Consider the following 122,843-nt stretch of genomic DNA (forward strand, 5'->3'; position numbering starts at 1 on the left):
ATGTTGAGTCAGGGATGTTGGTACTATTTTTTGTACAAATTAGTAACACTAGCAAATAAATGTCCTAATTAACGTTGCAAACTTGCAAAGGTCTCAGACGAAGGATTAGATGGAAGGAGCATGAATGTGAATCATTCTTTTTATCTGGACTGTATCTTGTAAGGGAGCACAAAATAAAAGCAACACAATCGATTTTGAATTGCAAACTCCAAAAGTATAATGTAAATTTAGCTAATCTTCCTTTTAAATAATCATTTCAAGATAACCATATCCGTGTAGTTTGTGTAGACGTACTTAGATAAAACAAAATAATGAAAATTGGAATATTCTCTAACTCACCCTCACACTTTAGAAAGTTGAAAATGGACATTCTCTAGGAAGGACCTATCGGTCTGAATCCATTGATTTATACAACAGGTTTTCATAGCGATGGACTTCTTAGCAGGGAGTATTGTGTCGCATCGCACATCGTGCTTTTCATGGTTTCTCTTTGCTTACTTTTACTCGGATGTCATGTTTGCATGGAGAAAACATGGTTGTATAGTACATACAAGTTAAAGGAAAATGGCTGGATGCTATATGAAGGATATCTTCACATTAGGAATGAGAAGTACAAGGCTAGGAAAGAGAGATAAAAAAAAGTTACATCACAGTTTGGGGAAGAGGCAAGTAATATTTTAGTGGCACTTTGCTAAAGAAAATTGTGTTTCTAGTGTTATCATTCTATCCATTATTTCTCTAAACCCTCTATTTTCTTTTTCTACAACTCTTACAAGATGTTGGGGGAAGTGGCAGGTTGGTACCGGTGGTGCACAAGCACATCATGCACGTGTTGCAGGTGATAGTGTTTATAGGGACAAAAGAAAAGGGTCTAAAGATTAAAGGTCAAAATTAACGTTCAATGAAGCTCATTGTGCTCCAATGTCTGAATCTTAGCGAGCACCATTGGGTGCAGAAGTTATGAAATCCTTACTGAATGGTCCCTCTTTCTTGGCTTGATATTCTTGAGATTAATCAAGAAACACCAAACCGCCCTGAAAATAGGATATGCATTTTGTGCTACGATAAGACCATGTACATTTTTTTAATAAACAACTCAAAACACTCGTCATAACCAGCAAACTATACGGCTTTTAGAAACCCGTATCTTTAGAAACCGATATCTTATGTGATTTTCGGTGTTTGAGATTGGCCATCGGATGCTTATCCTTCTCACTTCTTAGCCCTAGCCTGCATCCCGTGAGTCGTGAGTTTGTGACCCGCCGCGGCCCCCGACCTGGATGTGCGCTACACGCCGCACCGGCTACAGCGCCGCCGCCCCCGCGCCGGACATGCGGACACAGATCGGGTGCGATGGTAACTGCCACTGCAAGATAAGCAGTGGCCACATCTGAGCCATCGAATGGACAAGCAACGACTAGGATCGGAGTCCTTGTTTCTTCTCTTCTCTTATCCTTTCTCTGCTTCACCCGGACGCCGCAAGGATGCCACGCCGTCACCTACTCGCCTTCGTGAGAGTCAACGCTCCTCCAATGCCTCTTCCTGCCGCTCGGTGGAGGCACCACTGCTCCTCTTGCGCCGGAGCAGCCGTCCTCATCCCACCTCCTGGAGGCGCAACGCCGGCGCCAAGCCAGGCGCACATATCCAAAAAGGCCAATGCTGCGCCATGGACGATGCCCGGCAGCAGCTCGAGGAATTGCCGACAGGGTCTGTGCGTGGTCCATCCGACGTGCCAGCGTGTTAGTTAACTAATTTCTGCAGAGCTGAATTACAGTCGTAAATGAGCAAATCCGATCGATGTGTTGCTTAAGCTTTGTGTCTCATCGCAAGCTGCTAGCACGTCAAGCTGCACAATCTGTGTCAAGCTGGAGCGCGCCTGTTGCCGCAGCGCCGGTTGCGCAGAGCCGGCAATTGACAGAGGGACATGCAGGGCCAAGAGCCACAAGGTCTCCTCACCATGCTCGATCGGTGGCGTTTACGGTTCAATTCGTCGCCGTTGTGCAAGTCCTGTAGCGGTGGCGAGACGTGCGTACACCTGTGCCTCTGGCGAGGTGTGCATCGTGCCCATCCGGCATCCTAAATTAAGGCATGTCTGAGGTCCTGGGCAAGGAAGACATCAGGGAGGAGGTGCAGCACCTGGACAGGAGAGAGGGAGGCGTGGGGAGTGGGAGTAGAGGAAGGAGAAGGGAGCTTGATTTGTTTTGCACGTTGGATGATCTTTAGATGGCTGAGATCTTGCAACTGCTTAAGTTGCAGTAGCTAGTATAACTGCACTGGATCCAGGGACCCCGCGCCCGTGGCCTCGCCGTCGCCTTCTCAGGTCAACGCCGGACCGCGAGGCTTCCCCAGACCGACGGCGACGCTCCCCTCCCCTCCCCAAGCTCACCCGGGCGCCTGCCGTTCTCTTACAGGCCGGCGAGGTAAGACCCAGCCGTCTCTTGCTTCACAGCTCTCTCTTCTCTCCTCCGACGGTTCGTGCTCGTCCAATTCTGGTGGGTGGTGGTAGACGGCCGGCGACGAGGCGGGTCCTCCTCCTCATTCCTCTCTCGGATTGAGGCATGGTGGTGGCTGGGTTAGGGTTTCCGGTTCGGGGTCGTCGGGGGAGGGCTCCATGGCGGGGTCGAGGCGGCTGGAGTGGTAAACCTAAATTGTACATTAAATTGGCATGACCAAACTGGAGTGGTAAACCTAAATTGACAAATTGGAGAGCTAATAACACGCATATGCTGATTCTGTCACAGATCACACTGGGAAATATGTTTTAAGTTGGTTTTGGTGTAAATAATTCTGAAAACACTAATGGATAGATCAACATAAGAAATTGTATCAATCAACGAGGCTTTTTATAGGGTATCTCAGGTACCCAAATTTGATATATAGGGATGGTAAATTAGCTCTAAAAAATTAATTAACCATTACCAGCCCCAGTTGCAGTTACAGTTTGTTGAGGCTCTTGTTTTGTAGACAATAATTGTTTAATCCTAGAAGCTAGTATTACAAGGAAAAAGCAAAATGAAACACATTTGTCTTAACTGAGAGTTATTTTCTCATGGGAGATAGATCTGTTTACAGTTCTTTGAACAGTCAAATCCAAATTTCCTTCAGATTTTGAACACTTCAGCTGATTGTTGGAGGGGCCACGGCCCCCTCTGGCTTGTGCTAGGCTCTGCTACTGGATAGCAATTTCTGAATCAATCAATGGAGCGTGTGAGAAGGGCTGTGCATGCCGGTTCTTGGTACACAAACAATGGTACTTACCTTCCAGACCCCACAATAACAATTTTGCAATTCTTTTAATCTTTTATCTTGTTGCATTTTAGATGCTGCATGTTTTGCTTGTTTGATCTTATTCAACACTTAATTTACATAATTGATGTAGTTTCGACACTGGTCATTATTGAAGAAAACCGTAACCGTTTAGTTATCTGACAGTTTATTTGCTTGGAGTGGAATAATGTGATACTCTCTCTGGTTGAATTACTTGTTGTTTTAGCCTCTTTTACATTCTTTAAAATACCTGTTCTACAACTTCTAGGAACGCATGGCCCTTTTTTTGCCAGTCTTACCTTCCTTGATTGCATCATTGTGAACTTCTTTCCCCATGCATGCATGCTTTAGAGAACATTAATTGAGGGTAGGATGGTGATTTTATCTACCTCTTCAGCTCTTGCATCCAAGTCTAAAACAACAAGTAATGTGAATAGGATGAACTACATCTTTTTTGTTTTGCATTCACCAACTTTAGCATTGCCCCAAAAGTTGTCTCAAGATGACATTCATATTTTTGCATTTGCCACCTTTGAAATTTTCTTCCCGCAATTTTTTATAGAATGTCCGTTCTATAAATAGTTGTTCTTGGCCATATAGGTATAACTAGTGCTGAAGCCACATAATTAGCCTAATTGTTCTGCATTATCAGTTTATCACTACATGGTGGGTGACACATTGAGTACCAGGCCACTGGTTTTATAAACTTCCAGGACATCAATGATTGATGCATGCAGGACATTGTATTTTGCTGTTCATTAATCATATTTATAACAAAATGAAATTAATCACTGTAGCATTTGCGTCCTGTATTCTTTTCAATGCAGCGAACAAATGCAGAGGCTACTTGTTGATTAACTTTTAGGGATGTGAACAATGCTTACTATTTCTCCTTTTGATTAAATCTTTGGTTTTGCTATTTTGGTTGCCCTATCCTAAAATCTAAGCACTGCTTGATGTTCACAATTAGCCAGGAAGCTGGAAGAGGAACTCGATGGTTGGCTGGGGGCAGCTGGTCTAACCAAGTCTCCTGATGTTAGGGCTGTAATTGCACCGTAAGTTGGTGTTTATTGTAGGATGTTAGATTTATGCTGATTACTGTTCTGTTGTAACATTCTTTACTTACCACTACAGCCATGCTGGTTATTCATACTCGGGGCGCTGTGCAGCTTATGCCTTTGGCAACATCGATCCGACTAACATGTGAGTTATCTAACACATTACCATAGTTTTCTTCTAATATCTCCAGTTCTAAAAACAAATCAATGCTCTTGTTGATTCAATCAGTGCTCAGTGTCATGGATGTTTTCATATCTATGTAAAAGCTAGTCTTGTCAACACAATAGTGGTCCTTCATTTAGGTGAAAACAAATGTCATAAAATGCAAACAATATAATGGATTCCATTTTTATCCTCTTAAGTTGCTGCTGCACTGTCCACTGACCACTAGTGCATTTGGTCCTCTCTCTGGGACACTAACCCCTTTAGAGAGTAAAATTACTATTTTCATTACCTGTACCAGAATGTACCACTTGCGTCACTTGGATGATGTTAACAGCAGTTAGTTTATTGCAAACATTCTTCTGTATCATTGCCACACATGTTTTCAAGTCAATGCAAAACATTAAGTTTTTTACATTGTTAAATTTCAAATACAATGTATTATAACCTGCTTGGTTCGATTCCAAATATTGCCAAGCCAAAATCACGGCCAACCAAAATCATGACTTGCCAAAATCAGGGAAGGCCAGACTTAGGGCATGAAAATTTGGTATTCACTTGGTTTGGTGACAAAATATGGCTACCAATGCCTTTTCTTCTTGCGAGCTTCAAGAAGTTTCTAGTTGCTAGCCATGATTTTGGCTACAAATATTGGTATGCCAATCTTTTGGTTGTAAACCAATTGGTAGCTAAAATTCTTAGGCTTGCCCTCATTTTGGCTTGGCAAATATTGGGAGCCAACCAAGCAGGCTTTTACTTTGTATATTGTAATTGGTAAAGGCTAGAAGTGAAGTGATATTCGCACATTATTTCACTGTTGTTTCCATAAATGTACTTCATCTACCCCTCAAAAAAAATGTGCTTCATTCTACACTCTGACATCATTCTAGGAACTTTCAAAACATGTGCATGATTGGTTATTGTAATTATTTCTGTACATATGCTTCCTAACCATATAGTATCTTTTTTTCTTCTCTGCATGTGTTTCAGTTCTCGGGTGTTTCTTCTTGGCCCTTCCCATCACTACTACACTCCAAAATGTGCTCTAACCAGGGCTACTGTCTATTCCACCCCAATTGGGGATTTGCCAGTAGACCAGGAAGGTGGATGACTCAATCTGGATGCTTGACATTTTTCAGCCAAGTTCTGTATTACATGCTGTACATATTATACATAATCAATCAACTAGTTTTCATTAAGAATAATATGTTTTGCTAATGGTATCGTGTGTATGGTGTTGCCTGCATATTCCCTTTGTACTATTATTGATGCCTGCTGCCTGGTTCTAATATAGGATGCAATGTGATCAGTATTACAGGGATTGTAAAACTACATTCCACATAATCCTGGGGTTCATCACTGTTATAACTAGATATAGACATCAACATGCATAATGAGACATCTCTAGATATTTCTCTGATATGGCCAGTAGGTGTTGCTTGAGCTTGTGATGACCTTGAATAGATTATTTAGCCCACCGTGTCGATTCATTCTAATTATGCATGATGAGTTTGTCCTTTCAATGAGGCCAATCCACTTCTTTGTGAACATTTTAGTACATTATTATACTAATTTTCCAGATACTGAGGAACCGCTGCACAAAAAAGTTTAAATTTAATGTATTCTATCTTAATCTACTGGTTTCCACCTTTGCAGTCATTGAGGAACTCAGCGCTACTGGAAAATTTGAATTTATGGATCTTAGTGTAGATGAAGCTGAACATAGCATGGAAATGCATTTGCCCTACCTTTCTAAAGTCTTTCAAGGGTAAATACTTTGTTAATATGTCTGACCCATTTAGTAGTTTCTTTGGAGCCAAATTCTCATGTCTATACATACTTACATTTTCTCTCTTTCTATGTTGATTTGACAGACATACTGTAAAAGTTGTCCCTATCCTTGTTGGCGCACTTAGCTCCCAAAGTGAAGCCATGTTTGGACAGCTGCTCTCTAAATATGTTGATGATCCAAATAACTTTTTTTCTGTGTCGTCAGACTTCTGCCATTGGGGGTCCCGGTAAGTGATTAGCGTTTATGTGTCTGCTTACTCATGTTTCATGCTCGTATTATCATGGGGAAAGATTATGAATTCTGGACATCCTGAGTGCATTTCATGCATGTCTATGGCGTACGGCATGTCGGACCTACTGGTTGACCTCACTTGCCCTCTGCACCACTTAATTGCCATCAGAAACAGCCACTTCATATCAGATGAGGCAGGAGAGAGAGCAGTTGCCATTGTCGTTCTTGAGCCACTGTTTTCAGTAGTCCAATACTCATGTTGTTGCAGCCTGTAGCTTACAATAATTTGTTGTAAAAATCTCAGGGCAACAAGGATAACTAGGGTAATTTCACTATGGAAATAGAAAATTGAGAGGACTGATAAAGGGCCAAGGGAGTATAGATAGGATGGGGAAGGAAACCTTGCAATTTTCTTTCTTGTTTTTTCCTCTTGCAAGCTTCCCCTATTTAAGCTCAAAAGGGTATGACTCTTGTACCACGCCAAGCCCATTACAACACAACCCCAAGCATTCCCATTTTACTTCCTCACACTTGTTTCTTGTTGCACAGCACTCTCTGCTTCACCTGGTGTGACAGCACCGTCCCCTTGAGATGCAGCTTGTCCCCAGTCGCTGCTATGGTTTTTAAAGCGTTAAGGCGAGGTGAGGTGAGCCACCACCGCCTTATCGCCTAGGCGGGCTAAGGCGGGATAAGGTGGGCTAAGGCGACACCTTAGGCGAGGCGAGCCACCACCGCCTTGTCGACTAGGCAACGCCTTAAGGATGCCTTAGAAACACTGGTTGCTGCTACAAATTTTTTTGGGCAGTGCACAATAATGCCCTATTCCCAAATAGCCATGAGAACTCTACCTCAGCCGGATCTGTAGTGAAAAAATTACCTCTCTTACCAAACAATGGTTCAGTATAACCATTTAGCTTGTCCATAGGTTTGGGGATGGTACGCTGAACTAAGCTGTAATTTAGTGTCCAGACCAGCTAGTGTTTTGTCTTGATCTTAGACCAAGGCTCATTTACTTATATATTAACATTATTGTTAGGTTAGATTATGGTGATTACATGTTCTGGTTTGTATTAGTGCTATTAAAGCGTTAAAGAAAGGCAAGGCACTAAAAATAAACTTGGCTAGAATTTACCTGTGTTCACTAAGTTGGTGGACAGAGAAAAGAAAACAATTGGTGCTTCTTATAGTCCCAGGAGCATATTGGTGGATAAGTGCATAATGATCTTTTAGTCCCAGGAGCCTGAACTGTAGTGCTAGAATGATGTCAGAATGTAGAAATAGTCCTGCAATAACTCCAACAGAGAGTGCCCCTTGTACTGAAATTGGTCTTCTGTTGGTGAGACTTGAGAGCCTCAAGAACAGCTCTTTTATTTGCTCTTCTTTTAGAACCAATGCAAAATGCCGTGGTACAAGATCATTGCCCATGAAGCCATCTGTCCTTCCAGAACCCCATCTCCAATTTCAGGAAAAAAGAAACCTGCTAAAAGAAAGCCTGACCACATTCATGTACCTAGGTAGGGAAAACCGACCATGGTCGATTGGGCTCAGTTTTTTGGGGTCATAGTCAACGCGTTCTTAGGGCCCAGTCATAAGATCTTGTTATTACCTCTTTAAGCATATGAAGATTTCTTTGTTGTTGATTTTTTTTCTTCATCTAGTAAACAGAAATAAAATTTTGTTGATCCCTTTCTCGCATCAGGTTCAATTATACATACTATGAGAAGAAACATGGTGCCATTCATAAATCTATTGAGGCCTTGGACCGTATGGGCATGGAGATCATAGAGACTGGTGATCCTGTTGCATTCAAACAATACCTGCAGGAGTATGAGAACACCATATGTGGACGCCACCCCATCAGTGTCTTCCTTCATGTATGTAAACCGACTTTCTTGGCTATGGTAGTTAATGCTTATTGCTTATCCTTTATTTTACCATGTTCTCATCCAGTGTGCATCAATTTTTTTCAGATGTTGAAACATTGCTCAACAAAGATTAAGATTGGCTTTGTTCGCTATGAGCAGTCAAGCCAGTGCAAGAACATGAGGGACAGCAGTGTGAGCTATGCATCAGCAGCAGCGAAGGTTGACCCATCAGGGGAAGAAGAGAACAAAGATTGAGCGAGCTATGGATTGTCTGATGTAGTTGCGAAACCTTGGCGCAACATGTGTGATTGGTTTGCGCTGGTCCTGTCAAACTTGTTAGCATTGGCACGATGCCAGTTTGTAATAACAGGGCCTGGTTAAGTGCCGAATGTATCTCCGGAAACGCCGGGAGACTAGGCAATCAATGAAACTTTGTTTGGGAATGTACCTACTTAGCCGTTTGGATCAGCCAGCAAATGAAAATGGAACTGATATTTTCCATAAGGAAAAAACTAGCGGAAGTTGATTAGAAGGCCTCGCTGCAGCCCCGAGAATGGCCCATGGGCCCATTAAATTGGTGTGCCGTTGCCTCTTGCACGTTGTGGGCCCATCTCGTTTCGTCTTCCTTCTCCTTCCCCGAGAAGAGAAGACGAAGCTGCTGCTGCACCCGCCGTCTCGCCCCCTGCGTCCCTAGTGTTCTCCCTTTCGCAGTCCCTCCCCTAAACCCTAGCGAGTTTCTAGAATCTTCCAGAACCTCTCGCCGCCCCCCAAAGTCCCTACCCCTCGCTCAGCAGCCGGCGCCATGGACCTGGACCCCGAGGGCATCTTCCGCGACGACAGCGACGAGGACGATGACAACGTGCAGGTTCGCCGCCCCTGTGTTATTTTTCCGTCCACATTTTTTTTAATCTTTGGCTTAACACGCCTGCTGTGACGCCGTTTGATTTGTGGATACTCGATTGCTTGCTCGGGGAAACAGGAGAGGGAGGCAAACAAAGAGATGGTTGTCTACCTCGTTGATGCATCACCCAAAATGTTCACCCCCGCGACTACCCAGGTGAGGCACTGGTTGCTTGCCACCTAATTTGACAAGCTCGATGCATTTTCTTGCTGTGCGTGGCTGTTTCGAAATTGAGGTCTAGGTTTTTTTTGGCAAGCACTACATCAAAATTTGGAGTCTGTTTGTTCTGGTGAGTCTTGCCAGTAGTTTGTATCTGTTACAGTTAACTTCTGTTTTGGGGGTGTAAAGACTAAAGACCACGGGCGGGGAGTAGGTAGCTAATGTCATTATCTTTTAGAGTGCTTTCTCATGGATTAAGCTAGTTTTAGTCATGATTTGGGGGATGCTATGGTAAAAGTATGAGTTTGGCTGTTTTTCTTGTATTTAGTAATCCATACATTGTGTGGTTATGTTTTGACATAACATTCTTTTATGGTTTTACTTCATAATGTAGCATTCTTTTGTTATGATTTCTTCCAGGCAGATGAAAAGCAGGAGACACATTTTCATACCATAGTTAACTGCATTACGCAGTCTCTGAAGACACAAATCATTGGAAGATCCTATGATGAAGTTGCAATATGTTTCTTTAACACTGTATGTGCTTGCTCAACTCCGAAAGCTTTGTTTTATTGCTTTCTATGGTTGTGTTTCTAGGGATTTAATTTGTTAGATAATGTATTTTTCTATCTAAACTGTAGCATTTTATCATAATTCACAAACATTTATGAGGAGAAAGGGAGGACTTTCAGTTTCAGCTTAGTAGCCAATTCTTCTATGTGCATTATGTCATAATTCTATTTGGCCTGTTGCCAGCTTTACTCAGTATGCTACCCCTGGCCACAAATAAAATAAGTGATATTTTGGACACCAACACAATACCCAAAAGGTCCAGAACACAAAGTTGACTAGTGGTTTCTACTGTAACTTATTACGAACCTAGTAAATATGATATTATGATAGTATATTTTGAACAAATCTACACATGGTTATGGATATCCAATTTAAATGTTAATAGCCAGACTGCATGCATCACAGTGACCCCCCAGTGGTACTCGTTTTTTAAGGCATGGTTACTAAACCTGTTGAATAAGAAGTGAACTTGAAGACTACAGTGATACAATTAACTTGCAGTTGCATTCAGTATATAATGAAAGAATCAGAGTCGGGATTTGTGAATGATAGGTTCTGTAAGCTAGACACCGTGCTCCATTTCAATTGTTTTCTGAAAGGTGAATACTTATCTGGCTTTGCATGAGTTGAGTATTCACAATTATATTAGATTATTAGTCATTTCTTGACAAATCTGCAACACTCCGTGCTTGTTTTCCTTGTACTATTTATTAACTGTGTATGATAGCATTATAAAGTAGAACCAATGCACTGATACTGCAAAGTATGCTGCCTTGTGGCTTGATCTAGTTTACTCACAACTCTTGCAGAAAGAGAAGAAGAATTTGCAGGATTTGGCAGGTGTTTATGTTTACAATGTTGGAGACAGAGATCCACTTGATAGGCCCACTGCAAAACTGATTAAAGATTTTTCTTGCATAGAAGGTGACACCACTATATGAATTGTTACTTGGTCAGGCATGGTCAAAGTTGGAGAGAAATGCATGCTAAGCTTCTTTTATACACTAAATGTTATGTGGACATGTGGTTCATAATAAGTTTTGCTCTGTTTGGGTCTTCCTATTTTCCCTACATATCTAATATTGTCTCCACCCACTTTCTCAACCAGAGAAGGTAGTTTCCTTCTATGGTTTACCTTTATGTCCTAACTTGTGTAGCAAACTATATGTGCCTAAATCAGGCTAGAAGGTGTGATAAAAAAAGAAATCTAAAATCTGACATCAGGTTGGTTTTGTGTTCTTAAAAATTAAGTCTAATGTGATGGCTTAGCAGTACTCCCTGACTATATTATCATAATCATCAGGTTTCTAGTTAATTTTGTTTTGACCTCACGAACAAATTTGATGGGTGTATCATAAGATGATAAGAAGTATACGAGATACTTGGTGTATTAAATAAAAGTCAGCAAAATTCTGTTTTATTTCTGGTTCTAAAGCTTGTTTCAACTTATGGCAGATTCTTTCATGAGCAACATTGGAAGTCGATATGGAATAACTGCTGGATCTCGGGAGAACACCCTTTATAATGCTCTTTGGGTTGCACAAGCACTGCTGCGCAAAGGGTATGTCCACTTCCCTCCTTTTGCTTTTATGCAGTGTCATAATTTAATAAATCTTGTGGGCTATTAACATGTTCTGTAGGATTTATACCTCTACCTTTCCTGGAGCTGGAGTAATATGCGCACTGTGCAAACTAATCTAGGTTGCAGCAGTTTATGCTGAATGTTGATGTAGATATTTGTGTAACAAAGAATGTAACATGCCATGAGTGCTATGACATCCTTTTAACGCACTTCTTGATACCCGTCTGGACTTCAGTGAATCCACATTCCTCTTTTGAAAATTTCCAGATCTGTGAAGACTGTCAGTAAACGAATGCTTATATTCACCAATGAAGATGATCCTTTTAGTGCTATTACAGGAGCTGTGAAGACTGATATGATTAGGACAACAATACAACGTGCAAAGGTATGTCTATATCGCAGATATGTATTGTTTCATACTACACGGCACCCACATATCCAAAATGAAATTTTATCTTCATTTTTTATCCTCTATTTACCATATCAGTACTTGCTTTCCTACAGGATGCACAAGATCTTGGCCTATCTATTGAGCTACTTCCACTGAGCCGGCCTGATGAGGAATTCAACGTGTCCCTTTTTTATGCAGTAAGATTCCATTATTCTTTTCCTTTCCTCTCAGTGTTAATTGCTAAGTAGATCTGATTTCCCAGGATTTGATTGGTCTGGATGGAGCTGAGATAACGGAGTATCTGCCATCTGCTGGTGAAAAGTACTGTTCTTGAAGCATAAATGTTACTTGTTTGATTTTTTTTAATTAGGTCATACATACTTGATTTGCATTTTATTCTTATCATCTCCTTGCACAACCTTTCAGTCTTGAGTTGTGGATGGAGATAGCTTGTTCTACACAATCACATTTGACTAGCATTTGTTTCTGTGTGGACTTGTCCTTTTCTTTTTTTTAACAGGTCGCAAGAGCTTTGCCAATTCGTTTGAATTAATGGACATAATTTTACATTACAACACCCTTTCATGTGTACACACTGAGAGAATAAAGGGGGAAAAAGCCATATGCACCACGCCTTCATAGAAAAGTATACATTTATATTTCTAGACTTTCCCGTCATAGAAAAATGAAGTTTGTCATGTTGGGAACTTTTGTTCTGAGTTCTCCATGTGTTGTTTTGAGAATTGAGAGTATATCGTACTAAGGTGAATAAGAATTATGAGCTGCATTTGAGCACATAAATGTTTTCATAAATTTTTGTGGGATTCTTGCATGAACTACCAATAATAGAACTCGAATTACTTGCATCTGCTTGGTGCATCTATGAAAAATGATTATATGTACTGTAGTGGTTTTGGAGACTTAAGTTATGTTGATGAAGTATTTATTCTTTGTTATGCTACTGGCCTGTTGATCTCTAATATCATTTGGGAAGATTGTGCTTCCTCTGAATGAACATAATTTCTTACTTTCACATAATTTTTTATTGTTGTCTTTGAAGGTTGGAGGATATGACTGATCAACTGAGAAAAAGAATGATGAAAAAGCGCAGAGTAAAAACTCTTTCATTTGCAATTACAAATGATGTATGTATAGAAGTGAATACATATGCGCTGACCCGTCCTACTACTCCAGGCATGCTCTAACTTTGGTCTATTCTGTGCTTCTTTACATAATGTCATTACGAGTATATCTAAGTATATGCTCGTTACTTATTTTTGTAGGGACAATTACATGGCTTGATTCAGTCAGTAACATTCCACTAAAGGTGAGCCTACATAATGTCATTACTTAGCTTTGGTGAAATTTCATCCCCTGCAATCTCTTTATGCCTGCTTTTATAATTCTTAAACATATAACGACAATCCTTATACAGACTGAAAGGTCTTTCATATGCAATGATACTGGGGCTCTACTTCAGGATCCACAGATGCGTTTCCAGATGTACAATGAGTAAGAAACACACTGTCACTGTCATGTATTTGTTTGATTTTTCATTTTGGGTGGTGTTTCCCTGTTGAATTATATTAGCTGCCTGCTGGCTTCAACATAATAAAGGAAGCTCGACTGCATGCTTGTACAAATTGATTTTCGTTTCAAACTCCTTCAGAAACTTTCATTATGAACCATTTGAGAAAAGCCTTGGGAGTTGGCATGTGAGCCAGCCTCAGGATGGAAGAAATGGATTCCTGTTGAGTATGGCGTGTTTGCAGACATAGATGATACTCAAATCATCTCCAAAACTCAACCCGCACCCTCATATATTGAAAACTGTGCACTGTAACACCATTGATTTGTGCTATGCATACCAAGCAAGACATTCTTGGGTCTCATTGTTGTGTATTTGTGATCTTAAGTACTTACCCTATTCATGCAGCACGGTCGTCAAATTTTCCGTCCGAGAACTCTCTGAGGTTAAAAGGGTTTCAAGTCATCATCTTCGCCTTATAGGATTCAAGCCATTGGATTGCTTGAAGGATTATCATAACTTGCGACCATCAACATTTATTTATCCCAGTGATGAGGTAGTAACACTACCTTTTATGCTTCCGGAATTGCACCATTACCTAGTCAGAGTCTGAACTGGCAGTACTGCAGCTATATCCTTAATGCTGAGAATGTCTGTCATTCTCCATGCCGTCTTCTCTAGCTTGAGGCAGATAATATAATAGCTGAAAACTTCAAATGTTTTTGAATGACAATATTTGCATCTTGATTAGATAAGAAGTCTCAACTTGACACAGTGCTTTAGATGCATGCTTCCTTCAACCATGGTTTGACACTTTGTATCATGTAAGTTACTAATTTAAACCAAATTAAACCTTTGGTCATATCTCGATACTCTTTTTTAGAACCCTACTGGCTGTAGATTAATTTAGTAAATGCATGGCATATGTACAAAGGTTACAGGAATAAAATTACAATAATGTAGAATATCTACAAGACCTGACTACAGGAGCTGATAATACTACAGAACTAAAGGCTATACATCAACCAAAGTTTTTTGATTTTAACCAGTTCTCTAAATGCAGTAAAAACGAAGTGATGTTTTCATAGGATTGTTATGCGATAGGTATTTATTTCTGTCTTTTCCCCGCTCTTGCTCAGAGCTTCTAAATGTATTAATATTTTATTCTAGGATGCATTTGCCAGATACTCAGACTTACCCCATATGTTCTGATGCAGCATATATTTGGAAGCACACGCGTTTTTGTTGCTTTACATAGCTCAATGTTGCGCCTTGGAAGGTTAGTTGCCATCACCTATATTTTCCTTCAACCTTTTGTGACCACTATATAAAGAAAATACAATGCAAGAAAATATTGACAGTTACAATGTAGCTATAGCTACCTTAAATCATCACAGTTCATTGTGAATTGTTTTTTAGCTCTCATGTAACATTTTGGCCATAGCTTGCAATTATGTAATATATATGCACAGTAAAACATAGTCACCAGCTATGGTCGGCACTGTGTCTTGCAATAGCATGCCAATTCAACTCTTGAGTCTCAGGAGATAAGTGGTTCAGCATGTTCAATTTCCATGCCTTGCCTTGCTTAGCCCAACCTTTGCTACTAAGCAAGGAAATCCTTGCTAGTGGAGGCCCTCTTAAAGATGAGTAACCTTTTTGTGGGCAAGGTAAGGCAAGGGAGCCTTCACTTCTTGCACAACAGCAAATGTGCTGAGGTGTCCTAACAGAAGAAAGTTGCTTATTTTACCAATGTAAATTTCAGGTTTTGCATGTCTACACGACCATGTTTAACAACTTAAAATATATGTATGCTTTCAGGTTTGCGCTTGCATTTTATGGGAATCCAACTCGACCACAACTCGTGGCCCTTGTTGCTCAAGTGAGGGACACTTTCTTTCCATGTTTACATTTACTGCACAAACAGTAGCTGCTACACAGTATTAGTTCGTCCACCATGATAATGTTACATCAATATTATTGAGTACTGCACGTCATGCCAATTGCACTAACAAAATTCGCTCATCAGTTCTGTCAATTTGAATTGAATCATTGATTGCATCTTTGCTTGAGCTTATAGCATGGCACGATGTATGTCTGGAAGATGGGTAGTAACCAGGCAAAATGACCTTGCTCTAATTTTTCATTCTACTAATTACCTGAATGTATATTTGTAGGTCAGATTAATAAACCCAAAAAGTGGGGTTCTGCAAAACATCATTATACAAATCTATTTTTATAAGATGACATGAATTGTTTGTATGTGATTTGCTAACATAGACCTGCTTTCCAAATGAACTCGGGGGGTAAAAAAAATACAGGAAGAAGTTACTTCCTCTGCTGGTCAAGTTGAGCCACCTGGCATGCACATGATCTATCTTCCATACTCCGACGATATAAGATATCCTGAAGAGGTAAGGACTGCCATTTTTTTACACTTTACCGTCCGCCATAAGATAAGCATCTTACATTCTTACCTTGATTCGCAGGTTCATGTGACTTCTGATGAAGCACCACGTGCAACGGATGAACAAATCAAGAAAGCATCAAGTCTATTGAAACGCATTGATCTGAAGAATTTTTCTGTATGCCAATTTGCTAACCCAGGTAAGTAGCTATGAAGTCATAATTGACGATACTAACGTTAAGCTGTATTTTTGGCCTCCAAGGTGCGCTGCCCCTGTGCTGCACTGTGGACTGTCCCAATATTTTTTTTGAAATGTATTACATTTACAAGATGTCTCTCTAATGTAGAGTTGTCTGCCAATGCGAAGCACAGATTTTATTCTAGTTTACATAAATGCTCCATGGCCAAATGCTGCTTATTGTACATGCCCTATAGCCTTTTGGGCTAACATGTCACGGAGCATCAAGATGTTATTATAACATGTTCATTAACTTGCACCATCACTGACTTCCTAAATTATCTGACGTGACTTCTGTTTCTTTGATGTCAATCAGCTTTGCAAAGACACTATGGGATTTTGGAGGCCTTAGCTTTAGGTGAAGATGAGATGCCAGATATAAAGGATGAGACCCTGCCTGATGAAGAAGGCTTGGCTAGGTACTTGTTTTCTTGGCATTTGTGCATGCTAAACATGACACGGAAAGATAAAATAGAAATGGCATATTTCATGCTTAAATAAGCTAATGATATGCCTGTATCCCCTACAAAAGCAATATGCAGTAGTCACATGTTACCCTGTCTGTGCGTTGTGTGGGATGTAGTTGAACTTGAAGCTCAATATGTTCGTTTGCCATTCTTATCTCAGGCCAGGAGTTGTTAAAGCTATTGATGAATTTAAGGCTTCAGTCTATGGTGAAAATTATGACCAAGAGGAGGCTGAAGCAGCAGCAGCAAAAGCTTCCCGTGGTGACGCTTCGAAGAAGCGGAAGGCAATCACTGATGCAGCCTCGCTGAAAAGTGCAGCTTATGATTGGGCGGAATTGGCAGATAATGGAAAGGTAAGTAGTCACGTCGTCTTCCGAAGATTATATATACCCACATGCTAAAGTTTATTTGGCAGGTTCTCGTTCTCCTATGAGTTATGACAGTCTATATGCAAACAGAATTCAACATATAACATGTCAGTGTGATATGCCAATGCATTTAGAGACCACCTGTTTTCTGCAAATGCCAATAAGAAATGGCATGCTCAACAAAATTCAACTATTTATGTACCTAAAATGAAGCCTCTGTACATCCTAAGCTAACATGACAGCAAGGAGCTATACTACAGCTGCACACTCATAGATCACTCCTCGTTTGGCTACGATAGATTTTCTTGCTCTACCTGCTGGGTTTCGAAGCAGCACCATTCATGTGAAACTCTACAAATTCTAAAAAAAATATGTCTTTGTCATTTGCAGTTGAAGGACATGACAGTCGTGGAGTTGAAATCGTACCTAACCGCACATGACCTCCCCATCTCTGGTAAGAAAGAGGCACTTATCAGCAGGATCTTGACTCATCTGGGCAAGTGAAGCCACTTACGTGAACTTGGTTTTCCCAAAAGCCAACTGTCCTGGACTGCTGTCTCATGGGTAGCTTGAAAGCTTGTGTACGATCTCCCTGTGCGTGCTACGTGCCAATTTTGTATAGCGATGTTGCCAAAACCAGTTGCCAGTTGAACTTTGTTTGTTAGTTTATCTAGAGGTCGTGTGGTTTTGCCCTTTGCAACATGCATCATCGTATTCTGCTAGAATGGTTGGGAGACCCACTAGATAAAACACAACTGATTGCATTGAATTAAAAAAAACTAAAAAGAGAGGGGGGGGGGGGGGGGGATCACCAGGTATATATGCGCACTATTACAATTTGCTAAAGTGCTTTAGAATTTACAAAAAAAAAATTACATCGGTCTTCATTAATATTTGTTTATTACTCCTTCCGTCCCAAATTTACTATTTGTCAAATTTATCTATGTGCATTGCAGAAGCTTCGTACCTTGAAAAAAATCTAAAATAAATAGTAATTTGGGATGAGGGAGTACAAAGATCATGCCCACTATATTCGCGTCGCAAGACTATAAAGAGATCTTTACTAATATTTGACAGATATGGATAATATGAAAGTGAAAGCCTTAATTACTGGGCATAGGATTTGAAAAACATGGCGGTTCTGTATTTACCAAAGTGATTTTATTCTTTGGTTTGGTCAAGTATAATTGACTACGGAATTAGATATGTTCAATGCACGTGCAGAGAATTCAACGACGTATCACGTTTAGGGTGAGTTTGGGACTGCTCCGCTCCAAGTTTTGCAGTTCCATTTTAAATTCATCTTGCCAAACATCTTCAGCTCCACTAGTACCAACTCCAGAAAAAAGAGCTCCACTAGTACCAACTCCAGAAAAAAGAGCTCCACTAGTATCGACTCCAGAAAAAAGGTGGATCTAGGGGTCAACTTCAAATTTTTTCTGGAGCATCTCAAAGGGTGCTCCGAAAATACTAGTTTCGAACCTTCTCTTGGAGTTGGGTGGAAATTACCTACCAATACCATTGGTTACACATACCGTTTCATGGAGGAAAAAAAGATCGAGGCTTTCCTCCCCCGCGCGTCTATTTCTCTTTTGCTGCGGCCACCGCTAGAGTTACTAATTAACAGCATAGCAAAGATCTAATTAATCTCCTTAGGGTTGCCTAGGCCCTCCCAGAAGTGAGTCTTAAAGAGGTAGAAGCAGCTCACACGGCGGAAAATGATGACCTCGTTCCACCACTGCTAGGTGTGACCGTGAAGGCGGTCAACATCTTTGGAGGATGGAAGAACGGTGAAGACAAGGGGGAGGTGTCGTCATACGCCATCCTAAAGTTGTGGTGGTCAAGCGTAGCGCCGATGTAGACCGACGCGGTGTACCAAGGATCGTACCGGTGCTGGTCTCTGACATAAGCTGCTGCCACTCGGTCGACCTCACCCTCCTGGAGATCAAGATGTTGCAGCACCGGCAAGGAGAGGGTGGTGTCCAGTGGCGAAGCTGTAGCAGCCATGTCCACGATCCCGAAATGCACATAGAAATTAGTTTGATTAAAGAGGGGGCAAGGTCGAATGCACATACAAATCGATACAGAGACTAGGGAGAGAGCCCTGTACTTGAGCCAAGAGGAGATGCGACAGGGTTTTCTGGCGCTTGAGGCCGGCTGAAGAAGAAGAAGTGAAGGCGTGTCGCATTTATAACTGTGGCGGAACACCTCGGATTAACTTAGCTAAAGCACGGTTAAGTCGTCTAACACGCAAATCCCATGCTTTAATCAAGTCAACTCGACTATCCGTCGGATTTCATTCGATTAAACCACTTAAACAGGACCGAGTTAGCATAGCTCACACGAAGGTGAGTGATTCCAGAGAATACAACAGATCAAATAATTAGTGCAACGATTCCTTACACACTGGTTCGAAATCAGAATTTTACAAGGTTCAAAAATAGCGGAAAAAGGTAAATATAGCGGAAGCTAGCACCGGTGTCGGATGTCCCTGGTGAGGCCAAACAAGACATCAGTGATCCCGCTCCTCGCCGTCTGAGGAGGGATCCCACTCAACCGTTCACCCAGGAGGAAGCTGGGGCGGCCAAGTGCCAACAGCAGCGAACTCAGGGGCTTCAACTTCACCTGAAAGGAGATGCCACAAACAAGGCTGAGCTTCTAAGCTCAACAAGACTTAACCGACCGGTGGGAAAACTACTCCACCACTTCTAGACATGCAGGACTCTTTGGCTGAGGGGTTTTGTTTGCCAAAAAGCAACTATGTTAGGTCCTTACTTTCAATATTTTAGCTCAGATTTTAAGTTTCTTAACCAGTCTACATTGGCAACTTATGCTAAACAAACATAGTTTCCAACAACAAGTGTAGAACAAGCATCGAGTTCATCTCATCATCATGTTCCATCTTTACTCAGTGTAGCATAGCAATCAAGCAGTCTCAAACTGTGAGAGGCAGACGAATCGATTCGAGTTCCTTAACCATGCATGGCGAATCTAACCTCACGACATCCGCGCACCACCGAGGGTCGCTTCCTGTGTCGACCGTCCCCATCAATTCCCTGACCCGTGTCGGGCCCACCTCTCTTGGTGCAAGGTTCCACAGATCCGGCCTCTGCCGTTCCGTGACCACACTTGCCACCACATGCGGCCGCAGGGGAACTTTGTTCCAGAGACAGTGGATCGAACCGCTCACGTCCAGGTTCAATCAGGTACTAGGCTTCCCCATCCCATAATGGGTATGAGATTAGTACTTTCAAACACTTGATCACGAACACCACCACTGTCAGGCCTTAAACAGATTCAAGTAAGCAGACGGGGCGATTAGCCGACCACCAAAAGAGTTCACCAAGCCCTGCCCCGTTCATCGTCCTTATAGTTGTAACCAGAAGGAGAACAACCAACTCCTATAACTCGCGAGTGATAGGAAATCACTCGACTTCTGCCGAGCCCTATTAAGCATTGCAATTACTCGGACTCAACAGACTAGTATTCAGATCAAGGGAACTAAGTCATGCATCTATGGTTTCAAACAACTCCTATAACGTAAATGCACATACATATGAAGGAAGACATGTGCAAGTTTAGAAAGTTGGGTTCATGCTCCGGAGCTTGCCTTCGAGCGGGGTGGAGGCGAACTGGTCCTCTGCGGGTTCTGCTTCAGCTTCTGCGGTCGGCGGCTCAGCTACTGCTCCGTCTTCTGGCGTCGGATGCAGTTCGTATGTGGCGTCGGCGAGATTCAGCTCTACACGGAAGTGCAATGCAGGGTTAAACATTTAGACGGTTATTTCAACAACACTTGCACGTTTTAGCTCAGACACTTGTAGCAAAGCTACAGGAAAGGTGTGGAGGAGTTCGACTTCAGTTGGTGGAGAACAGGATAAACAGGGTCGGATTGGGAGAAACTTATGATCTGACCCTTAGACTTAAGGAATAACTGTACCGGGGTCCTCAGACTTAACACAGAGAAGTCCGCAAAATTTTACACAGATACCCTCGGGTCAAAGAAAAAGATATAGCCGAGCCCTTGGGCGAGGCGGATAAGGGTCGGCGAAACAGACCAGGTCGAGCGAGACGGAAAAAGGGGTTGAGCGAACCGGGAAGGGGTCAGCAGCTTACCTTCAGGTCTACTGGTGAAGTCTTGGGGTCGGGGAGGAACAGACTTAGGCGGAAGAACTAAGGCGCTAAGGCTTGGGCGGCGGCGAGGTTCGATGGTGCTCCGGCGGCAGCGGTGCTTCTTCTGGACAACAAACAAGCTCTAGCACCGTGCGGAGGAACAGGCGGCGGGTGGGTTGGGAGAAGCGGCTTGAGCGGAGAGGGAAACTTCCTCAAGAGCTTAAGCGGCAGTGCTCAAGTGCAAGCAGAGTATGGTGTGGCGAAGCAGCGATGGCGAAGGAAACTCCGGTAGGGGCTCTAGTACTCCATTTTATAGCTGCGCGGAAGAGAGAGAGTTTGAGCAGCGCGAAGATCGGGAAGAAAAGGATGGAGTGCTCTACCTTAGCGGCGATTGGGCGGTGATGGGGCGGTCAAAGCGAAGCTTCGGAGACAAGGTCTTTGGTCATTGGGCACTGGAGACAAAGCCGGCGCAGGCGCGGTTTTGCCGGGATTAAGAGTTGGCGAGGGCGGGCAGGGTCTGGTCGCGTCAAGCGGCGAATTGTGGGCGGCGACTTGATTGGCGTGTGATAGGAAGGAAGGCACTGCAAGCGAGGTCGCAGCAGGCGAGGTGACAGGGCGAGCGGCGGCGCGAGCGAGCGCAGAACAGCGGCTTGCCGGGGCGCGTTACTGGCAAGGCGGAAAAAGGAGCTGTCTCTGCCGGGGCCGTGGTTGGCGAAGGCGGTATCGTCGTGGAGTGCGCGCGTGGGCGGCACGACTGTGGAGGAGACGGAAAAGCTGGGAAGCATCGGGGCGCACCGCCGGGGATTCGGGCGAGGTGATGGGTGCGGGATGCGAGGCGGTCTGGCATGGCAGCGGTAAAACCTCTGCCACGGCGGCGACAGGGCGCCTTGGCGCGGCCGGTGAGGGTGCAAGCGAGACGAGGTGAGGCGGAAAGGGCTGCAGGGGCTTCCGCGCGCGATTAGGAGGGAGGCGCGCTGATCTATCTTGTCGCGGCCGGCGACTGGGTGAGGCGGCGCGCGTCGGGGAGGTCGAGCCACGCGGCGGGGAAGCTCTGAAGCGGGGCGCACGCTGGCTCTAGCGCGTCTGACTCGAGAGATCCATGGGATCTTGTTTTGGGTCCACCTTCCAGACTCTGGCTCTCCCACAGCCCTCAGATTTGGAGGAACACCGGTTTTGGGGACTTAGAGAGAACCGGCGGTTTGGCTGGGTTTCAGGGGTCGAGGCCGAGAATCGGACTCTAGGCGGTCAAGCTCAAGAAAGGCTGAGTCAACTGGATTAGGGACTCGTCTTAAGATTAACTCGGCTGATTGAAACCTTGGTCGTTACAATAACAAAACCACCGCTCCTTCGTCGGCAAACCTCCCAAAATAACCGGCTGCATGGACGATGTAACATTACACGTTGCTGGAACATGGACGGTTGCCATGTTAATAATCGGGTAAAAGAAAGAATCGCGATGTGCAGACGTATGATCCGTTCTTGGAAAAGTGAATATGCCGAACTAACATTTGCTTCTTTATTTTGAAAAATATGCTTGATCTGAATTTTGACAAGGTGGGCAAGGATTTCCTTGCTTTTGAAAGAAAACCAAATAGGATCACATTATTTACTAATAATCGTCCCATATTGATTTTCAATCTCTCAAAAAATAGATACACTATTCCAACTACATTCTCATTAAGTGAAACATAAAATTTTTGAGTAAAACATTCCATCCAAAAGGAAACATACCAAAATGTTCGATCCTTTGTGGGAAAAATGGTATTAATTTTGGCAAGGTGAGCAAGGATTTGCTTGGTTTTGAGAGAGTCTAATAGGATTACATTATTTGTTAATATTTATCCCATATTGATTTTCAACCTCTAAAAAAACAGATGCACTATTCCAAATACAATCACATTAAATGAAACATAAAACAGAGCAGTAAAACAGGGGGATTGATCTTCCATCCAAAGGAAATAGTTCATTGATCTTACAAATAAAAGATAACGGCATAGCAAACATGGTTAGGGTTCCAACAAAATCTAAAGTTACTAATTAACAGTATAGGAAAGATAAATATAAGGCAACATAACCAAAGTGACACTTGCTATTCTTGGCGAGGTGTATATAGGATTATGGAGCCATCCAGTACGGTTCGTCAACGATCATGAGCGGCGCCACCCCATTGAGCAGGAACAGGTCCAGCACGACCCCCTCGCTCACTGGGACAATCGATGCGGCGAGCGCACTTAGCATCAGTGGCCGACGCCGACCACGGGACCCACGCGCGGTCGGCCCGACCTCTAGACCACTCCACCCATTGCACACTAGCTTCAGGTGGCAACGACGCCTGGTGGGAGACGGGGGGTCGCGGTATTCTAGCGGCGGCGTTAGGGCTTCCCCCACGTTCCCTTGCTGACCAGCAACGACCTCCGCGGGTGCTGCAGAGCGTGCGGGGCCCCATCGGGCTGGTCCTCCACTGCGACACATTCATCGCGCCGCAGTTGCCGCATCTCCCCGCCATCACTATGGCTATCAAGGACGGTGGGAGGTGGAGTGTCAAGGATGGCCATTGTATCGCTTCAGCTCAGACGTAAGGGACGCAAGGAATGGCGCTGTCCATTGGAGGAGATGTTGGCGGAGGCAACGAACAAGCACCGGGAGTCGTGTGACAGCAAAGAAGGAATAGTGAGGTTCAAAAGGCGATTAAATAAGGAGTTCCTCGCCTTCCATGGAAAGTTGCACCAGCTTTCCTGGGAAGCTAGGCAATCGGTGCCTCTCGATCTGAATGCAATTGGTTATGATTCTTGGCGAAGCTAGATCTGAATGCAATTGGTTATGATTCTTGGCGAAGCTAGACGTAAATTCCATTGTCAGAAAAATGAATAGACCGAACTAAAATGCCATGAGTGTGGAGCTAGTCGAAAACATTTGAGTAGCACAGTGGTGGATAGCAACTACCGCACAGCAAGGATTGCCTTGCCAAGTCTTGGCAAGCAAGGCTAGTGGGCAAGCTTGGGTAAGACAACCAAGCAGACCTAGAGTTTCGTCCATGGTTTCCTTTTTATTTGTTGATGTCGCACTCTTGGAACAACAAAATGAAATCATGCAATGAGATTGGCAAAAGTGACAGTACATCATTAGCATAATATTCAGAAACATAAGGCAACATAACCAAAGTGACACTTGCAGAATACATCATCAGGAAAATATTTAGAAACATAAAGCAATCCTATGGTACTTTACCATTAGCTACCAAAATATAAGAGTATCATCCCACAATAAAAGAGGTCCTACGCACTAAATGCGCCCTCGCTTGAAACGAGGCTCATCGTGACCACGACCACGCCTTCCTGCCCACTATGCAGCTCTGGTCTGGTATTGGTCGTACATCAAGGGGTCTCGTGAGGCAACATCGCGAGGCGGACGTCCTGCTGCAGCCGTAGGTGGTGTTGCGAAGTCTTGGATCGCGCCCTGTGTAGAGCCTCCGGGGTGTCACACAACTGTGAAGCACTGATCACGTCAGACTTGGGTCTAAAACTTTCATCTACCCATGCATGGACGCTGGACATTTGTCCCTTCTCCTCGACAGAGTTCTCCGAAGCCCCTCCGCGGGTCTGTTATGCAACCAAGGAGATGGTATTGTTAGTTTTGTTGCGTATTTCAAATGGAATAGAATACATTCATCATGTACCGTAGTGGCGTAGCACAGTGCCTGGTGCAGCAAAAGTGAGCCCCGCTCCACTATAAGCTCCGTATATATGCGGGGCTGTGTTAAGAAATTATTAGTTAGTAAGGTTAATTGGACAATATTTTGTTAATGGTGTACGATAAAATAACGTTCACGTACCTATCGGGGTAATACGGACAATGGACGTGCCGGCGGGGGCATGCCAAAACGGTGGTGGTATCGGTGTGGCCCATCAGTACTCTCCACATCTTCCTGCGCTTCAACTTCAGCACCTCCCACTTCTTCTTCCATCTGACTGCTAGATCCAGCCTTCATGAATAGTTGAACATACCATATGAGCGGTAAACCGCACCTCGTGCAACCCTTTACATAAACTCGGTAGCTCGGGGTTCCTTCAAGCGAGAGTAGCTCCCAAAAATTTATGTCGGGCTGTCTCTTCACTACAGCCCTCACAGACACATCTACTTGATCTCTATCAACACCGAAATCCTTACAAAGCCACCTGCATATGCCCCCCAAGTCCTCTCTCTTGCTCTTGGTAAATAGTTGCAGAAATATGGAAATTCACTCAAATCTACCCCTTCTGGACCATATCTAACCTCTCTCGGACCGTAGAAGACTTAAAAATATAAACTATCCGACATGTCTGCCAACATACATGAAACGAGCAGTCCAAATTACTCTCAATAACTTAAATCAGTTAACTAGAACGACACCTTCATTTCAATAAACGGTGGAATCATTTAATTCTATCATCCACACTAATAACTATTTAAGAGTAAACTAACCTTACGAACTAAGGGCCAGTTTGCTAGGGTTCCGGCTCCTCAATAAATGACTCCGGCTCTGGCTCCTCTGGTGGAGTGGCTTCTCCGGCTCTGGCTCCTCCTTTTGAAAAACCGTTTGGCAAAATGGCTCTTCCGTGTAGTTTAAAATTGTTAAATAAGATGAAATACCCATAATACCCTTTCTTTTTCCTTTTCTTTTTTTCCCTATTTATTTTCTTTCTTTCTTTCCTCTTCCTTTATTATCTTCTTCTCTTCCTTCGTTATCCTCCTCCCACAACAGGCCTCCCATTCCATCGCCTCCAGGCCGTCGCCTCCTACCGTCACCTCCGGCCGTCGCCTCCACCCACCTCCCCGCTCGTTCCTCCTCTCCTTCCCTCTCCGCCGCCGCTGCCCATGCGCTAGTCCGCGGACGACTGCACGGCCACCCCCCAGGTGCGTACGCCTACGAGGCCGCCGCCGACATGCACCCCAGCCCACGCATCGCCGTCGAGGCGAACCCCTTCCGCCTCCCCTCATCCGTCGCAGGGGCCGCCGGGGGTGCATGAGGAGGCGCCGGATCCCCCGCCGCCGAGGGTGCAGGAGGAGGTGCCGGATCTCCCGCCGCCGCTCCGCCGTGGGCGAGGCCGCCGTCTTGTGCCTGCAAGCGCGAGGAGAGAGGGAGCGCACGCGAGGATGGGGCGCGACAGAGGGAGCCGCACGGAGCGATGCGCTTCTGCCTGTCGTGCGGTGGCAATTGTGCCGTAAATTTGGCGAACTCGAGGGGCAAATAGGTAACAGGTGCGCTGGTGTGCGGGACGGAGCCGCAAGGAGCCAAAAAACCAGCTCCATGTCGCGCGTGCAAAAACAGCTTTGGCTCCACCTCGCTCCTCCCTGGGAGCTGTTCCCATTCAAACCCTTTGGCCCAGCTCCACCAAAAACGACTCTTGGAGCCGTTTTTGGAGCTCTACCAAAGGAGCCCTAAATTTATCATAGGCCGGGACAATATATGTGACAAGCATGAAGGTTCCTACTAAATCTAATAATTCCAACTACCCCTATAACAACTACATTGTCAATACCTAAACAAAATATAACCGTAGAAATGCAAATAATATTCATCTAAATTTAATCTACATAAATCAACAAACTAAATTTAGTGTGAACTAAATACCTAAGCTAAATCCACTGTACTAACTAAGCTACATTTTCCTATGTCTAAAATCTGCTAGATTTTTTTCTAAGTTTCAAATTCACTAAACTAACTACTAGATCTATCTACTACTACATCTATCCACTACACTATCTACGTTAACTAACCTACAGGATTTAAAAAAATACCTGAAATGAAGTGACGATCGAAACTTCAATCTTCCCCTCCCCTCCCCCTCCTCCTCCCTCCTCTCCTCTCCTCTCGGTCTCCCGCTCGCTCGCTTGCTCGGTCTGGCACTGGTGCTTGGGGCGCGGGCACGGGCGCGGGCATGCGCCTATTTATAACGGGAGGCCTCGTCGGCTCATCCACCAGTAAGGGATGGCTTCCGCCTTTTGAACTGGCGGGGCACCCTTACCGCTAGATGAAACGGCAAAATTTCCTCGATACCGGCGCCATTCGAATCCGTAGGCGGCCTGCCGGATGGGGGCGGTAAGGGACTTACCACCATTTCACCTAGCGATAAGACCCTTTACCGCCGTTTCAACAGGCGATAAGTACCTACCGCCATTTGGTCTGGCGGCATAGGTCCATTTTTACAAATTTTTTGTTCGACTATTTATTTCTACAAAATCATAAAAAATATAAAAATAAAAAAAATTCGAGCCATAGACAATGCGGGTGGCCAGAAGGATGCTCAGACCATTTTGCCTTCTTATCTGCTCGTGGTTTGAAGAAACTCCCTCCGTCCCAAATTATAGGTCATTTGATTTTATTTGATTCATAGACTTTGTTGTGTACTTAGATATACTCTATATCTAGATGCATAATAATACATTAAGAAAAGCCAAAACGACCTATAATTTGGAATGGAGGGAGTATAAACTATTTAAATACCATGAGTTGAACATATAAAAATTTGGATGCTATTTTCCCCCAAATTCTCGACTTTTGGGGTTCGCTAAGACCAGCTTCTTGCTGAACCCAAGTCGTGCTATTCGGGTGCGAAGAATTCCGGACATGTCGGAATTTGTATTTCTAATGTGTCAGCAAGCTCTTGTCCCTGAGACGCTCTGTTCAGGCATCTACAACGGTCAACCTCCCCTCGAAACTCGTTATTTTACCACAACAATTATCGTTCAGAGTAACCAAACAGATAGACTTCATTAACAACCAATTTAACCATGCATAAATGATTTTCATAGCAGAAGATATCTAGTTTCCCATAGAGGGTCAATACACCAAAAGCTATTATAGACGACGAAGCTCGATGACCAATTTGTGAGGACATTACTACAACGACTTGTCTATGAATGAAAAAAAAACAGAGATATAATAATTCATTTAAGAAAAAAACAGTTTTCCAACGGCCCTTGGTAGGTCTTATTTGGATCTACTCCGTACTGTGAGAAAGCTTCTGATTTGTAACTTTTTGGAATTTTGAAGTTTTGGATGTAAAAGTTGGAACAAAACTTGCTAGAGCATTTCAAAGCTCCAATGCACGGAGCTAGAGCTTTTAACAGTTGGATATATTCCAGTGGGAAGAAAAACAGAAACGTGGCAAATCGTGGCGTTTTCAAATGAATATACCTGATTGGCCACTGCTACTCATGCTTGCGTCACGTAAAACACACACGAAGCGCTTGTTGAGTTATTTTAATTTTTGCGGATGGAAGCGCTTGTTAAATTAGAATTGACAGTAGTACAGACGGTGATCATGTCCGTTTCAAAATATAGGTTATTTTAACTTTTCTAGACTACGCATATGGTATATCTAAGTGCATAATAAAGTATATGAATCTAATAAAGTCAAAACGATCTATAATTTGGAACGGAGGGAGTATTATGCATCTAGACATACACTATATCTAGATTCATAATAATATCTATGAACTTAGAAAAACAAAAACAACCTACAATTTAGAACGGAGTGAATATAATACTATATCTAGAAGAAAGGAGCAGTTAAACGTTAATTAATTTAAAGACCCGGGTAGGTCAAGCGACGAAGTATCGGTGGAGCACAAATCCAGCCGGTTCTTTTTCGGCTTGACCGCGAAAAATTCCTTGGGTAAGCCACCATCAGCCGGGTGCAGGTAGTTATCACCTGAGCTGACAAATTCGTCACTTATCACCTGAAGATGGAGCAAATGCATCTATCTGGCCCACAAGGCCCAACTTTAGCAGGAGAAAATCACGCCCAAAGAGAAAAGATTCTACATGCATCCATGCAATCTTGATGACATCATCCACGTGCATGTAGTCTTGAAAATTAAAAAAAGTCATAAATCACAAACCGAGCATCCAAATTAAATTCTAATTACATCATTATATTTCTTACGACAAGATCTTCAAAACAAGATCACACTCAACTATGTTTAGATATTTTTTAAAAATATTTTTTGAATACAAAATATTAAATTTGATTACAGCGAACAAATACTTGAATAATCAGAACAAAATATTGTCTAATATGAAAAAAGAATAACAGAATGAAGAAATAATTATAAACAACAAATGAAATACTAAACATCACGAAGATTGTAACCATTGAATTTATTATACTTATTATAAGATTTTCAAAATAAGACCCAACTTGATTATGTTTTGATGATTTTTTCATATTTTTTTTATCAAGTTGCTAGTTCTTAAATGCGATGCATATCATTCTGTTTCTGCATACGTGCAAGTGAGAATCCATGCATGCAAACAAGGAAAAAAAGATGATTTGGAACATGATACACCTAAACCAAGTGTGCAAATTAAATTCTAATTGCATTATGTTTGTTATGACAAGATCTTCAAAATAAGATCCCACTTGACTATATTTTGATCATTTTTTCAAAAATATTTTTAAATATATAATAATTAATTTTGGCTACTATGAACAAATAATTATTTTCTATGAACAAATAATGGAGAAAGTGATTAAAGTCATGAACAATTTATTATATATGAAAAACAATAAAATTAAATATCACGAACAAATACGTCAACATTACTGAACAAATTATGTGAACTTAAAGAACAAATATGTATAGACCTGGAACATTATACGAACTCACAGACCAAATTGTATGAACTCACGGAATAAGTATTTATACAGCGAGAACAAATTATATGAACTCACCGACTAAAATTTGTACACTTGGAAGAAATACACTATGGACATATAATAATATTGTAATCCACGAATCTACATGGTTGACCAGTTCGGTCTATAAAACGAACAAATAATTTAACATACTAATAAATAATTATACATGAAGAAAAAAACGATCGTATAATGATAAGAAAAAAATATTTATACATGGCCAATAAGTTACTAAAAAGAATAAGAAAAAAAGAAATGTTTGTACAAAACGATTAAACGAGTCTACATTCTTAACCAATTCAAACTATAAAAAGCGGACAAATAAGTTACCATCTCCAAGGAATGAGGCTATATTCACTCAAAAAATGAGTCTATAAATTTAATAGGTAACTTCACACTACGAACTAATAGCTTTTCCTAACAACTAAATATACTAAATAATAACAAAAGTATCCAATAAATTAGTTTAAATACAATTTTGAATGTACCACATGACGTAAAATGATAAAAATGATAAAGAAACATAAAGAATGGGAAGGAATATCAAAAGAGGATTAGAAGTAAAAATAAGAGAGAGAAATAAAGGAAATGCATATAAAAGGGAAACAAAACAAATGAGTAAAAAGAGAATGGTGCCTCAGCATACAAGGAGAAAGTCATGTCGCTGTCATTCATTCATGTGCAGAATGCATCTGTGTATTGTGTAGCAACACGTGAAAAGGAAAAAAAAAGCGTAAAAGTGTTGGGGGAAATATCAACGACATCTCCTGGACAGAATTTAAAGGCCCAGGCCCATCTAAGGTAGCAAGATTGCCGTCAACCCAATATGAGAGGAAAGGTCCAGGCCCATCTAAGGTAGCAAGATTGCCATCAACCCAATATGAGAGGGAGAGGCCACGTTCCGCCTCGCTCGACCCGGAGTCCCGGGGTCGGACGCTCCCGACCCCTTGAAGACAAAACTCCGCCTCGTCCGACCCAGAGGGTCGGGGTCGGCAGTGCCCGACCCCTACCGCAAAAACTCCGCCTCGCCCGACCCTGGGCGCGGGGTCGGACTCGCCCGGGTGCACAAGACGAATATCCGCCTCGGGCGCGGACTGGAGGATCAGGACGCCGATCTCGTGGGTCCCCCTGTCAACCTCGCCATAAATGCGCCGCGGCCCTGTCAAGCCAAAAGGGAGCGACATCCCCAACGCAACCGGTCACGAATACCCGCGCACGGCCGTGCGGCGCGAGCCGCAGCGGCCACGGCTCCCTCTGATTTGCCGCAGGGTACTCATGACCCGCGCCGAACGGCACAGGAAGGCGCATCGCTTGCTCTCGCGCCCCGCGCTCCCAATGACGGGGATGCGACGTCCGGGTCTTACGGTAATCGGCAGGGCAACAGAATCGGACCTCCTCCCCGGCAGGCACGGGTGCCGAGGCTGAGGCTCATCATCATGCTCGACAGTGACGGTGACCAGGGAGATCATCGACAAGATCGGAAAGGAATCGCCCTCCCTCGTGGGACGCGCTGACAGGGGCCAGAGGCCGGAGCAAGAGCAGCGGCCTTGGGACCCTCCCCTTGTATTATTTTTCTACTTAGCTTATCCCTTCTACTTCTTCTCCTAACGCCTGGCTCAACTGTAACCCCGAGCTCTATCTTGCGCTATAAAAGGAGGACCGGGGGTCCTGAGACAGGGGACGCAGGCTCTCAAGAAAACAGTACACACTCACACTCCCTTAGAGCACGAGCATACTCAAGAGATCTGGGATCAGTTCCCTCTCTCCCCCATCTGTAACCCCTACTACAGAACCCCGCGTGGGTAACACGAGCAGCCTCGATACTGGACGTAGGGCCTCCTTTTGCCCGAACCAGTCTAACCCCATGTCTCCCATGCCACTATCCGAAGCCTTACGCGCATAGAAGAAATTTACTAGTCTAGAGTCTTGATCCGCAAATCTTGACAACGACAAAAGAAAATAAAAAGTGATACATGCAAATGGATCGTGAACTTCAGGGCCGACGTGCACATCCACTGGCATATCTACCAATCATACGCTTCTTGCTATCATGAAGGTTGAAGGTAAACAAATCAGAGAGATGAATCGTCCACGTATACTTCTATTTTATAATCCGTAAAATTCTTCCTACCCACGTGAGTCCTTGAGCGACACCATGAATTTTATCGCATATGCGATACATATGTTTCCGCCCCATCGGCCGGTCACCATCGCGCGGCGCCCTTTTCGCAGACTCCCCGGCACCTGTCGCCCCTGCGTCCACCCCAGCGCCCCACGTCTCCGCCCATCACCCCCGTCGGCTCCACCCCCACCAAGTCCCGACGCGGCACCAATTTTCAAAGCGAGCGCGGCCCCCACACCTTGCGTGGCACCACGCCCGCGCTCCCGCCCACCCCTCCCGCTCGCGGCACGTCAGCCACGGCTTCCTGGTGCGCCGAGCAGAGACGGTCGACACGACGCTGCTGCTGTAAACGTCGCCGCTGACCCGCGACCCCGAGCGAGCGAGAGAGGGAGAGAGATCTCACGGCAGCGGCACCCACCCATGAGGCCATGAGGCCATGACCCACCCACCACCCCCGCTTGCCTCGTTCACCCCGAAACCGACACCCCCAACCCAAACCGGAGAGACGCGCGGCGCGGTCTGTCCTCCCCTTCCCACGGTTTTCACAGTGCCGCGCTCCGCGATCGCGACGGCCGACGGGCCACTGCCGATGACTTGCCCATGCTAGCTACCCGCTGCGCGCGGAAGCAAACGTGTCAACGAATGCCAGCGGGGCACGTCCGGGGGGCGGAATGAAATGAAACGACACGAAACGAAATCGTGCCGAAAGTGCGTGCGTGCGTTCCTCGGCGGGGCCCCGCATGCAAAGTACTCGCCCGAGGTGCCGAATCGCCCCGGCAATCCAAAAGCGGCCGCGCAAACGCGTCGTGTCTCCCCGGGCGCCGAGTCAAACGGGACACGAGTCCTCGCGCCATCAGGAGGCGGGGCGGCGGCCAATCCCCGCCCGGCACGCAGCCACCGCCTTTCGATTCGCGACGATCGCATCGAACGGGTGGGGGGGGGTTTAACAAAAACACACCCGCTGCCGCCGCGCGGAGGGACACATGTCGCGCTGCGTGGCGCACCGGATCGCGGTGCCGATCCGGTGCGCCGGGTCGTCGCGTCAAGCAGCGCCCGCGTGGCCCAATCGCCGGCCGCCACCGCGCGCCAGCGGTTGGGTTCGTTCGGTCCGGTCCGGTGTGTGATTAGATTACACCATGAGGTGCGCGTTAATAATGCGGGTGGTGTGCGTGCTTATGACCAACCCGGCGTGACAGCGTCACGTGTCGCGCCCGGGCTGAACAGCGGCGGGTGGACGTGTCGGGCGCGGCGAGCCCGTGCGGGGGGACGTGGACGGCCCAGATGCGGTGGGCGCCACCCCAGCTGTCGGGCCCCGCCTCAGGGGCCGCGCGCCCCGCCACGCGCCCCCCCTCCCGCGCCGGCCGGGGGGCTTTAAGATGGGCGCACGGCACCGGGGGACCCTCTCTCAACTCTCTCGCCGGTCGTGTATTGTGTATTCTTTCTTCTCGGAACTCGCTGCTGGTGGGTAAGGCCGGGGAAGCTTCGAGGTTGGGTGGGGTGCTGCTGGTTGATGTCGATGGCGCAGGTGTGCTGCGACTCGGCGGCCGCAGCGGTGGCGGCGGCGGTGGCTGGGCCGGAGGCGGAGGCCCGGGCGAGGGCGCGCGCCGAGAGGAGGCGTCGGGCAGGGGAGGCCGGGAGGTGGAAGCACGCCGCCGCGGCGGCGGCGGTGGCGCCTGGGTCGGCCGAGGCCGTCGCGGCCACGAGGAAGCGCCGCGTCGACGCGGGGGAGCTGCTCGTGGCGCGGAAGCACGGGGCGGCCTCGGTGGCCGGCCGCAGGAGGGAGATGGAGGACGCCGTGTCCGTGCGCGAGGCGTTCGTCGCGCCCTCCGCTGCTGTGGACGAGGGGCGCCCCGCCGTCGGGAGCGGGAGGTGCGATTTCTACGGGGTGTTCGACGGCCACGGCTGCTCCCACGTCGCCGAGGCGTGCCGGGACCGGATGCACGACCTGCTCGCCGAGGAGCTGTCCACCGGCGGCGACGGGGCGGCGCTGCCGCGGGAGCCCGCGGCCTGGACCGAGGCGATGGAGCGGTGCTTCGCGCGGATGGACGCCGAGGTGGCCTCCGCCGGTGGTCGCGCCGCGGCGACCGCCAGCGCCAGCTGCCGCTGCGACGCGCACAAGCGCGACCACGTGGGCTCCACGGCCGTGGTGGCCGTCGTGGAGGAGCGCCGGGTGGTGGTCGCCCACTGCGGCGACTCCCGCGCGGTGCTCTGCCGCGGCGGCGGCGGCGCGGCGCCGGTGCCGCTGTCCTCGGACCACAAGCCCGACCGGCCCGACGAGCAGGAGCGGATCGAGTCCGCGGGCGGGCGCGTCATCTTCTGGGAGGGCGCGCGGGTGCTGGGCGTGCTGGCCATGTCCCGCGCCATCGGGGACGGGTACCTCAAGCCGTACGTGTCGTCGGTGCCCGAGGTGACGGTGACGGACCTCGTCGAGGACGACGAGTGCCTCATCCTGGCCAGCGACGGGCTGTGGGACGTGGTGAGCAACGAGGCCGCCTGCGAGGTGGCGCGCGCCTGCCTCCGCAGGGGCAGGGAGAAGTGGTGCGCCGAGGCCGCCGCGCTGCTCACCAAGCTGGCCCTCGCCAGGCGCAGCGCCGACAACGTCTCCGTCGTCGTCGTCGACCTCCGCCGGAAGAACCACTAGCGCTCGCTCGCTCACGCTCCGTGGTAGTAGTACAGCGGGATGATGCACAAAAAAGACTGGGGGATGTAGTTGTAGCTAGTAATTGTACTAATAGTTTTTTCTTTTTTTGGAATCATTTTTTGGCTGTATTTCTCCCTGAATCAAAGTTCAGAGGAGCGCTTAGATTAATTATTATTATGGTGTAACCGGAATTCGATCCGGATACCATTTCGGATGAAAAGGGTGTTCAAACCATCTAAGGCTGAGATGGTCAGACAAGAAGAATTCGATGCGGATCCAATCGTGGAATGAAGCTAATCTTGTCTCGAAAAACAACAGATCATCTGAAAAGAAAAAAGAGCAACGGGGGACAGCACGTCGTTCTGAACAAATCGAACACACCTGTGGAATTCCTGTGCCTCTGATGAGAAACAGGTCGTGCAACCATTTTACTCAATCGGATCGGATTTGAAAAGAATGATTTGTAATCTCCGGACAATCTGGCTTGATTTCCTGATTGAAATCATACACGCATCATACACGCATGTGTCCACCAGCCCAGGATTTTTTCAGGTTTGGTGGAGATTGAGCACGCTAATGCTGAAATTGGGCGCTGAAAAGGTGACGGTAATCAGTCGGACAAGGAAGAGCCGATTTTTCTCTCACTCCTAACAAAACTACAAGCGCACGCCCCTCGGAGATTTTTCTCGAACTAAAAATTTGCATAGGTGCACGCACATGTTAATCCCATCCTCCTCCTAATGCGTCAACGTTTGCGAGCGTGAACGCTCCTCAGAAAGTTCCGCTGGAACTCAGCAGGAAAGAGAGGCGGACGGAGGGACAGCGCGCAGGGCAGGGCACCAGACCTGGAGCGTGGAAGGACAGGACAGCGCGGCTGACTGCTGGCGCGCTCCAGCTGTTGGGATGCTCGGCGAGGGAACCGGCGGGGCACGCGCGGCGAGCCGAGAGCTGTGGCGCCGCCCGGGCGACACGCATCTGCGCGTCCGGAAGGTTTGGGGTTCGGGGCGGATGGACGAACGGTGCCCGCGGCCTGCGCAAGCTGTAGTAGGATCGACGAGCCCGGCTGGGCTGATGTGATGTGATCGGCGGGCAGGTGGTCTCGGGAAACCCGCAGAATCAGCGATGCACGGGCAGGTCTCTCTCGTCTCGTCGTCGTGGAGCATATGTCCGGCTCCACCTTCATCTCGTGACTGCCGTTGCGCTCTCGTGTGGGTGTGCGTGTGTTTGCAAGAGCTGCTGTTTTCTTCACCACCACAAAAGGGGTGTACATCCCGGGCAGCAGAGCAAATATGATGTTTCCATATAGAAAAAAACAAACATAGGAAAAAAAACTGCAAGGCATTTTGGACAACATAACCAAAGAACAAGCGCAATACAAAAAGGTGCGTAAAAATAAAAGAAGTGCAAAAATGAGAAAAATCAATGTCTGAGCCCAGGTTCGAACTGGGGACCTTTAGTGTGTGAGACTAACGTGATAACCAACTACACCACCCAGACAAGACGTCCGTGCTTCTTATGTCATTTATAAGGTTGGTTAAGAATTCTGTTAATTTCGTGGTCTGCTGTAGTTTCGCTTTCTTAGCAGAACTGCACAAGGACCTTTCGCGAGGCAAAAACCCATTCACATTCATGTGAGAACCTTATATACTTTTCTGGGCAATACCGTTTCCAGGTTAGTACCTGCTCCTTCACTCTTTTTTAATTTTGCAGGTACGCCTAGACTTATTGCAAAAATGTAGTATGCGCTCTCTAATTTGGGCCGGACCTGCTGTGAAGCAAGGCATATGGACCGGGCCAACTAGGCTATGTAGTATGTGTGCGAGAGCATCATGAGAGAAGACTAGAGGCCCGGCCCGGGTTCTTTCACACGAGACTGGAAGGCCGTTTGAGTTGATGTCAAGCAATGATGTTGTGTCGTGGAGCGCAGCAAGGCAACCCCCAGGCCCCAGCATCGCCATGCCACTCCGTCCATGAATCAATCCCTGCTGCTGCACGCCTACTCTCGGAGACAGGCAGGCGGAGGGCATTTCGGATGTGCGTCCCTCCGGACGAGAAGAATTCCTAGTGCAGAATTCCACGGTTCCCTAGCTAGTTGGGTTGAAACGAAAAGGAAAGAGAAGATACTCACTCTTACTACTGCATCATCAATCATCAGGACGGAGCCTGACTTTCTGTCTTTCTGAATGTCATGCCGCCCATCAGTGCTTGCTCGACAAACAGTAAATTTTCCAATATGCTTTTCAGTGGCGCCATCAGCAGCAAAATTTCTACAGTCAAGCTCAGTCACGTCAGCAGCTGGATTTGTCAAATCTTAGGATTTTACACCAAATGACGAGTTTAAAAATTAGTGCACAGCCAGTTGCGGTATGCCAGTATTCGCATGGAAGATAAAGAAATAAAAAGCATGCATCATGGTTACGCATGGCAAGTTCACATTTTTGGAGGGGAGGGGCCATGACAAAAGAGCAGCAAAAGGCATTGCCATGGTTTTGTACATGCAATAGACTACATAAGAATAAACCAAGACGGCGTAGCGTGTGTGCCATGGCAATAGCTCCGAGCCTCTATTGGTAAGATATTAGCAACAATCTCAGACGGGAACTTACAAGATGCATCAAGCATGTATCACGTGCCAAATTCAACTCGCGACACAAACATTGGGTAAGGGTTGTTGCCCAATTTCCTGATTTTCTCTAAATTTCGAATTTGAGGATCAGGGCACCATATTAAGTATGCCAACATTATTTTGTGTTGGATGGTTATTCTTTGGATTTTCCACAACAACATATTTTTTGTTTCCAAACTACTCCCTCCGTTCCAAATTACTATTCGTTTTGGTTTTTTAGATACCTAGCTTTTGCTACATCTACATACATACATCTAGATTCATATTAATTTGGAAAAGCTAGATATGTAGCAAAAGCTAGGTATCTAGAAAAGCCAAAACGAATAGTAATTTGGGACGCAGCGTGTTCGGCTGCCCTTTTCAGCCAGCTTATCAGTAGCTTATTCTCTCTCACAGAACACTATTGAATCAGCAGCAAAAAATCACAACCGAACGCCAGGTAAGCTTAAATTATCAGTGTTGCATGGAAGATAAACAAACAAAGGCATGCATGCATGATGACCACCTTGACAACGCAGGCAATGGGTTCGTGCGTTCACATCTGGAGTGGGCCATGTCAAAAGGCTAGAAAAAAGGAAACGGCAATGCATCCCTCTTTGGCTCTTTGAGTCCTCAAACCAAGCAGCAAGTGCTCCAACTATTGCTTTTCTTCTCACTTACATTTACTCCTATAATATTTCACAGCATAAGTTACCTTTCTTTTGTTGCTTTTCCATTGTTTCGATTGTGTTGGTTTTGGCCATCATGGTTGGCAATCACAGGATTCCGCCGGCACTTGCGTTTCATTGGCTGCTGAAGGTCTGAGAAGTCCAAGATTGCAGCTCCTAGAACCCTAGTGGGGTAGAGGTGCCTTTCGTCAAGAAGAGATTCATGGAGCCCACAAGCATGCTATTCTCCAGTTTCAATCATGGATTCATTCCCCGGGGGGGGGGGGGGGGGGGGGGGGGTTGTCGGGGTCCATGAGTGACATCTCAATGGGCTCCATGCAGATCATGCACTTCCATTCTAATGTTCATTGCAGAGAGTGCAGTTCTTACTCCTGCCTGAAATTTACACAGAACATCAGTTGATTGTCTAACGAACAGGCACAGTTGAGTTAATTTTGACCTTTTCAGTAATATCTGCAGTTGAGCAGTTCAGTGCAATTTTTTTAGATCCATCTGTACTATTCCACTAGTGCAGATCATGAGTGGAGTATATTATCAATTAAAGTGTGCGCTTGCATTGGACTGTTTCCTCCTCTAGGTTACACATTTGTGCATGGTTACCGAAAGGGTGATAACTGATAACAACACAAAGGAAGAAAATAAAAGAAGGCGTAGAATGTGCAACCACAAAAATAAAATTAAGAAAGTAGTAACATAGAAGAAGCTAAAGCTAAAGTGCTAGGCACTGAGCACGCAATCATCCTGTCAATTCATGCAATGAGAAGCCGCAAAGGTCAATTCGTTTGTCTAGGCACACTGGTCCTACTGTCCTACAAAGAACTCATGGACAGTTGGGCTCCTCATGTCTTCAGAACTATAGGCCTGTATTTCGATCAAGTTCTTGCCACTGAAAGAAAATGTGCTGTCCATGCAACTTTCTGTTTGTAGGATGATAAAAGTACCACGTGTTATTGCCAGACGAACAAGAACAGAAGAGTTGGGTTTTTTTAGATTCATATATATAGTTGGTAACATGGTGAAAAATAAATTGCCATGCATAACTGAAGCTTCTGGCTATTACGCTGCCAATCAGACATGTGCAGGTTCTAGTAGTTCTGTCATTCCACATTATAACAGTGTCAGTGGCACGGCCAAATGATTTCGAGCTGCAAAAGGAGACGGAAAATCCGCAACATCTGAATCCACACAGCCACGGGGCATGGCAAAAGGGTAGGTACTGTGCAGCCTTTGTTCTTCCTGTTTCTACTGCAGCCGCCATGAAAGCTGGACACTGTCACAAAAGAAGCAATGGGACCAACAGTCTTACTCCAATCCAATCAGTGAATTACCAAAAATAAATTCCAATCACTGTCACAAGTGTTCGTTAAAATATGCTGCATATTTTAAGAAAAAACGTCTGAGGCAATCATTGGTTAGTACCTGACGTACTGTAGCATGTTTAGATGGGAGTTAAAATGGTGAAAATTGTCCACATTTTTCATAAATTCCATGGAAATTGAACTATTTTGTTCAAAACTCGCCAATTGTTGCATCAGCATAAAGGTATCATGTTTTCTATAGTCAGGTTGTGATCCATGCAAGTTTTAGTTCATTAAACACCAGCATTTCCACAAGATGTTCCAAAGTATCTTACCAGTTCTGGGTGGAAAGGTTTGGAAAGCTAAGCGCCTAAGCACAAAAAGATGAAAGTAGACCACCACAATAGCACTACCCAGTCATGAACACCAAATATTTGCCACAGGACAGATTGATAGCAACCAGAACTTTTCATTCAGAGCAAAAGGCTAGTAAAGTTACAAGCTTTGGCGATGTTTCAGAACTAGCTAGCTGCTATCAGGAATGCACTTCTCAGGATCAGATATGATGCCAAATGGTATGGAGTACATTATCCAAGAAGATCAAACACAACTTTTATTCATTATTCTTCAGATGGGTTTGCCTCAGGTCAGATGGACAGAGGTGCCAACTTCAGCATCGGCTTGTTCTCTTCCTTGACCTCCAGCAGCATCTTCACCACGGCCCTCATTGGTGGACGGCTTTTTGGAACGTTCAAGACGCAGAGTAGTGCAATCTTGAGAACCTTGCACATCTCATCCTTGAACTGCTCAGCCTCAGAGAGAGTGTGATCGAGCACAGACTCCAGCCCGTTCTGCGCAATATTGGCAGACACCCACGTCACAAGGTCCATCTCGCCAATCTCTGGTGCCATCGGCTTCATACCGGTGACAAGCTCCAAAATCACCACACCAAAGCTATATATGTCACTCTTTTCAGTCACATGGAGACTGTAAGCATACTCTGCAGTGCACAACATATCACTCGGGCATAAGAACTAATATGCGATATATGTCAGCTCTAAACTGTATGTTCAGTTTACTAGAAGACATTTCAAAAACTATATAGAGCAAGTGATGAAAAAGATACTCTGGAAAAGCACAAATTAAAAAAGGCGAAGCACAACAACTACTTATGGAAAAATGCAGAACTATGATTAAGCATCAACAACTCACCAGGTGCGATGTACCCACACGATCCTGCGATGACTGACATGGTGGCCGGACCATCCCCAATAGTCTTTGCAACCCCAAAATCTGCAACCTTGGCACCATACTCCGCATCAAGCAAGATGTTGTTTGACTTCACATCTCGATGGACAATTGGGGGCTCGCAGTCATGGTGCAAGTAGGAGAGTCCTTCAGCAGCGTTAACAGCAATCTTATACCTCATCGGCCAATCCAAGATGCTGCGTTTTGCACTGTGAAGCATATCCCCCAGGCTACCATTTGGCATGTACTCGTATACAAGCAACCTGCAGACTGTGTTTGTGATGCTACAGGCAAGCTTTACAATGTTCCTGTGCCGAACTTTGCTTAGTGTGGCAACCTCAGCCTCAAATGAGTCTATCCTTTTGCTTGCCACACCGACAGGCCAGAGTTTCTTGACAGCCATGGCTTCGCCCTCAGGCCCGACAACAGCCTTGTACACCTTGCCTGCACCACCCTGGCCAATCACATTGCTCTCGTCAAGGCTATTCACAATGTCCCTCTCACTGAAATCCACCCTGTGGTAGGATGTGAGCACCCAGCTGGACTTTCCATCATCCAATTCAGAAGCATTGATCTTGTGCAACCTGCACTTGTAACCGAACCAAGCAAGGCCAATGAGTAGGATTATCGCAGCAGCAATGAAGATGTAGACAATCAATTTGATAGTGTTGTGTCCTTTGGCATCGGGATCCCCATTGCTCTGACAGAACCCATGGCACAGGCCAGGGTTACCCAAGAAGCTTTCTTGGTACTGTAATCCGTTGAAGAGAACGGGTAAAGTCCCTGAGAGCTTGTTATAGGATATGTTGAAATGAGTCAACTTGAGATTCTGCAGCTGCACAGGCAGCTGACCGGAAAGCTCATTGTTCGACAAATCAAGCGTATTCATCCCAATAATGTCCCCAAGCTCTGAAGGGACGTCCCCACTGAGGTGGTTATCCGAAAGGTACAGCTGTGACAATTGCTTCAACTTACCAAAATCCCTTGGGATCTCTCCAGAGAAAGAATTGTGGCTCAGATCAAGATTGTCAAGCAAGGAAAGGTTGGCGAGTGACGGCGGCAGTGGCCCGGAGAAGCAATTGTTTGAAGCCTTGAACTCTTGCAGATTGGTCAGTGTACCCAGCTTGGCAGGCAGAGCACCAGTGAACCGGTTGTCCTGCAGGAGCAGCTTGGATAGATTCTTGGCACCAGCAATGGCAGGGTCAACCGTCCCCGACAGTGCGTTGCCACTAAGCTCCAGCAAGTAGACACCCGGCAATCCCCAGAATTCCAGCGGCACCGGACCGGACAGCCTATTGCTCGACAGCCGCACTCTGATCAGTGTGCGGCATTGCCCCAATTCCACCGGAATGGCGCCTTCAAACTCATTGTCCAGTAGCATGAGCTGCTTTAGCTTCCCGGAAGCGCAAAGCGTCGCCGGAATTGGACCTGACAGCCCGTTGTCCGACGTGTCCAGGAACATGAGGGGGCAATTCTTTCCAAACTCCGGCGGCAACGGCCCGGAAAGCTGGTTGGCGAAAATCCTCAGGTCGTACAGACTTTGCGCCGTCCCCAGCGTCGCCGGCAAGTGACCGGACAGATTGTTCTGGTACATGTGCACACTGGCAAGGCTCGGAGCCGCGAACATGTCCTCCGGTATATCCCCAGTGAGCCCGTTCATGGAGAAGTCCAGTGAGTGGAGCCTCTTGAGGCCTCCAAACCCCACCGGAATACTCCCGGAGAGCTGGTTCGCGAAGAGCTCGATCTGCTCCAGAGAACTCAAATTCCCAATACTTCTTGGAATCTCGCCGTGGATGCTGTTCCTTGAGAGGTCCAAATTGACAAGATTCTTTAACTTTCCGATGGAAGCAGGGATGGTACCATTGAGGGAGCAGTTGGCGACGAACAGCACGCGGAGGTCGGCGAGGTCGCCAATCTTCATCGGCAATGGCGATGGCGAGAACAGGTTGTAGGCGAGGCTGAACTCCTGGAGGCCGGTGAGGTTGGCCAAGAACGCCGGGAACTCGCCGGAGAGAAGGTTCTGGACCAGGTTCAGCACGAGGAGCGACCGGAACCCGGCGCCCCACTCCGGCGGAACCTCGCCGGAGAAGCTGTTCCCGGCGAGGTTGAGGTGCGCGAGCACCGGGAGCGCGGCGAGGCAGGCCGGCAGCGGGCCCACGAACTCGTTCGCGGAGAGGTCGAGGTGCTCCAGGGAGCGCAAGGAGCAGAGCGCGGCCGGGAAGCCGTCGCCGAGGGAGAGTTTGGAGAGGTCGAGCCCGGCGACGGCCGCGGCGGAGTTGTTGGCGCAGGAAACGCGCGCCCAGCGGCACGGCAAGCCGCGGCCAGAGCCAGCGCCCCAGCTGGCGAGCGCGCCGGTGGGGTCGCGGAGCACGGACCTCGCGGCGAGGAGGTGGGCGGCGTCGGAGGAGGCCGCCGCAATGGCCTGGAGCAGGAGAAGCAGGAACGCGAGGAGGAGGCGGGTGGCAGCCATGGCGCCCGGTGGCGGTCTGGTGGAGAGAGTGGGGAGTGTGGGGTGGGGGAGGTTTAAGGAGGGAGTTGCCTTGCGGTCGCAGGATTGGAAGGCTCCCTGGTTTTGTCTCTTAGAGAAAAGTGCACATTGAAAGGAGAGAGTTTTTTGCTAGGGGACCCGAGAGTGTACACCCAAATAGTTATTCAGCACAAAACATGTCACTAACCATGCCAATTAAGGTTATTTCGATGAGTTGGCTTGTGTGAGGTGGCTAGATGTATTTTCGATGGAAATAGCATGGTGTACCAAGTGAATTGCAAAGGATACGTTTCTTCAGTAGGTCACCACAGTACAGTTGTCACTGCGTATTTAATCGACTACTCTACTTGCTAGGTCAATTTTAAAGCACTTGTCGGTATCAAAGACGTTATCAATGAATTTATGTAGTAGCGACAAATGACGTTAGAGATAATGGTGGTGTGATTCAAGTAAGCGATGAGTTGGCTTGCCAAAGTAAGAGAAGTCAAGTCGCCGCAAAATAGGTGTCGTTGTATTTTTTTTCTTGCATGTGGAAATATATAAAAAAATTCTAAGTGGCATTTTTTGTTCAGCAATCGGATGCATGTACACTTATCTCAACAAAAGAGGAAACATGTACCTAGATTATTTTTTTTAGAATGCGTGGAAGTGTTAAGTAGTATATTTTGAGCCAATGTTTTATTTAAAATATCTTTTGAACGTGTAAGGCACACGAGATTTTATTAGCTTTATTTTTTATCTCAAATTCGAATGTTCTTCTAAGGCTAGTGAATTAAAATACTCCGAAGCCATTTGCCATGCTTGAAGTTCAATAGCACGGTTTTACTCTTAGAAGATACAAGTCGAACGATTCCTAGTATGCGTTAATTGATTCGGTAGCATGATTTTACTCAAAATTACTGCATCGGCTAGTTGAAGTAGTGGCTGGGTTTTTCTTTCCCCAAAGTAACAAGCATCCTTTGGGATGCGTGATCTGTGTGACCTTAGCATGCCACAGGGAGAGGCCGGTTCGATCAGGTTTGAGAAATGCGGGAAGCATGTTGCAGCGAAGGCCCAGCCCCCTCCTCGGCCGCGCGCGGCTTCTCCACCGGTCGCTGTGCGGTTACTCCGGCGCCGTACGGCCCCGGCCATGCACCGCGCCGTGGAAGGGCCCTCCGTTTCGTGTCATGGGTTCACAGCACCGTGTCCAGGAGCATGTGTCGCGCAGTGCCTAGCCTCGTAGGCCTCTCTCTAGGCTCCAGTAGTAGCAGCCGCTGCGAACGAATCAGCCCGGCCAGGCCAGTCCACGAGAACCGGAGCGGCCCTCCCGCCAGCCACAGCCAGAGGTCACTGTGTCAGTGTGCGAGTCCAGGTGTGAAACGCGACGTCCTCGTGGCATTTGGCTTGGTCCCGAGGCGGCCTGGCGCCCGGAGAGAAAAGGGAAAAAAAATTATGGCGCCTTCCCGGCTCCAAAGTTTCCAAACTGACGCTTTTGCCCGCCCCAAACAAAAAGTTCCGTTGGCTGCTTTGCATTGCTCTCAGTGATGACTCGCTCCGGTGAACAGGCGTCGGCCGTCGACCCGTCCTCACCTGCAACAGCCAACTGAAGAAGCGTTTGTGCCGGCCGGCCGGCGTCGTTTGCTGGAAAGCGGTGGGCGGGCTGCCAGGCGATGCCAGCCGACGGCATCGGCACGCCGCCCGTTTTTGGATGGCTGCTGGATACCCCCTGCGCGGAGCGCGCGCAGGCAGGCTGGGACCAAAGGCTGGAGTGCGCGCCGGACAAGCGAGCGGTTGGGTGTGGATTGCATGCGTGGCGCGGCGAGGTGCGCGCCCGGCGGCGTGCCGAGGTGACGGCCCGCGCATGGAGCCGCGCGCGCGGTGCGGGAGGGGAAAGGGAAACGCTAGGTAGGGGGCTGAGTTGGAAAGCTGAAACGGTTTTCGGCCCGGTTCGGGTGGGTGCAGTAGAACAACAATCGATCGTCCGGCTGGATGCCGCCGGACTGGGCGGGGAACGGGAGAGGACAGGAAAGCCGTATCAGTACCGGTTCGTAACCCACCTTTAGTACTAGTACTAGTTGTGCAATCGATATTGTTAGTTCGGTACTAAAAGGGAGCTTTTAATACCAGTTAAAATAACCGACCTTCAGTACCGGACCAACCGGTACTAATTTATTTTTTTCTGTTTCTTTTCTTATTTTCTTATTTTCTTTATTCTATATAAGTATTTTATATTTGTTTCCTTTAAGTTCTAATACGCTAATATATATAAAGTTGTATTTATCTATAATATTACGTTTGATATAATATTTTATATAGACATATTGTGCATACACATATATGAATAATATTATATTGCATCAAATTTCCAAGTTCAACATTTTGGATCAAGTATTCTGAACCCGAGTCCTGACGTGATGCAGATTTGATCCATCATTATGGAACTCCCCCGCTGGATTTACTGCCTCGTCCAAAAAAAAATCCACAGAGTTGTTCTTGAATTGCCCTGATTTTTTCATTCTCGAGGAGTGCTGCCTTTATGTCTTTCATCTGTGTCATTGGCAAAGGTTATCATATAGTAGATCAATGGGTATGCACAATTAGAACTAATTTATTGTTAAGAATTTTGTCTACGTACTCTGATTTCGTGGTCGGTCACATGCTTCGAACCTACAAAGTTATGGATGAACTCACATACGTAGTATCCGCATAAATTATTCCCTGGATCGTGTCTCAAACATTATATATATATAGCAAAAGAAGTTATGAAATATTTGTTGTGTTCAAAAAAGTATCACGAGATGTGGAAATTCAATACATACCGGGAATTCAGGCTTCAAATCAAGTTCCTCCTTGAATTCACCCGCGTGATGTCAACGGAATCGAGCCCATGCTTTGTTGATAATGTCTATAAGGTTTTTGTACTGACCTCTTGGTTTCCTCAAAGAGTCCATGACATAGACCACGCTTCGATCAACCACGACAACAAGGAGTATTCAGTGGAAGCTGTACATATATGTATAGCCAAATCTAGTTAGTCTTATGTTTAATTGCTAGTTCGAAAAAAAAAGAGATGAAAAACACGCTCATTTGAATTTGTATGGTAGAAGAAGTATGTACTTCTTGTAATGTTGGTTGTCGAGAAACTTATATATGTTCTTCAAGGACCGATTTGGTCTATCTCTCAGAGTTCACTCATTTATAATATTCGAGTCCATAAAGCCTATGTCATAATATCATTTTCTCCGACAAGTTTCAATCTCCATCCTGCATAATACAAAATTGAATAGGAGTTAAGACATCGCACAATGACTAGAGCAGGGATTTTGAAGTTAGAGCAAATTAAAGACTTACATAATTCAGGAACTAATGAGTGACTTGTCAAGTGCGTCTTGATTGTAAAGGTAATAGAGTTCCTCCAGCAACACATTTATAATATCTTCCCCATGGAAATAATGTTGATCTCCAATTCGAACTTCGAGCATGAGTAAACCATTGGTTGAAGCCTCCATGTATCATTGGTGCAATTTGTACATCTTCGTTGGAAGATGGTCCACCATTGCGGCTATACAAGAGGTTTCCCTAACTTATATATCCATTTAGCAGCCCTAGGGTGCTTTGGAATGTGATCCTCCCCTCGAAGTTGAGCTGAGGTAATATTTGTATCTTTGGCGAATTGAAGCAGGTTCTAATCAAACTCCGAAAGCACCTTAAGAGAGACAATCGATTGGTTGGATTGGATTCCGAGCTGTGGAATACTTGACCCACTTTTCTTCTTCTTCTGAAAAGCTTTTGTTATTTGTCGGTCGTAGTCAAATAGCGGTGGTTTCTCTGTCTTTTTCTCCATGCTTCTAATGAAAGCCTAAAGTTTAATCCTATCAAGTGCTGGATCTACACAGGAGGTTTTGGTGCGAAGTGAACTTTAACCTCAGCATCCACTACTATGTGGAGTTCTGCATCAGTCATATCACAAGGTTTCTTAGACTTTGGTTGCTTCTCCTTCGGCTTATTCTACTTGTTCATAGCCACAGTAGGCGGAACTGAAGGCGTCTTTCCTTGTGTAGCCTTGCTCATAACAAGGGAAGGTGGAATCATGCTAGGATCCCTGTCAGCTGGTGGACTCATGCTAGGATCCCTATCTGGTAGTGGAGAGGGTGCCCTGGCAAATGACGTAGGTGATCTTGCCCTTGAGCCTTAAGGAGATGATCCCAAGGTCGAGGGATTCAGCTGCGTAATTCTTATGTAGCGCTTAGACCATAGAATCCAACCATGGATGGCTTCTCCTAGATTCTTTTCCCCGTCACCTCTAGGGATCTCCAGTTCCAGGTCATCCCAACCATCGACCACTCGGGTCACCCTAACTTTGGCGTAATTTCAAGCTGGAATCTCCACACCATGAATTATTTAGCCTTGTGTCAGTTGTTCAGCCATACTATAAGCCACCACGATGAGCTTGTTTTTCATGGGAGTAACAAGCTCACAAGGGGCTTTACGAGTGATGTCGTCCATGGGGTGGCATTGGTTCTCCTCAAATATGTCAGAAGATCCTTCAACTGCGGCTTCCGTGGAAGCGACGTTGCTTCAACGCTGAGAGGGGCTTACGTCGACATTAGCCTCTGATGTTGCAGTTGCTTGTTCACTAGCTTATTTGCTATGAGCTAGAGACACATGTCGATCAATTGCTTGCTCCATTCTTACCTCTGTCAAAGCTACATGTTCCTGCAACTCTCGTAGCTGTTGTGCGTATTCGGGCTTACTTCTTTGGCAATTTCTATAGGAATCAATGTGCTCACGAAAGGCAAACTTCCATGGAATTACTCTTTTGCCTCAGCAACATCCAGAGTGTTCTGGATTACCTAGTACCATAGTCAGCTCGTCCTTCTCTCGATCAGGCATGAAAGATCGTTCATTCGTTGCCTTTATTAAGTTAACAAGCCTCATAGCTGCTTCTCTTAATTCTTAGCCGAACACAAATGATCCATCTTTGGGATTGAGCGTGCTGCCATGAGCATAATACCAATTCTTTGCTCGCTCCGGCCATTTGAGAATCTGCGGTACTATTCCCCTAGCAATTACGTCATCTTCCATCCTCTCCCATTTCATGATCCCCTTCTTGTAACCTCCTAGTTCAAAAGGATGAAAGTATTTCTTCTTCTTAACATTGTCGGTGTTGGTTTTAGTTGCCTTATTACTCTTTTGCGACTACTTGAACTGCACAAACGAATTCCAGTGATCTCTTAACTTCGGGTGCTTCGTGAAATCTGGTGTAAGCCCCTTCTTTATGTAGTCTTTGTTCAGGTTCTTTTTTGTACATCTGAAAAGCAATTGCACCCTTCTTGAAACTCCAATCTTTCATTTTTGCTTCATCTACACCTTCGAACGTGAAGTTTTCTTTCATCTGATCCCATATCATTTTCTTCTCTCGCTTAGGGACCACGCTTATGGGGATCGTGCTTGTGGAAGTGACGCTATCATTGATTTCAAGGCTTTTCCAATTCAGAAAGTTTATTAGGATGTTATCTCTAATAAGAAACCTAATTTGATTTACCAATTTGATCTTAACATTGTGTGAAGCAATTGGTTCACCATCTTCATCAACTTTCGTGATGATGATACGGCCCTCTAAGTTCTTCTTCTTCTTGCCTCGTTTCTGTTTAGGCCTGCTGCTTGATCCAGATGGCTGAAAATAAAATAACTATTAATTTCTAATAATCTTGATAAGTAGAGAATTCAAATCATGTTTACATATAATAATTGCTATACCTCGCCTTGTTGCCCATCATTGCCTTCCTCGGCAATTGGTTGCTCCTCATTGCCATCACTAGACATGTTGAGGTAGATATCAGTCTGGCTGTGATCGACCTCTTCGTTTGGTTGATCGTTCGTGCCACCTTCAACAATCAACTTCATTAGGTATTCCTCATCCAATCAAGCCTGCTCGTCCTTTGATCGTGCCATTGTAACTAGTATAATATAAAAGGATTTATTCTAACAAACAGTAGGATTTAATCTAAGAATTACTAGAACTTATACAATTTTGCTAGAATAAATGACTACCAAAATGAATGACTAATACTTATACATTTTCAAAAAGAATGAAACACTTATAAAATTACTAATATTTATACATTGTAACAATAAATGACTACACTTATACAATTTGTTACAATATAAATGACTAATATAATACAAATGACTCATATAATACAATTTTGTTAGAATAAATGACTACCAACAATATTTACAGTGAATTGCTAGAAGAATGAAACACTTATATAATAATTGACTACAAAAATATTTGCAAGGAATTGCACATTTGTATAATTGATTGAACTATTTGATGAATTCTGTAATAGTGAATGACAACATCATAAAATTTCTAGCAACTTCAAGAATTAACAGGATTTTCTAAAAGTACCAAAGTAATTTTCACTTATTTTTATACATTTCTAAGAATTAACAGGATTTTTTATAATTCCTAGCTACTTTAAGAATTTTTCTATATTTTCTAGCTAATTCAACATTTTTTCCTACAATTTCTAGCTAATTTCATATGCTGCAGAAATAAAAGAAGATAAAAAATATGACGCCAGCCGACCGTGGGCTTACGTTAGCGGCGAAGACGCGAGCCCACGGCTGGCAGCGTTCAGTCGCGTGGGAGGGGCGCGGCGGTCGACGGGGGAGCAGCTAGCGGAGTAGCCAGCAGCGGCATCAGGATGAGGGAGGAGCAGGCGCGACGGAGTGGGGGACGGCGGCGGCGACGCAGTGAGGGGCCGGGGGCACGTGGCGGTCGACGAGCTGGGGGCGGTAGCGGTCGATGGGGGTGGCGACGAGGGCGTACGGGGGCAGCAACGAGGGCGTACGGGTTGGGACGGCGACGAGGGTGCGCGGCGAACGAGGCGGGGAGGTGGCGGTCGACGGGGGTGGCGACGAGGGCGCGCTGCGGATGAGGCGGGGCGACGGCAGTGGACGAGGCGAGGCGGCGGCGATGGCGACGGGGGCGGCCGCGTGGATTTAGATGACATAATGCGCTAAGTGTTGGGGACGAAGATCGCGCTAGCACTTTAAACCCCCCTAGTACCGCGCAATAACCCCACCCAGTACTAATGCCCTTTAGTACCGAGTGGTGGTAACATCCGGTACCAAAGGCTCCCCCTTTAGTACCGGGTGTATCTACCACCTAGTACTAAAGGGGGTGCACGCGCGAAACAAAAACCACCCCTTTAGTACCGGGTGGACCTACCACCCGGTACTAAAGGGGTTGCATCCTTTTGTTTGAGTTCCCGCCTAAACATCTTTTTATTTTTCTTTCTTTTACAATTGCTATTGTGTTAATTTATTGCGTAGTAAATCAAATAACATTCTAAAAATTGCAAAAAACTTAATGTTGATTAGATATACACTACAAAAATATTAGATGCGATCAAATATCAAACATAGTAAAGTTATTAATTTAAACTTACTAATAGGTTATAATGGTCATAATCTTATGTTAACTTTAAAATTCAAAAAATAGATATTTTGACCATGCAAAAATTTAGAAGAATAGTCCCTGTAGTGTTATTAACATATTTACCATGACTTAATCATGTACCTAATTGTACGTAAATTTATTATTTAATATTTTATGTTGCTAAAAAAATCAAAATATTTAATATTTTAACCATGCAAAAATTAGTTCTTATTTAATAGGGTGAGATTTTTGCAAATAGTATTGTTAATAAACCCAACGGATACATGACATATCATTACAATGCGTTATTACATTAATTTGTTCCTTTGTTGATAACCACAAAACATAGCATAATGGTTCTAATACATTACACAACATCATCTAAGAGAACGTTAATAACCTTCCTCTTGAAGAACGTCCTTTGGTTGTGATCACGGCGTAAGCATGGAGCGTCCTCTTTAGCTAACGGATGCTTGGGTTAACCTTGATTGAAAATGGAGCAAGATCATTGAACCAATCGATGTCAGTCTTGTCCTAAACTCCAACGATTTTTCTTTCCTCTGGAACAACTATGTGGCGCTTTGGCTGGTCATTTGAACTTATTAGCACCCTTCCTTATTGGTTTGCATGATATGTCCTTCACGAAGAAAACTTGAGTCACATCATTGGCCAGGATGAATGGTTCATCTCTATCCAATCTTGTTGAGGTCCACTATTGTCATCCCATGGTTGTCTGTCATTATGCCTCCTCCAGTAAGTTTCACCCATTGGCACCGAAACAGAGGGATTTTCAAAGGTCCATAGTTCAATTCCCATATCTCCTCAATGACACCATAGCATCTGTCTTTTTTTCCATTGTTGTCTATTGTATCTTTACGGATACCACTATTTTGGTTTGTGCTCTTTTGGTCTTGGGATATCATGTAAAATGTATACCCATTTATCTCGTATCCTTGGAATATCGATACTGAGATAGATGGACCCCTTGCCAACCATGCTAGTTGTTCTTCAATCGTGTCATCACCCATCAGTCGTCACCACAACCAAGAGGTGAAAGTGTCAATGTGATAACGTGTAATGCAAACATCAGTCTTCCCTTGGTTTGAGGACCGTACAATAGGCTTGTGCTCCTCCATATATGGAGCGACCAGGGATGATTGTTGCATAACCGTTAAGTGTGCTTTACGAAATGTATGCTTATTGATGTCCATCCGAGCTTTCCTCTCTAGTGTAACCTTTCCCTTCAGTCTCCCCTCGTAGCGTGATACAGGGACTCCAATCAAACTCAGGTCATCAATAAAGTTAACACAAAACTCAATGACCTCCTTTATTCGATATCCCTTTGCGATACTTTCTTCTAGACGGGCACGATTACAAACATATTTCTTTAGAACTGCCATAAACCTCTCGAAAGGGAACATATTGTGTAGAAATAAAGGACCGAGAACAAAAATCTCTTCAACAATGTGGACTAGAAGGTGGGTCATGATAGTAAAGAAGGAAGGTGGAAAAATCATCTCAAAGTTGACAAGGCATTGCACCACGTCATTCTACAACTTTAGTAGATTGTTTGGATGGATTGCCTTTTGAGAAATCATATTACGGAATGCACATAGCTTCTCAATTGGCATTCTCACATTCTCTGGTAGAATATCCCTCAGTGCAATAGGCAGCAATTGTGTCATCAGGATGTGGCAGTCACGAGCCTTTAGATTTATCAATTTCTTCTCTTTAAAATTTATTATTCCCTGTATATTCGAGGAGTAGCTTGATGGGACCTTGATACTATTCAAGCACTCAAACATGATTTTTTCTTCGCTTCCTTGCTGAGAGTGTAACTGGTAGGATGCAAGTAATGTTTATCATCTCTACGTGCCACAATTTATTTAGCTCAAGCAGAAGCCATCTTTATGTACCACAATTTATTTAGCTCATATTTGCAAATGACTAAACTATGAACAAATTCTATATTTTTCCCACAATTTACTTAGCTCAAACATAACATATAAATAATTTTTTTCCATTGTAGCTTATTCTAAAAATGACTAATTACGTACCTCTATTCATCTTATTATCTCTGTGTACCATAATTTATCTCGCTTACATTTGCCATAATTTATTTAGCTCATATTTGAAAAGTACTAAACTATGAAATTATTTCTCTAATCTCGTATCAATTTCTTTGACTAATACGAAACATAACATCCAAAAACTTGTAGCTTATTCAAAAAATTACAAATATGAGCTCTAAATAACACATGCATATAAATGAAAAATTTCTCCATTGTACCTTATTCAAAAAATCACAAATTACTCTAGCTATAAAGCATAAATCTTAGTATACTAACCATGTATCAAGGGAGGATGAAGTTTCTAACCTTTACAACACTTATATGAGTGAAATCCTCACGAAATGATCTTCAATCCGGCATCACCTCCCCTATGGTGCCATGGATAGGACGAAGCTCGAGCTGTGGTGAATGGCTCGAGGAGGAGGAAGAAGAAGGCAGATTGATAGGAGGCAATTTTAGTACTGATTGGAGGCACCAACCGGTACTAAAGGGTGCACATTAGTACCGGGTGGAGCCTCCACTGGTACTAAAGGCCCAGTAGCACATTAGTACTGGGTGGAGGCTCCAACCGTTACTTAATGTGCACCCTTTGGTACCAGTTGGTGCCCCCAACCGGACGAACCTGAGGGACTGACCGTTAAGTCTGGTACTAATGATTCCAATCGACACTAATGTAGCGGACGAAAGGTGCATTATGCAGTAGTGCCAACCACATCCCGGCTGGATTTTGGAAGGCCTCGCAGCGCGCGGGATGGCCGAGGGTGCTGGTGCCGCGCGGTGAGGTCAGGCTCGGTCTGGGAACGGACGGCGAGCGAGCGCTCGGGGACCGGGCGGTTCGATCGGTGCGTGCCCGGCGTGGCAGGGGAGGACGCGGAGGAGGTGCGGTGCATGCCGCGAGCCGCGGCACGCGATCGCCGGGGTCCTTGTGGCAGGCGCGTGCGTTTCCACTTTTCACTGGTTGCTGGCCGGAGAAAGTTCCCAAAGCTGCTTTCATCTGGAACGGACCCGGGTGGCCGGGTGCGTGCCGTGGAACGCGATCTGATCGATCGTCTGGCTGGAGGCCGGGCGAGCAGGCAACGTGAGAGTCCAACCAAATCCCGGACGGCTTTGCGGTGGGCGCCGGGCGCGCAAGGCGGCCGAGGGGTGCAGCGCGTGATGAAGGCCCCGCCGCGCGGGAACGGACGCCGGCCGGGGACCTGGCGGGTGGGTGCGTGACTGCGTGCCCGGCGTGGCAGGGTCCGCCGAGGCGGCCCGGAGCACGCGATGGGTCAAGCGCTGGACGTTCGTCTCGGTCCTTGTAGCCGTGTACGTTTCCACTTTCTCACACGGTGTTGCCGCCCGGGCTGGAGAAGTTGATCCTAAAGCTACTTTCATCAGGTGTTACAAAGATCCGGAAGATAAGAACGCCACGCCTCTCCCGATTTTATTGTTGGGAATGCCCACCGTGGATACACGATCCCATGGAATCGCAAGGAAGATCAGAGTCTGACAAGCATGCACTCCTACTAGTGGATCCGATCCCTATAAATTCGCTTGTGCGTGCTAAATTGCTCCCATATTGGAAACTACCATATACCACTATGCATGATTACGCAAGCTCGCCACGCAATTAAAACCAAATCTAACAAGGACGACGAATTCAAGTGTAGCTAAAATTGAAGAAAGAAACAACTCGACATGCATGAAAATAGGTCAGATCGGGCAGTAGATTTTACCCTTTGAAAACATCAAGCAACAAGGTACACTCCACGCCATCCATCATGCACCTCGACGCGCTCTCCATTACTGCTTCCGTAAACAGCAGAGCAATGGAATCTATCAAAAATCTTCGCTCGTTCGGGTAAAACTAAAGAAATCAAGGACTTCGTACCTATAACCAAGCAACATGACTACATGAGGCGTCAAGCTTGAATTCTCTGGATCCGATTGAAGCTACAATGGTGGAGAGTCCGCAGCGGAGAAGCTTCGACCTTTGGAGCAATAGCTGTGACGAGGGCGGTGGTCGAAGAGGTGAGCCGTGCTCGCTGTGACTAAATACACGATAAAGCGACGATCACCCAGTAACGACAAGGACACGCGTTCGGTGAGGCCGTGGGTTGACAGGTCAAGAATGTGCACTGACCAAAGCATTCACAGGAACTGACATATGTATATGGTTAAAAATGCGCTTATTTTTTTAATATCTTTAGCGTGGCATTATCGGCCACGCCTAACATTTATGAAATTCTTGAGGGCGTAAGACATACATTTTTAATATGTATTTGCCAAGTGCTAAATTTCAAATTTCAATAGATATGCTTTGCATGATTTCTCAATTAGGAAGCAAACACATTGTGCAGCGTTGTTTGTTTGGAATGGTTTCTAATAGAAAGACCCTTAAATTTGACATGGAAAGCAAACAGCACGAAGTCACATTGATGGGTTCTTGTAACAAGGATATTCTCAGGGAAGGGATTAAAGGTAACCAGGCGCAAAGAGATCCCAAGCCCAACAAGTTAGAAGCATGCGGAATGCGGCCCAAATGACGCTGCAACCTACCTCCCGACTTCCCTTGGTCGGGAGCCGAGGTTCGCGGTCCGCCAAATCCGACCTGATCGGGCCGGGGCCTGTGAGGGGCCCATAGCGCCCCACCCACTCCTTGACGAAGGAAGATCTTCGCTGTACTTGAAGCATTAAATGCAGGATGTGGCCTCCCTGACCGCCTCACGCGGGGATGTGACCTGGCGAGGGGTGCCGACCTTTGGCCAGGAGATCCAAGGGTGAGGCTACACCCTTCGAACCGCCCAGGATGCCTCGCAGGACGAGGCCATGTGCGGTCGTACGCGCCCACGCGCCCCGACATCATCATCACCCTCGCCACTAGGGTGACCCGTCAAGGTCAAGACCCTACCCCCATGACGTGTCCCGTACGAGCTCGCAGGCGAGGTGGGGCCCAACGCCAGGCATGATGGCGTGGGATGGCTGTAAGCCCACTAAAGACATCATGGAAAGCCGGGACGAGCGACACACCCCGTCGAGGCCACTAACCCACGCCTACCCACTTATTACCGGTACGGACGTCAGCAACGGCTCTCATCCCGTTCACTGCCACGGGGTTGGTGGACGGAACTGGAGCACGCCGCGGGATAGGCTAGGCCGTGCGTAAGCGGCCCACGCCACACAGGAGTCACCATACAAGGCATGCAAAGCCCATGACCGGCCAAGGAACAGGACAAGGAAGCTCCTTGGCGTAGGGAACACCCAACCACACAACAACCCCGACCTCTGAGGTCGAGGACTCCCTCCAATTCTCGAAACAAACTGTCATCCAGTCCCTGGCTTATATAAAGGGAACCGGGCCTTCTTTCTCCCTTTCTCGCACGCATTTTCATTCACACTCACACACACCCACGCATCGCACAAACACTTTCTTGCAAGCACCCCGTTGTAAGCCTAGTGCACTCGATCCAAGGAACACGACTCCTGCCGAAACTGGATGTAGGGATCCTCCCGAACTAGTATAACTCCTTGTATCTTGGGTGCTAGCAATCGGAAGTGAGGAGAGCGCGACGTTCACTAGTTGGCGGTACAAAACGCCGACACACACATTATCATAGTTTTCATAATTTTTATGTTAAATATCTTTATAAATACAGAATACGTATATAGTAGTATGTACTCCCTCCATGCTGAAATATAAGGCATCAAGGGTTCAAACTTTGTCCCCAAATATAAGGCGTCCTAGGAATTTTTTGCAAGTACTCAATCAACTTAATTAAAAACTTGCCAAATATTTCCTTGTTAACTGGAAAACTTGCCTTGTATTACCATTAGCTAAGGGTATATGTGACATTTGCCCACTTCCTTAATTTGTCTAAAAAATTCTAGGATGCCTTGTATTTCAGGATGGAGGGTGTAGATTGGAAACATAGGAATCTCAAAACTTACTTGCATAATATGGCTATTGGCTAGTGTGAACGAGTGCCCAACCTGTTTGACAACTCGCTATTGGAATTGACTGGCTACAAGTCCATTTTCCAAGGCAACTTACAGGTTACTACACGCGAAGGAATACCAAGGCTTGGAGCACTAGACATAGCCTTGTACTAGGCTCAGTGATCGTATTTAAACCCCAATCAAGGTCAAGTGTATTTCCGGTCAGGTGGGCTCAACCGCTCAATGCAAGTTCAACACGCTAGCCCATATGGCCGCCCGACGTCAAATCACTGCTGCTCCGTGTGAATCTTTGGGAAGATATTGGTTGCCTCTTTGGTTTGAAATGAATTACCTTTGATATCACATCAGCAATAAGCATGTTTCTAAGCTTAATAAACTTTGGATAATGGAATTAAAATTACCATCTCTGCCTGTCAAATACTCAAATAATCAACAGAGCCCTAGTCGCATTTCAACCAGAATGTTCATCAAAGATTTTCTCTGCCTGTCAAATACTCAAATAATCAACAGAGCCCTAGTCGCATTTCAACCAGAATGTTCATCAAAGATTTTCGAATTCTTGCTCAATTTCTCGATCCAAACAAAACATGCACTTCAATTGTATTATATACTGTAACTACGGACATCATAAGTCATCTTTTATCAAATTAAATTTGTGATTGAGATTCCATCCACATTTAAAATCTTTAAATTTCACTTTACATCTTAGATATGCGCTTAATTTGTTTAATGGACCTTAAGTTTGAGCTATAATTTTAACATAGAAATATATATTATCATCACTTCCTCTATATCTTTATAAATGGTGACACACTTCATGTGTATATATCTTAATTATTATATTATATACTGGTGTATATTTTTAATAAAGGTATCTGGATTCATGGGTAACCTCATATTATTTTTAAAAATGACACATGTGAGTAATATAGATGCAAATTTAAGGAGTTATTTTAAGTTATTTTTTAAGTATTATTGGTCGGCAATTTAGTTGCAAATTTAGGGGGTTTATTTTAAATTATTTTTATAATGGTATTAATGGGTAATTTAGATGAAGATTAGGGGTTACTTTTGTTTATTTTATATAATGGCAGAGATGGATAATTTAGATATAGATTCAAGGGGTTACTTTATGCTATTTTCATAATGGCATAGGTGGGTAATTTTTTAGAAAACATAATAGATTTAAGGAAAAAGTGTATTTTTCATCCCTTAAATATTGCAAAAGTGTGATATTCATCCCTCATGTTTCATTTGGTGCAAATCAACCCCTTAACTAACTAAGTTGGTGCATTTATCATCCCACCTTAGTTTAATAATAATTTAGTGCCAACTAACAGTGGTTTATGCGCATGTAATCATCTGACTAATCATTAAGCATAATATGCCGAGTCGAAGATATAAAGCTCACAAAAAAATTCAGTAAATCCTCTAAATTGGCAACATATAAAAATTTATGGGAAAATTTGACAGAACCAATTCACACCAAACTTTTGATTCAACATTAGACGTGACTAAGCGATGATTAGTAAGATGATTACATAGCATAAATCCATGTTGCATGATACTAAACCATCATCAAATAAAGTTAGGGATGATAAAGGCACCGATTTAATTAAAGGGTTGATTTGCACCAAATGAAACATGAGGGATGAATGTCACACTTTTGCAATACTTGAGATGAAAAATACACTTTTTTCTAGATTCAATGGCCATGAAGCTATGATGATTTGAGTCTCCCGATTGATAAATATTTTTTTAAGAATTTTTAGTATTTCTCTTTTTCTAAAGTGTCCACTGTGACTTTACCTAGAGGTTTCAAAAGAAGTCTAGATAAGATGAGAAATCGGGAGCCATGGGAACCACTTAATTATCTTGCAAACAAAACCAATTCATTCTAATAACGAAGGACAACCAGTAAATTAACTATTGAGCACTAATCTGTTTTAGAGTTGTTAGAGTGACTTGTTTTTTAATTTTAGGACGGTGGGAGTAGTTCTTAAATGTATAAGTTTGCAATATTTGCTTGTAATATTTTCCGTGCATAGTTCCTATATGTTTTCTACACAGCATCTACTTCAGTGCGGTTTCCACATGAACGCAGGTACCATGCAGTACCTGGAGTTCACTGTTTCACGCTACCTCCTGGGACTCTGAGAGAGTGGGAGCTCGAGTATACCTCGCCATGAATCTTTGCGTAAAAATTCGCACCTGAACTCGTCACATGAGCAACTGCACTGCACGTTCGCTTGCGTTTCCCTGTGCGGTGCCTGCAGGACGCAGGTTTTCACCGTGCTGTACGTCTTCTTGGATTCTCAACCCGACACGACAACCCTGACCTGCAGGAGCGAAGATATTACGTGATCAACACCGTATATATGGTCCTTATTTTTCCAGTAATCCAGTGCCCTTAAGCATGGCCATTCTATTTTGTTTTTTAACTGGTCATTCTATTCTGCTAACATAACCTAATTATTTACTTATTCAATTGCATGTTATGTTACTTAGGAACAATTACAACCTACAAAAAAAATCTACACCTAAAAGTGATGTAGTCTTGGAGATGATTCGGAAGAAGAGCGGAGACAGGGCATGGAGTGAGATGAAGCAGCAGAGATCTCTGTTCTTTACCGCTTACTTCTCAATCCATGGGCCATGGGCCATGGGCCATGGCCAAAGCTCTCTGCTCTCCTTTTTGCTGATGTGAGAGATGAACCTGCACCTGCATGCCTGTACGGCACCCCTGTGTTTCTTTCACGTGAGCTTGGATTCGATTGGGGCTCGGCTGCTCTTTCTCTGTCACACATTCTCTTCCCAAAACGGTTCTCTAGCATGGGATGCAAGGATCAAACATGCCAAGAAGGGGTGTACTGATCTGCATGGGTTACAGATCGAACCGGTCAGGCTTTAGTATCACTATAATATATGGTGGATCAGATTGAGTACACCGTGTTTGGGAAAATATAAGCAAAACAAACCATCATGTGACCAGAATAAACACACACGGACAGGTCTGTTTCGAATGAAGGAATATAAAAATTAATTATGCATGAAGTATAGAAGAAACAACTCGGTTTCCAAAGTGAGCATACGAAAGCATTTTCCACGGTACAGTGAAGACGCCTTAGCTTGTTTGGAACATGATAATTAATTGTACGACTCAAAACACTCTCACCAAACATACTAATTGATATTTGCATGCGTAGAAGATCCATGTCCAACTGAAAATCGTCCAAGCGTTTTTTAGTTATCAACAGGACATAAAAGAGCAAGAACTTTCCCGCAAAAAAAAAAAGAGCAAGAACTTGCTAGGAGAGAACAAGTGTTAGTTAGTACTCATTTTTGAAAGATTTCACTTGTCTTCAGCTAGGAGTACTTGTTTTCTTTTTGGACAAATGACAATTGAGTACAAGCTAGCTGCGAGTACTACGTGCTTGCTGTCTTGCTGAAGACACCTACTGCATTTAGGTAGGGATAGGATGTGACTGTACAGTCCAACGTGGATAACGAGTTGGATTGGGAGTCCCTTCGCGTAGATTTCATGGCGTAAGCAGTACGTGTGCAAGCAAGAGCATCATGTGCGTACTGGCTGCTAGGTTCTGACCACCGGATAGAAAAAAGTAGTAGCCAATAGGGTTGAACTTGTAATTGTGACCCCAGAGGTACTCCCGCGTGGGATTCTCGACCAAAAGGAGAACATATCCATGACAACAAGTCATGAAAATACTGGAGGCTCTTTCGTTTTCCTAGACATGACTAGGGATGGATATGGATGTATGGAAATCTGAATTATCCAAATTCGTATTCGCTAAAAATATTAATATGGATATCCGTATTCATATTCGTTTTTAATATGGATGTACCCTGATTCGATTTTGAGTATTAATTTTTCTATCTGGTTCAATATTCGTATTCGACAAAAATGTGGAATATCCGACACTACTCGTATCCGTGAAGAATAAAGTACCTAATGAAACCATCTAAAACTTATTTTTATGACTAATTACTAATTATAAATGGTGCTAATTTTAATATTATTAATAAAACAATGATGTACACCATTTAAACTATTAAAAATATCTACATGGCAAATGAATAATTATGTTAATCTAATATTAGTAGTGATATACAATGTAAAGTTTAACTAATTTTAATATGTCTAATCATATTAATTTTAAATACATTATATTATTTATTTAATGAATAAATTATAATTATATGTATTAATGTACTTATTTTTATTTTTAAAGGATATATATTTATGAAATATTTATTTTTATATTTATTTTGATATATTTAATTACTTAAATATTTATTAATTAATATGTTATTTTCAACGAGCTATCTATTATGTATTATACTCATAATTTACTCTTACTACTTGTAACATGATTTTTTATCAACTATAAACCATCGATAAAGCAAATTGATTGATACTCGTTATGATGCTATGTTCCAAGTCGAGTAAGTATCCGAATGCGAATTAGAATTTGAACTATTCATTTTATATTCGTATTCGTATCCGAATTCGAATTAAAATATGGTAAATAGTGATATTCGAATTTGATTCCATGTGTATTTGATCCGAACATGAGCAAAGTGCGAGCCGGGCAGGAAAAAAGCTTGGAACAATCCAGGCCGAAAAAATATGACCAAGCCCGCCCATGAACGGGCTGGCCTTTTCGAGCTTTTTCGAACCACGATTGACCGACATATCTTTTTTAATTGAAAAATAAATCAAAAAATAATTCGGTCCGGCTTGGCCTACTCGGATTTTGTTCGAGCTAGCAAAATGGCTGCCACGCCCGGCACCATAAAGGCCACGAGCTGAGTTTAGCCCGGCGGGCTCGGGTCGGACCGAGCCAAATTGGCTCTGGTATACTTTGCCCCCTTGATAAGATATGTTGAAATATTGTAAGGGTATGCATGCGGTACTTTGAAAAGGATAAGTGTGCAAATGTGTATGTGAATGTCTGTGTATATATCTCTATAGAGAAAAATAATCTACTTTGTCTGACTAATGTGTCCTATTTGACACAGGAAAAACTACTAGTTTCTTTTTTGTCCTAAAAAATTTTAGTCCCTATTTAACATCGAGTTCAACTTTCGTTTCTTATACTACACTCTATTGGATTTTCCGTTTGGGAACCGTTAAATACCACGCAAAAAAATGATTTTGCCCCTACGAGCCCCACCACCCTTCTCCCTCCTCTCCTCCCCTTCTCCGTGTACATGCTTGCCACAGCTGGCACTCAGGATGCAAGTGGGTCGTAATTGGGTCAACTGGTGGCTGACCCAGACTACCCATTAGGATTATTTCTGGGTTTTGGGTTACACTAACCCATTGCAACGCTTACCCAGACGACCCAATGGGACCCAAAACACCAAAACTGCCAATGATATCCGTTGTGCCAGGAAGCTCATGCTTCTCCAATCTCCACGCAATTGTCTAAATCCAGCAGCTATGCAGATTTCAGAGCAGATATGCGCCCTCGACTCAATGTAAACATGCAATCCACCGGAACAAAGAAACAAATCGTAGTGATAAGAAATCAAGCACTGCTGAGAGGAAAAGGAAAGCGGCAGATAGAATCGCGCACTAGTTTACATTAGCTAACACCATGAACAGGGAAGGGGAAAAAATATCGAGTCCCTGTCCTTCCTAGTGTTGTCCTTCCTAGTGTGCGTCGCCGATCACTCGACGCAGGGCCGCACGCACTGCGTGGCACAAGCTTGCTCCCGTGTTCGGCTGTAAAATCCGACGACCTCGGCGCGGCTCCGCCTATCGCCTCCTGGACCTTCCCTTGCCATTCGACATCCTGACATGCCCACCGCCATCAAATCGGACGGCGCGGCTGCAGAACAAAAGACATCTCGGTGAAGTCGAGGTTGTAGCCATCAGATCTCCACCCGCATCGCATAATTGATGAGGCCAATTGATTCCAGCGAGAGCGAGGGCAGCTCTGACCCCTCTTCAGCTTGTCTCCTGGTGGTTTTTCCGCCTCCCCCGTTCCTCCTCGTCGCCGTGGGGGTCGGCCGCGCCCCTCCACCGCTCTATCCGGGCTGCGACGGCCGTCCCCGCCCCTCCCCACGTGTCGGCCGGGTGGATGGTGGCGACGGTCGGGGAGGTGCGGACGAGCCCGTGCGGTGTGGAGCAGAGAAGGGATAAAGGTGGTGGGCCCACAGGGGTAAAATTATCTTTACGCAGGGTATTTAACAGTTTTCGGACGGAAAATTCAACAGAGTGTCGTGTAAGGAACGAAAGTTGAACTCGGTGTCAAATACGAAACTAAAATTTTTTAGACCAAGATAGGAACTAGTAGTTTTTTTGTGTCAAATAGGGAATTGTCTCTTCTTTTCTCCATGTGTAGTTGAGTTTAGTTTCCAAAATTTTCAAGTGATGACGTACATAAATGTTGGTCCTACGTTAGAAAATTATTTAAGAAATGTTTTGTGCAATTTTGTATTTGTAGGGTTAATTTTGCATTAGATGGTCCTAACCTCTGCAACACCTGCCTTTGGAACTTAAACTCAAACTTGTGGTGTGGCGAAAATTGGACCAACTAAAATAGTACGAGGAGTCAATCGAGCTGAAAGTGGACAACATATATTAATAAAATGGACTTCTTCCTTCTGTTTTTGTTGTGCCGAATGCAACCCTGTTCTATGCTGTGCGGTGAAATTATGATCACGGTTAGGTGATGCATATCGGAAAAAAAATTGGGGGAGGGGACATTTTAATACAAAATATTTTTTATAATTGTTTTGTTTGATTTACTTCCAAAAGGGAATATAAGTAACCTCATATGACTGAAGAATTCCCCGGAAAGCCTTAGTTACTGTTTACGTCGGTAAAAGCGCGGTTGACTGTGGGCAGTATGTGTCCACGCCTGGCCGTTCGCGTGCTGCCTACGCGGCCTTACACGGCGCAAAACAAAGGCACGGCGCATATCGTGCGATCCATCCTTGTAAACCCTGTATAGATGACTAATTTTCATTCACTGTGAGTATACTTAGGCCCCGTTTGGTAGAGCTTCGGCTTCTCATAAAACGGCTTCGGCTTCGGCTTCTTCGGTGGAGTGGCTTTTTTAGTGAAACTGAAGCCGTTTTGCAAAACGTTTGGTAAAACAGCTTCTCAATGACAATATATGTAATTTTATGATCACTTAATGCTTGGAGAGAGAGGAGAAGCCGGTGAAGCCACTTTTTTCGGCTTCTCCTCTCTAGTGTAAGCCGTTTTGCGGCTTCTCCTCGGCTTTGGTGGTGAAGCTGTTTTGAAATTGACCCTTTGGTAGAGCTTCATCAAAAACCGGTGGAGAAGCACTTTGAGAAGCCCTATCAAACGGGGCCTTAATTTGAACAGGTGTTGGTTAACAAATACATAGTATATTTTTGAAGTAAAATGCATTTCTGAACAGAAAGAATAATAGTCAACTAAATTTCCCAGAAGTCTTTTGGTCGGCCCTGGGCCAGGGTGAAAAGGTGACCGTCTACAGCCCCATTGGAGCAAGGCCTTGCAAAGTACATTGGATCGGGCCAGCTTGAAGCAAGGGAAGCTGGGCTAGAAAACACAAATACATTCTTTTCTTCTTCTTTTTTTGCGAGTTAGGATTTCGATCAACTAACACGTGTTTGTCTTTTTATACTTGCAGAGATTATTTCAATGGTGTTGGAGATCTTTGTTTTGTGTTCATTTGTTGTTACGGGTGTGCCTATATGCATTGTGTTATATTGAAGAATTGTAATGATCATGCTTTTTGAATTTCTTTTGTATCTCAAGTCCATCACTCCTCAAGTTATTTCCTTTATTTCTATCCACTGTAACCTCATGAGAATTTCTTTTGCTACTTGCCCACTTAACTCAGTGAAGTACTCATGCCACATCACTCCCAAGGAAATATATAGTTTTTTCTTTCTCTGCATCCTTATACAACTTGTGTATTAAGTTCAAATGTCTGTGGTATATATAACTTCACATGTAACTTGTAAATATATGTAAAAAAAGTCACCACAATTTGGATAAGTCGGGAGCATGTGAGATCAATTTAACCCACGAAATGTGAAAACGCATTCTCTTCTTTTTTTTTGTATTATATTGCCCCATTCTCTATGAAGATCCATGTTTATACTCATTTTGGGGTGTGAAGATTTATGCCGTTCATACGCCTACTAGGACAATACCTTGTCAATTGTACAAATCATATGCTGGACAGGTGCGAGGACAGCAAGTTCAAACCCAATGGGTTTGTATTATATGAAACCTGTTACAGTGCACGCTGTTTGAAATATTTTGTGCCCTTTATGCTGGTACTTCGTGCTAGTTTTAGTTTATAGTCTGAAATTGTTGGATAATTCAAAGAAAAATAAATCAAAGATAGCAAACCCAAACTTTGGCGGATTCATATCCCAAACAACCCAAAAACTCGGTAAGAATGTCTCCGGGCATTTCTTTTGAATCAGTCTGGACAATTCTTGATTCCTGTCAGTTGTCATCGCTTGCAACCAATGCCACAATTAGTATTTCACTGAAACCCACAAGCAACTATGACATAAACAGTCGAAAACGGGCTCGCGTTACTTCGCACGCGACAAACTCACAGATCAAAGCAATGGCGAAAGTACAACCAAACAATCTCTCACCATGCCGCCATCTATCACCACACGGAAGGATGTTCGGAGCTAATCGAAGAAGGTCGGAGGGGAGGAGATGATGCTTGGCAAGAGCTCCATGGACCTGGTTCTTGTCCCCTGTGCGCTGGCGGTCATGGTCGGCTACCACCTCCTCCTCCTCTACCGCATCTTCCGGCGCCCCCACACCACGGTGATCGGCTACGAGAACCACAACAAGCTCGCCTGGGTCCAGCGCATGGCGCGGACGGCGGAGCCGGAGGAGGTCGCGCTGGCGCTGAGCGTGATCTCCGACGGCATCTCGGCGTCGATCACGCTGGCGTCGCTGTGCATCGCGCTGGCCTCGCTCATCGGCGCGTGGGTGAGCAGCGGCGCCGGCGGCGCGAGCGACGCGCCGGCGGCGAAGTACGCCTGGCTCCTGGCTTGCTTCCTGGCGTCCTTCACCTGCTTCGTCCAGTCCGCGGGGTGCTACGTGCACGCCAGCTTCCTAATCAGCGCGCTGGGCTCCGACGCGCCGGCGAGCCACCTGCCGCGCGCGGTGCTCCGGGGCGGCGGCTTCTGGGCCGCGGGGCTCCGGACGCTCTACCTCGCCACGGCGCTGCTCGTGTGGGACGTCTTCGGGCCGGCGGCCATGCTCGCCTGCTCCGCGCTCACCGTCGCCGTGCTTTACCTGCTGGACGGCAACTCCATGCCGCCGCACCGCCACCAGTTCTTGACAACGGCGGGCCCATCGTGTTCTCCCAGTTGATGAATTGAGAAGCTTGTCATGTTCTCAAAGCTCTTCCTTGTTGTAGCAGAAAATGTGTGACGTTCAATGAGATGGCTTAACTGAAAGAGTTTATCACAATTTTCTTTTCAGCATAGTCATGCCCGGCACCGCATTCACAGCACAAGGCATGCCAAGCAAGATTAGTTGTTAAGATTCGTAGGTTGTGCATGACAGAGATATTATCTTAAGGATATTATCATGTTATTCCACTAAATCACATTAGATCGTACAGTTCTTATTTTCCAATCAACTATATCAGCAGATAAATAAGCATTGTGCACCTAGGCACAAAAACAACCCATAAAATGGGCTGAACCATACTGCCTACTACATTAAGTGAGCATATATTACCTTCCAGCATGTTGTACATTAACCGATGAAAAAGTCTATAAAAAACTTGAATACCAAAGAATCAGTCACAATATATGTTCTACAGGTGGTTTGTATACACACAGTTACTCATGTATAAATGATCCCATGGATGAAAAGAACAAAAACCAAGATTAAAACCATCATGAACATAAAATAAAAATGTGTATATGCCTGAACATGAAAATAAATAGGCTGATGAGGAACATAAACCTTCAATCCAAATTTTGTACACCTGTGAGAATTACATGATATAACCCTCTAAAAACACTTGCTGCCTACCAGTGACAGATGGACATTTACCGAGTGGAACATAACCCCTTGTGACATAAAAGACAAAGTTAAACTCTTTGCTCCCAGCAAGGAAACATCAGTAGCTCCAATTACAACATTTTAGCGGGGTATGTTATGTAGTGAGGTGTGTGGAGGGGATTCTAATATCAATTAGTGTGGAACAGTAGTGCATATAAACCATACAAGGAGACCATGAATATCAATGACACTGCAAAACGTTAGTTTTTGTCCCAGCCTGGAATTAAAACTTTTAACCTCTAAGTCGTTTTTCTGGTGTACCAACATAATCTCATAACCAACCAGGCTAGGCAACACAAGGGAGTCATATTTTCAATTACCAATCATATGATTGGGTGAGCATATGGTTCCTTTTCATGGTCATATGCGATTTAGGATGAACAACACCCTGACTTCTTCACAGCAGAGACATCATCCTTGCCTCCAACATTGATGGTTTGTCCTCTTGGTGGAGCTGCAGGGTCATCGCCAATGTCGAGGGCCTTCTTGCTGACCACACGATAGATCTGAGTTAGGACCTCGGTGAAGGCGCTCTCGACGTTCATGGACTCCAGTGCGGAAGTTTCCATGAAGAAGGTACTTTCCCTCTCAGCAAAGCCCTTGGCATCCTCCACAGATACAGCCCTAAGGTGTCGCAGATCAGCCTTGTTGCCGACAAGCATGATGACAATGTTTGCATCTGTGTGATCCCGGAGCTCCTTCAACCACCTCTCCACATTCTCAAAGGTCACATGGCGTGTCACATCGTACACGACCAGTGCGCCAACAGCCCCTCTATAGTATGCACTTGTAATTGCCCGATACCTACAAAGGGAGGATAGGATAAACTTTAGCTCTGCTGAAATATTGAAGATGTTGCAGAAAAAATGTTCGTGAAATTTGCCAAGAAATAAAACATCAGAGCTGATTAAGTAAATAAGTCATATTGGAGCCAGTTACAAAGAATATAATATGTTAATGCCAAAGTCGGGATTATATTCTAAGGAAAATGGCAAATGCAGGTCAAACAGATGCTGTCCTACATTCCACATCAGGTGCCATGATTGACTGGATGCATGGCAAGGATAATGAGATGGAACTAGACAAACAAAAGGAGACAATCCTAGAAAGACTCTAAGCTTTACACAACCATTGCAGATTTTACAATTTGAAGGAGAGCTGGCAAAGTACCACCATAGTAGGTTAATTTAGAGCCAGCCTAGCAAACAAGAGGTGCCTTCCTGTTAATTACAGAGGTTGCAACATAATTTCTTTTATGAAGCCAGGAGGGTAGTACAAAATGTAGAATCACCTAACATGTTATTAGATATGATATGACAATGACAGGACATCATTAATGTCATGATATTGTGTATACTTTGACGACAGCAATGGTAGGAATTAAATTAGAGTGCCCATCTTGCAATTGCAATGCTGCTTCTTCACAGATGAAGAGAATGCCTCACGATCATTACAAACATTCAAGTCAATGTAAACCCAGGACTACAAGGTGTGAACAGATTGCACAAGGGAGGCCACAATTTCCCTCGTTTGTAAGCTGTACGATCCGAACTGGGACAATGGTGCATTTAACAAAATGAAACTACTAATTTGGTCCAACACGATGAAGCCTAGCAGAATGAGCCTAGGATTACAGTACGAGAGAATCCAACAGAAACGGATTGAATTCCTTCAAGAAACGGCAGAGAAATCGGCAAATGAACCTGGCAGATGGACCAACCAAGAAATCGAGAAAGGAAGGGGGAGTGAATGGGTGGTAGATTGATACGGTACCTCTCCTGCCCGGCGGTGTCCCAGATCTGGGCCTTGACGACCTTGTCGTCGACCCTGATGCTCCTGGTGGCGAACTCGACCCCGATGGTGGACTTGGACTCGAGGCTGAACTCGTTGCGCGTGAACCGCGAGAGCAGGTTGGATTTGCCGACCCCGGAGTCGCCGATGAGCACGACCTTGAAGAGGTAGTCGTAGTCGTCCTCCGCCCTGTACGCCATGGTCGGTCGCTCAGCCCCGGCAGGCAGGCGCTTCCCTTCCTTCCCTTCCTTCCTTCCTGAACCGGCGGTTCTTGGGGGCAGGAGGACGGGCAGGTGAGGCCCGCAGTGCTTCTCGGGGCTGCCGCGGGAGGGGAGGCGGAGGCGAGGTGGAGGAGGAGGGGAGGCGGAGGCGAGGCGTGGGTGGCGCGTATAAGAGGAGGGGGCGGAGGCGGGAGGTGGGGAGAACGTTGAGGAGGAGGGGGCGGCGGAAAATAGCAAGCGCCTCGCTGGCCGCCTGTGGCAGGTTCCCGTCCCGCCTCGGTGTCTCTGCTGGGCGTTTTGCTCCTGCAAGGAACGAACACATGCGGCGACAGGCGTCCACCCGGCACATGACGCCGCTCACATGCCTACACATGAGGATGGCCCAAGAGGAACTGTCAAGCTTGCAGATGAATGAAGTGTCCTTGACATGGAATCCAACAAAGATGGATGGAAGTATGGAACCTCCCTCGGTGTCTCTATGAACAATGGACAAGAATTTTGTTTGTTCAAGCCAGTTGTTTTGACATGTAAACAGTAGGTGCAGCTTATGCCTGACACTGCCAGATATTAGGACGTGTGAAAAAACTGTAATTTGTGGCAAGTAAGCAACATTATAATCCGTCACCAAGGCGTGCATGCACGTTCGTGTTTAGTGGCTAAACATGTCAGGACAGAGTTACCAGAAATCTTAAATAAGGCGTTGAAACTTTAAACATGAAGAGGTTTAGTTTAGTTGCAAGACTTTCATTATCAGGATTCAGGTTCTCCTGTAATCCCTCAAACTATGTGTTATGGTAGTAGTTATCAACTGAAATGAAGGGCTGCAGAGAAATACGACTCACATGACAGAAAGATGTGCAGGCTCTGAAGATCCATCCACTAGAATGAGCAAAACCTTCAGCTCCATGCATGCACAGAGTTGCCTGCTCCTGAGCTCGTCGCTGGTAGATCAGATGCATGATACCCCCTTGCAACCAGATAGCAGCACCTGATTGATCATGCAAAGCATGCATACCTGAGCCAATGGAAGAACCTTTAGTTTTGCCATCACTGTTATTCTGACGGAAATGGCATGGCAATACATGCCTGCAATTGCTTTCTGCAGTTTGGTTTGTCAACGTATATTCAAGCTCAATAGAGGATGTTTCACTGGATAGCACCATCCTCTTGAATATTCCAATGCCACACCTGATAACAGGAAAGCAAGTAGTTTCAACTTTTTTTACTTTTCATCGGTAGAAAATTAATAACAAGTAAGGTGGTTGTTTTCCACTACTTTGCACCTAAGCTGATAGTTCTCCCTTTGACCTCTACCTATTGACAAACTACAAGGGATGCATCTTTTTTCCAAGGTTTCTCCAACAGACAAATGCTAGCAGATTGTCCAGGTACAGTTCATGTGAGACCAGAACATGCAGTCAGTACATTTGTTTTCTCTCTAGGTATCTTTTGTGTTTTGCCTCTGGAGATATGAATCTCAGTACTCACAAATACACTGCAATTCCAAATTAACTTTGCAAATCACCTGGATAATCTTTTTGAACCAGAAATAAAGTAGAAAGCCTAGTGGCGAACATGGCCAGATCCAGACATCAGGATGCCCAATATTTTTGTCTGTAGTCTGCATTGCATAATCATGATTTCGACATCCACAGTCTACTACATTTCCTTCAGAATTTCTTTGCATGAATATACTCATCATTACCAGTAATCACCACATGAACATGAACCATCTCTAAAATGGTGAAAACGGTTAGAATCCCGCAATATGATCAGCCTGCCCTCAATAGCAGATATATACTTGAAAGCAGTATGGCAGTCTTCGCATACTCTCAGGTTTTTTATCACCCTGATGGGCCTCCCAGGAGGAATCTTAAGAATACCATAAGCAACAGCAAGCTTCTCACTGTGATACTTGAGCATGTGCTCCTTCTCTTCCTCCTCCACATCATGCAAAACCATATCTGTAGCAGATACATAGCCTGCTTTTTTCATCCTCATGTCAAGGTCTTCCAGGAAATCATATATGTCTTCCTTCTCAGAATGTACACAATCACCCACTGAGAAAGTGTGGACTTTGTTCTGCACTTCAATCCAACTGAATCCTGGAACCTTCTTCACACCACGCTCATACATCATAAGTCTCATTTTATCCACATCACGCCATTTGCCAGAGGATGCATATATATTTGATAGCAAGACATACATGCCAGCATTTTCAGGTTCCAACTCAAATATTTTCTCAGCTGCACTCCTGCCTAGTTCAGAATTGCGGTGGATCCTACTAGCACCAAGTAACGCACCCCACATGGTAGAGTCAGGCTCAAAAGGCATGTCCTTCATAAGATTAACCGCTTCATCCAATCTTCCAGCCCGTCCAAGAAGGTCTATCATACAAGTGTAGTGTTCAGGTTTTGCTGTCACACCAAAATTGTGGTGCATCGAATAGAAGTATGAAATGCCTTTCTCAACCAAACCAGAATGACTACATGCTGCAAGTACTCCAACCTGAAAGTCAGATTAACCAAAAACATTAGATCGGAAGAGAACATCTATTCTTGATTTTAAATTTTACTACACCAGGCCAACTTCCTGTAGGCTTGTTCAGTGAATGTTGTCTAAAAAAGTAGGCACGTGCAGATATCATAGTACATGACTTTACTACAAAGAGGGACATATAAATAAACACTAAAGTATCATTAAGTGGATCAATCCTTCAAGTCCATCCAACAGAAAGGATGTTCTTACCAAAGTAATATCATCTGGCTTTGTAGAGGTCTTCCTCATTGTATCAAAAAACTCAAGTGCTTCCTTGCCAAAACCATGCCGTGCATAGCCTGCAATCATAGTATTCCATGAAACAACATCCCTCTCCTCCATCTCCTCAAATGCATTGTGAGCTTCCTCCATATTTCCACATTTGAAGTACATAGCTAGGAGTGCATTCCCCACAAAGCAGCCCACACCATAACCAGCCTTAATCAACCTGCTATGAAGCTGCATTCCACACTCAAGTGCAGCAATGTCAGCACATGTGCTCAAAACACAAGCAAATGCTGACCTATTCACCCACTCACCACAACGCCCCATCTCTTTGAACAACTGCAGGGTTTCCTCACTGAAACCACCTTGAGAATATGCAGCCAGCATTGCAGCCCACGAGACTGCGTCCTTCTGTGGCATCATGTCAAAAATTGCCCTCGCCGCCTCCAACATCCCAGCCTGAGCATATCCAGTCAGCATTGTGTTCCATGAAGCTACGTTCCTGCAGGGCATTGCATCAAACAACTCCTTCGCCTCATCCATCATCTTCCGCTGAACAAATGCTGCCATCATTGCATTCCATGATACAGCATTCTTCTCTGGCATGGCATCAAACACTCTCCTGGCCTCTTCGAGCATCCCATTTTGTGCATACCCAGACACAACTGCTGTCCATGTGAAGACGTCCCTAACCGGAGCTGCATCAAACAACCTTCTCGCCTCCATCATATCCCCTCTCCTTGCATACCCAGATACCATAATGTTCCAAGACACAACATCTCTCTGCGGCATTCTATTAAACATCTCCTGCGCTTCAGCCATCTTACCCCACTGCACATACCCAGCCATCAAAGCGTTCCAAGAAATTGCATCCCACTCTGTCCTCGAATTAAACAGCCCCCTAGCTTCTTGAATTCGTCCATTCCGCACATACGCAGCAAGCATGCCATTCCACGAAACAGCATCCTTCTCTGGTGCGAGATCAAAGTAGTGCCGCGCGAGCGAGACAAGCCCATGGTTGGCGTGAGACGAGATCATGACGTTGTAGGACACGGAGTCCTTTACGGGCATTTCTTCGAACAGGCTCCGCGCGTCGGCCAGGGATGAGGAGACCGCCAGCGCGTGGAGGAGCGTGTTGTAGGAGAAGGTGTCGGGCCGCGGGATAGAGCGGAAGAAGGAGAGAGCCAGCGGGAGGCGGCCGTTGGCGGCATACCCGGCGAGCATGGCATTGTAGGTAGAGGTGGAGCGGCGTGGCATCGCGGCGAAGAGGCGCTCGGCGTCCGGGACGCGGCCCGCGCGCATGTGGGCGGTGATAGCCTTGTTCCGCTGGATCACCTCCGCGTTGGGCTTGGCGGAGAATGAGGCGTCGCCGGCGCCGGCCGGGGGCCGGGGGCTCCGCTGCCGCGCGGCGGCGCGGAGATGGCGCGAAGGGAGCATGGGTGTTTTTTTCGAACCGCAGATGTGTGCTTTTGCTTGCTGTAGGGCTTTTAGAGGATTCAAAATATATGCCCAAAATTGTGGGTATTTTCCAAATTATTAAGAATTGTAATTGCATGCATGAAATTATCCTTTATACCTTCCGACTCAGCATATTACAATGATATTATGTGGCATAAATTGTCATTAGATGGCACTAAATCATTATTAAGTTGCGATGGGATGGTTAGTGCATCTATATAATTAGTAGTGATTGATGTGTGCCAATTAAAATGTAAGGGATGAATATCACATTTTCAAAATACTTATAGACGTAGAACATATTTTTTTTTCCTTCATTTAGTGATACACGATATGTTCGGCATGTGAATTTTCGGTGGATTGTTCTTAACAGAGAATCGAGGCACCAAAGATTGCGATGCCGTGCGTGCAGATTGGTCGGGAAAATGATGCAGAAGCTAGAGCTTGGATTATGGAGTGCCACTTCATTCGCCAATTCTGTCGTGCGTACAGATTGCGATGTCGAGCGTACAGATTGGTCATGAAAAGGGTAAGTGTTGTGCAACTTCTATTCGCCAATTCTTCAATCAGATACGTAATCTGCAATAATTTCGCTACGGTGGCACCCCGGTACAGATTTGATAGGTCTTTTCCATGCAACACCCTGGTATTTGGCTAGTTTGTAGAAGAACAATGCGACAAGATTGTACCTGCGCTTGGCTAGCCTGTATAAATGCGCGCGATGACTAGTGCATGAAATTGAAGAGGAGACGCGTGTACAAACCAATTCAGTACCTTCTCGGCTCAACATCAGCATTACTTAATCATGTACCTTTTAGAAATACAAAAATGCAATGAACACCACTGTGATGGTCATTTCCAATAAGTTGATGGGCGTGTTTCTCATTTTGATTCCCTAGACCTCTTGTTTTGCGATCTCGACTTTGGTTTCTTGTCACCACCAGCTCTCCCTGTTGCCTTCCGCTTCCGCTTCAAGGTCGTCTCATCTGCATCCCCAGCCATCAGATGCTCATAGTCTTCCAGGCTTGCAAATGGAGATCGACCACTCTTTACACCATGTTTCTGCTTCTGCGGTGCCACCTTTTTCTTTGCACCACCATTGCCAGCATTAACCATTTCCTCATCACTAGAGTTTCCATCGAAATCGCCCGCATCCTCAAGGGCTTCAGCATCCATACCTGCAAGACTAGCAATGTCGTCATCATCGCTTCCTGATCCTCCATCCATAGAAGCACTATCTGAAATGTCATCCAACTCAACATCACTGCCGTCTTCAAGTAATTCCTTTTCCTCATCAAATGCATTGGAGTCAAGGTCATCATAGTCATATTCTCCATCCTCTGCCAACCCATCTCCGAACTCCTGCATCTCATCTTCACTCTCATCACTAGCATCATCAGCTAAGAGCTCCCCAGTATCTTCATCAAGAGCTGAATCCTTCCTCTTTGCCTTAATAGGGCCAGACTTGTTCATGTAGAAACGGTGGAAAATAATATCTTCAGGAGGTACTTCATTTTCCGCCAATTCCAGAAGCTCTTCTCCGATGAGATGATGATTCATGTCAAGCTGCAGACACAGACATAGGTCAGCAATGAATCAAAAAGCCAAGTGTATTTGGCAGGGTTCAGCATTTATACAGAAAGGCAGTGATCATTAGATACATGCCTCCGCATCCAGTTAGAGAAACAAATACCTAACGCATTATTCTGTCGTACTCTGGACACATGACTGCTCTTTCTTTTGGAGAATGTAAGGGGGAAAAGGATACTTCCTTGACATTTTGCACATGAAATGGTCTCCGGTATGCAACTTTGGCCACTATTTTCTACTAGAATGCATTTATAAACAAATGAGATTATGACATTATTTTTAAGGCAACATATTTTTTCAATTTTAGAAACTATACTTTAAGTCAAAGTTTTGAAAGTTTGAGCATATCTCGTCCAAACATCTAGTGTGACTGGAGGGACTGTCACACAGGCGAAACAGTTTAGAGTCAACAAAGTGAATCCAAGTAACAACGGCTAACCTTTTTAGCTGGGGCAATTTGTGATCCACCATGCCATTTTCCTTCAGCGATGCGGTTTCCTTTTGGTTTCTTTTCCATGAATTTGTCAAGGAAGGCAGGAAGTGATAGGTCTGTCAGCGGATCGCCACTATAAACAATATTGTTGCCAGATAGCAATGTTCTGGCCATAGTAGAAACTGAAGGGTGCACATGTGAAGCCAATACTGTCAGCTCCCACCAACTGACACGATCTGCATTGCTGACAAAGAAAAAGGTACATATGATCAACTAACCCTTTGCAGTTGTAAATAACATAAAGAAAAACAACAGGACACACTAACAATAGGAAAGAATTCAAAGAATAGAAGACGTCCACTCAAATCATCCAATAACAGAAAGCAACATTACCCATATATTTCCTGAGGATACGTGAGTAAGAAATAAAAAAATTCAAGCCTCAATATAGCAAATAACTGATATGTAAATATAGGATCCATGCACAGTAAATGAGATTAAATAGACTACCAGTAAGAAGGCTCTCTGTGTCGTGGATCATATAATGCATGTAGTCTCGACGTGTCAGCTGATGCATTGTTTTCACCATTTTCATCCCTTTCTATCAATTTCACTTGCTTTCCACTATCAGAACCATCACCAGCATCAATGTTGTATTTCTCATGAGCAGCTAATTTGTCATTATGTTTATCTAGCACTGCTGAGGCAATAGAAGAGTCATCATGACTCTCTATAATGTCTTCAAAGTGCTCATCGCCATCATCAACAGATTCATTCTGGAGCACAATCGCCCTGAAGATTTAAATTTCAATTATTACCATCATGAAAGATAATGATATGTTTCGATTAACAACTAATCACACACCATAATGGTGACTTTGCCTTAAGGACCTCTGACAGAATGAAAAGACATCCACAAGCATATTGAGGAGGCCGTTGAAGAGCCACCTGCCCAGAGAAATTACATCAGTAATTGTACAATCATAAATAGCATCTGTAATATTCAAAGCCTAATTTATTAGTAGTCTACTGTTCCAATGACACCTAGAAAATCTTTTGCTAATTTCGCATCACAGATCCCATCAGAATTAACTATTGGTTTCCAACTAACACGAGATCACAGCTTTGACTGACAAATGGGTCCAACAACCATGGGACCCAAGTGAAGGGGACCAAAGTAAGTCTATAAATTGCAAAGACCAGAACAAGCAAGGCGTGAAAAATGATCTGAAACTACTATTCCAATTCTTCCTCTTTGCCAAATTCCTCTCATGTTGTGGCACCTCGCTAGCAGCCACGGGAGTTGTATGATTGTATCCTGTCCGGTTTGGTCACGTCTTGGAGAATGATTCTGGACTGTGGCTTTGGAGAAGGTAATTCTGTAAGGCTCCTGCCACCTATTGTCCTACCTTTCGGGTTGGATTTGATGTGGAAAAGTATTAGAGTATAGCATTAGTGGCAACCTTATGCTATACCGTATTGTGGTTCTAGTTGCAGAGGTAAACATTAGGTTCTGATAATTGACTACTAGAATTGGATGGTTTGTTTCTGTTTCACAGTTTGAGGGCATAATCCCAAACCAGAAGCTAAAACAAACATCCATCAATGGACGAAAGGGTTATACAAATAGCAAAAAATACGAAAACAATTCATTTCAAAGTATCAAATCTATCATTGTAAAAAATGCCATAAAAAGTTGAAGCAAGTAGAGCACGAATTGGGAGTAAGTACATATCGGGGCTATGCTAGCTGGGATGGGGAACAAGAATAGAACTTCCCATCCACATCCCCTAATATGTAATTTCCCCATAAATTGGCAGGTTAAGAGTCCACATTGCCCTCTGGAATTGGTGATATTGATGAAGATGTTGGTCATAGAATCAAAGCGAGCGACTGCATCAAGCATCTCACATCCTTTGAGACAAAAAAAAAGGGAAGAAAAAAAAATACAACAGCTAAGAGGTGAGTTCTATAGTACAGAGATCAGATTTGGTATGTATTACGGCGCAAAAATGTAATCCTACTATGACACATCTAACAGTTACATGTACGCAATTAACATGTTGTGGTGGATATGTGATCGTACAAGAAAGGATTGGATTCAAAATGATGGTATACATTTTCAAAAGTGACACTATACATGACAGGGTCGGGGTGGCACTGATTAAAAGAAAAGATTGTCCAATACCAATTGAGACGCTTTGGACAATCAACGGAGGAGATACCAACGCTTAGCAGAACTTTAGGGCATGATGACAAGGTGAAAATACAAGGAGAGGCAGGGGTCCACCATTTCTAGGTCAGAGAAAGCAATAACGAGAAACTTGAAGGAATGAGCATCCAAATTTAGCTTTGGACAGGAGCATGTGGAAATAGAACCTTGAATATGACCTAGAAAATCAATCATCTTTTTACTAGTTTTGTTTTACTTGCAGTATACCACTATATCTGTCTCTTTTTTGTTGATCTTTGTGGGTTTCATCTCCCACCCCACCTCAACTTGGTTAAGGCCAAGAGACTTGGTTGTGATGAAGAAATTACCAGCATGCCACTGCCAATAGGAAAACAGTCTTTGTGCCATCCATTTACAGGCACACCACCACAGAACAGCCCATATTATGCATATGACAGTTCCATGTTTTGCAACCATATAATTGTTTGCAGTAGTGGAAATAGCATTATATGCCTACTTAATATACTAACAGTTGGTTGTTTTACAGCGGTACTCATACAGACTCAAATAGTATATCTATATCTAAGAGCTGCATCATGAAGATTAGCTATCGTGTTAGAAAACAACAGACCTGCAGGAGCCTCTTTGAAAATGCAGCTACTCTCTTCAACATTACATCATTCCTCATTGCTTTCACCAACAGCCCAAGAAATAACTCCGGCTGAAATATGTACGACATAACGAATCAGATAAAATATAATGAGGAGACACTTGACAATGTAGATGCACAGTTCAAAGCTACTTTCTTGACAGTTGTATTAATAAAGGTAAAGGGCAATTTGGATAATCAAAAATAATTGTGAACCAGCCAATTTAAATTCATAATGCAGACAAGAAAGAAAGAAAAAGAGCAGGGAAGTAAAACCTTTGAAGAAGTAACAGCGGCAGGACTCAAGAGCTTTGCATACAATGCACGATAGAAACGGTCACTTGCTATCTGATTTTTCGTAGATATTTGGAATAAAAGCATCAACGCTTGAACACCAACATTGAAATTCTCAGCATGAGCCTACATGAAACCAAAATGATTAGGTCAAGAAAGCTTTATGTCCTAAACAATACATATTTAGTAAGGTACTTCATATCATTATCTAAAAAACTCACCAATCTGAAAAGAATCGGTGTCTGAACTTCCACAATATCATCAACTTCCGAGCTCGCAACATATGGTAATGCCCTATTTACACCCTTCATATGATGAAAGGATTAATAAAGAAAACGCAGACACCAATCAAGCAGCAGTTGTAGCAAACATAAGCAAAGACAAATGTATGAGCAAAGTTTTAACTCATGAGTGATCTGTAGAGTGTAATACATACAGTTAAAAGTGCAGAGAGGATTCTGGAGTCCATCTCCAAATCTGATCCTGCTGTTGAACTCACTTCATTGTTTTCATGGGATTTGGAGTCCTTAACCTTGTTAATTCCTCCCTCTTTTTTTCCCTTTTCTACATTTTTCTTGCTGTATTTACTGCCTGTATCTCCTTTAGTATCACTAGAGCTCATGAGTACCTAACATATTGTGCAATAGAACAATAAAACTGATTGTATATCCTCTATGTCAAACGTTGGCATTTGTACAAGTAACAAGATATCAAAATGAGAAAAACTAAAAGGCAAAAAAGATATGAATACAGTTTGGATTCCAGAAAAAAAATCTTGACAAAAAAATAGCACATGTTTTTGAATACTTCAGTATTCCCTCCGTCCCAAATTACTATTCATTTTGGCTTTTCTAGATACATAGCTTTTGCTATGCACCTACAAATGCTATGTACCTTGAAAAGCCAAAACAAATAGTAATTTGGGACAGAGGGAGTAGTTAGCAAAATAGTACATGAAAAATAGATGTGACCAAAAGCAATAAAACCAAAAGATGACAAGATCAAGCCCAAATGCTAATTAGATACACCATACAGGAAGTACAGAGATAATAACTACTGAAACACATCAAAATGTTGGCTGGCAATGTGCCAAGCACTGAAATAAAGTACAATCACAGGCTTAAAGATTAGTCTATCAGTATATCACTAGCCCCACCACCCCCAAGCACCGCTTTTACTGGCACATTGCCCTTTGAAATTGGATGTGCCACAACAGCACCTTCCATGTTCAGTGGGTTCAGGTCATCAATCTCCAAATTTAGCCAGGACTACCCCGTTAAGATCAACCAACCATATGTTCATTGAGGTACTCATACCAGATATGCACATGTGATGGGAAATAAAACTTAAACAATGGAATACAAAGGCTAGTAAACTATTCATACAGTAAGCATAGAAACAACTAAATAAAGCTGAAACGTATCCAAACCTTGAACAGTGCAATGTAGACATCTACCAACCGTTTTGCAATTTTAGGCCCATCTCCCTTGTGTGTAAGAAGAATCTGGCTCAAAAAATTGACCTGTATAAAATCCCACCAATTAAAAGGCTATGTAAACCATATTTCTAATAATTACATCGTAGTTTTGGTAGATAATTCAGCAAAATCCAATATTCCTAAAGTATTCCTTGTCTATGATATTTTGAAACAATACTAGCATAAGAAAATGCTATTAGCAATTACTTACAGCCTGGTACTTGGCCCTAAGCCCAACATGAGGTCTGAAGAGAAAAGAATCCACCTCATCTATTACAACAATCTGCAAATTGAAACAGTTCAATGAGGCCAAAAAGAAGATAAATTTTGTGTGAAACGCTTTGCGTGCAAAATTTTACATAATTAACTGTCTTGATTAAAAGCACAATCCTTGTCAATTACAGAATTCCCATCCATGTACCTTCATATTTGGATGAGCAGCCAGGAGACATGTTAACAGATATGCTGCACTCGATGCTGCTCTCCTTTCAGGATCTCCAAGCTGCAGTAGATAATTTGCATGAGAAGCGAGATTATCTCTCTCCTAGTAAGACTCTATGGCAGCAATTCTCGTAAATGATCTTAAGTATTTTGCTTTTCAATCTAGATCATGCCAGTTCTGCATATATTGAATTAAAAGGAGACGGAAAACAGGCAAAAGAACGGAGTTCCATAGTGTAAAAAAAAAAGAGGCAACGCACCTTGTTAACAAGAGCTGTAAGTAACCGACGTTCCTGCTCTGATTTACTTTTCAAAAGGATGAAAACCGTCTGCAATAAATAAAATAGGAATGATCCAAACCACATTCATATCATTACATAATCTATGAAGTCGAAATGAAAAGATTGGAGTGTTTGTGTCATGATGCATGCTACAGCAACTCTACAGAACCCAAACTGATGTAGCACTGGGCCCAAGCCATATCATGTTTCCTCCTTAGGTAGATTAGTAAGTTAGAAACTGTGAGGGATTGCCATTGCTATCTTCAAGGTATGTTTTTTAAGGATTAGATTATATTCCTCTACATGCTTAGGAGTCAGGTAAACCTCTCCATATAAATAGATGATGCATCAGGTATCGGCTTATGAATCAATGAACAAGTCTCCACATTGTTGCTCCTGATCCAACTAGCCATCTATCCCATGGTTGGTTTAGCAAAAATCAGCATTGAGTTCCAAACAGTTCCAAACTTCCAATGAACTCCAGATGGTTCCCAAAAGATACAGATAGAATATGCAATTAAAATTAAAATTAAAATTTATATAACAAAGAAGTCTATTGGATTTTATATTTACCAGAAGCTACTGCAAATGCAAATACAATTTCTGTTGGAAATGGCTAGCTCCACTAATAATATATATAGTACATGTTCAATTAGAAGATAGAATTTGTGCTAAGATAATGTACAGTGTTAAAGTCAGTTTTCACAAAAGATTACACAACTCTGACCAACCTTCATTGCTTTGTCCTTGAGATTTGGCAGCATATCTTTTACCGCATCCTCCAGCGACATAACAAACTTTTCGTATCTGCAATAGTATCAATCTGAGCATCACCGATCGCGATAAAATCATCAACAGCATAAAAGATCATTTTATCTTGATACATAAAAAAGTCCATGCAGATGAATATCCGATATTTGGTTTCTCCAAGGTCACAGACTCACAGCATTTGTTAGCAACCAAACAAGTTAAATATTTGGTTGTGCAAAAAACATCAATAAGTATCTTGATAAGAAGATATTTGCAAACCAAGTACCAACACACCAATGAATTGGGAATATATAACATGAGAAAGAGAAATACCGAACTTAGAAAACATATATAGAAGGGAAACATCTTCAATGCATAACAGTGTTAAACTAAGCCATATTTTTCCTATAAATCTTTTTAAAAGCAGAAAGAACTGATAAATTACAGATTTATTTCTGTTTTTTTCTGAGAGGGACAGATTTCTCTCTGTTGGATGTATATGTATGTAGCTTTTATTAGTTCCTTGTGAATAGTGTTCTGAGCATAGGTAAACCACATACACTCTTTGTACACTGGACACTTGCATCTGGAGTCAAGACAACACAGCATTTACCTGAAACGCAGGATAGCTCTAAAGGTTAATTCAGTACCTCTGTTTTAAGCAGTCCTCCCAATGCCAGAAGAGCAGAAGTGAGTAGCCATCTTTTGTTTCAGGTAAAATGTCTAGAGGGCGCTGGATAAGACTCTTCAACTTACGATCAGGTAATAACCTATCAAGAAAAAGAACAAATAACTAACATGGCACACAAAAAAAACTGTGGTAATTAAGAAAACTTGATGTTTGAGAACAAATTTTGTAGCTTATGTTCGAATAGTCACTTATAACACAGCTGTTGACCATAACTCAGTCCACTTATTCACATGCGGCCTAGTTTATGCAGATTACCTTTATGCAGTGGAGCCTGAAAAAAGTAGAGAAAATAGTAGAAAGCAACTAGAAATCCACAACTTTTTCCTTTCTTATCTATATCTAGGCTAACCTTGTAACCTACCAGCAATTTCTTCCCCCACTTTCCAAATGACTACCAGTCTACCACAGCAGTAAATTTCTGCAAGCAGTAGCATTTCAATCCTTCATTTTGCTACTACACAAGCTCTGAGCATAATATGCATGTAATAATAAAATTGAAAATAAATCAGAGAAAGGAAAACTCCTGCCAAAAGTGGGGAGGAGAAATCAAGATAGCCTAGTGTAACTAAAATTTCAGGGACAAACATACTACACCAGTCAGAAGACAGAAATTACATTCACATGCGGTTTGGGTCATTGGGATGATATACAGGATTGCAGAACTTCAATGAAATGGTACAGTAAATAAAACATGAATAAGAATGGTAACTAACTGTAATGCATGGTTTGCATCAACAGGGCCCCCCTTACACACAAAATATAAGAACAATAACACAGATCACTCAGATGACACCCACAAAGATGGATTCAATTTGGCGACGATCTCCACAAAACATCAACTAGGAAAGGAAGCTATTGAATAATGCCAGTGAATACCATGAAGATTGGTTTAAAATACTGTAAGAAAAAACTTAAATTATGAGTAGCATAGCAAAATTTCAGAAGGTACCAGAAGATGCTAACCTCATGAGGAATAACTCTTTCAATGCATCAAAGCCTGTGAACGCATACCTCTTACCAACTTTTGATGTTACCATACCTGTTGTGACCGAAATAGAAATGTGAGAAAGCGAAAGAAAAGAATATATTCAAACTATTGTGGTGTAAAATCTAGGTATTCTCAAGATAACAATTACTATGATTGGTTCCAAACAAGGCAAATCTTGCTTACCCAAAACATGTCAGCAAATCTAGTTCAATGTTTTTTCTAATCTGAAAGGCTGTATTACCTTGTTCAACATACATAATGATTCTGGATAATTAGCAATTGCCGCTAATTGTTGTCAACACTATAGTCACTTGTGTTCCTTTTACTACCTAATCACTTAGAAGCATAGCATTTCGGTAGTGCAACTCACCAAGGAGGGAGTCGAGCGCCCTCATGTTTGCAATTGGATTGTCCTCAACGAGACATGTAAATGCAGACACCTTGTCAGCTGATGTACCAGACTTTGCTGATATCTCTAGGAGCTTCAGGTCACCATGCCCCCGCCTCACCGTGTCATATTCCCTCGCGTACTGCGCCATAAGCTTCTCCGCCAACTCCCGTTTCTGCTCCACTATCCTCTGCATTTCCTGAAGCCCGACGGCTGGAGGGGTCTGCTTACGGCCACCCAGGACCTTCCCCTCCAGCTCATCAGCGTCAGTGTACCACTGCCCTGAGAGTGCCGCCGCCTTCATCAGCGGGTAATTCGTGGTGACAGCACCAGGTTTGGTGGTAGTAAGGGGCCCATGTAGCTCGAGAGGGTGAGGCTTCTTGGAAGGTTTAGGGTTTTGATGGGGGTTTGCTGTGTTCTCAGGGGTTTGCTGGGGTTGTTCCGAAGGAGGTTTTGGGGGTTTTTTCATGGGGCCGGACTTGCGGAAGTCGGAATCGTCGAAGCCGCCGGCGGGGTCGCCGGCGCCGGCGACGAGGCCAAGGGAGGAGGCGAATGTGGCGACGTCAGACTTGAGCGCGTCCATGTCCTTCCCATCACCTTCCCCGGCCGAGGGCTTCTTCGATTTCTTCTTGGTGCGCTTCGATTTGGGGTTCGGCTCTGCCATGGGTAGATGCGGCGGGAGCGTGGCAAGCAGGGGCTCGAGCGGCGGGAGCGTGGCAAGCAGGGGCTAGAGCGGGGTTGGGGAAGACGAAGGGCGAGGAGGAAGAAAGAACGGGCGGCGGCGGTGGCGCGCACACACAGCGAAGGGTCCTAATGGGCTGGATGGGCTAGGGTTAGATGATTAAGTGGGTTTGTCGGCTGCCTTTCTGTGCGGATGGGCTGGATGGGCTAGAGTTGGCACCCTCATTCGAAAGTCCTATCCATCTTCCGGAATGTGGAAGCTTATCCACCTTCCACTTTGAGATTCGTGTAAAGATCATAAATGAATGGCGCGGATTTAATCTTCCTCCTCACTTTAGCGAGCACAACCTTGAACTCCGCCGCCGCTGAGAGCTACCTTGCTCGACGAGCCTCCGCCCCATGCTCCGACGAGCCTCCGCATGTTAGGGTTCGGGGTTAGGGTTAGGATTGGGGTTGGGGGTGCTTGGGGGCTCCATGTCCGGAGCTATAAAAGAGATGGCCCCGGTCGCCGGTCCGGCGGTGGTGGCGGTGGGTGCGCGGTACGGCGGGGGCGCCGCCCGCCGCGGTGGTGTTGGAGGCCGGTTGGGCAGGGCAAGAGGGACGCGTCGGACTTAAAGCCGTCGAGATGAACTCCCAGCGATTAGGGATGGCCGTGGTTGAAGGCAGCAGCTCCGGCGGGGGCTTGCCGGAGGAAGAAGAGATGGACGCAGCGGCGGCGCTGCAGAATTGCAGAAACATCCGATTCGGAAGGAAAGGGACGAAGATGTTTCTGTCTTCTGTTCGATACATAGGACGCCCCCATTCGAAATGCTTGGAATTGGTGCTCCCCAACTTTTCTACTGTGCGATTTTCATTCCTCAAGCATTTGCAAATTTGCATGCATCCTGTAAAAAATAAGCGGCCACGTTGTTCAACTCAACATAGGAAATAGCTATCGAACGAACCTTACGATTTACTTCCTTCGTCCCAAAATACTACTCTACTCATTTTAAATTTTCTAAATACATAACTTAACCTTACGATTTACTTCCTTCCTCCCAAAATACTACTCTACTCATTTTGAATTTTCTAAATACATAACTTTTGATATGTATATGTAGACAATATATATCTAGATGCATACGTAAAGCTATATATTTAGAAAAGTCAAAATGAATAGTAATTTGGGATGGAGGGAGTACTTAGGGGGTGTTTGTTTCTTTAGTCACTCCTAAAATTTCTATCACAACGAATGTTTAGATACTAATTAGGAGTATTAAATATAGACTAATTACAAAACTAATTGCACAGATGGAGACTAATTTGCGAGACGAATCTATTAAGCCTAATTAGTTCATGATTTGACAATGTGATGCTACAGTAAACATGTGCTAATGATGGATTAATTAGGCTTAATAGATTCATCTCGTGAATTAGCCTCCATCTGTGTAATTAGTTTTATAATTAGCTCATATTTAGTCCTCATAATTAGCCTCCGAATATTCGATGTGACATAAATTTTAGGAGGTCCTAAAGATCCGAACATCCCTTTAGAATGCTTGGCTTGAGAAATCACATCATCTAGATGGATGGGTCCATCGTAGAGTCATTGCATGAATTGTTGATAGCCTGAACACATCCATCATCATTGAGCTAACGATGTGTTTGTGAGGAATCAGATGGTAACGTTTCCGAACAAGAATATCTAAAGTTCGAAGGCATTGGAACACCCCATTTATCAAATTAAACATCCTCTAATATTTCAAATACTTTCTTTGTTGTTACATAAAATCTCTACCTATAATATTAAAAGTGAGTAAGGCTTCTACCTCTTTTTCCCGTACATCTACAGTAAACCGAAGAAAATCGGGGTAAAGGAGTGAAAACTAGACAAAAACCGTCCCGCATGAACCGGAGAAAAAGAAAAACCGCTGACCTCCCGCGTAAAATCTAAATCCCTCAAAAGTATAGAATTGAGCAGAAATCGAACGCCTAATCCCTAAGCTCCACAAGGATGCTTCCAACCATCCATGCTATGTTTCATTTGTTGTTTGGAAGCATGTTTTATTCTATTTGACCTAAAATTAGGATATGAGCACACTTAACCGTTTTAGCGTGGCTTAGAGTGACGTAGAAGGGAGAAGAGAGGAGTGGAGATAGGATGGTGCTCAATGGACGCCTGGGTTGATAAGTTTGAGCTCTTGGGGAGAGGAAGAAAATAAATGAAGAAAGAGAGCGGACACGAGCTAGGCTAAAAATTGAAAGTAATGGAGGTCCGATGTACACCTCAAGAACGGAGTACCGGTTCCTAATATGTATGTCTTAATTTTATTATATTTTTATCTAATTTTTAAAGTGAGGCGGCTATATAATAAATCCATAACGGAGCGGATAGATTAGAGCATATAGCACGATGAAAAAATATAGAATAAAAGGCTTATGAGGACTAACAAATTCTAGCTGAAACAAACAAAGCAAGCTTCTGATACCTTACTTACCAGCAGTGGAACAAACCAAACCAATCAATCCAGAGAATGAGCCTCCCCTTTGACATTGGGTAACTAACGCGAGAGCCTGAACCCTTACGTTAGTGACCGTGACATTGGGTAACTAACGCGAGAGCCTGAACCCTTACGTTAGTGACCGACCTAATATCAGAATATGTACAATACTATATACCAATCCAAGCCTCGATGGGTCTCCACCGTGCGCAGGTTTAAAGATTAGAGCAATGGAGATGTATGGAGACGGAAGGATGGATATGCAGTCCGGATCCTGCGGGAACCAGTGGCGCAGCACCCCGTTTTGGTGTCCGTTCGATCGCGGAGATCGGCCTGTCCATAAGCAGGCGCGGCACCCCGTTTTCGTGTCCGTTCGATCGCGGAGATCGGCCTGTCCATAAGCAGGCAGGTAGGGATGTGGAAATTTGTATAAAAACCCTCCCATTTCTCATTAATTGGTTCCAAGTCCAGCGAGGCCCTCCATCCACAGCACACGCGTTGTTTTTTCTTGCGTTGTGCCCTCTTAATTTCAAAATATTTTACACCAAGAAAGGAAAATTCGGAAATCGCATCGATTTTGCAAATAGGCGCCCACCGGTGTTTTTGCACTTGACCCCCCACCGCTTCCACCGTGATCTTATCCCTTTCATTCCCGAACCTCTCATCTTCGCCGCCCGCTCCCAACGCCGTCACTACTGCCGCTGCCAAGTCTCTGTCTGCCCCCGAGCCACACCACTCGCACAACCTCGAGCACCAGCGCCACTCCTTTCTCCCATCTCCTCAGCGAGTAGGGGGATGTCAAGGTGTCGGAGATAGATCCCCAGTACCCGTAAGTAAGGAAGAAGACGAACTCCTAGTAGGATTCCCCTACAATCCTAGTGGAACTCATACCCTGTAATTCTACTAGGACTCCTACCTCGTAACCGGCTAGTAATCCTGCCCCCTGGAGTATGTAAAGGAGGGCGGGGTACTTATATCGGCAGAACCACATTAGATGACCAAATCATGAACACCAAACAACACCTAAGCACAGGGCGCAATATACAACACACCAAACAGGACGTAGGGTATTACGCTACTCTGGCGGCCCGAACCTGTATAAATCTTTGTCTTGTGTCCTCGCTTTTACCTTCAAGTAACCAATCTATCACTTCGGGATACCCCTCGGTAGGTTGCCGGAGCAGGAGAGGGGGAGGGGGGGAGAGCGAGAGGGCAGCCACCGACGACGGGCAATGGCACGCCACCGCAGCCGCAGCCGTGTTCGTGCGGGCTGTGAGGTTGCTGGTGCGGCAATGAGAGGATGGCGCGGTTCATCCTGAGCCTGATGGAGACCTTCTACGTCTTCAGAAGATGGCGATGGTATGGACCGAGAAAAAAATCACTCCCAATATTACCATCATATTAGAGTACAATTTGTTTCCGCCTTGCATAAACCACTTGATAAAATCTAATCTAACTTCAACAACTGGTCATTGCACGACAACACTGACAAATAGGGAAAAGATTATGTTAGAGATAAAAAACAATTATATAAATGGAGCAAACAGGATCTATGTCAAACTAATAGTTAACCGGCAAACAAAATGTATAAGTTAACCTGGTATGGATGGACAGGAATGAAGGGGATCGGAGATGGAGGAGGTAGCCCTACGGCTTACCTGTTGGGAAGGATAAACCTTTTCTTGTCTTTCATAAACTCAAAGCAAACATACATCCTCCTAAACCAATCTCTGTAATTAGTAGGCAGATTCCATAGAAAAGAAAGGGTATGCATATGTGTTTTTCCACTCTCAAAAGTGCAAAACAAAACATAATACTCCGTCCTTCTCAAATTATAGGTCGTTTTAACTTTTCTAAATTCATAACTTTTATGCATCTAGACATACTATACATCTAGGTGCATAGGAAAATCTATGAATCTAAAAGATCCAAAACGACCTACAATTTACGACGGAGGGAGTAGTATACAACAGTGAACCAAAGTTCCATCCACCAAGTATGAATTTGTCACAGTATTTCCCAAGAGCCTTTCACAACAATTCCCGCTGGAAAAGAAAATAGCTATGATAGCAACATGTTCAGAACAGTCAAAGTATAAAGCATTCTGTTGTGTGCAATCTATATATACTGAATATTGATCAACGGTTCTGAATATTCAGTCAATGCACTTTCCAATGCTATCAATTAGATATATAAAATATGTTATCAATCAATCTCTAAAATCGTTCACAAATTGTGCATTGGCATTATTGTCTTAGCATAATATATCCATAAGGATGTTAAAGAAAGGTTCAATTAATTGGCATTATAGTGAACAAATTCAGAAGCATAAGGAGGAGTGGCATGAGTTGAGCACTAAAGAAAAAAACCCTAACGGCTTATTTGGTTGGAGGTAATTGGTGGGAGGGAAAGGGAGTTTAGAGGAAAGAGATTAAAATTCTATTATTTGTTTGGTGGGCATGGGAGTTTTAATGGGATGAGAAATGAGAGTTTAGAGGGGCAACTCCCACCAATCACTTCTTAGGGGAGGGGTGGGAATTGGGTGGGAATTTATTTTAAGTGGAAAATGAATGCATCTACACCGTTTATCATAACTTAAGATAAAATTTTCCACCTCTAAACCCTCACACCAAACAAGGGATATCTAGTCTCGCTTAAACTCCCACTCTTAATTCCCTCCAAAAACCAAATAAGAGAATGGGACTAAAAATCATATTCTCAAGTGAATTCCCTCTACCAACTCCCACCACTAATTCTCATGTCTCTTCCCATTAGTTGCCAAATGCACTGTTCAGAATTCTGTTTCGCTAATATTCTATTGTGTGCATTCTGTATTTGCTCAGTGGTTTAGATTATTCAGTCACCACACTTCCAGTGCTATCAGTTAGATATAAAAATAGACTACTAATTGATCTCTAAAATTTATCTCCACGCGCGCCTGCATTGTGATTATTGTCGAACAGCACATTGTCGTGGGGAGTTTGCCATGGTCAGGGCGCTGCCAATGGGACTCAAGGGAGGTAGAGATCCAAAAAAATCTTCACCAATACGTAGCTAAATTAAGGAGGGGAGAGGTAACACGTGAGGGATGCCCATGCTTGAAGGGGAGATGCAGGGCTGGCATGTTGAAGGGGATCGCAGACTGCGCAAACCTCCAATGATCTTTTGAGCCGGCTGCCATCCTAATGCCTCTGGATTAAATGACCTTGCTAGGGGGGAAGATGTCATCATAGATGAGGAATTCGGTAGCCGATAACAAAGGAGGTGGAGTACGTGTTGTTGCATGCGAGAGCCTTTGTTGCACATAGGCAGAGCATCGACGACATTTCCTAAGGCAGGAGGCCACAGGCCATGGCACGAGGTGGTAGAGCCGTAGAGGCAGATCTAGGAGCTAAATTTATATGGTGAAAAATTGTTGATTAATTTAGCTTCAAAAATTTGAGTGGGGGCATGTGCCCTCACTAGGACCACATGGGTCCATCCTTACGAGGCAGTCATCGACATGTGAGTGCAGATTGTGATGGGGATACTAAGGATGGCAAAGACCCAGTCGCGTTGAGATCAAGCAGGGGAGCGACACCACGACTGAACGAGGATGGGACACCATCGATGAAATCTCAAGTGACGTGAAGAGGAGCAACAGTGTGACACCATCGTGACGGACAAACGGGGTGTGAAGATGAATTGCTCGTTTTATTAATAGTGATGGTAACGTAACCAAGTTTTAGTAGCACAACAAAAAGGCAAATACAGGTTGTACCATTAGCCATCTCTTAAAACATCATTTCTCATAAAATTAATTACTCGGTTAGCTTTTCTAAACATCATATATTTTAAAAACGAATGCCGTATAAAATTTTAGCAAGCCTACCTTTGTGGTTTTTATGCGAGTGGCTTTCATTTTTATTTTCACGGAAATCGGATCCTTCTGCAGTGAATAGTGGATAATAAAACTGGTTCTTCTCATCGTCCCGTGACAATGACCCGATCGAACAATTTTTGGAGCATAAGGATTCAGGCAAGATTGATCGAGAATATGCCACGACGTTGACACCAAGCCAAGGAATCTGCCACATATACATCATGAAACGTATCTCTGCATTTTTTTTTATTTTTCCTCTCCCGCTCTTCCATTTTCAAGGAACAAATTCGCCAAAGTGGGCCCGTGCAACGAGACCGAATCATATGCGACAAAAAAATCTTCTTGCTGAGCCCACGTGGCCCAAAAGGCCCAAACGTTTGCCGACATCTCTCATTTCCGACACGAGCGGCGGGTCGGGTCGACGGAGATGGGTGGCGCCGCTGTGGCCGTGCTCGCCGCCGCCGCCACACGCCACAACCGTGCCCCGCTAGCCTCCTTGATCTACAGGGTGGCGCGAGGGCTCCACGATGCTTCAGCGGCGGCAGCGGCAGCGGAGGAGGAGAAGGCGGGGACGCAGAGCCGCCGCCGCCGGCGGAGGAGCAGCAGCAGCCTCCTTCTTGGACCGGATTTCCCCGACACCTGGGACACTCCACCGCGTGCTGCGTCAAGAACGCCGCCTCCGCGGGACACCGGAGGTGAGCGGGGCTTACTGGTCTGGTAAATCTCTGGTTGAAGGCGCCATTTTAGGCATGTGCTTATTATGAGTTATGACCGGGCTGGGAGAAGCTGTTGGATGGAACTGTCACTATTTTTTTTACAGGGATAGGCTGCCGTAACTTAGTGCTTATGATTCATCAAGTTAGCATTGTGGCATGAGATCAATTCGTGTAATTCACGCAAAATCAATGCTCAAATCCTATAGTATCTCAGTGTAGAAAGCTATCGTGTTACTAACGGTTCATGAGCGTTGGTGGACCAGAAAATAACTTGAAATGAAATGCGAGTTGAGGTTCTTTAGTAGCTCCTGTGCAGCTGTGCTAGCTAGAACTAGAAGTTTCTAGGCTGTTGGTTTAAGCACCAGTACAATGAAAGGTTCAGAGGGAAATTCAAGCCCTATTTGATGCAAACTGAAAATTGGATTAGTGTACTATTGTTGCTTGGTAGCTGCTCTCAGTAAATATATGTTTGGCCCACAGCTGTATCAAAGTTTCAAGTCAACATCTTTGATTCTTGGCCAATTTGTGGACATCATCTATCATTGTTGTTCAGCATCTTATGCTAAAATTCTGATGCTGTGGACTATCACTTTTGTCTTTTGTAGCTGATTATGATTGCACCGCGACTATCATTGATGGCAAATCCATTGCGGAAGACATAAGGTTACATATTGCTGAAGAAGTCCGTCAAATGAAAAGTGTAGTTGGACATGTGCCTGGTCTAGCTGTCGTATTGGTTGGTAATAGAAGAGATTCTGAATCCTATGTGCGATACAAAACAAAAGGTTGTGAGGAAGTTGGGATTAAATCTTTGCTGGCAAAGTTGCCTGGAAATTGTACAGAAGATCAAGTGATGGATTCAGTATCAAGATTTAACGAAGATCCTTCTGTTCATGGCATCCTAGTACAGCTACCCCTACCACAGGTAATGTGTTCTACTGTCGCTGCTTTCAAAAGGTATGATCTTTGATTTAGTTCGTAAACTAATATCATGGGGGAAAAATCCATTTGCACCCAATAGAGAAAAGTTCCGTTCAATGATTCATGCAAACTACATTTTAGTTTCCATTTTATGTATCTGTCTGATCAAGGTTCATCTTAATTTCTAGCAAGCTTTGATATATTATATGCTTGATATTGGACATAATACATGTTTATCTTTGTCTTATTTGTGCTAATTTGTATAAATCAGCATATGGATGAGGAAAGGATTTTGAGCGCCATCAGTCTAGAGAAGGATGTTGATGGTTTCCATCCTTTGAATGTTGGTAATCTTGCTCTCAGAAGCCGAAAACCTTTGTTTTTGCCCTGTGCTGCAAAGGCTTGCATTGAGTTGTTGCTCCAATCTGGAATTGAAATCATGGGAAAGCATGTTACTGTGATCGGGAGAAGCAAAGTTGTTGGATTGCCTACTTCCTTACTTTTACAGGTAAAGCTGTCACAATTTTGTGTCACATCTAATTTTATGCATTTTTTACTGTGTTGTTATATGAGGATAGTATATTGACATACATTTGTCTCCAGAGGCATCATGCCACTGTCAGCATTATCCATGCCTTCACAACAAATCCAGAGGCCATTACCCGTGAATCTGACATTGTGATATCTGCTGCTGGAGTGGCCAATCTTGTAAGAGGAAGCTGGTTAAAGCAAGGTGCAGTTGTTATTGACGTGGGGACAAATCCAATTGAGGTATAGACTGTAGTTTTTTTACCATACCTTTGCTCAATAAGGTTGATACGCTTTTTCTGCATTGCCTCTACGATTATTTGTCCACTGTTACCAGTTTATTTCCTTGGTAATGATATCTAAATTAACAGTGTAAATTATTCTCATGTCAAGTTCTTCTAAAAGTCCAGTAAATGTTTTTATGATCCCAACTTGCTTGGGACTGAGAGGCTTTGCTGTTGATGAAAAAAGAGAGCAATGTAGTACATGGTTGAAGTTACTCAATACTCATCTAGCAAAACATAATGAATTGCACATCTACATTAAAGCATGGCACGTTTAACTGGTTGTGCAATGTAAATTTAAAATGTCACCTTTGTGCAAACAGAGTTCCTGTAGGCATCACTAGCTCACCACACTTAGCAAATTGGAGCCACATTGTTTTTATTTTCCCCCCATGTTATAGCATTTAGCCATCAGTAATTTCTGATGTTCTTTTCTTTTTCAGGATCCAACCAGTGATTATGGTTATCGCCTAACCGGAGATGTCTGCTTTGAAGAAGCTGTGAAGGTGGCCTCTGCTATAACTCCGGTTCCTGGTGGAGTTGGACCAGTGACGATTGCAATGCTTCTCAGCAACACACTTGATTCAGCAAAACGGGTTTATGGCCTAAGTGACTGAACCCGCTGAACTGTAATTTTGTCATGCCTATCCTTTGTAAATTAGTTCATCTTTTCCTTTCCTCCTTCAGTTTGGTTGCCATATTTTCACAACTGTAATTTTAGTTGTATGAGGGCCGGGATGTACCATATTTTTGCTCAATAAATATTGTATGCTTAGCATTGTACACATAATATCTTTTGTTCATCGACAACAGCAACACAAAAGCAAGAACTCAACTTTAACGCACATGGACGGTTCCTCGTTGCTTTTCAGAAATAGGCCTGACACACCATATTGGTTTCCATGCCTCATCGACAAAATCACATGATTAATCACAATGCTTAACCAGCAAACAGAAAAAAAAACATGTTTCAGTGGCAGAAGGCGTGTCAAAGATCAAAATGGGCACTCCCTTCCATTTCAACGGAGCCCGTGTAGTTCGAATTGTGCATTTGCAACGCAGTAATCATCATACTGCCAGAAAACATCATGATTTGCATCATTTATTCTTTTAACAGAAAACATCAGATGTATAGCTATTGTGATGACATATGCATGAAGAATTTCATTGGGGGAATGCCATTTGCATCTCATACTGCTTGATGCAGTTGCAGCAAGATATTATCTTCAGAGTAGTTCAAGTTTCTGCTCTGCCACCCAGGATTGTTTCGGCTCCAGTTGTACTGTTTCAATCTACATGACAGTTGACTAGTTAATCATATCATCAGCCGAATTCACGCAATTATCAACATTACCTCCCCATGATTTCAATCAGGAAACATCAACAGTTGAGAAAAATTCAAATTGTGCAGTTGTTGTAGTACCTTTGCGTTTTCCACACAGACAAAATCTTTGTAGCAGGCCTCCATCTGCAAGTGAGGATTCCACAACACTGCATCTGACCAACTGCATTTCAAAAATAACAACTTTAGCAATGTGGACTACAATGTCAAAACGTACTCCTTTAATTTACAGATATCCACCTACTTTGAATTTGAGATGGCAATTTTGTCACCCAATCCATTGTCCAGGATGAGCTCACTTGGTGCACCAAGGTAGATGCAGTCAACGAATCCTGGAAAGGTCACCTCTTCCCTGTGTGGTATTGAGTGGCTCAGAAACTTTTGTTCAGCAGCATACACCAAACTTACTGATGCAATGAGTGTGCCCAGTGCAAATATCTACTAGGTGATGCAACTGCTTTGAACATCTCTTACACAAAAGCAACACTAAATGCAAACATTACTTTATGCTCCCACACAGCTACATACAGTAATATACATGTAAATACGACAAGAAGGTAGGAAATCTCAATGCTAACTGCGTTTTGTGCATAATGTGGAATAGAGGGTGAGTGAGATGTCCTCATAACTATCGACCAAAATTCAAACTGACCTCTCTTCTTTGCCCTCCAAAGGATTTTTCGGGTCAGGATCCTTATTGAGAGTCTTGCAACCTTTCAGACCTTTCACAGAAACGCCAGTTATGGAAGCCTGTAAACCAAATGTGTGAACACCAACTACATGGTATCATTGTTCTTAAGGCGGTATGGCGTCCTATGGTGCCTTGAGTACGCTTTATCGCCCTAGGCGACGAGGCATAACTAGGTCCTAGTGGCACCTTGGGTACGCCTTGTCATTGCCAAGGCATCACCTAGATGATGCCTTAAGAACAAGGCAGGGTATTTCACAAAGGAAATACAAAAAAAATGGTTCCAGGAAAACTGCAACTTACACGGAAATAAGTGTGGAGTGCTGAGTTGAATGAGAAAGGCTTGTCATCCGTATTTGTTATTTTTAGAGTTGTTGACAAGCTTGTAGAGTGCAGGGAAACCTACAAATATTTCAAAAAAAAAACACATGCTCAAACCCATATGATGCAAAGGTTAAGGCTACAACTTCTGTTGTCAAAGGTTATCACTTATCAGTATCAGTGTGGATAGAAAGCATCACGGCACATAGTACAGTAGCAGATTTTAACCTTATATAATGCTTGGAAGCTAAAATCCCACATAGAACGGCTATAAGAGTCATCTTTCAGTTCCAAAGTTACAGCTGGATCTCCTTCGGTGACTTCTGAATCTGTGATAGACCAATTCACATTCCGTGCAAACCCATGCTGTCAAAATTAGCCTTAGTAAGTAAAAAGAGTAAAATACACATGTGTATCAGCATTTTGTAGTAGATTATAAAATGTGATAAACATTATGCTACATAAATGCATCATTGTATTTGGTATAACCAAATATCAATAATGACTATGGGAGTGTTTGCTTTCCTTGCTCGGTCCTGTATCGCCTTGCTGAGCGAGGCTACTGAGCAAGTGCTCCCGCTTGGTTCCCTTGCCTAAGTGCCTTGGGGTTTGTGCGGGCAAGATTTGGCTCGCTCCTGTGGGAGAGCTAAATCGGCTCGCCCACCCCGGCAAGCTCCTCGTTGCTCGCGCCGACTAGGCGAGGCAAAGCGAGGCGAAAAGGCAATGGAAGCAAACGCACCCTATGATAACCAATCAAACCTAGTAGAAGTGAAGGAATTCCTGAACACAAAAATTTGAAGGCTAACTTGGAGTCCATTGCTTGATTTGCTAAGACACGTTCAATATTTGAATGTGACATCAGTGAAACTTTACCATTAGGGACCAAAGATCCATCAAAATTATGATTTGTGTCATATTTAGTTACTATTCCTGTCCACAAGGTTACAACAGAAAACTGGTTTCACAAACCTGCTGCATGGGACCTGGGCCAAACTGGGGGAAACAATGTGGAATTCCTCCACTGCTTTCAAAAAAAGTATACAGTTAGCATTCTTGTTAGATAAACGCCTGATGTTCTATGACATATGGTTTCAATCCAACCTGATGGGTTTCTGCCCATTGAACACTGCATCTGGTCGAACAAACAGCAGGTCCTTGCCATTAGGGACTTTGAAAGAAGTAACGCATGCTCCGAACAGATAGATCTCAGTCTCGCTTCATGCATAAAATGTTACACAATTAGTTGGCACTAAAGTGAAAATGAACTGAAAGTGAATGATAATATATTTTTGGTTGCAGCGGAAAAGGTGAAATTCAGGATAATTTTTCTATATGCAAATGTAGCTGCCAAGTGCAGAGAAATCCTACCACAGGAATGCATCCTGTAAATACTATTGACAAATCATAATGTCTAGGTAAACCACCGAAGAAAAGCATGGATAATTAGTCAACTCTGGTTATCTGTCGTATGTTCCCAAATCTAGTATTGGCGATTCGTGCTGCATATGCAGTTGATGCAACCCAATGGTCCCCTTAACTCTCACCTAAAAAAACTCAACCAAGTTCCCATCCCTACAAACTCATCTCCTAAACCAAAACTACTCAGTCCCTTCCCCTGAAGATTCAAGAATCACATACAGAATGCACACCGAGATTGATCACCTGATGTTCTTCGCAGACAATAAAATAAAATAATTACCTTCCGTGCGGGGATTTGAGATCGATTTTCTGGAGCCCGCCATTGCCCTCCGACACCGCCACGCCGGGCGCGTACACCTTCTGCCCCACGCTGGCCATGGCCACCACTGCAGAGCGCCTGAATTCAAGAACCGATGCCGGGGCAAGCAAGAATCGTCAGTTCTTACCGACACGCACATGAATCGATTCAGATACGTGCAGATTAGCAGCAGTGGAAGCTGGTACCTGAACCGCCGAGGTGAATTGCAATAGGAGTTGGAGACGAAGGAGAGTGAAGGGAGCGTGGAGGCGCAAGAAGCCGCCATTTCTGTTTGGCCCCAAAGGTGAAGATGCCTGTGCGCCCCTTCCTCGGAGAAGCTGAGACTTCGGTGGTGTTTTTGCCTAGTTTAGAGTGGAAAATGCACAGGATCTTCTACGGAGGGCGCTGTGTGCGTCACTCATAGATGTGAGCAACTTTTAGTGCCCTACAATTTTCCTTTTGAGTTTTCTACTTTTCTTTTTTTAATCGAAGGAAGAATCGTGTTAAATCAAAACTGAGTACATCATCACATCACACACAAAGAAAATAAAATTATATTTAAGAACAATAAAGTACTGCTCTTCGTCTTCATTGTACTCACACATCATGTAACTCCAAATCTTAATTTTAAACCTGTATAAAGATTTATATAGAAGTCCGCACAGGCATACGCTCAGCAAGCATGCTGAGAACAAGCGCCCAAAGAACGACGGCTAACATCCCTGTAGGTTGTACCGAGCGAAATCTTCTTCTTCCTTCATGTGTCTTTCTTCTTCCTCTTTCTACCACCCCTGTAGTTTTGAATAGAACATTCTTAGGTCTTACTCCCTCCATTCCAAATTATAATTTATTTTAGCTTCTCTATAGACATACGGTATATCTAAATGCGTAACAAAGTCTATAAATTTAATAAAGTTAAAACGGTCTATTATCATTTGGGACAGAGGGAGTAGCGCGAAGGCTATTCTACATCTCTACATTAGATCTGAATTTTGTGAAGAAAATGGAAACAAAATGACCCATCCGAACTCCAAATTCATGATTTCATTGAGTTAGAAACACCCACCTTTTAATCATTCTTGGAAGCTAAGCTTTCCCAAATTCTACTTTAATGTTGTATGGCGAGTTCTGCAAATGCCAATCGGTCTAGTATTTCCAACTTTCATTTTCTCATACATTTAACTGTCATATCTCTTGTATTCTTGTACGCTTGCATGAACAATTTTTCAACACAAGCACAAAAGGAGGTTACAGTCTTTCGCCACACAACGGATCCGAGGTGTTTCGTCAGAGACACCTTTTTTTCTTTTGAGATAGTCGTCAGAGACACCTTGTGGCCTTGAGGACGGTACAAAACGCAGCTTGTCCCTTACGAGCAATTTTATTCTGGGATATGCCCTTTGAGCCACTGAAAGGCCTTTGCCATGGAAGGAGGACATCTCAGTGCTTATACCTTTCCTATTGATCCTTTTCCTCCTTTCGCTCTCTTACATATTCATATTCTCTGATTCATCTCAACGGCAAATTTAGCATCAGCCAAAACGAAATGAAACTAGCATGTGGATTCAACTAGTTGAGATAATTTAACACAAATTTTGACACTGACTGGTAACATTTTGTTCGTAAAATTGATACATCTTCCCTCAGAATTTTAGACTATAAATGCTACAACTAAATTCTTGACACGTTAGATTTCTACATACAATCGTAGCATTTGATAATGTGAAACAGCTTCGTTGCCCTTCAGTCCTTGTGATCTGAAACCAGCAAATTCACACTAGAAACCTTAATTTAGTACAATTTCAGCATCAGAAATCATCGTTTCAGACTCTCACAAAAACGTTTACAAATTACAATCCCCTTCACCAAACCATTGTTCGCAATTGAAAGTTGAAACAGTGTTCAACTAGTTGCCTCTTCCGCGCTTGATTTCCCGCCATCCTCTGCACTCTTATTACCGCCAGCGCCACCGCCGTGGCTCGCCGTCGCCGGCGGTGGTACATGATCCGAGACGCACTGGAACCGGCAGGCGCCGGGCCGCGGCTTCCGCGCCGCCTCCGTGTCGCTCCCGTTCTCCATCATCAGCGCGCGAAGGCACCGCCTCCGCCTCGCCGGCCTCGCCGCGTCACCGCCACCCGCCGCCGCGCTCTTCTCCCGCGGCGTCACAACGAGCGGCGGTCTCCTCACAGGCTCCTTTGGCTTATCTTCCTCCTTCGGGGTCGGCGGCGGCGTCGGTGCCACCGTCGTCGGCTCCTCGGGCGCGTTCTTGACATCCACGTGCACGCCGGGATTGCCGGCGCTGAGCGTGCTCCCCTCCATCGACGAGTTGTTCACGCTCTGCACGTTGCTGTTCACGTTCGTGGCCACCCTCGGCGCCGAGCCCGGCGGCTCTGCCTCCGCGGCTCCCGGCGGTGGCGCGCTGCCGAGCACCATGCTCGCGCCGACGTTGTGGCCGGCGAGCGTCACGACGCGGTACCCCTGGCCGCCCTCCGGCCGCGACGCCGCCGCCTCGCGCGCGGCGAGGCTCTTGAGGCCGTCCTCGATCTCCCGCCGGTACGGCGCGAGCGCGCCGTCGAAGAGGCGCGACCGCGGGAAGCCGGAGATGGCGATCTTGGTGTCGCCGCCGCGGTTGCCGTCGGCTCCGCCCGAGCCCTGTTCTTGGCCGGTGGGCGGCGCCCCGGAGAGCGTCAGCTCCAGGTCCGCCGCGGACGGCCTGCCTCCTCGCAGCTGCGACGAGCCTGCGCTTCGGACCGGAATCGTGTCCGACTCACCGACCGACTCGGCTTGGAGAGGGATATCTTCGACCACGGCATGTGGCGCTGATCTCTCCGGCGCAGGCCCCGCCGGAGTTGGTGGCGGCGGCGTAGGTGGCGCCTGAGGTCGAGGGGAGGATGTAATTGGCTGCGCCGGCGGCCGTGGTTGCTGCCGCCACGACCCCACATTGCTTCTGTAAGGGAGCCAGAAGCGGAATGGCTGCGGCTGCGGCGGCAACGACGACGGTGGCCGTTGGCCAGACATGGCTGCTTCGGGGATCGATGGCCTTGATGGAAACGAAACGATCGAAGGTGTTTGCGTTGCATTGGGCATGAAGCTATGTACTGCTAGTTTCATAGGTTTCGATTGTCCTCGGTTGCTGATTGCTTGCAACGAGGTGTTGCTTTGAGCATGTCAAGAAAGGTAAGGAATTGGGGCTTTCCTTGGCTTGCAGCTTTGGACAAAGGATGAACCGTTTGTTTTTCAACTGGCCTTGGACAAGAAAGGCAAGCCGGCAAGGGCATCAGATTGAGCCAGGTTTAGCAATTGGTATCTAGCCATTTAGCAATCTGCAAATTTCACGAAATTTCATTTTACAGTTTCCACATTATCACACAATAATGCTGTAATGGCCATGCTCCTGCTGAACATGATGGTCTACCGTGAGGTTAAAGCAAGTACTGTTGCCCTTCAGGCAGTTGATAGTCAGAGAAAGTGTTTCAGGAAGATTAGAATGGAGTAAATAAAACTGTAAAACACAATTGGAACCATCTTGGAGGGGTCGGCTTTGAACTCAACTGAAGTAAAATTTTATTCATATCAGACATATATACTGTTGAACAATCAGCTTACTATATGTTCACAAAGTGCCATCTCACCACTATCATCTACAACCAAAACACTGATCATTATGATATAGGTAAATTGGCCCTAAAATACAACATGTCCTAAAATGAGCATTTATTTGTAGCTTATCTTACAAAAATTGACTTGTCAATCTAAGGGAGTTTCCATGCCGTCCACTTTTTCTTCTCTGTCGCCATCTTTCCTTGATGTCACCACACTCTATTACTGGATGGCTTTTGCTTGCATCACATATTTCTTCAACATCTTGCTTGCCATCTGCATTGTTTGAGATGCCTCGCAGCCGAGCAGTTTCCGCTATCAGGTCATTCACCAGCATCTCAGTTGTCCTTGAAGTGATCCCTCTTAAATACCATGAGATGGGTGGCGGAGGTAAAAGGGCAGGTTCTATAAGCTGATCCAAGGTAATGGCAGATGCAACTCTGCCCCTGCCGCCAGTACAGGATTCATATTCTTCTAGTGTGCATGGATGAAGAGGAAGGCATACTTCCTTGTCAACAAATATGGGCTCTATCCTCCAGCAACCCTCAAACTTTCTCATAAAACCTGTTCGTCCTTGTTTAAACTTAACCTGCAAAAGGTATTGCATGAAGAGATGTATCAGGCAACATATACGATGTGTTGACTAAAGGGAGTAGCAGTGTTTCAAGTTTTTACAGTATGATTTTTTCTGTTCTGTTCAACAAAAACATGAACTGCCAAGATGCCAGACCACCAGAGGAACTTCCAGATTGCTGCCTGCTCCACTTCAACTACTTGCCTTGAGCCTTCGTCAAGCAAGACTTTTCTTGATATTACTTCCTGAAAAGGCAAAACAATATCCACGTCATGATACCTGGCTCTAGGGTAAGGTCCTGGTTCCTAACCCTCTTATGAGAAAATTCCTTGGCTCACTATGTACAGGCCCACAAGTCTATCATGGTGTCTGTAGTAGTAATATGCCTGGCCCCTCATTTCTTTCGATGGAATACCCTCATACTTTACGTCATACTATACAAAGCTCCATTACCCATGCAGTATTACAGAAAAGCATAGAACTTTGAAAGAGCACTGAATATCGAATTATGTCACTAATTTCAAACCAACAAAAGAACTGTTTTACCGTACCACTCAAGCCAGCTCCTGCCTTAGTTAAAACTGGAAAGACCTCCACGAAATATACAGTAAATGAACATCATCTAAAAATTTGGGGTTAATGCTTTATTGACAAAATACGACACAAAACTTTTCATTACACACAATGTTATACAGGAAAAAGCCATTGACGGACCAGTTCTCCTAAGTAGAAGTACAACTGAAGATTTGGCATCCAACACAAGTGAATCGAAAAGGACTCTAATTGATGTAATGCTTTATGGACATATTTATTGGTGGGAATTACAAACAGAATTAACATATTTTATAAGGCACCCAGAGCAATCACGAGGACATTCCAGCTTGATTATAATCTTGATAAGAACTAAAAGCACACCTGTACTACATACCTTGATATTTTTGAACACTCTCTTGTTCTCTGGGTCAATTATGATGTTGTATACTGCGTCCGGTGGTAAACCTGCCTTGAATCTTAGATTGAGGTTGCAAAGGGAGCCTTCTGGTACAGTCACCTGTAAACAAATTTAATTATGTAATGTTAAATGCTTAAATTACATGAACAATTTTGGAAATATTGTCACATACTAACCTCCGTTTCTGAGTACTTGGCAATTTTACCAAACACGGTTACCAAGGCAATTCACCTTTTTTAAAGGTGAAATGACCAAAATGCCCTCATAAAGCTATCTTTTAAGTGTTTCTGGAACATTCCTATAATATTTATATAAGGGCAAAATAAGAAAGTGTTTTTCGGGGCACGTGAAGTGTCAAATGTATTTGGAAACGGAGGTTAGTACATTCTTTCATCATTGAAGTTTCCTAGCTTTTCCAGAATAGCAGGGAATTCTAAAACAATTTTCAATGCTAAGTGAGTTGAGGGAATATGTAAAGAACACACTTGATACAGAGAGAAGTGTGCATCAACAAATTATTGTGGATACCTTGATTTCCGGTGGTTCGTCAGTCCAACTAGGATTGTTCCTCCAAGCTTGGAGCTGCCTGTCCAAGCTAAATTGAGCAGCAGCAGTGCACGACTCTTTCCCCATCTCTGGCGACATTTGAGCATTCATACCGCGGCCAGCACCATCCTTCTTCAAGAAACGCCCAAAATGCACTATTGCAAGACCCAACCAATTCACATCTGCACAACGAGTTCCAAACACCTCGATTTTTTTTAAGAAGAAACCAACCTTTAGGGAGTTCTGAATCTTATCAGGAATCTGCAAGAAGCTATTGAATCCCAGCGCAGGCTTCTGTGGCAACCCATCTGATAGGCGGCTGACAGCCGGTTCTTGCCTGCTACCGTCTCCCATCAAGAAACCCAATGCCCTGGTGCAAGTCACAGGAACATGAATAAAAAGAAACTCTAAGGCATCGCAAGCTAACGGAGGCAGCGGCTCGAGCGGGCAGCAGTAAAATAAAAGGATAACAAGAAAGGGGGAAGATCTGACCACGGGGAGATGGAAGCTCGTGCCGTCGTGCGTCTGGTGGCGATTGAGATTGGCTCCGTGACTGGAGGGCCGAGGACAGAAGGGTGTAGGAGCGAGTGAGAGTGACCAAGCGGAGATGGAGCCATGGAGACCGCGAGAAGCGGGATATCTATTTTTTTTTCTCATCGGTGAGAGAAGAATTCTAACATGTCTGGCCCCACGCGAAATGTCGCTTCTGCCCCCCGCGTTCTCCTTTACCTCCCCTGCACCCGACCCGGCCTTTGACCCAGCCGCAATCTCCTCTTCCCCGTCGCCATCTCCTCCCCCTCTCTCGACGAACGGCGGCAGCGCCAATCCCTTGCCCCTGCTCTTCTTCTCCACCGTGCCATCTTCTTCCTTGCGACAGCGGCAGCGGCGCCTGCATCCTCGGCACCCCCGCGGGCCGCGGCCAGGAGCCCCCGCAGGTGCTGCGCGGCCTGGCGCTGCCGCATGCGCCGAGGGCCGAGGCTCGAGCTCTCCCTCGCCGGGGCGGAGCTCGCCCGCGTGGCTGCTGGGAGCGGTGCGCCGCCGAGGCTCGAGCTCTCCCTCGCCGATCTTCTTCTCCACCGTGCCATCTTCTTCTTTGCGACAGCGGCAGCGGCGCCTGCATCATCGACACCCCCGCGCCCAGGAGCCCCGGCGCGGCCAGGAGCCCCCGCAGGTGCTGCGCGGCCCGGCGCTGCCGCACGCGTCGAGGCTCGAGCTCTCCCTCGCCGGGGCGGAGCTCGCCCGCGTGGCTGCTGGGGCGGTGCGCCGCCGAGGCTCGAGCTCTCTCTCGCCGGGGTGGAGCCGTGACCGCCGGCCGCCTCGAGGTCACCGACGCCCACGGCCTTTTGCTGCTCGTACAGCTTCGCCTCCGTGGCCTCCATCTTCCGCTCAACCTCCATCTGGAGCTCGGCCTCGCGGGCGGCCCGCTCACCAGGAAAACCAGCGTCTCGCAGGCCATCCTCAACAAATTCTTTCCTCTGCTCCAGTAGTTTTTTTCTCACCGTAAGTTTCCCTCTGCTCCAGTAGTTCAAGGTGAGGGTGAACTCGCTACCAGAGGCCACCCGGCGGCGCTCCGACTTGCACCACGCCGGCGAGGAGCGCGCCAGGAGAAGGGAGCAGGAGGACGCGGGGGCAGCAACGACATTTCGGCCTCCTTTGGATGCTGAGGGAAGCCACGCCTAGGAGGCACTGGACTCATCAAACCCCTTTTCCATCTGGCTTTCCCTCCCGGGGCTTCACTCCTCCTCTACCTCTGCTGCCTGCTTCACTCCCATCCGCTTCTGCTGCCTGGTGCTGGCGATGGAGACCCTGAGTTCTGACTGCAGCTGCAATATTACAGCAATAATCTTTACCTATTATTAAAGCTTAAAGCAAGTAACGCCGCTACTTGTACGTCGTGGTCATTTTGCAAAAAAACCCCTGATGTTTTGTGTAATCAACCCGCAGTCCATTATTATGAATAGTCTGGGTGTCGGATTGAAAAAGGAGGAAAGAGAGGGGGTTTAAAGGGAAAGTTCTTCTCTAAATTACGCCGCCCAACGGCACGCACGCTCCCTCAAGTCTCTCCGCCCGTCGCCTCCGTCCACGCGCGAGCCGCTTCCTCCACCGCCCCTCCTCTCGCTAGACACCGAATCGGAGCTTGGGATCCGTCGATTTGAAGTGGCAGTACTTGTGCGGAGGAGCATCGACGGTTGAGCTGGATCTGTACATGGGAGTCCCGCAGGGGCCAGTGGCCTCTCCCGTGACGATTCGACCGGCGGAGGTCGAAATCGAGCTGGTGGCCGGTGTGCTGGACCGCAGCGAGGCTCTCGAGCTGCCGATTTGGGGGTGGCGCAGCTCATCTTGGCTGGATTCGGCCGGGCATGGGGGCTGCGCAAGATCCGGCGAGGAAGGTCCGAGCGTGGGGCGACAGGGCTTGAGCGGCAGCATGGCGCAGGGAGTGCAGGGGCGCAGCTCCCCCAGCTCGCAGCGGCGGCGTGGATCTGCCGGTGCTGGAGTTCTGGGCGGCCGCAACACCGGCGGGGGACCCGACGGGCGGTGGCGGCAGAGCTCTGGGCGGCCGCGGCAACGGCGGGGGAGCACGACAGGCTGTGGTGGCAGATCTCCAGGTGGAGCTCGAGGGCGGTGGAGTTTCGGGGGGGAGCTCGAGGGCCGGCGAATCGAGGTCCGGGCGGAGCTGGAGGGGTGGCGGCGGAGCTCGGGGAGTGGGGGCAAGCGAGCTTGAGCGGCTGGTGTAATCTCTACCGTCTTTTTTATTTGCTCGTGGGCTATGCTTCAAGTGCGGGGAACTACCCTGTATGCGGTCCATGTACCCTCGCCCTTGCAGCCATAGCAGCAGGATTTTCAGGGCTTCTGTCATTATCTCATTAGATTGCCCACTTCCGGTACTTCCAACTGCTCCTCGGATCTGCTGCGTCCATGAGTCATTCAAAACTTTTATTTATTTAATATAAATCCAGATTTCAAAAGAAAACAAGCGTAAGAAAAGTAAACCAACCAATATCGCTAATGTACTACTATTGGTGTCACCACTTATACCTCTGCATCTTGTTGACTCTGACATACACCTACATTGTATATGTGGACCATAAATTATATATTATAAATAATTCATGTGGAGTATAAAATATAATTTATCATCTGAGTTTTGTACATATTTATTGAGTTACCGCTGTGCCATAATTTTCTTTCTCCCGTTGAAACGCACGGGCATATTTGCTAGTATAGTTTTAATATTACAACAATTGTATTGCTCCCGTTGTATAGCTCAAATGTAGACTAAAATTCAAGCAGTAATAATACAATTCGAATAGAGATTACGGCTCCAAAATTACAGCTCCAATAGAGATTACGGCTCCAAAATTAGAGCATAATTGCATAGGTAATTTAGCACAAAGCAAGATAGTTCTCAAAGAAGCTTGAATCTGCACCTATTGTCAAAGTACAGTTTCAAATCAAAATAATACAGTTCTATTCAACATGGAACACGAACACAAATTAAAAATTCAATCTTAGCTAGCTACCCTCTACTCCTTTGTGTCTAGTGCTAGCAGCAAAGGGATGAACACACAAGACGAAGCAGGTAGACATTTCAGGTTTAATTCTGTAGTAACATCAGTGGAATTAGTAACTTAACAATGAGATGAACAGAGGAAAAAAACAAACAAAGCAAGACGACTGACAAAAAGAAGTACTTGGGATTTTAGCAGATGAACACTACAATAGATAAACATTCATTCATTCAGTAGATAAACATTCACATATGTTCTAACACTACAATAGATGAACACTATAGCAGTCTCCAATGATCAAATTAGAGGCATCCATTCGGATAAACATTATGGTCATCATAAATATCCACAACATCATATGAACACTACAACACTCTCTAATGCTAGAAGAAGAGGAGAAAACTAAGACAAGCAAACATACCTGTGAATTTTTTTTCTTTAACCAAACTAGCTGAACAGCTGGATTTTTGGTCATCATAAATATCTGTCGATTCATCTCAGATTGAAAGAGCTCATTAGCATCTGACTTCTGCTCAATAGTTAGGTCTTCTATGCTATCCACAACAGCAATGCACTTTTCTACAGAATAGTCATCTTCTTTTTTCTTCTTCTCATCTAGTTTTTCCTGATTTTTCTCCATTTGGATCTTTCTCAAGTCTATGAATTCGTCGAGTTTAGCTTCCATTTGACTTTGCTTGCGTTTTTTTCCACTAGCACTTTGTTGCTCCTCTAGATTGAGATAGGGTGGTGCAGATTGCACTTCTGGGCCCTCAATTTGAGAAAAAGGATTTGTACCAAAATTGATGCTAATCAGAGCCAGCAACCGTGTTCTGTGTACTTTGCTCAGAGTAACTTGTTTCAATTGGAGGTCATGCCGTCATGTTAGGTGGCTCGGTTGATGTAAAATTCAAATCTCTAGTGGCTATACTTCCTATTAATATAGAGAGGGTATTAATAACAGAATGCAGGAGTGTCACAATAGAGAGGGCAAAACAGCATATCTAGTAATCAAGCTTCACTTTCGATATCAGTTGCAGTTTTTTCCCCATAGATACCTAGGATAGCTGATACAGCACCATCCTTTCTAGTTTGTACATGTACTTAAGTGGAAGCATGCAAAATGTAATACCAGGTGCTTATACATGTTTATGATGGTTTATAGATGGATCAATGGTATACATGTATATGTTAAGATTTTATTCCAACAAGATCTTGTATGTATTGTAATAAGATTGAAAAACGAGGTGAATGTACAGATGTTTTTAGTTAAGCGAGGTAAATGTACAGATGTTTTTCAGTTAAGCAATAAGTGATTCATGTGTACATGCTCTAATGCTGTCTCAGATCAACTATTGGCAACCCCGCTCCACCACTAGATGAGGTACACTAGCTTTTTCTCAACTTTGGCACTTCCACTGTTTCTAGCCTAAAGGCAGTAACTCAAGGAAAAAAAATTTAATCTATGTACCTTAGCATATTTCAGCATATTTGCAATCTGATCTCATGTATACTATTATCACTGTACAAAAATTTCATACACATCACTGTCAAGATCTGACTTAGCAAATAGCACTCTGACATGGAGACTGTCCAACTTAGCAAATTATTTGCATTCTGCTAATCAAATAGAATTCTTACTGCAGCACAGATGAGCTGAATAAAATAAAGAGCACACTTGTATATCAAGATAAAGGATTACTTTCGTACAATAATTCCAAGCTGTTATATAAAGAAAATGGCTTCTTGCGGAACTTGGCAACTTTGTGGTTATCCTATTGAAGTACAACAAAAACATATAATTAGATGGTTTGTATAAAGATTAGTTGTTATATAAAGGGTTGTTATATATAGAGACCTAACATTAATCAACTTTTCCCAACCTTTTGGCTCTGCAATGATCGTACCCAAAGTGTCGTTCCAGCCTAGACCACTTTTCCTTGATTCTTTTATTATCTTATAACTTCCTTTTAGCTTTTTCTCTTTTTCTTGCACTTGTTGCTTTGTGAAATTTGTCTTTGGAAGCATATCATTGAATTTGTTTGTGATATTTCTCCAACCTTCAGCTGTCCAACTATTTTGTGCCCTGTACATTGGGATATTAACATGCTCTTTCGTTACATCCACCATCCCCTTCTCATACGTGTAGCTCCATGCAGCCCTTGTACCCTGGGACGTTGATATTACTGAAAAATAGTGAAAGATAAATATAAGCTAAAATTCTAGAAATATAAATGTAAGGTAAAATGCTGAAAATGATGAACAATGCTCCAAATTACCATCTAATAATACAGGCAGCCCACATCGCTTGCGCGATTTGATCGTAATGTGTTTCCATCACTCGATTCTATCTCACTTGGATAGCTGTTATCATCCTCCGGCATATCAACAAAAGTGGTTGGATTGATATATTGTGGTTGGTGATCTAGCCAATTATCTTGCCCATTGTGCGCTCTAATTATATTGTGAAATACTGTTGCTGCTGCAGGAATCTTGATCTGAGTCTCAATTGGATAGTGTGTTCCTACTTTCAGAATTGGAAACCGTTTTTTCAACACCCCAAATGCCCTTTCAATATGATTTCGAAGTTGTGCACGCCGATGATTAAACAACTCCTTGTAGTTTGCATACTCATTTCTCTGCGATGATCCACACCTTCTAAACTCGCCAAGGTGGTACCTAACTCCTCGGTACAGTGCTATGAATGATGGAGTGTTAGCATATCCGCCATCTACAAGGTAGAATTTTCCTAGCGGTACATGAAACCCCTTCGTAAGAGCAGAACATAGGAAGAATCCTGCATCAGACGCAGATCCTTCCCACCCACTAGAGATGAAAGTGAATTTGAGATCAAAGTCACAAGCGAACAACATTCTGGGATAATATCCCTTTTCTGTTTCTAAAAGGAGGGGCCTTATCTTTATTGATAGTAATAGGGATATGTGTCCCATCGGTGGCGTCAATGCAGTTCTGCACGTAAAAAGGAACCTAATATTGTTCGAATAGTGTGTTTGGAATGATACAAGGGCAAGTAGCATATATGACTGTCGTTGTCAAGATCAGCGGATCAGGACTTAGACTAGTAAATTTCTTTTATGCGCGTGAGCCTCAGATGGTTGCACGGGAGACATGGATTAGACTGGTTCGGGCAAAGGGAGCCCTACGTCCAGTATCGAGGATGTTCGTGTTGCCCGCGCGGGGATTCTGTAGTAGGGGGTTACAGACAGGCGAGAGAGGGACTGGTCCCAGGTCTCTTGTGTTCTAGGAGGAGTGTTGACCTCTCGATCTGCCGATCCCCCCCCCCCCCGGCTCTTGGTTCCGCCTTTTATATCGCAAGGGGCCGGCCGGAGTTACAATTGGGAACCGGGTAAAAGGTAAAGGGTGAGATGGTAAAAAGGGTCTGGCGGGAAGGAGGGCAGGGGCCCATGGCGCCCGATGTCCTGCCGACCCTGAACGCGTGCCGTCGTGCATGCTCGAAGGGGTCGCCGCCGGATGCCAAGTGTTGTAGCTCCTCGCAGGTAGCTACTTCGACGTTCGTAGGTATCAAGATAGATCATGATGAGGGGTTTTCGTCGTCACCTTGCCGTCCGTTAGGGAGGACGGTGGATACCGCCGCTCTGACGATGGCTTGTAGAGAGGGGGAGCTTCACGCCTGTACTGCCGCTTGCGCGGGGCCCGAGGGCGTGTGGGACCCGAGGACGGGGCCGCCCCTTACTCCGCTCCGGTCGCCGCAGATCATGAGTACTTTGTGATGAATGGGAGCTGGCCGCCAGTACTGTAGCTCGTACAGGATGGTTGTGTGTGGGTACTTGCGCCGGGTCGCATGGGGGGCACGGTCGCCCCGCGCTCTGCCTTCTCTGCGGCGCATTTATGGTGAGGCCAACGGGGGGCCCCACCGGATTTGTCTTGTCTACGCGGAACGTATACGAGGAGGATTCTGACCCGTGGGCCTCAACGTGCCCGACTCCTTCGCTCGGGGTCAGGCGAGGCGGAATCTTTGTGGTACAGGGTCGGGGGCTCCCGACCCTGGGGGCGTGGTCGGTCGAGGCGGAGACCCTGTGGAGGGAGGTCGGGCGCTCCCGGTCCTGACGCTGGGGTCGGTCGAGGCGGAGACTTGATCACACTTTGGTGGGCCTGGGCCTTCATGTTTGTTTCTTTAAGCTGCGTATTAGGGGGCCGTTGATATTTCCCCCCGACAGTAGCCCCCGAGCCTGTGGTGGAGCAAGAGTGCTCCTCCGGAGGCTCTTTTCGCTCGTTTCATTATTCACCGTGCTGGGGAGAACCTGTCAATTTGTGACCACACGTGTGGTAGTTTTTTGCGAGGCTAGCCCCCGAGCTCCTGCTCGTTGCAGGAAACCGATCGGTGGGCCAGGTCGACTTTTTGATCGTTGCCCCTCAAGCGTCTGTTCGCTAGGACGGAGGGGTTGAGCCGGGCCACGTTATCCGCGTAGGACGAACCGTGGTGCTCGTTTGAGCTGCAAACGGGTAAGTTCGAGTGGAGTCCCGGTCCCCGTTCGGGGGGGTCCGGCTCGGGCCAAGCTGGTGGCGTACTCCAATTTCCCGCCAGTCAGTTTATATAGTTCTCGGATCCGTTCGATTGGATCTGAGGGCTCGTTGCCTTTCCCCGTGGAAAAACCATGAACTTTATACTGGGCAGGACTCAAACGTGAGGTTGGGGCACCCTTGGCGTTTGATTGCCTGGGTGTTGGCCGCTAGCGGGCCCGTCCCTTCTCACCCCTCGCTCGGGGATGTCCTGGGGCAGCTGTCGAACCCGTGTTGGGCCAGCTTTCGAACCCCTGGACCGTATTGGGCTGTAGGGGCGTTTTCAGCCCCGTATCCCTTCCTTACCTCCCTGTGGGCGTTGGACCGGAGCGGGGCGGTTGATGTGCCAGGGCCGATCGTGCGGAGCGTCGTGGGCGCGAAGCCTGGGGAGTGGAGTTATGGAAGCGCCGTCCCGCGGATCGAGGAAGATAGGATGTTTTTTCGCGGCCGATCGTGCGCGCGATTTTCGAAAGGAAACGGGCGTGGCAGGGGCGTACCTGGCACCGCATTTATGGCGGCCGGGGCGTCGGTTTGGCTTCCCCGGTACTCTTCCTATAAAAGCTGGAACACGCCGCCCTGGTTCCTCTCCTTTCGCGCTTCAAGCCTTCTTGCCTTCTAGCTCTCCTGCGCTCGCTTCGTTTTCCTCGTTCCCGTCGCCATTCGCCGCGCGTTTCGTCTTCGTCTCCGTCGGCCTTCCTCCCTCTTTGGCGATGGCTTCCTGGGGAGTCTCCCACTTCACCGCCAAGCGCGCCGAAGGTCTGGTGCGGAAGGGGCTCCTCTGCGAGAGGACGGCGGCGGACGAGTGGAGGCTGCCGGAGACGGAGCAGGTTCCGTCGCCGCCCGCCGGCTACGTCGTCTCCTTCGCCCATTTCCACGAGCGGGGATTCGCCTCCCCTCCGAGCCGTTTCTTCCGCGGGCTGCTCCACTACTACGGGCTCGAGCTCCAGCACCTCAACCCCAACGGGATCCAGCACATTGCGGCGTTCGTCGCGTTGTGTGAGGGATTCCTGGGGATCGAGCCCCACTTCGAGCTGTGGAAGTACTTCTTCGCGGTCAGCCTCTACCAGAAGACCGGGAAGGCCGGAGGCCAGCATCAGTCGCCTTCGGTGCCGATTGGGTGCGCCGGCATCCACCTCTGTCATACTCGCTCCAAGGAGTATATGACGGTGAAGACCTCTGTGTCCCATAAGGGGTGGCACAACCAATGGTTCTACGTGAAGAACTACCCAAACTCCCCCCTGCCGACGTTCACCGGCCGCACCATCGACGCGGCGCCCAACGTGTGGGCGTACGGGCCGGTGGAGAAGGAGAAGAAGAAGATCTTAGACCTCCTGCAGGCCATCGGGCAATTGAAGCGGGAGGGGCTCACTGGTGCTGGTGTCATCGGCGCCTACCACGCCCGGCGGGTGGCGCCGCTGATGCTCCGGATCCGGCCCCTCGGCGTCATGACCCCCGACATGCCGCCCGAGGGCACCGTCCTGGTGGTAGGCGCGCTCGCCGACTCCGAGATCCAGCAGCGGCTCCAGGAGGCGCTGGAGGACAAGGATGTCGAGTACCCGGTCCCTGGGCATCCGCCGATGCGCCCGGAGCAGGGCTTCGTGGACCTGGTAAGGCGTCTGGGTCACTACTTCTCCCTCCTGATGTTCTGCCGTCTCGTTGTTCCGATGTGGATCCTCTTTTTCACCTCACAGGGCTCGCTAACCCGGGTTAAGGACTCTCTCCCGCTGGTGCCGAAGGATGCCGCGCGGAGGGCTCTTAACCGTCTCCAGGCGGAGAAGGACAAGCGCCGCAAGGACAAGGAAACGGAGAAACGGCGGCAGAGGGCCGCCAAGGAGTACCGACGGCGGCGGAGAGGGGCGGTCGTGTCTGACGACGACGACGATGATGAAGAAGAAGAGGAAGAGGAAGAAGAAGAGGAGGAGGAGGAAGTGGAATTGTTTGCCCCCCGGTCGGGGGCTTTAGTGATTCGCGACGCACCCCCGCAGACGGCGGCAGGGGGTGTGTCGGCGGGAGCGCCCGTGCGGGATCCGGCTCCCCCGGTCCTGGGGCCGTGCCTCAGGGGCCGGCGCAGCGCGTGCTTCAGGGCCCGGTGCGGACCGCTCCTCAGGGGGCGACGCAGGGCGTCCCCCGGGGGTCGGCACAGGATCCTCCCCAGAGAGGGACGAGGGGCGCCCCTTCAGGGTCGTCCCAGGGCACCCCCCAGGAGCAGGCGCGGGGTGCTCCTTTGGTGCCGACGAGGGATGTCACCCCGGCGCCGAGTCGGAGCGTCCCTCAGGGGCCTTCAAGGCCCGCCCCTACCGCAGTCTCGGGTCCGGCGCGGGGCGCCCCCCAGGAGTCCGCTCGGGGGGCTCCTCGGGGATCCATGGCTGCTGCCCCCGCCGCCGTGCCTGCTGGCGGGGGGCAACGGGGCGGGGACAAGCGGCCACTGCCAGACGCCCCGGGGTCGGCGTCTGGCTCCGAGTCGAAGCGCGCACGCCGCCCCTGCGCTTCGAGGGCGTAAGTTGACTCTCTCCGCACGTCATCTTTCCTTTCTGCTTTCATATGTTTCTGTTTGACGCCTATCCGTCGACGTTGCAGCGCTTCTCCCCGTGGCGTCAGCCTGCGGCTGGCGCCCAAGAAGATGCTGCGGTCGTCGTCCTCCTCCGGGGGACGGGCCGCCACCCCGCCAGCGGCGACTGGCGGGGTTCCTGGCGTGGCCGCAGGTTCCTCGGCGGAGGTGGCCGCTGAGGAGCCGGTCGTCGGGACGGCGGCGGGGCCGGCCGCAGGAGGGGGAGCGGACCCTACTCCGCCTGCGGCCCCATCGGTCGTCCTTCCGGCTCGGGTCACGATTTCCCCGGGCCCGCAAGCCGGGGAGGTGATCGACCTCGACGCCGATGAGGCGGAGGAGGCGGAGACGGCGGTGGGCGGGGCGGATGCCCCTGCTGTCGTGGCGAGGTCGGAGGCAGAGGGGGCGCTGGTCCCCGAGGGCACGGCGGCGGTGAAGGCACCGGTGCAGGAGGGCGAGGTCTCCGCCCCGGTTGCTCCCACGGGGGTGCTTCCGGCGGCCGAGGCGGAGGTGCCTACAGAGGTGCCGTCGGCGGCCGAGGTGGCGACGGGCGTGCAGGCGCCGGAGTCGTCGGCAGACCCAGGGGTCTCTGGCGTCGTAATGTCGTCATCGACGACGACGTCAGAGTCGGGCCTTGTGCCGCCCTCGGCTTCCTCCGTCCCCGGGGCGTGGAGAGGGCACATCCTCCGCTGGTCGTCCCGCGACGATCCGCCGCGGCGCCTTTACGCACTGGACGATGCCGCCGAGTGGCATAAGTGGCAGGCGGTGCATGGCGGCGTTGCCCAGGCTCAGGCGGCGCTGACCTCGGCGTTGGGGGCTTTGGCCAACACCGTGGCTCCCGGCACCCAGGTATGTTTGTTTCTGCCGCTCGGTGATGAGCTCCTTTATTTCTACTTTTTTGTCTTACCGTCATGCTACTTTGCAGGCCCTTCAGGAGGCCAGCTTGGAGAAATCCGACTTCCTCCGGCGGCAGCGGAACCTCTGGGATCACTACAACACCGAGAGGGAGCGCTCCAGGAAGCTGTCCCTGCAGCTCGGTGCCGCCCAGGGGGCCGTTCGCGACCTGGAGGGTCGTGAGCAGGTGGCGCTGGAGGGGGCACGGCGTGCCGAGGCCAAGCTCCAGGCTGTCGTGGAGAAGGCCCACCTTGACCTTGAGGAATTCCAGGCGGCTATGGAAAAGGCGCGCCATGACGCCGAGGGGCTAAGAGCAGCTGCTACCGAGCGGGCCCGCCGGGACGCCGAGGAACTGGCGCGGCTGAGGGGGGAGAATGCAGCCCTTCGGGCGGAACGCGACCAGTTTCGTTTGCAGGTGGACGGGCTCCAGACCGCCGTGTCCCTCAGTGTCGCCCGGGAACACGAGCTGAAGGCCAAGGCCGACGGTGAGGCTCTTTCTGCTTTTGTATTTCCGTGCTGTTGGTGTTTCGTTTTCTTTAACTTGGTGAGGTTTCTTGATCGGCTCCTGCAGAGGACCTTGCCAGGTTGCAGGCTTCGCTCGACGAGGAGCGCGGCGAGCATGGCGCCTTGCGGGATGCGGTCCGCGTCGTCTGCGATGACTTCGGCGTCGCTCCAGAAGAAGGGTCGAGCTCGCTGCCGGCCCGTGTTCTTGAGGTGCGCCGTCGCCGTCGTGAGATTGCCGTGGACGCGCTTCACCTTGGTGTGCGGCGCGCCTTCGGGGTCTTCGGCTCTCACTATGCCGACATTAATTTTGTCGGGATGAGTGAGGGGTACTGCGTCGGCTACACCGACGCCGAGCTGGACGAGATCGACTCCGCGGTGACCGCGCCGGCGGAGGCCCTCGCGAAGCTTTTGGAGGATGAAGCCGTTCCCCCTGCCGACCCTGAAGCCACTCCTGCCGGCCCCGAGGCCCCTGCCGCCGCCGACCCTGAAGCCGCCGCCGTCGCCGACCCCGAAGCCGCCGTCGTCGCCGACCCTGAAGCCGTCGCTCCAGCCGACCCTGGGACTACCGCTCCGGCCGACCCTCCTGTCAATTAACTGTACCGGGCATGTGCCCTAAAGATGTTTGTATTAAGTCAGTCGCTTGGAACTTGTTCGCGTTGGCCATCCGGGCCTGTTCTCATGACTTTCTATTTTGTGCTAAGGAAACTGTTTCCCTTTGATATTCCTTTGGTTTTTGAAAGCGTTCGAATGCGTTGCCGGGCGTATCAGTAAGTTTTTGATGAGCGAAGGTACCGTAGCCGCTGGGGCGTAGGCTTTTTCGCAGTCCGATCGCAACTTGGCTGAGTACCGTTCACGCATCCTTATCTTTTTGCGTCCAAAGGTTTTCGAAAGGGAGTGTCCGGTTCTTTGAAAGAAGATCAAACGTTTTCTTTTTAACGGTGCCCAGCAGCTGGGGTTGGGACCACTGATAGCCCCCGAGGGGTATGCGACCTTGGAGCGAGGCCAGGGTCGGATACCCCTGAGCTTTAAAAGAAAAGGTCTTCTTGTTTTGTGAAGGTCAAAACTGGTAGCCCCCGAGGGGTATGCGACCTTGGAGCGAGGCCAGGGTCGGATACCCCTGAGCTTAAACGAAAAGACCTGAGCTAAGGTGGCTCAGGGTTTCTTTTTAGCAGAAGAACAAAACTGGTAGCCCCCGAGGGGTATGCGACCTTGGAACGAGGCCAGGGTCGGATACCCCTGAGCTTAAACGAAAAGACCTGAGCCAAGGTGGCTCAGGGTTTCTTTTTAGCAGAAGAACAAAACTGGTAGCCCCCGAGGGGTATGCGACCGTGGAACGAGGCCAGGGTCAGATACCCCTGAGCTTAAACGAAAACGGGGGCAAAGCTATGTATAACTTATAAACAAGAGCTATGGGTAGAAGCGCCTTAGCTGTTCTATGTTCCAGGCGTTGCTGAAGATTTGCCCGTCGGGAGTTGCCAGCTTGTAGGTGCCTGGCCGTAGCACCTGTGCGACGATGAACGGGCCTTCCCATGGGGGAGTCAACTTGTGCCGACCCCTGTTGTCTTGGACGAGGCGGAGCACTAGATCTCCAACGTTGAAAGCGCGGCCTTGTATCCTGCGGCTGTGGTAATACCATAGGGCCTGCTGGTACTTAGCCGAGTGCAGGAGGGCTACGTCTCGCGCTTCGTCGAGTTGGTCTTGTGCGTCCTCGAGCGACGCCTGGTTTCCCTGTTCGTCGTATGCTTTGACCCTTGGTGATCCGTACTCCAGGTCGGTTGGCAGGATGGCCTCGGACCCGTAAACCATGAAGAACGGGGTGAATCCCGTCGCCTGGCTGGGGGTTGTCCTCAGGCTCCAGAGGACTGCTGGGAGTTCCGCAACCCATCGTCTGCCGAATTTTTTAAGGCGGTCAAAGATCCGTGGCTGAGACCCTGAAGTATCATGCCGTTGGCTCGTTCGACTTGCCCGTTCGTGCGGGGGTGCGCAACTGCCGTCCAATCCACTCGAATGTGGTGGTCGTCGCAGAACTGGAGCAATCTCTTTCCGGTGAACTGCGTACCGTTGTCCGTTATGATGGAGTTCGGAATCCCGAAGCGGTGGATGATGTCGGTGAAGAATTGTACCGCCTGCTCGGACTTGATCTGCGCCATAGGCCTTGCTTCGATCCATTTGGAAAACTTGTCGACAGCGATGAGTAGGTGGGTGAATCCCCCGGGCGCCCTTTTGAAGGGTCAAACGAGATCCAACCCCCAGACCGCGAACGGCCACGTGATGGGGATGGTTTGCAACGCTTGTGCGGGCAGATGGGTTTGGCGGGCAAAGAATTGGCATCCTTCGCAAGTGCGGACTACCTGGGTAGCATCCGCGACCGCGGTTGGCCAGTAGAAACCTTGCCGGAAGGCATTGCCCACCAGCGTCCTTGGCGCAGCGTGGTGACCGCAGGCCCCGGCGTGGATGTCCTGGATCAGCGCCCTTCCCTGCTCGATCGGGATGCAGCGCTGGAGGATCCCCGTGTGGCTTCGCTTGTAAAGCTCCTGGTTGATGATGGCGAAAGATTTTGCTCGGCGCGTGATCCTGCAGGCTTCGGTCTTGTCAGTTGGGAGCGCGTCGTGGATAAGGTATTCGAGGTACGGGGCTCTCCAGTCGGTCGGGGGGTCGGCCCCCGCCGCGGGACCCACCTCGATTTCCATAACCGCGGGGTCGGAGGGCTTGGCTTCCGCGGCCGGGTCGGGTGGGGCGGCGTTGTTTCCCTCGGGATGGGTGTTCGGGTCCAGGATAGATGGCGTATTGCCGACCTTTCCTGGCTCGGATCCCGACCCCGAGGCTGGGCATGCCTCGCCGACCCCTGCTGGCTCCGGGTAGCGGATCGAAGGCTTCAGCTGGTCGCTAACGAAGACGCCGTCGGGGACGGGTGTCCGGCCAGACGCCGCCTTTGCGAGCTCGTCGGCGGCTTCGTTGAAGCGCCTTGCGACGTGGTTGAGCTCCAATCCGTCGAACTTGTCCTCGAGCTTACGTACCTCATTGCAGTAGGCGGCCATTTTTGGGTCATGGCAGCTCCATTCTTTCATGACTTGTTCGACGACCAACTGGGAATCGCCTCGGACGTCCAGTCGACGGATGCCCAGCTCGATGGCGATGCGAAGCCCGTTGAGAAGGGCTTCATACTCAGCGACATTGTTGGATGCAGGAAAATGGAGGCGAATCATGTACCTGATGCGCACGCCCAGTGGAGAGACGAAGACGAGGCCTGCTCCGGCGCGGGCCCTCATCAGCGACCCGTCGAAGTACATCGTCCAGTACTCCTGCTCCTCTGTTGCCGTTGGGGCTTGTACCTCTGTCCACTCGGCCACGAAATCGGCAAGTACCTGGGACTTAATGGCGGTGCGGGGGACGTAGGTAATACCCTGATCCAATAGCTCGAGCACCCACTTCGCGATCCTTCCTGTCACATTCGGGTTCCGGATTACTTCACCAAGCGGGAATGATGAAACGACCGTTACCGGGTGGGAGGTGAAGTAGTGACGCAGCTTCCTCTTCGTGATGAGGATGGCGTAGACCAGCTTCTGGATCTGCGGGTATCGTGACTTGGACTCGGATAACACCTCGCTGATGAAGTACACCGGGCGTTGCACCTTAAGAGCGTGCCCCTCCTCCTCCCGCTCCACCACTAGGGCCGCGCTGACCACCTGGGTGGTTGCCGCGACGTAGAGTAAGAGGATCTCACCGTCGGCCGGCGGAACCAGGATCGGGGCCTTCGTCAAGAGGTCCTTGAGCCGGTCGAGCGCCTCCTGCGCCTCGCTGGTCCACTCGAAGCGGTCGGATTTCTTCAGGAGCCGATAGAGGGGGAGTCCTCGCTCGCCGAGGCGCGAGATGAAGCGACTTAGGGATGCTAAGCATCCCATGACGCGCTGCACTCCCTTTATGTTCCGGATCGGCCCCATGCCGTTGATGGCCGATATCTTCTCCGGGTTCGCCTCGATGCCGCGTACGGAGACGATGAAGCCTAGCAGCATGCCCCTTGGGACACCGAACACGCATTTGTCCGGGTTAAGCTTGATATGCTTATCCCTTAGCCTCTCGAAGGCTAGCTCCAGGTCGGGGACAAGCTGATCGCTCTTCCTGGATTTGACCACGATGTCGTCGACATAAGCCTCAACGGTTCGCCCGATGAGATCTCCAAAGCACTTAAGCATACATCGCTGGAAGGTAGCCCCCGCGTTTTTGAGGCCGAATGGCATCTTAACGTAGCAGTAGGGGCCAAAGGGGGTGATGAAGGAGGTGGTGAGCTGGTCGGCCTCTTTCATCGCGATCTGGTGGTAGCCGGAGTATGCGTCGAGGAAGCTGAGTGTTTCGCACCCGGCTGTCGAGTCGACTATCTTGATCTATACGCGGCAAAGGGAACGGATCCTTTGGACACGCTTTGTTGAGACCGGTATAATCGACACACATTCTCCATTTCCCATTCTTTTTTGGTACAAGAACAGGATTGGCCAACCACTCGGGGTGGTGTACTTCCTTGATGAAGCCGGCCGCCAGGAGCTTTTCGAGTTCTTCGCCAATGGCCTTGCGCCTTTCTTCGTCGAAACGGCGCAAGCCCTGCTTCACCGGTTTAGAGCCGGCCCTGATGTTCAGGGAATGCTCGGCGACTTCCCTCGGGATGCCTGGTATGTCCGAGGGTTTCCACGCAAAAACATCGCTGTTTGCGCGGAGGAAGCCGACGAGCGCGCTTTCCTATTTGGGGGATAGGGCTGCGCTGATGCGCACCACCCCTCCGCTGGAACAACCGGGATTGAGGGGGACTTCTTTGATACCTTCGGTGGGCTCAAAGGGGGTTCCTGACTGCTTGGCGTTGGACCGGTCCTCAACGGTTTCCTCAAGCTGGGCCACCATGTCGCCCGAGACGGTGATAGCCGCGGCGTACTCGCAGCACTCGACGTCGCACTTGTATGCCTTCTGGAAGGTCGTGCCGACGGTGATGACTCCGTTGGGTCCCGGCAGCTTGAGCTTGAGGTAGGTGTAGTTGGGGATTGCCATGAACTTCGCGTAGCATGGGCGGCCCAAGATGGCGTGGTAGGTTCCGCGGAAACCCACCACCTCGAAGGTGAGGACCTCCTTTCTGTAATTGGAAGGGGTCCCAAACGTGACGGGCAGGTCGATCTGCCCGAGGGGCGTCGCCTGCTTTCCTGGCACAACGCCATGGAAGGGGGCCTTGCTAGGACGGAGACGGGAACGGTCGATCCCCATGGCGTCGAGGGTCTCAGCGTAGAGGAGGTTGAGGCTGCTTCCCCCATCCATGAGTACCTTGGTGAGACGCGTCGTGCCAATGATGGGGTCGACGACGAGAGGATAGCGCCCTGGGTGCCGGACGCGCCCAGGGTGGTCGGATTTGTCGAAGGTGATGGCCGGCGCGGACCAATCGAGGAAAGTCGGGGTCGCAGGCTCGGCGGCGTAAACCTCCCGATGCTCTAGCTTGTGCTGGCGCCTGGTGTCGTACGCGGCGGGTCCCCCGAAGATCATGAAGCAGCCGTCCACTTTAGGAAAGCCGTCTTCCTTCTCCTCGTCGCCCTTCTTTTCCTCATCGGGCTTCCGTTTCCGATCGCCCTTCACCGGGTTGCCCACGAAGAACCTCTTCATGAGGTTGCAGTCTTTGTAGGCGTGTTTGACGGGGAACTCGTGGTTCGGGCACGGTCCCTCGAGCAGCTTGTCGAAGAAGCCGAGTGTGCCCTCGGGGGGCGGCTGCCCTCGCTTTCGTTCGACTGCGGCCACGAGGGGGGCCTCGCGCCGCTGCTTGCTCTTCTTCTTCTGTTGCTGGCGGTTGGAGGTGCCTTCGCCGGCGTCCTCCTCCCGCTTCGCCTTGCCTTTGGAACGATCCAAGATTGCTCCGACAGCCTCTTCACCGGAGGCATAGCTGGTGGCGATGTTGAGGAGCTCCTCCGTGGTTCGTGGACCTCGGCGCCCCAGTTCGTGGACGAGGGGCCGGCATGAGGTCCCTGCTAGGAAAGCTCCTATGACGTCGGCATCGGCGACGTTGGAGAGCTCGGTGCGCTTTCTGGAGAAGCGCCAGATGTAATCCCGGAGGGACTCTTCCGCCCCCTGGCGGCAGCTCCGGAGATCCCAGGAGTTGCCAGGGCGAGTGTATGTCCCTTGGAAGTTTCCTACGAAAACCTCCTTCAGGTCGTTCTAGTTACGAATGCGTCCTGAAGGGATGTGCTCTAGCCAGGCTCTCGTGGAGTCTGCCAGAAACAGGGGTAAGTTGCGGATGATGAACAGGTCATCGTCCGCCCCGCCGGCCTGACATGCGAGCCGGTAATCGCTGAGCCATACTCCAGGGTTGGTCTCCCCCGAGTATTTGGCCACACTCGTAGGTTGCCGGAAGCGCGGTGGGAAGGGCGCATTCAGGATGCGCGCAGAGAAGGCCCGAGGTCCAGCTGCTCCAGGGCTCGGACTGCGGTCCTCCCCGCTGTCGTAGCGTCCGCCACGGTGGACGTGGTAGCCACGGTCCGCCCCGTCCGCCCTGTCCACGCGGGAACGTCTCCGCGCGTTCAGTGTATCGCGGGCGTCGCGAACGGGACCGACGCGTTGGTGGATGGATCGGGCCTCGCCTATCGCGAGTGGCGGTGCTCGCTGGGCGGTTGCAGCTGGATTTGCCTCCGGAAGGGGTTGATGGACAGATTCCCCCCGCCGCTCCGGGGGGGGCGCCCTGTGTCACCCTGCTGGCGTTCTGGCCGCGTCGTCGAGACGCCAAACTTTCCGCCTGCTGGACGGCGGCGCACTCGAGTAGGTTACGCATCTCTTGGCGTGCCCGTCGCTCCTCAGGTGTCGCCGGCTCGGGGAGCTGTCGGAGCAGCACCGCCGCAGCGGCGACGTTCTGGCTGGCGCGGGCAAAGAGCGGTGGACGTTCTCCATCCGCGCAGATGCGTTCCTGGACGTCGCGCGCTCGTTGTCGTGCTCCCCCTTCGTGGTGGGGGTGCTCTACTTCTTGGCATGCGCCTATGTGCTCTTCCGGTAGCAGAGAGCCCTCTGGCGCCCTGGGTAGGGCCCCAGTCGTAGCTGCGGCGCGTGAGGGCGGAGGCCGTTGCCTCCCCTCGGCACCATCGCTGTTGGACCCCTCGGAGTGCGCGTCAGCCATGAAGCACTCGCGCGAGGGGTCAGGATTCTCGTTACTGGAGCTAGTGTCGGAGGCTGCCCTTGCCACGCCCACGAGCTCGTTGCTCGCGGGCGACGTGGTGAGGGACCGCGTTAGGAGGCGGCCATGAGCCCCCGCGGCGTTGCGTAGCCCGAAGAGCCATCCTTCTGGTGAGGCCCTTCCGGCTGGTGTCCGGCCGCTCGTCGTCGTCGTCCTGGTGGTGGTGCCGAGGGCAGCAGGACGAGCGGGCAGGACGTGGACAGGGATCAGCTCGATCCCGTTCCCGGTGGCCAAAAAGTCCAGGCTCCCAAAGCGGATCAGGGAGCCCGGAGCGAAGCTGCGATCGCGATTGGCCATCTGAGACTTGGTGATGTACGCGCAAAGGTCCCCTACCTGGCGTGCCAACTGTCGTTGTCAAGATCAGCGGATCAGGACTTAGACTAGTAAATTTCTTTTATGGCGTGAGCCTCAGATGGTTGCACGGGAGACACGGATTAGACTGGTTCGGGCAAAGGGAGCCCTACGTCCAGTATCGAGGATGTTCGTGTTGCCCGCGCAGGGATTCTGTAGTAGGGGGTTACAGACAGGCGAGAGAGGGACTGGTCCCAGGTCTCTTGTGTTCTAGGAGGAGTGTTGACCTCTCGATCTGCCAATCCCCCCCCCGGCTCTAGGTTCCGCCTTTTATATCGCAAGGGGCCGGTCGGAGTTACAATTGGGAACCGGGTAAAAGGTAAAGGGTGAGATGGTAAAAAGGGTCTGGCGGGAAGGAGGGCAGGGGCCCATGGCGCCCGACGTCCTGCCGACCCTGAACGCGTGCCATCGTGCATGCTCGAAGGGGTCGCCGCCGGATGCTAAGTGTTGCAGCTCCTCGCAGGTAGCTACTTCGACGTTCGTAGGTATCAGGATAGATCATGATGAGGGGTTTTCGTCGTCACCTTGCCGTCCGTTAGGGAGGACGGTGGATACCGCCGCTCTGACGATGGCTTATAGAGAGGGGGAGCTTCACGCCTGTACTGCCGCTTGCGCGGGGCCCGAGGGCGTGCGGGACCCGAGGACGGGGCCGCCCCTTACTCCGCTCCGGTCGCCGCAGATGGTTGTGTGTGGGTACTTGCGCCGGGTCGCGTGGGAGGCGCGGTCGCCCCGCACTCTGCCTTCTCTGCGGCGCATTTATGGTGAGGCCGACGGGGGGCCCCACCGGATTTGTCTTGTCTACGCGGAACGTATCCGAGGAGGATTCTGACCCGTGGGCCTCAACGTGCCCGACTCCTTCGCTCGGGGTCGGGCGAGGCGGAATCTTTGTGGTACAGGGTCGGGGGCTCCCGACCCTGGGGGTGCGGTCGGTCGAGGCGGAGACCCTGCGGAGGGAGGTCGGGCGCTCCCGGTCCTGACGCTGGGGTCGGTCGAGGCGGAGACTTGATCACACTTTGGTGGGCCTGGGCCTTCATGTTTGTTTCTTTAAGCTGCGTATTAGGGGGCCGTTGATATTTCCCCCCGACAATGACTAACCTGGAAGAATGGCATGAACGGAGGGTTTGATAAAGGGCCCGTTTGCTTCCACTGACTTATTTTTAGCACTCGTCACATCGAATGTTTAGATACTAATTAGGAGTATTAAACGTAGACTATTTACAAAATCCATTACATAAGTGGAGGCTAAACGGCGAGACGAATCTATTAAGCCTAATTAGTCTATGATTTGACAATGTGTTGCTACAGTAAATATTGCTAATGATGGATTA

At 46.6% G+C, this 122,843-nt stretch overlaps 12 protein-coding genes and 1 non-coding gene across 17 annotated transcripts; 5 read left to right on the forward strand and 8 right to left on the reverse strand.

Annotated features, from left to right (window-relative positions):
- Nucleotides 1-2,207: 2,207 nt before the first annotated feature.
- Nucleotides 2,208-8,823, forward strand: LOC101752915 (protein MEMO1). Its single transcript, XM_004956531.4, has 9 exons — nt 2,208-2,420; nt 3,164-3,250; nt 4,238-4,322; nt 4,402-4,470; nt 5,479-5,591; nt 6,145-6,256; nt 6,363-6,506; nt 8,211-8,385; nt 8,482-8,823. Exons 2-9 carry the CDS (start codon nt 3,199-3,201, stop codon nt 8,629-8,631), a joined length of 900 nt encoding a protein of 299 aa, XP_004956588.1. The 5' UTR covers nt 2,208-2,420; nt 3,164-3,198; the 3' UTR covers nt 8,632-8,823.
- A 142-nt stretch (nt 8,824-8,965) lies between these two features.
- On the forward strand, nt 8,966-17,690 carry LOC101753324 (ATP-dependent DNA helicase 2 subunit KU70). Its single transcript, XM_004956532.2, has 19 exons — nt 8,966-9,241; nt 9,356-9,433; nt 9,857-9,973; nt 10,819-10,933; nt 11,465-11,570; nt 11,859-11,976; nt 12,096-12,179; nt 12,245-12,303; nt 13,043-13,176; nt 13,266-13,309; nt 13,418-13,494; nt 13,919-14,066; nt 14,728-14,789; nt 15,332-15,392; nt 15,832-15,924; nt 16,000-16,117; nt 16,472-16,574; nt 16,783-16,975; nt 17,381-17,690. The coding sequence occupies exons 1-19, from the start codon at nt 9,179-9,181 to the stop codon at nt 17,492-17,494; spliced, it is 1,887 nt and encodes a 628-aa protein (XP_004956589.1). The 5' UTR covers nt 8,966-9,178; the 3' UTR covers nt 17,495-17,690.
- Nucleotides 17,691-33,324: 15,634 nt separating this feature from the next.
- LOC101753735 (probable protein phosphatase 2C 68) lies at nt 33,325-34,980 on the forward strand. Its single transcript, XM_004956533.4, has one exon. The coding sequence runs from the start codon at nt 33,414-33,416 to the stop codon at nt 34,542-34,544; it is 1,131 nt and encodes a 376-aa protein (XP_004956590.1). The 5' UTR covers nt 33,325-33,413; the 3' UTR covers nt 34,545-34,980.
- Nucleotides 34,981-35,967: 987 nt separating this feature from the next.
- TRNAV-CAC lies at nt 35,968-36,041 on the reverse strand. Its single transcript has one exon. It is a non-coding gene; the product is annotated as a tRNA-Val (tRNA).
- A 3,602-nt stretch (nt 36,042-39,643) lies between these two features.
- LOC101786134 (receptor-like protein kinase HSL1) lies at nt 39,644-42,896 on the reverse strand. Its single transcript, XM_004959321.2, has 2 exons — nt 40,349-42,896; nt 39,644-40,136 (listed from the first exon to the last, which is right to left on the reverse strand). The coding sequence occupies exons 1-2, from the start codon at nt 42,852-42,854 to the stop codon at nt 39,784-39,786; spliced, it is 2,859 nt and encodes a 952-aa protein (XP_004959378.1). The 5' UTR covers nt 42,855-42,896; the 3' UTR covers nt 39,644-39,783.
- A 21,988-nt stretch (nt 42,897-64,884) lies between these two features.
- LOC101786534 lies at nt 64,885-66,022 on the forward strand. Its single transcript, XM_004959322.2, has one exon. It carries the CDS (start codon nt 65,017-65,019, stop codon nt 65,683-65,685), a length of 669 nt encoding a protein of 222 aa, XP_004959379.1. The 5' UTR covers nt 64,885-65,016; the 3' UTR covers nt 65,686-66,022.
- A 185-nt stretch (nt 66,023-66,207) lies between these two features.
- LOC101754530 (ras-related protein RABA1f) lies at nt 66,208-68,546 on the reverse strand. The gene is made up of 2 exons (XM_004956535.4): nt 68,161-68,546; nt 66,208-67,191 (listed from the first exon to the last, which is right to left on the reverse strand). Exons 1-2 carry the CDS (start codon nt 68,376-68,378, stop codon nt 66,759-66,761), a joined length of 651 nt encoding a protein of 216 aa, XP_004956592.1. The 5' UTR covers nt 68,379-68,546; the 3' UTR covers nt 66,208-66,758.
- A 93-nt stretch (nt 68,547-68,639) lies between these two features.
- On the reverse strand, nt 68,640-72,614 carry LOC101754936 (pentatricopeptide repeat-containing protein At4g02750). Of its 4 annotated transcripts, XR_002676521.1 has the most exons (4): nt 71,148-72,614; nt 69,925-70,907; nt 69,242-69,587; nt 68,640-68,764 (listed from the first exon to the last, which is right to left on the reverse strand). XR_002676521.1 is itself a non-coding variant. In XM_004956536.3 (2 exons), exons 1-2 carry the CDS (start codon nt 72,597-72,599, stop codon nt 70,101-70,103), a joined length of 2,259 nt encoding a protein of 752 aa, XP_004956593.1. In that variant the 5' UTR covers nt 72,600-72,614; the 3' UTR covers nt 69,598-70,100. The 4 variants fall into 4 exon arrangements, 1 of the variants encoding a protein (XP_004956593.1); XR_002676522.1 differs by having other exon boundaries at nt 68,749-69,414; XR_002676520.1 differs by having other exon boundaries at nt 68,749-69,587.
- Nucleotides 72,615-73,355: 741 nt separating this feature from the next.
- On the reverse strand, nt 73,356-83,587 carry LOC101755338 (CCAAT/enhancer-binding protein zeta). Its single transcript, XM_004956537.4, has 16 exons — nt 82,758-83,587; nt 82,363-82,438; nt 81,359-81,478; nt 80,690-80,765; nt 79,938-80,006; nt 79,658-79,738; nt 79,448-79,519; nt 79,189-79,281; nt 78,196-78,387; nt 77,981-78,064; nt 77,742-77,885; nt 77,448-77,537; nt 75,509-75,591; nt 75,154-75,435; nt 74,650-74,887; nt 73,356-74,186 (listed from the first exon to the last, which is right to left on the reverse strand). Exons 1-16 carry the CDS (start codon nt 83,437-83,439, stop codon nt 73,503-73,505), a joined length of 3,066 nt encoding a protein of 1,021 aa, XP_004956594.1. The 5' UTR covers nt 83,440-83,587; the 3' UTR covers nt 73,356-73,502.
- Nucleotides 83,588-90,162: 6,575 nt separating this feature from the next.
- On the forward strand, nt 90,163-93,082 carry LOC101755744 (bifunctional protein FolD 2). 2 transcript variants are annotated; one of them, XM_004956538.3, is made up of 5 exons: nt 90,163-90,493; nt 91,120-91,439; nt 91,707-91,943; nt 92,039-92,206; nt 92,691-93,082. In XM_004956538.3, the coding sequence occupies exons 1-5, from the start codon at nt 90,226-90,228 to the stop codon at nt 92,862-92,864; spliced, it is 1,167 nt and encodes a 388-aa protein (XP_004956595.1). In that variant the 5' UTR covers nt 90,163-90,225; the 3' UTR covers nt 92,865-93,082. The 2 variants fall into 2 exon arrangements, with proteins under 2 accessions (XP_004956595.1, XP_022680124.1); XM_022824389.1 differs by having other exon boundaries at nt 90,188-90,515.
- Nucleotides 93,083-93,215: 133 nt separating this feature from the next.
- Nucleotides 93,216-96,681, reverse strand: LOC101756144 (putative glucose-6-phosphate 1-epimerase). Its single transcript, XM_004956539.3, has 10 exons — nt 96,522-96,681; nt 96,298-96,414; nt 95,700-95,813; nt 95,568-95,619; nt 94,827-94,964; nt 94,581-94,679; nt 94,242-94,339; nt 93,834-93,941; nt 93,671-93,752; nt 93,216-93,539 (listed from the first exon to the last, which is right to left on the reverse strand). Exons 1-10 carry the CDS (start codon nt 96,599-96,601, stop codon nt 93,474-93,476), a joined length of 954 nt encoding a protein of 317 aa, XP_004956596.1. The 5' UTR covers nt 96,602-96,681; the 3' UTR covers nt 93,216-93,473.
- A 1,377-nt stretch (nt 96,682-98,058) lies between these two features.
- On the reverse strand, nt 98,059-99,333 carry LOC101756550 (WAS/WASL-interacting protein family member 3). The gene is made up of 2 exons (XM_022824305.1): nt 98,445-99,333; nt 98,059-98,072 (listed from the first exon to the last, which is right to left on the reverse strand). Exons 1-2 carry the CDS (start codon nt 99,331-99,333, stop codon nt 98,059-98,061), a joined length of 903 nt encoding a protein of 300 aa, XP_022680040.1.
- Nucleotides 99,334-99,855: 522 nt separating this feature from the next.
- On the reverse strand, nt 99,856-102,671 carry LOC101756968. The gene is made up of 6 exons (XM_004956541.3): nt 102,480-102,671; nt 102,218-102,357; nt 101,970-102,142; nt 101,418-101,540; nt 100,591-100,734; nt 99,856-100,504 (listed from the first exon to the last, which is right to left on the reverse strand). The coding sequence occupies exons 1-6, from the start codon at nt 102,602-102,604 to the stop codon at nt 100,046-100,048; spliced, it is 1,164 nt and encodes a 387-aa protein (XP_004956598.1). The 5' UTR covers nt 102,605-102,671; the 3' UTR covers nt 99,856-100,045.
- Nucleotides 102,672-122,843: the final 20,172 nt, after the last annotated feature.

Source organism: Setaria italica, chromosome II (genome assembly GCF_000263155.2).
Source record: "Setaria italica strain Yugu1 chromosome II, Setaria_italica_v2.0, whole genome shotgun sequence".
Classification (NCBI taxonomy): domain Eukaryota; kingdom Viridiplantae; phylum Streptophyta; class Magnoliopsida; order Poales; family Poaceae; genus Setaria; species Setaria italica.

Bases quoted from the DNA above. Each gene is read 5' to 3' on its own strand.
- LOC101753324 (XM_004956532.2), top strand. From the start codon at position 9,179: ATGGACCTGGACCCCGAGGGCATCTTCCGCGACGACAGCGACGAGGAC. The intron at 9,242-9,355 runs GTTCGCCGCCCC...TCGGGGAAACAG, and splicing joins AGGACGATGACAACGTGCAG to GAGAGGGAGGCAAACAAAGA. The intron at 16,976-17,380 runs GTAAGTAGTCAC...TGTCATTTGCAG, and splicing joins AATTGGCAGATAATGGAAAG to TTGAAGGACATGACAGTCGT.
- LOC101756550 (XM_022824305.1), bottom strand. From the start codon at position 99,333: ATGTCTGGCCAACGGCCACCGTCGTCGTTGCCGCCGCAGCCGCAGCCA.
- LOC101786134 (XM_004959321.2), bottom strand. From the start codon at position 42,854: ATGGCTGCCACCCGCCTCCTCCTCGCGTTCCTGCTTCTCCTGCTCCAG. The intron at 40,137-40,348 runs GTGAGTTGTTGA...TGTGCACTGCAG, and splicing joins GTGTGGGTACATCGCACCTG to AGTATGCTTACAGTCTCCAT.
- LOC101786534 (XM_004959322.2), top strand. From the start codon at position 65,017: ATGATGCTTGGCAAGAGCTCCATGGACCTGGTTCTTGTCCCCTGTGCG.
- LOC101752915 (XM_004956531.4), top strand. From the start codon at position 3,199: ATGGAGCGTGTGAGAAGGGCTGTGCATGCCGGTTCTTGGTACACAAAC. The intron at 3,251-4,237 runs GTACTTACCTTC...GTTCACAATTAG, and splicing joins TTCTTGGTACACAAACAATG to CCAGGAAGCTGGAAGAGGAA. The intron at 6,507-8,210 runs GTAAGTGATTAG...TTCTCGCATCAG, and splicing joins TTCTGCCATTGGGGGTCCCG to GTTCAATTATACATACTATG.
- LOC101756968 (XM_004956541.3), bottom strand. From the start codon at position 102,604: ATGGCTCCATCTCCGCTTGGTCACTCTCACTCGCTCCTACACCCTTCT. The intron at 102,143-102,217 runs TTGGTTTCTTCT...GTCTTGCAATAG, and splicing joins GATTCAGAACTCCCTAAAGG to TGCATTTTGGGCGTTTCTTG. The intron at 101,541-101,969 runs GTATCCACAATA...ATTTGTTTACAG, and splicing joins ACGAACCACCGGAAATCAAG to GTGACTGTACCAGAAGGCTC.
- LOC101755338 (XM_004956537.4), bottom strand. From the start codon at position 83,439: ATGGCAGAGCCGAACCCCAAATCGAAGCGCACCAAGAAGAAATCGAAG. The intron at 81,479-82,362 runs GTTAGCATCTTC...TTTTCTTGATAG, and splicing joins AAAGAGTTATTCCTCATGAG to GTTATTACCTGATCGTAAGT. The intron at 77,538-77,741 runs GTTTTACTTCCC...TACATATTTCAG, and splicing joins CCGCTGTTACTTCTTCAAAG to CCGGAGTTATTTCTTGGGCT.
- LOC101754530 (XM_004956535.4), bottom strand. From the start codon at position 68,378: ATGGCGTACAGGGCGGAGGACGACTACGACTACCTCTTCAAGGTCGTG. The intron at 67,192-68,160 runs GTACCGTATCAA...CTCCCTTTGTAG, and splicing joins GACACCGCCGGGCAGGAGAG to GTATCGGGCAATTACAAGTG.
- LOC101754936 (XM_004956536.3), bottom strand. From the start codon at position 72,599: ATGCTCCCTTCGCGCCATCTCCGCGCCGCCGCGCGGCAGCGGAGCCCC. The intron at 70,908-71,147 runs GTAAGAACATCC...TCTGACTTTCAG, and splicing joins AGCCAGATGATATTACTTTG to GTTGGAGTACTTGCAGCATG.
- LOC101755744 (XM_004956538.3), top strand. From the start codon at position 90,226: ATGGGTGGCGCCGCTGTGGCCGTGCTCGCCGCCGCCGCCACACGCCAC. The intron at 90,494-91,119 runs GTGAGCGGGGCT...TGTCTTTTGTAG, and splicing joins GCCTCCGCGGGACACCGGAG to CTGATTATGATTGCACCGCG. The intron at 92,207-92,690 runs GTATAGACTGTA...TTTCTTTTTCAG, and splicing joins TGGGGACAAATCCAATTGAG to GATCCAACCAGTGATTATGG.
- LOC101753735 (XM_004956533.4), top strand. From the start codon at position 33,414: ATGTCGATGGCGCAGGTGTGCTGCGACTCGGCGGCCGCAGCGGTGGCG.
- LOC101756144 (XM_004956539.3), bottom strand. From the start codon at position 96,601: ATGGCGGCTTCTTGCGCCTCCACGCTCCCTTCACTCTCCTTCGTCTCC. The intron at 94,680-94,826 runs GTTAAAATCTGC...AAATATTTGTAG, and splicing joins GCTTCCAAGCATTATATAAG to GTTTCCCTGCACTCTACAAG. The intron at 93,753-93,833 runs GTAGGTGGATAT...TTTGAAATGCAG, and splicing joins ATTGCCATCTCAAATTCAAA to TTGGTCAGATGCAGTGTTGT.